The sequence below is a fragment of the Salmo trutta genome, chromosome 15 (assembly GCF_901001165.1).
Source record: "Salmo trutta chromosome 15, fSalTru1.1, whole genome shotgun sequence".
Lineage (NCBI taxonomy): Eukaryota > Metazoa > Chordata > Actinopteri > Salmoniformes > Salmonidae > Salmo > Salmo trutta.
The window spans coordinates 50,053,918-50,198,096 of NC_042971.1; the positions used below are offsets into that span (position 1 = coordinate 50,053,918).

Consider the following 144,179-nt stretch of genomic DNA (forward strand, 5'->3'; position numbering starts at 1 on the left):
ACTGGAGGCTCTGGACCGCCACTGGAGGCTCTGGACCAACGCTGGATGCTCTGGACCACCGCTGGAGGCTCTGGACCGCCACTGGAGGCTCTGGACCGCCGCTGGAGGCTTTGGACTGCCGCTGGATGCTCTGGACCGCCGCTGGATGCTCTGGACCGCCGCTGGATGCTCTGGACCGCCGCTGGATGCTCTGGACCGCCGCTGGATGCTCTGGACCGCCGCTGGAGGCGCTGGACCACCGCTGGTGGCTCTGGACCGCCGACTGTCGCTGGAGGCTCTGGACCGCCAACCGTTGCTGGAGGCTCTGGACCGCAGACTGTCACTGGAGGCTCTGGACCGCAGACCGTCGCTGGAGGCTCTGGACCGCAGACCGTTGCTGGAGGCTCCGGGCCATGGATCTTCAATGGAGGCGTCGGGCCACGGATCATCACTGGAGGTTTTGTGCCATGGATCCTCACTGGAGGCTTTGGGCCATGGATCATCACTGGAGGCTTCGGCCATGGATCATCACTGGAGGCTTCGGGCCATGGATCATCCCTGGAGGCTTCGTGTGTGGAGCCGGCACAGGATATACTGGGCCGTGAAGGCGCACTGGAGGTCTGGAGTGTAGAGCTGGCACAACCCGTCCTGGCTGGATGCTCACTTTAGTCCGGCAAGTGCGGGGCGCTGGCACAGGACGCAGTGGGCTGTGAAGGCGCACTGGCGACACAGTGCGTAGAGCCGGCGCAGGATATCCTGGGCCATGGAGGCGCACTGGATGTCTGGAGCATAGAGCTGGCACAACCCGTCCTGGCTGGATGCTCACTTTCACACGGCAAGTGAGAGGAGCTGGCACCGAGCACACCGGGCTGTGAATGCGCGCTGGAGACAGTGCGTATCACCGCATAACATGGTGCCTGAACGGTCACGCGCTCCTTAAAGCGAGTGTGGGGAGTTGGCTCTGGTCTGAAACCTGGCTCCACCAACCACCCCGTGTGCCCCCCCCCCCCCCCCCCCCCCCACACACAAAAAAATTGTGGCTGTGTCTCGGGCTTTCGTCGTGGTCGTGAACTTCGGAGTCGCCGTTGATCCTCCCTCGCTGCCTCCGTCTGCTCCCATGGAAGGCGATCCATTCCTCCCCGGATCTCTTCCCAACCCCAAACATTTACAAAAATGCCTCTTAGGTGAAAGATTCTAAAGTTAATTTACACTTAAATTGAGTTCTGTCCTAATGCCAACCCAAGGTTATCATGAATATTATTTAGAACTTTACACTATGCATTACATTTATAACAATTTGATCCTAGTCTCTGTTATATCACCTCATGTTCCTCTGTGCTGCACTCTCTTTAACACTTAAATTCTCAGGTGACATCATACCTTCATCTTTAAATCAAATCAATGTTTATTGGTCGCGTTCATAGTTTAGCAGATGTTATAGCAGGTGCATTATTTATTCAAGAGTATGTCATGACAGCGTGAGAATAGTCAGTGAATTCTGCTACAGCACTGAACACAGGGACGTCTAAGAGTATGTTGTGGAGAGACACCCAGCTGACATGTAAAATTGAAGATTTGACAGTGTGCTTTTGCTCTACTCGCTATGCAAAATCAACCACAAGTTAATGGGTGTCATGGCTATTTAAAGGATCGGACCAAGGCGCAGCGTGTTTGTAGTTCCACATCTTTATTAATCCGTGAAACGTAATGCAATACACCAAATACTTGAAATAACAAAACAAACTGTGACGCAGAGAGAAAACAGACTACTCAAAATAACAACCCACAAAACCAAATGGCAAAACCCCTTTCATATATATGATCTCCAATTAGAGACAACAAGAACCGGCTGCCTCTAATTGGAGATCATCCCAACAACCCTAACATAGAAATAGAAACCTAGAAAAACAACATAGAAACAGAAAACAAGAAAACCACCCAAAAACACCCCGTCACGCCCTGACCACTCTACTATAGAAAATAACATCTTACAAGGGTCAGGACGTGACAATGGGTCTAGATATGAGCCCTGGGAAGATGACATTTGGACACCACCATGTTTTGAAAATACTTTCAGTGAGAGAGTTGGAAGAAGAGAAAAAGCAATATAACTTTTTCATTTGAATAGAATGCTTTCTCTGCTGTTTTTATTCAGGTGAGTACAGAAAACTACATTAATAATTTACATGATATGAATTACCTAGAGGCAAATACAGTGTGTGAGGTTTGATTTACTATTTCACATCTTAACTATAATATTTCCATGGCAAAGTTGTACCCTAGAGGTAGTTAGCTTGATCTTTTCATATTATTTTTGTTCACTTTTCTCAATTTGTAATATTTTGTTAGCAATTAAGTAACATTTACACATTTTAGTCATTTAGCAGACACTCTTATCCAGAGCAACAGAAGTGAATGCATTGTACTGGCCCCCCGTGGGAATCAAACCCACAACCCTGGTGTTGCACACACCATGCTGGCTTTGCAAAAACCATGCTCTACCAACTGAGCCACAGGGAAGACTCATACATTTGGCAGTAGTGAAGAGAAAGTCTAAATGAATTTCAGGTGATACATCACAGGTTACAATAATTGCTTTTTTATTATTATTATTATTCACCACACACACACACACACACACACACACACACACACACACACACACACACACACACACACACACACACACACACACACACACACACACACACACACACACACACACACACACACACACACACACACACAGCAATCCTAGTAGAAGGGTTTGAAGGACATTGTGTAGGTGTCTCACTTGAAAGCATGCTTGTTATCATCTACCATCGCCTCCTTTTGAGAATGGTCTCTAGAAATTGTTCACATCCAGCAATATTATTTTCTGACACTGTCACCTGGCAACCTATGTCACATACTCTTGAGGCATTGCAACTTAAAATATGTCACCTTGCTTCAATTGTTCCAGCTTGCTTTGAAAACAGCAGCTTGCTTTGAAAACAGATATTCAGCTGAAATATCTTCAGCTGCCAATTTGTATTCTGCTTAGTAGTTTTTATACTGGACCAATTAAAATAATTGGTATTCTCAACAAAAAAAGGAAAAAAGAATACCCCATCTCCCTAGGACTCTTGATCGACAGCCTGGACAATTCATTCAGACTATTCTATTTTTTTTTTTACCTCAAGGCTAACGGATGGCCATGGTAATAGGGTCGGTCAGAGAAGGAGCTGTGTCCCATGGGTATTCAAATGTGTCTCTTATCTTCTTCTTCCAAACATTGGACTGTTATCCTTCCTGTTCTCTCCTTAGGAATAAATGCATATACTACCCCCCCACACTATTTTAATTTTTTTTATTTAACCTGGCAATCAGTTAAGAACAAATTCTTATTTACAATGACCACCTAGGAACAGTGGGTTAACTGCCTTGTTCAGGGGCAGCACAACAGCACAACCTTGTCAGCTCAGGGATTCAGTCTAGCAACCTTTCACTTACTGGCCCAATGCTCTAACCACTAGCCTACCTGCCTATTTGTGTATTGCTATCAGTTTCTTATGAGGTATAATGCCAGCTAGCCTCCCCGTGAGATTTTAGTTGTACTGTTATTGTCATCAGATAAAACAGTGAGAGAAAGATACTGTGAATGTTTTATACACTCTTAGTTTCTATGTGTCTGTCATCTTCAACTCAGAAGTTGGGAAGAGAGTTGATGACCACAAGTTTCTCATACACCCCACATAGTCCCTATACCTTGTTTGAACAGTTAACCTCACACTCTATACTGGTGGCAGGTAGCCTCGAGGTTAGATCGTTGGGCCAGTAACTGAAAGGTCGCTGGTTGAAATACTGGAGCTGACAATTTGAAAAATGTGTTGCTGTGCCCTTGAGCAAGGCACTTAACCCTAATTGCTCCAGAGGTGCTGTACAATGGAGTCCCTGGGAGTTGAAATATGCAAAGAAAATGTTTCCATTACACACTTGTGTGTAACAGGACAAATATAAGCACCACCCCAGTTATTATTATCTTTGTCAAATGGCAGTTTTCTTGGTCCCAGGTCAACTGACATGTTTTTGTGTCTAATAGCAACTAACATTTGTCCCCTTCAATCGTTCATAAGCAGTTGCAACAGTTATAGAAGTTGCAATTGACTTTCTTCATCTTTTATAAAGGTTGTCTGCAGTACACTTCCTCTAGTGATGTTTCTTCGCCAACCATTGTTCATACGCCCGGAGCATCTGTAGTTAAAGTAGAACAAAGTCATACTGAACTGTAGTTGCTTAGTCTTTTCCTCGTCAATGAAGTGTGTGTGTGTGTGTGTGTGTGTGTGTGTCTGTGTGTCTGTGTGTCCGTGTGTCCGTGTGTCCGTGACTACATAGGACAGAAATTATATTTCTAATTGCACAAAACAAAACAGTCCATATCTGTGTCTACAACTGGAAACATTTTCAAGGACAGTTGAGTTGACAATGTCTTAGATGTCAACTTTGAGTGCCCAAGGAACCGGATTGGATGGTGTGCTGTACATCTCTGACACAGGATAAAGAACAATCTGGCCATTAATTGTCTGTTTGCTTGTCTATGACAGAACTAATGGGAAAACAAAAATACAAGTGTCTTGAAGTTTAAAAAATCACCACAGAAAGTATAAAGATGAATATGTGTATAATCTGCAGGTATGAGGTAGGCCTAAAACAGAGACAAAGTTAATTAAAAAGGGATTAAGCAAGACACTTTTATCTGAGGCAGTGCAGCTGATAAGAGATTTGTATACTTCTCCCTACTCTTCTTCAAAGAATTCTGAAATATGATGAAAGGTGATTTACTGTTGCACAAGACCCTTGTCTCTGAACTGATAGAAAGGTAACAACTCAGCCCTAGGTCTAAGTTTGTTTGTCAGTGTCAAAAACTTTTAAAAGTGCCACATTTTACAGTGTAAGAGTTGTGTCTTTAAATGTTTGATATCTTGACACAGCGCTAACATTTCAACAATGACAATGGATTAAGCAAGACAATATATTTAACATGACACATTCGAGATTTAGAAAAACCTCTGAGACAAAATCAAATCTTCAAACTCATACTGCATTGCCTTGAAAATAGTACATTACTGTCTGTTTATAAAAATAAAAATAAACATTGTGAGTGAACGGTTTTGACAGGAAGTATCTCTGCTCTGCTGTGTCTGACTGAGAAGCAAGCACTGGGTTGAGTCCACTAGCTTCCATAGCCAAAAAGTCAGATTGCACAGCCAAAAAGTCAACATGTGCTTTTTGGTCTTAATATAAGTTTAGGGTTAGGCATAAGGTTAGCAGTGTGGTTAAGGTTAGAGTTAGGTTTAAAATAATATTTTAAGAACATAAATTGTGGAAAAGGGTGGGGTTTATTCCTTTGTGCACCGGGGAGAAAGCCCTTTTCTCAAAATGCTTTTAACACCTCTTAGATGTAAAGTCCCCTGTTTAGGCGACCTGCGTGATTCTGGTACCGGTTCAGACTGGCATTTTTGCTTTTTAACCAATAAACTGATAAGCTTATAAACTGTGGACACCTTAGATCGAAATGGCTTGCATTGAGCGAAAGCCCTGGTTCCCATTTTTTGCACATGTCTGATGTAGGATGTGAAATCTGAAACCACTTGATGCTGGGATGTCCCTCCTACCATTTCATTTTCTCTTCTGACTGTCCATCAACTCCTGACTGACCCAACTCAACCCTCCCCTAACTCTGACAACGCTGAGTCAATTGCGGGCTGTCAGGGAAATTCTAAGGAGTAAAACGTACATCATTTTCTTTAGGAATGTAGTGGAGTAAAACTAAAAGTTGTCAGAAAATATAATGGTAAAGTTAAATACAGATACCCCAAAAAACTACTTAAGTATTTTTGCTTAAGTACTTTACAGCACTGCGTAGATTACATTTTAGATTACCTGTAGTTACATTTATTAAAACAACAGTGTTAAACCTTAAGTAACAGCCTTAGACAAGTGTTGTTTCAGAAGATCCACCTTAAATCAAACTTTTATTAACTTATCATGTACACTATTTCAATTTGAGTCTGGTCTGAATGAGACAGTGCATTCGGAAAGTATTCAGACCCCTTGACTTTCCTCACATTTTGTTACGTTACAGCCTTATTCTAAAATGAATTAAATGGTTTTCTACACACAATACTCCATAATGACAAAGCAAAAACTGGGTTTTAGAATGTTTTACAAATGTATTAAAAATAAAAACTGAAATATCACATTTACATAAGTATTCAGACCTTTTACTTTGTTGAAGCACCTATGGCAGCAATTACAGCCTCGAGTCTTCTGGGGTATGAAGCTACAAAATTGGCACACCAGTATTTGGAGAGTTTCTCCCATTCTTCTTGCAGATCCTCTCAAGCTCTGTCAAGTTGGATGGGGAGCGTCACTGTACAGCTATTTTCAGGTATCTCCATTCAGAGACTTGTCCCGAAGCCACTCCTGCGTTGTCTTGGCTGTGTGCTTATGGTCGTTGTCGTGTTGGAAGGTGAACCTTCACCCCAGTCTGAGGTCCTGAGTGCTCTGGAGCAGGTTTTCAGCAAGCATCTCTCTGTACTTTGTTCCGCTCATCTTTCCCTCGATCTAGTCTCCCAGTTCCTGCCACTGAAAAAAATCCCCACAGCATGATGCTGCCACCACCATGCTTCACCGTAGGGATGGTGCCAGGTTTCCTCCAGATGTGACGCAGGGCATTCAGGCCAAAGAGTTCAATTTTGGTTTCATCAGTCCAGAGAATCGTGTTTCTCATGGTCTCAGAGTCTTTAGGTGCCTTTTGGCAAACTCCAAGCGGGCTGTCAGGTGCCTTTTATTGAGGAGTGGCTTCCATCTGGCCACTCTACCATAAAGGCCTGATTGGTGAAGTGCTACAGAGCTGGTTGTACTTCTGGAAGATTCTCCCATCTCCACAGAAGAACTCTGAAGCTCTGTCAGAGTGATCATTGGGTTCTTGGTCACCTCCTTGACCAAGGCCCTTCTCCACAGATTGCTCAGTTTGGCCGGGCGGCCACCTCTAGGAAGAGTTTAGGTGGTTCCAAACTTCTTCTATACTTCTATACTTCTAGACTTCTTCCAAACTTCAATACTATACTGTATTTACGAAAGCTTAGCTTCTCCCTTTGTTCCTCAGTCTTCACGCTCTTTCATTCAAGCCCAACCCCCTCTCTTTGTGTAACCAGCCGTCATACAGGTTCTGTCCCCCAGGGACGTTTTCTGTATGACATTTTTTGCATTCTATGTATATATATTTCTGTGTGATTAGTTAGGTATTTAGTAAATAAATAATTAAACACAATTTTGTATTGCTGATTCAACTTTTTAGCCAGGGTTCGTGAAGATAACCAAGAATTCACAACTTTCAGATGAGACTGAAATAAGGTGATGATTAATATTGACTGCTATTGATGTAAAATATTACTAGGTCTTTAAGAGTTTATTCGGAAGATAACAGCTCTATAAACACTCTTTCGTGGTGCCCCGACTTTCTAGTTAATTACATTTACATGATTAGCTTAATCAGGTAATATTAATTACAGAGAAAGGATTTTATAGAATAGCATGTCATATCACTTAATCCGGCATAGCCAAAGACACGACAGTCACATAGACATATTTAGCAGATGTTATTGCGGGTGTAGCGAAATGATTGTGTTCCTAGCTTCAACAGAGCAGTAGTATCTAACAATTCACAACAATACACACAAATCTAAAAGTAAAAGAATGGAATTAATTAATTTATAAATATGAGGATGAGCTATGTCGGAGTGGCATTGACAAAAAAACAGTAAAATACAGTAGAAAAATACAGTAGAATAAACATTATTGAAGTGGCTAGTGTTCCATTATTAAAGTGACCAGTGATTCCATGTCTATGTATGTAGGGCAGCAGCCTCTAAGGTGCAGGGTTGAGTAAACGGGTGGTAGCCTGCTAGTGATGGCTATATAACAGTCTGATGGCCTTGAGATAGAAGCTGTTTTTCAGTCTTTCGGTCCCAGCTTTGATGCACCTGTACTGACCTCGCATTCTGGCTGGTAGCGGGGTGAACAGGCTGTGGCTCGGAAGGTTGATGTCCTTGATGATATTTTTGGCCTTCCTGTGACATCGGGTGCTGTAGGTGTCCTGGAGGGCAGGCAGTGTGCCCCCGGTGATGCGTTGTGCAGACCGCACCACCCTCTGGAGAGCCCTGCAGTTGCGGGCGGTCTAGTTGCCGTACCAGGCGGTGATACTGTTAGGGGTAGGTTAATTGACTGATAGCCTGTATTAACACCATGGTAATACAGTATCTTATTTACAGAGTTCAGGCAAGGACACCATACATACACCATACTATAAAAATAATAGTTTTTTTGCTTTCATTTATATTGTGTGTGATTATAGTATTTAGAAATGGCCAGTTCAGAGGAAAGTATACTGCATAATGTGAACAAGAAAAACTATGTCTTGAATTGCAGTTTCTTTGAGGAGTCTAAGAAATCAGCCCTCCATGGAGCTCACTCTCTGACGAGCAGCAAAGACACACAGTGGGTGGACATAGAGGAGTACTATATGCCGGGCACCTACAGTGACAAAACATAGGCAGAAAACATCATGTTGATCAAGTTGAATTAATCACAGCAACTGCAGACACATTAGGGCCTCATTAGTAGAACATGTGGCGTCAATAGTTCTATTCAGGTTGATGTCTGGATGTATTTGTTTATTGAAGATGCCATGAGGACACTTGCATCATGTAGCGCCAGATACACCAATATCCATTTCAGACATAGGATGTGATATAGTATATTACCTTTAAAAGAAAAAGTCTGGATGTCATCATCACAAGATAATTACCTGATGCTAAACAGTAGGGGGGTATTTTTGTTCTTAAAGCTGAAGACATAAGTCAAGACAAACAGCAAGACAGTGAAAGTGAAAGAGTTTTCAAAGTCTGGCACAACAGAGTCAAGACAACAAAGCCCAGGTATGGTGTGTGGGGGAACTGATAGATCTAACTCTATTGATTACCACTTTGTTGCAACATACTGTGTGGGCATTTTTCCACGGTTAATTACCTTTTGAACCAGTCAGATGCCATGAGGTCTAGCTACTTTGCATGAAAGGTCAAATGTGCAACTACAATGGTGCCAACTTTTTCCTGACAGTTTTCTTTTTCTTTCTAGAGGATGCAGTTTCAATGAAAAATAGAGAGAGGCTTTTCAGTGGGCTTTTCAATGCATTCTCAAGCTGACTTGAAAATTAGGCAGGCTACATTAGGTAGGCTACATGGATGAGGTGAGGTAAACATTAAGCATTGGGCTGGGCAGTACATGCTAGTCGCTGCCTTCGTTCACACAGATTTTGGATGCCCATAGCACATATTGACATTATGCAAAGATCTGAAGATTCACAGGGCAAGAATGAACTGCAAAGACCACAGCACAGCAAAGACCACAGCAAGGACAAGCACAATAATAACTTTTAACTTTTGTTTGGTATGCAAAATATATTTCATTATGCAGTAAAACCGATCCTGTCACTTAATAATTTACAAAATCCATAAAACAAGAAAAGCAGCTAGTTTGAAGAATTTATTTTCTCCAACAATAACACTATTCTCGGTCTACCATTATTTCTAAAACGAATATAATGGTATTCTTGATTTTCCAAATATTACAACACCAACATCAGACTAAGGATGGATGAAAAGGACTAAAATATTAATGAGGAGAGACTCATGGGAGCAGAATTCTCGTTGCTGGAGGACTGCAGCAGGACTTTCAGTACCAATCTTATTCCCAAAAGACCTGTGGAAATTGGGGGAAAATATCAAGATAAACATACAAAATGTTGAAATATGACTGCTGTGATGTCATGAGATCCTTTTCTGTGGATGTGTCATGTCAAAGTAATGCTCCCCGAAAAGGCTTCAATCAATGTAAGAGCAAGAATCACATGAAAGAGCTGACAGTTTATTAAATCCAAGAGTAGAAGCCTAAAGGTGGGTTCAGGCACTATGACAGAAAAGGCTATACGGACACTCCTGACCTGCAAACCAACATTTTATTACCGAATTGGTTCAAATTAAATTAAAGTTAGGATTAGGGTTAGGTTTAGGGTTAAGGTTAGGTTTAGGGGTTTGGTTGAGGCTACGGTTAAGGTAAGGGTCAGTTTTAGATGTTGGTTAGTCGTTTTACAAGTCAAGAGTGTCTTTATAGTCTCCCCACTATGACCGAGCTAAGCAATCTCATCTCTAGGCCAAGAGAGGCCATAGAGTGGCCATCTAATAGCCAGATAGACAGGCATCGAGGCATTCAGTTGCTGTTTGATGGGACGTTAAAATGGGCAAAACGGGTGACCGAAGTGACTTTGAGTGTGATATGATCGTCAGTGCCAGGCGCGCCGGTTTCAGTATCTCAGAAATGGACGGCCTCCTAGGCTTTTCACACACAAGGGTGTCTAGGGTTTACCGAGAATAGTGCGACAAACAATAAACATCCAGTCAGAGGCTGTCCTGTTGATGAGAGAAGTCAAAGGAGAATGGCAAGTATCGTGTAGGCTAACAGGTGAGACACAAACAGCCAAATAACAGCGCAGTACAACAGTGGTGTGCAGACTGGCATCTCGGGACACACAACTCGTTGGTCTTTGTCATGGATGGGTTATTGCAGCAGACGACCACACTGGGTTCCAGTCCTATCAGCTTAAAACAAGAAGCGGCTCCAGTGGGCACGCGATCACCAACACTGGACAATTGAGGAGTGGAAAAACAATGCCTCATCCAACAAATCCCAGTTCCTGTTGCATCAGGATTTGGCATAAGCAGCATGAGTCCATGGCCCCATTCTGCCTGGTGTCAACGGTACAGGCTGGTGGCGGTGGTGTAATGATGTGGGGAATGTTTTCCTGGCACACGTTAGGTCCCTTGATGCCAATTGAGCAACATTTGAACGCCACAGCGTATCTGTAGCTGTTCTGGAGGCAAAGGGGGGTCTGACCCGGTAGTAGATGGGTGCTCCTAATAAACTGTCCACTGAGTGTATATATCTCTAGAGCAGAGCATCTTGCACTTTACAGCCCACACGCCCCTACACGATCTCAGCACCATAGTGAGGATGAATGAGTAGAGAGGAAATTACAGAGCATTACCACCATCTACTGGACAGATTTATAGAAAGCACTTCCCATAGTGTAACAGCACCAACAGTGTAATCCCTGCAGAGCGTGCAACATTGATGCAATCTCACTCTGGGTATTATGCAGTCCTGACAACAAAGCCCACATCGAAGGAGGGTTTTGGTGCAGTAATTGCCCATCTCTGTAAACAGTTAAACAGAATTGGAAAAAAAGGAGTAGACCGATACTATTCAATCCCTTTTTGCTCATGCCCTTCATCAATTGCTAAAGTCTTGCCATAAAACCCTCAGTGGATGATATTTCACTTCTATTACATCATGAATGAGACTGGAGCTATGATGCTCCTTTAATCTCCAGGGTAGAGTTAGCTCAATATCCAACATGCTGAGGCAAAGTTGAGGTCAGACTGGGAGAGGCTGTTCTTCAGTACTGGTCGTTGCGTTGAGACCTATAGGGTGTGCATGTTTTTGTTCCAGCCCAGTATTGTAGGCAGGCCCGGCCCGGCCATAGCCTTTTCGGGCCCTGAGCGGGATCTACCTTGCGGGCAAAACATTTTAGTGTCCCTCCTGTTGATGACAGAGACAAAAAAATGATTTAAAGAAAATGTCCTTCAATTTTACAATTTTACACCTTTTGCCATGGGACATAAAGAAAGTGTTGCAGTTTTAAAGCAAGCTTTCTGCAGTTCTACACAATTTGCCATGGGGCAGAAAGATCATTTTGCAATTTTATAACAAATTTCATACAATTCTACTCATTTTGCCATGGGGAAGAGAGAAAAAAATGTCAATTTTACAGCTAATTTCTTGCAATTCTACACATTTTGCCAGGACTTATGCCATATTGATGATATCTGAGTGAGAGTGACAAAAATCAATCGGAGCCAACTGGAAGTCCCCTGTGCACGTGCCTTCCGTGCCCAGTTGGTATTTGTCCATGATTGCTACAAGTTTAGATAGCTGGTTTGACTAATTTACCAATCTAAAATTGTTAGCTGACATACTGTAGCTTATTGAGTGACTGTCAGTGACTGACATAACAAGAGAAAAACTGATGATGAACAACCAAATTCCAACCTTGCACTATTCTAACTATCAACAGTAAGTTGAGAGCCAACTGACTTCCTAAATATGTATATATATATTATTAAATATATTTATTTTCAAATTGGTCTGGGGCCTCCTAGTGGCCAGGGGCTCGAATAAGCGACCGCTTAAGTCGCTTATGTCTGGGGGCCTTGACTGTAGGACAAAAATCGAACCAGGCTGGTGAAAGCCTTTATGGCAATGTGGATTAGAAGACAGATGTAGGCTACCACTGTCAGAGGCAGCTTTTGTTGTTTCATTAATCCAGCCAAATGTCTTTGTAACATGGCTTCATGCATGATTCAAATGCTGTACGTCTACCATGAAATAGCCTATATATCTGGTGAGGCTAGATTGCACTGATGTATGGTTTCTAAATGTTTGTATAGTATAGTAAACCATTCTGCTGAGCTGAGAGAGCAAGAGCCTGATGATATCACAGATGTTCACGTGGGATAGACAGAGCATTAAAGCAGACAGAAACCATCTCAGAAGTAAAACAATTAATGTTAACAGCGATAGAATAGATTTGCATTGAAGAAAATATGAAAAATAGACAGAAGGGCAGAACACGGTCTATTTGTAGCTTATGCAGTAGTGTTGCTATTTTTGCGCATACCTATGGGGTGCAGCCTTTAGGAGAAATTGAATTCGCAGAAGTGTAGTGTGCTTTTGCGTATATGCTATTGCTGTCTACCTATTAGAGAAGTGTGATCAGTCACGTTGGTGTTGTAAACAGTGTTTACCTGTTGTAATTGTTGTCAAATATTACAATAAACACAAGACTATAATTCAATTGCACATTTAGCCTACAAAATGTTTATTCATGATTGGGAATATGCAGAAATATTTGGTCACGGGGGAGGAATGACGTCACCATTTCAACTCGAGTAACACTCAGAGTGAGCTAGCTTCCGAGCAAAGCGATAGGCACTTGAATAGTCCAACTTTTAATGTATTCAGCCTGAACCTAGCCAGCATAGCCTATCTAGGCGGGCTATTTGTTCACACTAGCTATTCCTTTTCTGTTTGTTGATTCTATTTTAATATATTTCTACCGACTGACAATTTAGTCAACTCTGTAGGCTGTCGAACAGAATATTACTGTGAGTCCCAACTTTTAAAGGGTAAGTGTGCAGTGTGTTCATACATTATTTACAAAGTTGATGCTAGACTGAATTGTTAGCTTGCTAGCTGTTCCTATCTTTCGCTAACGAGCAAGCGTGGTTGAATGATACAAATGTATCGGAGTAAAAATAAAATATGTTGCCGTTGGACGTTGTGCACTAGTTGTAGCAATTATATACAGAAATCTATTGCTACAGGCTAACGTTACTGTAACCACCTCAAAATAACTTCAAACCTTGCCATGGGACTCGCGATGGATACTTTGTATCAGCCTATAAGTTCTGTCCCATAGTTTGTTTTTATTCATTAGTGCTTGGTAGGCTATTGCGCGGATGAGTGCAAGACACGTTTATATTGCAAATGGTTAATATTACACAGTTACACATGCATAATAATAAGGGCCAACTCTCAAATAAGTTACCATGAAATCAGAGAAAAGTGTTACATTTGCACATGTTACCTCTCCCTGTTGCACTTTAATTTTCATCAGTTAGACTTATTAAAAGTATAAGATGTGTAACTAATTTTTTTTGTTTCAGAGGCTCACCTGGACAAGTGGGAAACTGTATGGACCAGGCCTAAGATGAAGAGCTTTAAAGCAAAGTTTAGGAAGAGCGATGTAAGAACATGCATTACTTTTCAATGGGGTTTTGCGGTTGTGGTGGTATGTTCTTGCCTGACAGAATGTATTCATTCATTCATCGATCCATATGGCTCTGTGACTGTCATAGAAATGCAGCCCTCTGCCATGAAGTTATTTCAGTAACAGCCTCCATGGGTAGTTTCTCCATAGTTGTGACTGAATCATTTGGGAGTGACTTTTCCAGGCTGTGTTTCCTAAAGATCCTACAGGGAGTGACTAACTTCCACTGAGTGTGACTCATCAGTAGTCACAGTTAAATAGTTGCCTACTTAAATAAAGTTTAAATAAAAAATTAAAACAGTGACCATAATCAGACGGCATCAGTGCCAGAGAGGAAGTGTGGCTATGAAGGGGGCGATTTAAACACTTTAAATTGGGTACATCCGTCATCTTGGATGAGTACATACCTAATGTGGAATCTGGGGATAAACCAAAAGTCAGGCAACTAGAGTTTGTTTTCTTTGAACACATTACATTTCATAAATCAATGTACATTTCAGAACTGTTACAATGTTATTGACAGACAGATTTTTGAGGCAGAATACCTTCACTGAAATATGTTGGAGTTGAAGATTCCTTCTGAGTCACTGGAATACTTAGAGTTTTCAAGAGGCCCAAGGCAGTTTCGGGGTGTGATTGTCTATAGGAAAAGTACTCTGTGTTTAGTACTATTAATGTGCCCATATGACATATGGAAGATAAGACATACATAGATTATAATCCTAGAAACCTTTATTAGCTTGAAATTATACAAGTGAGAGACTATATGCAAATATTATTTCCACAAATAACAGGGTATTTTATCTGATGCTGTTGTTGTAAAACATAACCATTGCTTATGGCTGACTAATGTATTTTAACAGTGGGAGTTGCAACCCATGGGTGTTTTTCACATTTAGGTTGCTTAGGAACAGTCCGTCCGTATGTCTGTAACCATCTACTTTGATAGTTCACACCCACATAACCACTTCTCACACTTGCTTTGCTATTAAGAAAAAAACATATTCTGTCCACAAGATTGGCTACAGTTTACTGTTTCCACTGGTGGCCTTAGTGTTAGTAGATAGAAAATGACCTAAAATGTGATCCGATAGTCTACTCTCATTCTCCCCGGCGAAACATGTCATTGGCGGTTGTGGAAGAGTCTTGGACTGAATACATTAAAACACATTTTCCAAAGTGTTCACTCATGAAAAAAAAAACATCTGAACCAGTTGAAGACCTGCCTTTTTAATACGGATTTATTATGTTTTGGTTGAATTCTGGTTTTGCATAGAATTCACCCCATCATATGAATTTACTAGTTTTGAGAAGTGGCTCATGAGAGGTTTTCAAGTTGAGCTATTAGCCCATACATATTCTATGTGGCCTATAGATGGACAGCCTTAGTCAATACCATACCCATGTGTCATTATGTCTATTGACTGAGAAAACCCTCCTCATATACTGTAGTAGTGGGATTACTGTGGATCACCTAGCTCCACAGACCATGTTCATTTTGCTTTTAGCAATACCACATACTGTGCTTTTTATAAAGAGCTCATCAAGAGCAATAGAAAGAAAATATCTTGATTCTATTTTAGGGCTATGTGTCAGCCTGACCTTGCAGTGGAATTCATTCCAGAGCCAGACATTCATTCTTTTCACAAAACAAGGAGATCTGGAATGCCAGTATAAATAGTTTTATGAAGTCAGCCATTTGTGAAATAGCCCTTGTAATATAATAGTTATTTTATCCAAGGACTACCACAATGTTAGTGTCAAATCAATGCTAAATGTCTTTCAGGATCCCTTTAATCTACAACGATGTACCTGCAATAGGGATTCAAGTTAATGAGCAACTCAGCTGAGAATTTTAATTTAATATATATTTTAATTTATTTCACCTTTATTTAACCAGGTAGGCTAGTTGAGAACATGTTCTCATTTACAACTGTGACCTGGCCAAGATAAAGCAAAGCAGTGCGACACAAAACAACACAGAGTTACACATGGAATAAACAAACATACTTGATCAAGAATGATCAGGAATTAAGTGGAGTTGTGTCTACAGTAATTAAAAAGTCTTGCTCAGCGCTTCCAGCTGTGTCTTTATAGTTCATACAGTACATCCTAGTGCCAGCTACCCTTCCCTCTGCACCTCCTCCCCGCCCCCCTGTTTCTCACGGCCCAAGTGCATCTTTTTTATGTTTTGAAATAGGAGACAGACCAGACAGTAATCCCCTAAAGGCATGTCCTCACCTGACACATCCAGTCTGTTACAGGTTAGCCTATGTTGCTGCAACTTTATCTTACTGGTTAGGCTAGAATGTGTTGTAACTGTTTCATACAGGTTAGACAGTGTTGCATTGACCTGAGGCTGTTATGAAATGCAAGCGCCTTCAAAACCCAAATTGGAACTGGATCATTTATTGTAGACATGTATTGACAGGGCCAGGTGGTGTAAATGTACTCTCCCAGTTTAGTATTAAACACATGTAATGTTGCATGAAGGAAACTGTTATATCAGGAAGCAAGCCATGTCTAAAAAGAAGTTTCACTGGTAAAGAAAAAACAACAAAAAAAAGAAGCAGGTGTCTTACAGTTCCTAGCTATACAAGGTCATACTAAAGGAGAAAAGCTCCTGCATTTTTTGTGTGTCTGTGAATACATTGTTAGCATTTTAGTCTAAGCCTATTTGGCGATAGCAACAAAAGTGAGAGCCCTGTTTTTCTGTCTCAGTAAGTCCGTCTGTGGTTAATGGCCAAGCACATTCCCAGAAACCAGGTTATATCCAGTCTGCTCCATCCTAGGCACCAATCAGAAATCCACAGCTGCATCTTGACCACAGAGCCAATCAGGAGAGAACTTGAGACCTGGCCAAACTGCAGGTGACCAGTCATAGAATCTGTTAGTGGTTCAGCAAAAGGAATGAGACTGGCTGGGTGCATCAATGGGACAGGGAGGAGTTCAAGCCTTTTCAAGTACTATGATATTAGAGTCCTTGTAGAGCCCTATTCCCGAGGTCTCTGTGATTTACAGCAGCTAGCTCCCTTCTGGTCTGGCTAAGTTATCATGCACCACACACCTACACATTTCACAATATTCCTCATTTGAAATATTAGTGAAATATAAATCTTGGGAGTGTAGTCAAGGTCCGTCCATTAATTAATATGAGTATCGTGCTTTTCCATCTAGACTTACCCCCACACCAGGGTCGCCAGTGTTTAATGTTAATCTGAGCTCTAGTGTTATTGTGTTTCCTAAAGACTTATGGTGAGCAGTATCAACAACCTCTGCATCATTCAAGACTGTTGCTTTGTGAGGAGGTGTTAAAGTTCATAGTTAGCCATTGTTATGTAAATGGCAGCTGAAAAGTACCCAGGGCCTTGCCTTTGCTCCAAGTCAGAGCAGGTTGTCATCTTGGCCAGTGACACATGGGTGCTGGTCCACGTAGATGGAAACAGAAATGCCACTTAAAAACACTTTGGTAAATCCTCAGTGGAAATGTCCCATAGAGTGTTCTTACATTACCCTTCTCCTTCCCAGACAGACTCTTTAGCTTACTACCATACTCCTACAGTACAGTTTATACGTTACACTGCTCCCAGCTGCCCTGTATTGGCTGCTCAGAGGGATTAAGTAAGGCTTGTCCCAACACACCGCCCCCTCCAACCCTCTCCAGCCTCCAGACTGTGTCTAATTCATGTGTGTGGTGGATTATGCATCCTCGACTCACCAAACACAGCTGTCTGAATGGCTTAGAATGATCTCAGAGCAGACTGTCTCTTATCGCTGTCATCTCACTGAAAGGCCTCTTAATGGGGGACAATGACAGTAAACCAGTGTAGTAGGGCATTAATCTGGGCTGCCTGGAGGGGTGTGGGGGGATGGATCCTGGAGGCTTGTTTTAGGGGGGTCCCAGAGACAGCCCAAACACTGCCATTGAGTCTATTAAAAATAGGACCATGCGATTTCTTTATCTGTTGTTTACAGAAGCAGAGAGACAGTAGGGGAACTTCTGGTCAACAACAGATGGCTTGACTCAGTAATTGTAGGTTGAGTTGACTCTGACCTTAAGCATGGTATAGAATGACTCTGTGGATGTTGGAGATGTTTAGGGTGGCACTAATTATGTCTCTGAACACAATAATGAAAAAAATGTGGTAATAAATCAAATGTTCCTTGCCTCCCTGGGCTCAGGCTGGTGTCGGTGACTTTATCACCAGGAACGAGGTAACGGTACATGCCACTTATCACAGGTACTAGAGCAGAGGAAGAGAGACGTGTAAGCAGTGGGGAGCAGAGAAGTCAAGGAAGGCCTCACTTTAACGTTAACTTGGAGCATATTGTGTTACTGCATCCATGGCAAGTGAACTGAAAGAGTTCAGGTGAAAAGCTTGGCATGAGATCAATGACAAGGTCATACTGCTATCTGTAAAGATTTGGCAACCTTGTGTTCATTTGTTGTTCTCATAACATTCCTCAGTCATCTGATTTAGCTGGTATTTTCTCAGTTGCTCCTCCTACTGCATAGATTCAGGGTAAGAAGAAGATATTCACATGCCTTACAATAACCATGTTACATGTATGAATGTGTGTCTGTGAGGGAAAGGTGTTTTTTCCACAACCCCAATTTCTGAACAGGCATTCAGTCTTTTCATTTACATTTTAGTCATTTAGCAGACGCTCTTATCCAGAGCGACTTACAGTAGTGAATGCATACATTTCATACATTTAAAAATGTTTCTTCCCCCCCCCGTACTGGTCCGCCGTGGGAATCGAACCCACAACCCTGGCGTTGCAAACACCTTGCTCTACCAACTGAGCCACACGGGACCTTTTCAGAAATGTTTATTTATAGAACAGGCTATTTTTGTTAAAGGAAGTGTAGTACTCTGGCTATTTTTTATATATGCTTCAAAAGTGACAATTAGGCCTCTGCTCTGGGACGTAAATGGAAGGAAACTCCTGCACAATGAACCTCACTCCACCAACTGCAATGGTTCAGAAAACCAACATCTTCACCAAGATCACATATGAGGGAAAACATGATGTTGTTCTTACTCTTCAACCCATAGCATATACATAGATACATATGCCACGTTATGTCTGTGACATTGTGTTGTTTGGCTCTCTGCTCTCTCTCTGACTCAGTGCTCCGTCCAACAACAGTCCCTTGTCTGTACTCTGCCTTGGCCTACTCAGCACCTTCACAATAAGTGAAGGCCATCTAGCCAAGCTCAGAGTCAGCTCTGTGGTGATAAGAGGGAACAACTGGGGGACTTGAGGCAAAAGAAAATGTTGAAATTATAATATATAGCAGTTGTTTATATAGCAGCTGTTGATGCCATGGCAATACTGTATACAGTAGAGTGTGTTTGCATGATTTTAATACTCCACATGTTTATATGCTGCGATTGCTAGTCTAAATAGGCTCAAAACTTAATTTGACTAAATGTGTGGGTGTGCATTCAAACACATTTTAGCTGTTTAATACCATGAGGTGATACATGGGAAAATGTATCATTTTGTATGAAAAAAGAACACTGTTGTGCTGTAGTATCTGAGAGTGGAAGTCTGTCTGAAACTTACCATATGGTCTTTGTTTAGCCATGATTTCTCTGTGGTTTCCAGTCCCTTATGTTGGTTAGAGTTTCAGTCATGTAACCGGCTCAAGTCTATTTGAGACTGCTTAAGCAGTTTCAGCTGTTATTTAGTAGAACGGAGGCATTGTTTGGGGACATTGTGCATATGCTTTGTATTAGGAAGTGCTTGAAATGAACATTTTATTCTTTATCGTAAGGCTGTAGATACTATACTTGCCACACTTTCTACACAAACATGCATCGTTGTGGTGGTAGACAGACAATACCCATAGGGACACATTGGAATTGGTGTCAGAACTCGGGTCATCAGCTGTTCCTCTGATCATTGTTTTGTACAGTTTTCTTTGCTGAGACTGAGAGACATACAGCATTGCCTGTAGCAAGTTGTTGCTCCAGTATAAAACTTTACTCACATTTCAATTATGAAACGCGTACTAGTCTACATACAATAAGGCATACACTAGATCATGGCTCTGGGGTTTCGGTTGTCTTTGGGGGTCCAGAGCAGAGAAAGAGAGAGTGACTTTTACAGTTGCTCTCTGTCTGCACTTACTGGTATCAGTATAAATCTAGGCTGATGATTTCACCAGCAGGCCGTAGTTGAAGTCGTTCAGACCAGACCCCAGACCTGGATGCTACTGTAGTATAGTGAGGGTACCAGAAGCAGCAGGTATGTCTTACAGTATGTTGCTCTTATTGTGTGGAGAAGTTATCATTGAAGAATTGGCATGGTCCAGTATAGTGAGAATACCAGAAGCCGGCTCAGTTACACAACCGTGAGCATTGGATTGAGAACAAGTCTACATATTGGAAAAGTTGGGTGGAATGGCAATCCAGAACAGAACACCCCATATACTTTAGTATTGTGTAGAAAGTATATGCCTTGTTTCGCAGTATTTACAGGAATACTGATGTTGAAGGAACACACTTTCCATGGACTGCTTGATGTTGAGTTTGTCCCCCACACAAACTCCATGATCCCTCTCTCCCAGGTCACTGCCTTCTCCAACTGTTATGGATTTCATCAATATGTAGAGCAGAAGAAAATCTATTGGGCTGCAGATTATGGCTTTAATGTACATTTGCCCTCAGGAAATTGCATCCGGGATAGAGCTTTGCAAGATGTCCTCATCTTTGTTGAGTGGAAAACAACAACAGTGCAATTGAAGCAGTTTCCAGAAATGCTGCATCTGCATTTCTCATGGTTAATCTCTGCTATCCAGGGAAAGCTGTGCTGCTTAACTGGTGTGACCCAGTGAGCATCATTTACAGTGTGTTTATGATGTTGGCCCAGTTGTCTGCTGTACTGTAATGTAAGTGGTACGTTATGTTTATTACGTACTTGGTACAGCTAGCAGACCCAGGTGCTTGCATGACCTGTGCCTAAATAAGTTCTGCATTATAGTTTTTTTAGACAGACGGCACTCAGTCTTTTGATGCGTTATTGTTATTATGTAATTAGCAACATTGGTAAGTTTTTTGGTTTTAGGTTACTGCTTGAGAGGATGTGGAAGTCTTCTGATGTAGACATTTCCTTTTTGATCTCCCTCTTCCTAATTTATTAAGTGGGTAAAACTAAACAAATACGTTGAGTGTAGCTGAAGGAATTACAACTTTGCGGGCCGGGTTTGTTTTTTCTTTTGGAGACATGGGGGCCTCAGAGGACAGGAAATGGACTCTAGGACAGATTTGGAATAACATTTGATGTGAACATTTACATTCCCCTAATTAATGTCTATTTTCTTTTAATTCTCCAGGCTTCTTAGCAAAATACTTATGATGATTTGTGATGCATTTGTATATATGTGTTGCACTCAAAACTTATTTTGATATTTGCTATGAGGATAAGCATTTAAAGTGATACAATCTGTCACCTAAATGTCTCCCAGAGACTAAATTGATAACTTGTTGGGGTTTTGACAGACACGTCCAGTGAGGTTTACAGTTCTCACATAAAGTAGTCCCTCTGGACACCATACTGTAACCGGACTCACTAGGGATAATAGAGCTGTTCGTGGAAAACATGCTCGGATACATTACAATAATACAATTTCAAAAATACTGTCAGGCTAATTTATGGCAAATTTAGTAGGGATGCATGATATATCGGTGAACATATCGGAATCGGCCGATATTAACTAAAATGCCAACATCTGTATTGGCCAATGTCTAGTTTAACGCCGATGTGCTAAACCGATGTCAAAGCGGATGTGCATACCTATATAACTTAGGTACATGCCGTAATGACGCCACATAAAATTTTGCGCTATACGTGCAACACAGCATTCATAACCTAGCCCACAATGTCTGCTGTGTGGATCGAGCAGTCAACAAGTCGAGCAGTCATTTGAAAGAGTAAGAACATTTCAGCGAGACAACTCAAAAAGCGAAATCCATTAAAGCCAAGATAATGGAATTCATTGCCCTTGACAATCAACCGTTCTCTGTCATGGGTGATGTTGGCTTTCGCGGACTGGTCGAGCACCGGTACACAATACCAAGTGCCCTATTTTTCAGATGTTGCCCTACCGGAGTTACACTGTTATTAGCTTGAAGACATACATACTATGGAACGCCATTTGGGTCTTTGCGTGTCAAAAAAGATACAGTAGCACTGTCAAAGCTGTACAAAAAAGTCTGCAAACAAGCAAACACCAGCCACGAATGATGTGTTTACAATACCGCGTTGGTATTAAAGCATCATTTGTTCGACCGCAACTTCTGGGGTAGCTAGCTTTAGCTTGGTACCTAGCTAGCACCAATACAACCAGCCTGAAATCAATGACCAGTGGAAACTGCAGTAATTTTCATTATTCTTGGCAATGTTTTAGGAATCCTTGTGTGTAAGTATTAGCTAGGTTACCACTTGCTGTTCGCCTATTGAAATTGAACTTCAGTTCATGAAAATAAATAGCTAGCCAGCTAGCCTGTTGCCCAAAGCTAACATTATAAGAAGCCAGCTAGCTTCATCTGGCTAGTGAGGCTCGACTGGACTTGGCACAATAGTGGAATTTGTGGTTTGCCTTCCAAATAAAAGTATGTAATTGATAGTGATGCAAATGAATACAAATAGTAGAATTATGCCATACTTTTATTTTGAAGGCTAAATGCAAAGTCCACTATTGTGGATAATCCTTATTGTGGCTAGCTTCACATAGATGGGTCCGACCACCATTAATCAAATAAAAACTGTCTTATAAAATTTAGATGATGATATAGTTAGCTAGCTAACTAGTTAGCTACTGAAACAGATTGTCGTTTTGCTATGTTTTTAGGGAAGAACATTGTTTGCATCCATGAGCTAGCTAGCTTTTTTATGACCAGTACTGTAGGTGCGCGAGGCAACTTTACTAGCGTCATAGCATACGTATCGATGAATCGTTGTGACATGAAATACAAGTGATAGTGTAATCAATGTGTAATAACTCCGTAAAAAATGTATGAACGTGTTAAATTATTATGTGACGTGCAGTCATATTCAGGTCGTGATTGGTCAACAAGCTTTTTTGACATGTGAAATAGTGTTATCTACTGGTCATTGTTTTATTTTTTGACACGCAAAGACCCAAATGGTGTTCCATAGCAAAGACCCAAACGGTGTTCCATAGCAAAGACCCAAACGGTGTTCCATAGCAAAGACCCAAATGACCTTCCATAGCAAAAACCCAAACAGGGTTCCATTGCAAAGACCCAATCGGCGTTCCATAGAAATCCTGGTTGAGAATGAAACGACTGAACAAATGAACAACGAAACAGCGCAGCAAGTAAGTTTTATTTTTATTTAAAAAATAAAAACAAATTCACCTTTATTTAACCTGTTGGGGATAGGGGGCAGTATTTGCACGGCCGGATAAAAAACGTACCCGATTTAATCTGGTTATTACTACTGCCCAGAAACTAGAATATGCTCGTGATGGTGAGCTATCTACTCAGAATATTGCAAAATGTGCTTTTTCCGAAAAGCTATTTTAAAATCGGACACCGCGATTGCATAAAGGAGTTCTGTATCTATAATTCTTAAAATAATTGTTATGTTTTTTGTGAACGTTTATCGTGAGTAATTTAGTAAATTCACCGGAAGTTTGCGGTGGGTATGCTAGTTCTGAACGTCACATGCTAATATAAAAAGCAGTTTTTTGATATAAATATGAACTTGATTGAACAAAACATGCATGTATTGTATAACATAATGTCCTAGGAGTGTCATCTGATGAAGATCATCAAATGTTAGTGCTGCATTTAGCTGTGGTTTTGGTTTTTGTGACATTATATGCTAGCTTGAAAAATGGGTGTCTGATTATTTCTGGCTGGGTACTCTGCTGACATAATCTAATGTTTTGCTTTCGTTGTAAAGCCTTTTTGAAATCGGACAGTGTGGTTAGATTAACGAGTTGTCCACGTATTCTAAGTCAGAGCCGTCCAGAGTAGTGATGCTGGACGGGCGAACAGGTGTGGGCAGTGATCGATTGAATAGCATGCATTTAGTTTTACTTGCGTTTAAGAGCAGTTGGAGGCCACGGAAGGAGAGTTGTATGGCATTGAAGCTCGTCTGGAAGTTAGTTAACACAGTGTCCAAAGAGGGGCCAGAAGTATTCAGAATGGTGTCGTCTGCGTAGAGGTGGATCAGAGAATCACCAGCAGCAAGAGCAACATCATTGATGTATACAGTGAAGAGAGTGGCCCGAGAATTGAACCCTGTGGCACACCCATAGAGACTGCCAGAGGTCCGGACAACAGGCCCTCCGGTTTGACACACTGAACTCTATCAGAGAAGTAGTTGGTAAACCAGGCGAGGCAATCATTTGAGAAACCAAGGCTGTCGAGTTTGCCAATAAGAATGTGGTGATTGACAGAGTCGAAAGCCTTGGCCAGGTCGATGAATACGGCTCTTATCGATGGCGGTTATGATGTCGTTTAGGACCTTGAGCGTGGCTGAGGTGCACCCATGACCAGCTCTGAAACCAGATTGCATGGCGGAGAAGGTACGGTGGGATTCGAAATGGTCGGTAATCTGTTTGTTAACTTGGCTTTTGAAGACCTTAGAAAGACAGGGTAGGATAGATATAGGTCTGTAGCAGTTTGGGTCCAGAGTGTCACCCCCTTTGAAGAGGGGGATGACCGCGGCAGCCTTCCAATCTTTGGGAATCTCAGACGATACGAAAGAGAGGTTGAACAGGCTAGTAATAGGGGTTGCAACAGTTTAATAATTTTAGAAAGAGAGGGTCCAGATTGTCTAGCCCGGCTGATTTGTATGGGTCCAGATTTTGCAGCTCTTTCAGAACATCAGCTGTCGGGATTTGGGTGAAGGAGAAATGGTGGGGGCTTTGGCGGGTTGCTGTGGAGGGTGCCGGGCAGTTGACCGGGGTAGGGGTAGCCAGGTGGAAAGCATGGCCAGCCGTAGAGAAATGCTTATTGAAATTCTCAATTATAATGGATTTATCGGTGGTAACAGTGTTTCCTAGCCTCAGAGCAGTGGGCAGGTGGGAGGAGGTGCTCTTATTCTCCATGGACTTTTCAGTGTCCCAGAACTTTTTTGAGTTAGTACTACAGGATGCAAATTTCTGTTTGAAAAAGCTAGCCTTAGCTTTTCTAACTACCTGTGTATATTTGTTCCTAACTTCCCTGAAAAGTTGCATATCACGGGGGCTATTCGATGCTAATGCAGAACACCACAGGATGTTTTTGTGCTGGTCAAGGGCAGACAGGTCTGGAGTGAACCAAGGATTATATCTATTCCTAGTTCTACATTTTTTGTGTGGGGCATGCTTATTTAAGATGGTGAGGAAGGCACTTTTAAAGAATAGCCAGGCATCATCTACTGACGGGCTGAGGTCAATGTCATTCCAGGATACCCCGGCCAGGTCGATTAGAAAGGCCTGCTCGCAGAAGTGTTTTAGGGAGCGTTTGACAGTGATGAGGGGTGGTCGTTTGGTCGCAGACCCATTACGGATGCAGGCAATGAGGCAGTGATCGCTGAGATCTTGATTGAAAACAGCAGAGGTGTATTTGGAGGGCGAGTTAGTTAGGATGACATCTATGAGGGTGCCCGTGTTTACGGATTTGGGGTTGTACCTGGTAGGTTCATTGATAATTTGTGTAAGATTGAGGGCATCAAGCTTAGATTGTAGGATGTCCGGGGTGTTAAGCATGTCCCAGTTTAGGTCACCTAGTAGCACGAGCTCAGAAGATAGATGGGGGGCAATCAATTCACATATGGTATCGAGGGCACAGCTGGGGGCAGAGGGAGGTCTATAGCAAGCGGCAACAGTGAGAGACTTGTTTCTGGAAAGGTGCATTTTTAGAAGTAGAAGCTCGAATTGTTTGGGTACACACTTGGATAGTAATACAGAACTCTGCAGACTATCTTTGCAGTAGATTGCAACACCGCCCCCTTTGGCAGTTCTATCTTGGCGGAAAATGTTATAGTTAGCGATGGAGATTTCAAGGTTTTTGGTGGTTTTCCTAAGCCAGGATTCAGACACAGCTAAGACATCTGGGTTGGCAGAGTGTGCTAAAGCAGTGAGTAAAACAAACTTAGGGAGTTGTCTTCTAATGTTAACATACATGAAACCAAGGCTTTTACGGTTATAGAAGTCAACAAATGAGAGCACCTGGGGAGTGGGAGTGGAGCTAGGCACTGCAGGACCTGGATTAACCTCCACATCACCAGAGGAACAGAGGAGAAGTAGGATAAGGGTACGGCTAAAGGCTATATGAACTGGCCTTCTAGCACGTTTGGGACAGAGAGTAAAAGGAGCAGGTTTCTGGGCACGATAGCATAGATTCAAGGCATAGTGTACAGACAAAGGTAAGGTAGGATGTGAGTACATTGGAGGTAAACCTAGGCATTGAGTAATGATGAGAGAGATATAGTCTCTAGAGACGTTTATACCAGGTGTTGTCATCGCATATGTAGGAGGTGGAACAACATGGTTGGTTAAGGCATATTGAGCAGGGCTAGAGGCTCTACGGTGAAATAAGACCGTGATCACTAACCAGGACAGTAATGGACGAGGCATATTGATATTAGAGAGAGGCATGCGTAGCCAAGTGAACATATGGGTCCGGTGATTGGTTGGGCTGACGGGACACGGCGATTCACACAGTTAGCAGGCCGATGCTAACAAGCTAAAAGTTAGTAGGCCGGGGCTAAACAAGCTAGCAGTTAGCAGACCGGGGCTAGCAAGTTAGCCTTTGGGGGACGTCGCGATGGGGGTAAGTCTGTTTTTGCCTCTTCGTGCGGTGAGGTCGATAGACCAGTCATGGAATTAGTAGGGTTCCAAGTAGCTCTCGATAGCTAGCAGGCCAGTTAGCAGAATGGGCCTTCAGCGGACGTCGCGCCTGACGGGCCTGTTGGAATCCTCGGGCAGATTATGTCGATATTCCAGTCGTAGAGGATCGGCGGGGTTCCGTGCCCCGTACCGGCAGTAGAAGGGGTCCGGATATTGTAGCCCAGGAGTGAAAAAAATAGGTTTCGATTATGTTTTACTGGTAATGGGGACATACATAAATGCCAACAAAATTACTTTTTGGTCAGTGGTGTGTGTGTGTGTAACTTTTATTTAACTAGGCAAGTCAGTTAAGAACAATTTCTTATTTACAATGACGGCCTACCCCGGCCAAACCCAGATGACGCTGGGCCAATTGTGCGCCGCCCTACGGGACTCCTAATCACGGCCGGATGTGATACAGCCTGGATTCGAACCAGGGACTGTAGTGATGCCTCTTGCACTGAGATGCAGTGCCTTAGACCGCTGCGTTCGTGTGTGTTAACTATTTAACTGTACTAGAATGCTTAAAAGGCCACAACAAATTTTAATGTCATAGGAGTGAAGCCAAATACAAACTGGCTTCCCTTGAGTCTTTTTTTGGTGTACCAGGACCATTCACAGTTGAGCTCACTCAGTTTAGCTCAACGCTGATTGGGTATTATTTATACTTTTTTAACAAGGGAGGCCAAATGCTCGCTGGCTTCCCTTGCATTCAATGCTACGGGTGGCAACAATGTCATACCCTTTTTGACCAGACAGAATTGGATAGATGGCCTGCCTACACGCTCACTTGGATGCTTTCTCTGGTGAGATACAGTTGAAGTTGGAAGTTAACATACACTTAGATTGGAGTCATTAAAACTTGTTTTTCAACCACTCCACAAATTTCTTGCTAACAAACTATAGTTTTGGCAAGTCGGTTAGGACATCTACTTTGTGCATGACACAAGTAATGTTTACAACAATTGTTTACAGACAGATTATTTCACTCATAATTCACTGTATCACAATTCCAGTTAGTCAGAAGTTTACATACACTAATTTAACTGTGCCTTTAAACAGCTTGGAAAATTCCAGAAAATTATGTCATGGCTTTAGAAGCTTCTGATATGCTAATTGACATAATTTGAGTCAATTGGAGGTATACCTGTGAATGTATTTCAAGGCCTACCTTCAAACTTAGTGCCTCTTTCCTTGACATCATGGGAAAAACAAAAGAAATGTTCAAATCAAAAAACATTGTAGACCTCCACAAGTCTGGTTCATCCTTGGGAGCAATTTCCAAACGCCTGAAGGTACCACGTTTGTCTGTACAAACAATAGTACGCAAGTATAAACACCATGGGACCACGCAGCCATCATACCGCTCAGGAAGGAGACGCGTTCTGTCTCCTAGAGATGAACGTACTTTGGTGCGAAAAGTGCAAATCAATCCCAGAACAACAGCAAAGGACCTTGTGAAGATTCTGGAGGAAACAGCTACAAAAGTATCTATATCCACAGTAAAATGAGTCCTATATCGACATAACCTGAAAGGCCGCTCAGCAAGGAAGAAACCACTGCTCCAAAACCGCCATAAAAAAGCCAGACTATGGTTTGCAACTGCACATGGGGACAAAGATCATACTTTTTGGAGAAATGTCCTCTGGTCTGATGAAACAGAAATAGAACTGTTTGGCCATAATGACCATCGTTTTGTTTAGAAGAAAAAGGGGGAGGCTTGCAAGCCGAAGAACACCATCCCAACCATGAAGCACGGGGGTGGAAGCATCATGTTGTGGGGGTGCTTTGCTGCAGGAGGGACTGGTGCACTTCACCAAATAGATGGCATCATGAGGGATGAAAATTATGTGGATATATTGAAGCAACATCTCAAGACATCAGTCAGGAAGTTAAAGGTTGGTCACAAATGGGTTTTCCAAATGGACAATGACCCAAGCATATTTCCAAAGTTGTGGCAAAATGGCTTAAGGACAACAAAGTCAAGGTATTGGAGTGGCCATCACAAAGCCCTGACCTCAATCCTATACAAAATTTGTGGGCAGAACTGAAAAAGTGTGCGAGCAAGGAGGCCTACAAACCTGACTCAGTTACACCAGCTCTGTCAGGAGGAATGGGCCACAATTCACCCAACTTATTGTGGGAAACTTGTGGAAGGCTACCCAAAATGTTTGACCCAAGTTAAACAATCTAAAGGCAATGCTACCAAATACTAATTGACTATGTAAACTTCTGACCCACTGGGAATGTGATGAAAGGAAGAAAAGCTTAAATAAATAATTCTCTCTACTATTATTCTGACATTTCACATTCTTAAAATAAAGTGGTGATCTGAACTGACCTAAGACAGGGAATTTTTACTAGGATTAAATGTCAAGAATTGTGATAAACTGAGTTTAAATTTTTAAAAATGGCTAAGGTACACTTCCAACTTCAAACTTCCAATTCTTGCGAATTGAAGGAAAATGATGAAACACAGATGTCTGACTCGGATCAGGCTCTAAATTGTTTTACTTCTTTGCTAAACTGTATTGCAGACAAGCATGTACCATTCAAGAAACTAAGGTTAAAGGATAGAGCTAATTCTTGGTTCACACATTAACTATCAGAGAAACTTCAGGAGAGAAATTCAGCTTGGGCTGACTGATTCTACGTCTGACTGGCAGTCCTTCAGACGCTTGAGAAATAGATGTCTATCCCTGATTAGAAAAGCTGAATGTACATACTTCTTGAAATATCTGAGAATGGTGTGAATCCAGCTGCCTTCTGGAAGATAGTCAAATCATTGAAACAATACTCCACCCCCTCATTGCCCCAGCAGGTTTTGACGGCCTCTGGTCCCATAACAGATAAGATGGACATTTTGTGGTGCTTTTAATAACCACTTTGCCTAAGCATGCCACTTATTTAAAAAAATTGCTTCTGAAAACTCTGATTCCAGTAGAGGGAGTCCTTAGCTCACCCCAGGTTGCAGAGAACGATAGAGTTAGACTTTGGAGAGAGGGGAGCCGGCCAGGCAGAGACAGCAAGGGTGGTTCATCATGGATACGCAGACCATTCTATAAAAATTGAGCTCTATTGGAGAAAGCCCTGCCTCCAGCTGTTTGCTTAGAAATTCTAGGAACAATAACGAGGCCTGCATCCTGTGACTGTAGCATACGTGTAGGTATGTATGGCAGGACCAAATTGAAGAGATATGTAGGAGAAAGTCCATGTAATGCTTTGTAGGTTAGCAGTACAATCTTGAAATCAGCCCTAGTCATAACAGGGCTAGCTTTGGAGTAATATGGCATTTTTGGGGGGTTCTAGTCAAGATAGCAGCTGAACTTTAGCACTAGCTGAAGTTTATTTAGTTCCTTATCCAGGTAGCCGGAGAGTAGAGCATTTCAATAGTCTATAGTCTTGAAGTGACAAAAGCATGGATTAGCTTTTCTGTCAAGGCTGTGGGTAACTGGTGAAAGTAGTCAGGCGCAGGAGAGCTGAGATGCGTGGACAAGGTATTTAATACAAGATAACACCAGTATAAACACAATACTATGGTGCACAAAAAATACCGGTACCACGAAATAAACGGGCGTAAATAACAAAACCCGGCAACAAATAACCAGCCATCAGTAACAGCCTGAACAATAGAACAAACACGCACACAAACATGGGGGAAACCAGAGGGTTAAATAATGAACATCTAATGGGGGAATTGAAACCAGGTGTGTAGAAAACAAAGACAAAACAAATGGAAAATGAAAAGTGGATCGACGATGGCTAGAAGGCCGGTGACGCCGAACGCCGCTTGAACAAGGAGAGGGACCGACTCCGGTGGAAGTCGTGACAGTACCCCCCCTGACACGTAGTTCAGCAGTGCGCTGACACCGGCCTCGGGGACGACCCGGATGGCGAGGCGCAGGGCAATCCGGATGGAGACGGTGGAACTCCCGCATCGCAGGGTCTAATACGTTCTCCACCGGCACCCAGCATCTCTCCTCCAGACCGTACCCCTCCCACTCCACGAGGTATTGAAGGCCCCTCGCCTGATGTCTCGATTCCAGTATGGATCGGACTGCATACGCCGGGGCCCCCTCGATGTCCAGAGGGGGCAGAGGAACCTCCCGCACTTCAGACTCCTGGAGTGGACCAGCCACCACCGGCCTGAGGAGAGACACATGGAACGAGGAGTTAATACGGTCATCTGGGGGAAGCTGTAAACTGTAACAAACCTCGTTCACTCTCCTCATTACTTTGATTGGCCCCACAAACAGCGGGCCCAGCTTCCGGCAGGGCAGGCAGAGGGGCAGGTTTCAGGTTGAGAGCCGGTCCCCCGGTGCAAACACCGGGGCCTCACTGCGGTAGCGGTCTGCGCTGGCTTTCCGACGCCTCACGGCCCGCTGAAGGTGCACATGAGCGGCGTCCCATGTCTCCTCCGAGCGCCTAAACCAGTCGTCCACCACAGGAGCCTCGATCTGGCTCTGATGCCAGGGCGCCAGAACCAGTTGGTACCCCAGTACGCACTGGAAGGGGGAGAGGTTGGTAGAGGAGTGGCGGAGTGAGTTCTGGGCCGCCGAACGCCGCTCGAACAAGGAGAGGAACCGACTCCGGCAGAAGTCGTGACATTTTCTGCATAATATTTTGACAAAAAGTTTTGGATTGTTGCAATGTTACGAAGATGGAAAAAAAAGCAGCTATGGATTTAAAATATATATACACTACCTTTCAAAAGTTTGGGGTCACTTAGAAATGTCCTTGTTTTTGAATGAAAAGCAACTTTTTTGTCCATTAAAATAACATCAAATTGATCAGAAATACAGTGTAGACATTGTTAATGTTGTAAATGACTATTGTAGCTGGAAACGGCAGATTTTTTATAAAATATCTACATATGCACACAGAGGCCCATTATTAGCAACGGTCACTTCTGTTAATCATTTTAAAATGCTAACTGATCATTAGAAAACTGTTTTGCAATTATGTTAGCACAGCTGAAAACTGTTGTGCTCATTTAAGAAGCAATAAAACTGGCCTTTAGACTAGTTAAGTATCTGGAGCATCAGCATTTGATAACAGGCTAAAAATGGCCAGAAACAATGGACTTTCTTCTGAAATTCGTCAGTCTATTCTTGTTCTGAGAAATTAAGGCTATTCTATGCAAGGAATTGCCAAGAAACTGAAGATCTGGTACAACGCTGTGTATTACTCCCTTCACAGAACAGAGCAAACTGTCTCTAACCAGAATAGAAAAGGAGTGGGAGGCCCCGGTGCACAACTGAGCAAGAGGACAAGTACATTAGAGTGTCTAGTTTGAGAAACAGACGCCTCACAAGTCCTCAACTGGCAGCTTCATTAAATGGTACCCGTAAAACACCAGTCTCAATGCCAACAGTGAAGAGGCAACTTCGGGATGCTGGCCTTCTAGGCAGAGTTCCTCTGTCCAGTGTCTGTGTTCTTTTGCCCATCTTAATCTTTTCTTTTTATTGGCCAGTCTGAGATATGGCTTTTTCTTTGCAACTCTGCCTAGAAGGCCAGCATCCCGGAGTCACCACTTCACTGTTGACTTTGAGACTGGTGTATTCTTGATAGACAAGATCTAAACCAGGCAGGAACTTGTCCGCGTAGACCGATTAGGGTTTTCAATCTCTTCAAAATAATGTGGTGAACGATGGGGTCGAAAGTGGCACTAGGCACGAGGACAGACGCAGAGCCTTGGTCTGACGCCAGAGCCTTGGTCTGTGTCTTGATCTGGCTCACTCCCTCACTTAACTGACTGTTAGGACTGGCACAATAATCATATAATAGAAGATTATGTGCAATAATCGTGAACAAAAAATGTATACATAGATTGGGGGTAAGGACCTGCGTTAGACTAGCGTCCTGGCCAGTGGGTGTACTTGTACATCAAGTTGCCACACGCTAGAGAAACAGGAGATAGGGCAGGAACCTATGAGCCGTCCCAGCTCACACAAGCCAAGGCTCGTGCAAGGCTTACTTAATACATTTTAGGAGGGGTGGGATTCAACTTTATTTTCAAGTAGATATAGTTTAGAATAGCAGTTTTTTTATTCATGTAGAGGGTAAAATGAGTTATAATTTTATGAACAGAACAGCGTGGTCAGGAGAATCTTAATTTCCAAAAGTTCCAAGTTGTCAAAACCATTTTATTTTTGAGATGTCACCAAAGTATTCATTATGTATGTCGTAGATACTTTTCAAAGATGCATTATGATACATTACAAGCTCAAAGATGTTTTCAACAAAATGACAATTAGCTATGACAATAACCGTGGTAATTTGCATGACAATTAATCGTTACCCCAAAACAATAATCTTCACAGCCCTACTGAATGTCTGTCTGTCTGTCTTACTCTACCCTCTCTGTCTATCCTGTAACACTCACCGTATCAGAGATTTAATTACCAGGAAATTGCGTGTGATGAGCTGCTGGATTTTACAGCTTGACTTTCCCCTACCCTCAACTAGCTGGCTGTAGTTAGCCTAGCCGACTCGAATATCGCTGGCTATTTCCAAAGCTCCCAGCCCCTCTACAGTATCTATCAGAGCTGACCTCGCTGCTCTACTTTCCCCTGGCCCCTGCTGTGACCCTGCTGTGTACAAACTGCAGGTCACAAGGTCCTTCACCAGCACGGCTCAGATAGTGCTACAACAGCAAGGGATACATGAATTTATAAACCAAGCACTGTCAGCAGTAAGCAGTGAACACCACTGTTCAATCACACCACATGGACAAATCCATGCGGTATAAAAGCATTTTTGTGAGTACATACAGTGTCTTCAGAAAGTATTCACACCCCTTGACTTTTTCTAAGTTTTTTTTACAGCCTGCATTTAAAATGGAGCCTACACACAATACCCCATAATGTCAAAGTGTAATTTTGTTAGTTTGACATTTTTACAAATTAATAAAAAATGAATAGCGTAAATGTCTTGAGTCAATAAGTATTTAATAACCTCTTTGTTATGGCAAGATTCGTTTTGAATGACTACCTCGCCTCTGTACCGCACACATACAATTATCTCTAAGGTCCCTCAGTCGAGCAGTGAATTTCAAACACAGATTCAACCACAAAGACCAGGGATGGTTTCAAAAAATCAAATCAAACTTTATTTGTAACATGCGCCGAATACAACAAGTGTATACCTCACCGTGAAGTGCCTACGTACAAACCCTTAACCAACAGTGCAGTTCAAGAAGAGTTAAGAAAATATTTACCAAATAAACAAAAATAATAAAAAGTAACACAATAACATAACAATAACGAGGCTATATACAGGGGGTTTCAAAAAATCGGAACAAATCAAACTTTATTTGTCACATGCACCGAATACAACAAGTGTAGACCTTACCGTGAAATGCTTACTTACAAGCCCTTAAAACCTGTTAGGGCTAGGGGGCAGTATTTACACGGCCGGATAAAAAACGTACCCGATTTAATCTGGTTATTACTACTGCCCAGAAACTAGAATATGCATATAATTATTGGCTTTGGATAGAAAACACCCTAAAGTTTCTAAAACTGTTTGAATGGTGTCTGTGAGTATAACAGAACTCATATGGCAGGCAAAAACCTGAGAAGATTCTGTACAGGAAGTACCCTCTCTGACCATTCCTTGGGCTTCTTGGCTCTGTTTATTGAAAATGTAGGATCTTTGCTGTAACGTGACACTTCCTACGGCTCCAATAGGCTCTCAGAACCCGGGAAAAAGCTGAATGATGTAATTCCAGCTGCTGGCTGAAACACATTAGCGCCTTTGGTAAGTGGCCAATCAGAGGACCATCAGACTGAGGCTCGTGCATGAGGGGATCCCATGTTTTTATTTTCTCTCTCTTTGAACGAAAACACGCTTTCCCGGTCGGAATATTATCGCTTTTTACGAGAAAAATGGCATAAAAATTGATTTTAAACAGCGGTTGACATGCTTCGAAGTACGGTAATGGAATATTTAGACATTTTTTGTCACGGAACGCGTCGGGCGCGTAACCCTTATTTACCCTTTCGGATAGTGTCTTGAACGCATGAACAAAACACCGCTATTTGGATATAACTATGGATTATTTTGAACCAAACCAACATTTGTTATTGAAGTAGAAGTCCGGGGAGTGCATTCTGACGAAGAACAGCAAAGGTAATAACATTTTTCTTATAGTAAATCTGAGTTTGGTGAGGGCTAAACTTGGTGGGTGTCTAAATAGCTAGCCCTGTGATGCCGGGCTATCTACTTAGAATATTGCAAAATGTGCTTTCACCGAAAAGCTATTTTAAAATCGGACATAGCGAGTGCATATAGGAGTTCTGTATCTATAATTCTTAAAAAATTGTTATGTTTTTTGTGAACGTTTATCGTGAGTAATTTAGTAAATTCACCGGAAGTTTGCGGGGGGTATGCTAGTTCTGAACGTCACATGCTAATGTAAAAAGCTGGTTTTTGATATGCTAGTTCTGAACGTCACATGCTAATGTAAAAAGCTGGTTTTTGATATAAATATGAACTTGATTGAACAAAACATGCATGTATTGTATAACATAATGTCCTAAGATTGTCATCTGATGAAGATCATCAAAGGTTAGTGCTGCATTTAGCTGTGATTTGGGTTTATGTGACATTATATGCTAGCTTGAAAAATGGGTGTCTGATTATTTCTGGCTGGGTACTCTGCTGACATAATGTAATGTTTTGCTTTCGTTGTAAAGCCTTTTTGAAATCGGACAGTGTGGTTAGATTAACGAGAGTCTTGTCTTTAAAATGGTGTAAAATAGTCATATGTTTGAGAAATTGAAGTAATAGCATTTCTAAGGTATTTGAATAACGCGTCACGAGATTCCACTGGTTGTTACGTAGGTGGGACGAAATCGTCCCACTGGCCCTAGAGAAGTTAACCAACAGTGCCGTTCAAGAAGAGTTATGAAAATATTTACCAAATAAACTATAATAAAAAATAATAAAAAGTAACACAATAACATTACAATAACAAGGCTATATACTGGGGTACCAGTACCGAGTCAGTGTGCGGGGGTACAGGTTAGAGGTAATTTGTACATGTAGGTAGGGGTGAAGTGACTATGCATAGATAATAAACAGAGAGTATCTGCAGTGTATAAAACAAATGGAGGGGGGCGGGGCATGTCAATGTAATAGTCCGGTGGCCATTTGAGTAATTGTTCAGCAGTCTTATGGCTTGGGGGTAGAATCTGTTAAGGAGCCTTTTGTTCCTAGACTTGGCGCTCCGGTACCGCTTGCTGTGCGGTAGCAGAGAAAACAGTCCTCTGACACCGCCTATTATATTGGTCCTGGATTGCAGGAAGCTTGGTCCCAGTGATGTACTGGGCCATATGCACTACCCTCTGTAGCGCCTTCAGATGCCGAGCAGTTGTAATACGAGTCGGTGATGCAACCGGTCAGGATGCTCTCGATGGTGCAGCTGTAGAACCTTTTGAGGATCTGGGGACCCATGTGTTTTGTCGTGCCCTCTTCACGACTGTCTTGGTGTGTTTAGACCATGATAGATCATTGGTGATGTGGACACCAAGGACCAAGGAAACTCTCGACCCACTCCACTACAGCCCCATTGATGTTAATGGGGGCCTGTTCATCCTGCCTTTTCCTGTAGTCCATGATTGTCTTGCTCACATTGAGGGAGAGGTTGTTGTCCTGGCACCACACTGCCAGTTCTCTAACCTCCTCCCTATAGGCTGTCTCATCGTTGTCGGTAATCAGGCCTACCACTGTTGTGTCCTCAGCAAACTTAATGATGGTGTTGGAGTCGTGTTTGGCCACACAGTCGTGGGTGAACAGGGAGTACAGGAGGGGACTAATTACACGCCCCTGAGGGGCCCCAGTGTTGAGGATCAGCGTGGCAGATGTGTTGTTGCCTACCCTTACCACCTGGGGCGGCCCGGCAGGAAGTCCAGGATCCAGTTGCAGAGGGAGGTGTTTAGTCCTAGGGTCCTTAGCTTAGTGATGAGCTTCATGGGCACTATAGTGTTGAATGCTGAGCTGTAGTCAATGAACAGCATTCTCACATAGGTGTTCGTTTTGTCCGGGTGGGAAAGAGCAGTGTGGAGTGCGATTACAATTGCGTCATCTGTAGATCTGTTAGGGCGGTATGCAAATTGGAGTGGATCTAGGGTATCCGGGAGGATGCTGTTGATGTGAGCCATGACCAGCCTTTCAAGGCACTTCATGGCTACTGACGTGAGTGCTACGGGGTGGTAATCATTTAGGCAGGTTTTAGGCTGGCCCCGCGGGTTTGTGAATGTTGACCTGTTTAAAGGTCTTGCTCACATCGGCTACCGAGAGCGTTATCACACAGTCATCCAGAACAGCTTGTGCTCTCGTGCATGCTTCAGTGTTACATAAAAGGCATTTAGCTCGCGTCACTGAGCAGCTCGCGTCTGGGTTTCCCTTTGTAATCCGTAATAGTTTTCAAGCCTTGCCACATCCGAAGAGCGTCGGAGCCGGTGTAGTAGAATTAAATCTTAATCCTGTATTGATGCTGTGCTTGTTTGATGGACCATCTGAGGGTATAGCGGGATTCCTTTTAGGTGTCTGGATTAGTGTCCCGCTCCTTGAAAGCGGCAGCTCTAGCCTTTAGCTCGATGCAGATGTTGCCTGTAGTCCATGGCTTCTGGTTTGGATATGTACGTACGGTCACTGTGGGGACGGCGTCGTCGATGCACTTCTTGATCAAACCGATGACTGAGGTGGTATACTCCTCAATGCCATTGGATGAATCCCAGAACATATTCCAGTCTGTGCTAGCAAAACAGTCTTTTAGCGTAGCATCCGCGTCATCTGACCGCTTACGTATTGAGCGAGTCACTGGTACTTCCAGCTTTAGTTTTTGCTTGTAAGCGGGAATCAGGAGGATCAAAAAATTGTCAGATTTGCCAAATGGAGGATGAGGGAGAGCTTTGTATGCATATCTGTGTGTGGAGTAAAGGTGGCCCTCTGGTTGCACATGTGAAAACCTGGTAAACCTGAAAACCTGGTAAACCTGAAAACCTGGCCACTAGGAGTGCCGCTTCTGGGTGAGCATTTACTTGTTTGCTTATGGCCTTATAGAGTTGGTTGAGTGCGGTCTTAGTGCCAGCATTGGTCTGTGGTGGTAAAATAGACGGCTACGAATAATATAGATGAGAACTCCTTTATTAGATAGTGTGGTCTACAGCTTATCATAAGGTACTCTACCTCAGGCGAGCAATACCTCGAGACTTCTTTAATATTAGACGTCGCGCACCAGCTGTTATTGACAAAAAGACATCCCCACCAGACATAGCTTCTCTGTTCTGCTGGTGCATTGAAAATCCCTCCAGCTCTATATTGTCTTTGTCGTCGTTCAGCCACGACTCGGTGAAACATAAGATATTACAGTTCTTAATGTCCTGTTGGTAGTGGTAGGTTCTTATTTTTCAGAGTAAATACCCACGGACACTAGAGAAGCTTCTGTACAGCTGTAATCAGACAGCAAAACATTTCTCTCCATTGGTTATATACATCCTACTTAAGACACTCCCTCTCTCCAATCCTTAGTTTATGCCCAAGAGAAAGAAGGTAACCAGATACTAACCCTGATTACTCCCTTAAGGGGAACTGACCTCACCCCTCACCTCCTGACCTCAACCCCTCCTTCACCTAATCCACAGATATCCATCTGTCTTCCCTATATCAATACATCACTCTCCTCTCCTCTCCTCCATCAAACACATTCCAAAGCCTTCTGGCATTCTACAGAGAACCCTTAACTTCTGACATAAAACCCAGTCTCTTCCACTCTTTCTATTCAAGGCTTCTTCTCTATAATTCATTTAATATCTCAATGTTCAAAGTTTAGCCGATTCCAACAGTAGGATAATCGTAATCGTACGTCATCAATCTTATTTTTCAATGATTGCATGTTATCAAGTAGAATTGATGGAAGTGGGAGTTTACTCGCTCGCCTACGGATTCTCAAAAGGCAACCGATCTGCGTCCTCTTGGCCTCCGTCTTTTCTTCACGCAAATGACGGGGATCTGGGCCTGTTCCCGGGAGAACAGTATATTTTTCTCGTTGGACTCGTTAAAGGAAAAATCTTCTTCCAGTTCATTTTGAATAATCCCACTTCTGATGTTCAAAGTTATTTTCAGTCATAAGAGATATTATGTACAAAATAAGTAAAACAAATAAGTTACAAACCACACAAAAAAATAGCACAATTGGTTATGGGCATGTAAAACGCCAGCCATCGTCTTCGGCGCCATCTTAATAGATCCTGTGTGTTTTCCAATGCCTCGCAAAGGGCACCTATTGAATATTCCTTTGAGCATGGTGAAGTTAATTACACTTTGGATGGTGTATTAATATACCCATTCGCTATTTATTTTATTTATTTATTTGAACCTTTATTTAACTAGGCAAGCCAGTTAAGAACAAATTCTTATTGACAATGACGGCCTACCAAAAGGCAAAAGGCCTCTTGCAGGGACGGGGGCTCAGATTAAAAATAAAAATATAGGACAAAACACATATCACGACAAGAGAGACACCACAACACTACATAAAGAGAGACATATGGCAGCAACACATAACAACACAGCATGGTAGCAACACTAAACACAGGTGTCCTTCCTAACTCAGTTTCCAGAGTGGAAGGAAACTGCTCAGGGATTTCACCATGATGCCAATGGTGACTTTAAAACAGTTAGAGTGTAATGGCTGTGATAGGAGAAAACTGAGGATGGATCAATAACATTGTTGGTACTCCACAATACTAACCTAAATGACAGAGTGAAAAGAAGGAACCCTGTACAGAATTCACCTTACAGCAGATCAATTACTAAAACAAAAGGCCAAATACTGGAGTTGCTTACCAAGATGACATTGAATGTTCCTGAGTGGCCTGGTTACAGTTTTTACTTAAATCTGCTTAAAAATCTGTGGCAAGACTTGAAAATGGTAGTCAACTTGACAGAGCTCAAAGAATTTGAAAAATAATAATGTGCAAATATTGTACAATCCAGGTGTGCAAAGCTCTTAGAGTTTTCACTTTATCATTATGAGGTATTGTGTGTAGATGGGTGATAATATATATATATATATATATAATATATATGTGGAATAAGTCAATGGGTTTGAATCCTTCCTGAAGGCACTGTACATGCTAGAAATGTTGTATTGATCTTTGATTTAACAATTCACTTTTTATGTTCCTGCAGTGCACAATATGTCATATTGTACATCTATAGGCGCTTTAAAAGGGCCTTTCTCCAGACTATATACATATCAGGTTATCTACAGATCACAGCTTTCAGATGAGATGACTAGTCTGCTGTTACAGTACTTGAGCTTGATGTTTATAAGAGGATTCATCTCTACATATAACAGCAAAGTCAGATCATCCTGACAGTATATCTCCTTCACCACTTAAGCACTACTAAGAGCAGGAGTTCTACAGGGCAGAAACATGCGTTCACAAATTGGTACCTCTAGACTTGTCTCATCTAATGCTGTAACAGAGACTGGTCTGAGTTTATCAAAGAAAACCAGTTGTCTAAATCCAGATGCCCTTCTATTGCCATGTATGGGAAGTTGGAAACCAGTCAGCTGTAGAGAGGTTTCAGATTTCTTTACATATTTGTCCACTTAGGTATGTTCGTTTTTAGATACCCTGCTGTGTTTACCAGGTCAAATAGTGCCTTTTGCCGGTGTGGAGTTGGGTAAGGTTTGTTATTCCCAGACTGTCTGTGAGTTGGCTTCTGTTACAACATTCCCAAAATTGAATGTTGTAACATAATTTTATATTTTTATTAGTCGTATGTACAGGATACACAAGGTATACACCATCCAACGAAATGCTTACTTGCAGCTTCTTTCTTCGACAATGCAACAACAATAAGAATAATAAAAGATTAGAATACGAATATTAAGTAAATTGCTCAGTGGAATAGGATAATCATTTTTGCAGAAGTATAGTGCAGGAAGGCACAATTTATAGTAAAATATTTATACATGTATCAGGGAATGGGGTATTGGGGGGCAAGTGTTTAAAGGTAAAAGGGGTGATAGACTTCAAAGGGGTGTGAGATCGTGATCGTCTTGGAATTTGAGGTTATGTTAATTGGCCAGGCCAATGTACATGGTCACCAACAGAACCGTTGGGGGGGATTGGCACATATCAGACTCAAAAGAAACACTTGGTTTTTCTCTGCAACTTCGCTATTAACATTACACTTCGTTATTATCAGTAGCGTTTCATTATTATTATTATTATTATTCAAGTTATTACCTCTAAATATTAGTCTAGTATACAAATTAAGGAATGTCAGATAGGAGAGGAATTCCGAAAAAATACAGATCCCGATATTGACGCACTAAACCATTCACACCAAGTTCGATGCGTTTTTCCCTCTCCTTTTCCGAACAATTTGCATAAGGTCACCAACATTTCTACGGTCATTCTCTGTGGCAATTCGTTGTTCAAAGTGGCTAGAGAGGATGGATGCAGTAATGAGAGAAAAATCATATACTACTGGAAAAATAATATGCTGCTGAAAAGACTAGAATATGGGCTATGCATCCTATAGGATGAATCATGAAAGGAGCTTGGCTACGTTTCAGTCTGTTGCACCCCGTTTAATAAGAGAAGAAATGCAAAACTGGCTCCTGTCATCATTCCTAGCACATATGCTGACAAGACACAGCTTTTTTTCTATCTGATTAAAGAGAAGAAGTCCAGACAGTCTAGGCCTATTTCAGGGAAACTTTCTGAATGGATATAGAGAATTAGTGAACTCATACATGCTCACCCACCCACCTAAAATGACCCATCAATCAAAGCCACCTGCAGCACATGTCACTCAGACACGTAAGCAAATAAAATTTGTCCTTTCCGAAAAATGTATTAAAAACTTAGCTTCAAATCCTTTCTGTAGGATGGGAAAAAAATTGTCTACATTATAGAATGATGCTACATCAATGTAGCCTATCATATAAATTGCAGAGAAAAGTTTTTAGGGTGATATTCACCGAGTGTACAAAAGATTAGGAACACCTTCCTAATATTGAGTTGCACCCCCTTTTGCCCTCAGACCAGCCTCAATTCATCGGGGCATGGACTCTACAAGGTGCCAAAAGCGTTCCACAGGGATGCTGGCCCATGTCGACTCCAATGCTTCCCACAGTTGTGTCAAGTTGGCAGGATGTCCTTGGTGGACCATTCTTGACGCACCATCCCCCATTCAAAGGCACTTCACTATTTTGTCTTGCCCATTGGCTTGCCAATTCAGTCTCTGAATTGCACACAATCCACGTCTCAGTTGTCTCAGAGCTTAAAAATCCTTCTTTAACCTGTCTCTTCCCCATTATCTACACTGAGTGAAGTGGATTAAACAGTTGACGTCAATAAGGGATCATAGCTTTCACCTGAATTCACCTGGTCAGTCTATTCCATGGAAAGAGCAGGTGTTCCTAATGTTTTGTACACTCAGTGTATAGAGGCAACTGTGATAGGCATGAAGATGAAATTGACAACCATTCCAAAATAGAAACGCATGGATGCAACCTGATGATCAGCCTGTCCATAGCTTAATGATCAGCCTGTCCATAGCTTAATGATCAGCCTGTCCATAGCTTAATGATCAGTCTGTCCATAGCTTAATGATCAGTCTGTCCATAGCTTAATGATCAGCCTGTCCATAGCTTAATGATCAGTCTGTCCATAGCTTAATGATCAGCCTGTCCATAGCTTAATGATCAGTCTGTCCATAGCTTAATGATCAGCCTGTCCATAGCTTAATGATCAGCCTGTCCATAGCTTAATGATCAGCCTGTCCATAGCTTAATGATCAGCCTGTCCATAGCTTAATGATCAGCCTGTCCATAGCTTAATGATCAGTCTGTCCATAGCTTAATGATCAGCCTGTCCATAGCTTAATGATCAGCCTGTCCATAGCTTAATGATCAGTCTGTCCATAGCTTAATGATCAGCCTGTCCATAGCTTAATGATCAGCCTGTCCATAGCTTAATGATCAGCCTGTCCATAGCTTAATGATCAGTCTGTCCATAGCTTAATGATCAGTCTGTCCATAGCTTAATGATCAGCCTGTCCATAGCTTAATGATCAGCCTGTCCATAGCTTAATGATCAGTCTGTCCATAGCTTAATGATCAGCCTGTCCATAGCTTAATGATCAGCCTGTCCATAGCTTAATGATCAGCCTGTCCATAGCTTAATGATCAGCCTGTCCATAGCTTAATGATCAGTCTGTCCATAGCTTAATGATCAGTCTGTCCATAGCTTAATGATCAGTCTGTCCATAGCTTAATGATCAGTCTGTCCATAGCTTAATGATCAGCCTGTCCATAGCTTAATGATCAGTCTGTCCATAGCTTAATGATCAGCCTGTCCATAGCTTAATGATCAGCCTGTCCATAGCTTAATGATCAGTCTGTCCATAGCTTAATGATCAGCCTGTCCATAGCTTAATGATCAGCCTGTCCATAACTTAATGATCAGCCTGTCCATAGCTTAATGATCAGTCTGTCCATAGCTTAATGATCAGCCTGTCCATAGCTTAATGATCAGTCTGTCCATAGCCTAATGATCAGCCTGTCCATAGCCTAATGATCGGCCTGTCCATAGCCTAATGATCAACCTGTCCATAGCCTAATGATCAGCCTGTCTATAGCCTAATGATCAACCTGTCAATAACCTAATGATCAACCTGTCCATAGTCTAATGATCAACCTGTCCATAGTCTAATGATCAACCTGTCCATAGTCTAATGATCAACCTGTCCATAGTCTAATGATCAACCTGTCAATAGCCTAATGATCAGCCTGTCCATAGCCTAATGACCAACCTTTTCATAGCCTAATTATCTACCTGTCCATAGCCTAATGATCAACCTGTCCATTGAACAACTGGATCAGTTTTAATAAAGCAATGGCTGGTTATGTTGACACTACATTTTGAGTGAGTACTTTATCTAAATCTGTGCAACCACTTATTGATAAGAGTAAACTCCAGTTGATATTTATTTTCTTCTGTCTTTTAGAGTTGCCTATAGCACAGGTGGTCTAGGCCTAGATTCACTTTAGCAGGCCTATAATATATAGCCTATTATAAACTAGGTGGTTTGAGTCCTAAATGCTGATTGGCTGACAGCTGTGGTATATTTAAGCAATAAGGCCCAAGGAGGTGTGGTATATGGCCAATTTACCACGGGTAAAGGCTGTTCTTATACACGACGTAACGCAGAGTTCCTGGACACAGCCCTTAGCTGTGGTATATTGGCCATATACCACAAACCCCCGAGGTGGCTTATTGCTATTATTAACTGGTTACCAATGTAATTAGAGCAGTAAAAATCTGTTTTTTTCATACCCATGGTATACGTCTGATATACCATTTCTGTCAGCCAATCAGCATTGAGGGGTCGAACCACCCAGTTTATAACAGACCGTATACTAATGGATTAGCTGCTGGTGCATCAAACACATGTTGGAAAGAGGAGGAGATGTAGACAGATTAAGTTAGCAAATCAATTGCTTATAATCATTAGTAAACACTCCCGCTTTTAGGTCAAGTTTATCTACATGTTAATACATTTTATTTTTTTATGTAGGCCTATTTAAACGGTTTTGACTGTTATTTTATTTTCATGGCGGTCTTTATCCGTAACCGTCAGTTACACGGTTATTCAATACCCATCACAGCCCGACCCCTCTGCTCGTTTTGCAGCTCATCTATGCATACCTGAGTTTACAGGCCCCTTCAACAGGGCCCTTCCTCTGCTCACGTGGCAGTGTAGAGATGGTAGAACCCATAAGAACTAATGTAACCGATGTGAAATGGCTAGTTAGTTAGCGGTGGTGCGCGCTAATAGCATTTCAATTAGTGACATCACTCGCTCTGAGACTTGAAGTAGGGTTTCCCCTTGCGTTGCAAGGGCCGTGGCTCTTGTGGCGCGATGGGTAACGTTGCTTCGGTGGGTGTCAGTTGTTGATGTGTGCAAGGGTCCCTGGTTCGAGCCCGGGTTGGGGCGAAGAGAGGGACGGAACCTACACTGTTACACTAACAACATAGCTTAACTTTGAAATAGCTTAGGAAAGGACACCATGGAATAGCACCTCCTACCATTCATATACTTCAAAACCTTGTGAAATGTCTGTCTCTTATAGAAATCTTGACTTATGATGACCCTTCTATTGAAGGATCATGGCCCTAAAAAAACTGAATTGATGTGAGCTACCAGGCCAGACAGTTTATTTCAAAGCAGCACATACATGTGCGCTATATTAATTTGACCCTGCTTCTCACAGCAGGAAAAGAATCCTGCAGCAACAGGAAATGTAAATTATTATGTGGATTATTACATTTTTGTAGGGGTTGGGGCAAATGAAGTCATTAGGGCAAATTTTTAAGTGGAAATTACAAACTTTAGAATTTGCATTTCCTACTGTGCAGGAAAATTCTATGTGACAAAAGTAGAGGTCGACCGATTAATCAGAATGGCCGATTAATTAGGGCCGATTTCAAGTTTTCATAACAATCGGAAATCGGTATTTGTGGACGCCGATTTTTTTGTTGAATTTAAAAAATATATATATTAAAATGTACACCTTTATTTAACTAGGCAAGTCTGTTAAGAACACATTCTTATTTTCAATGACAGCCTAGGAACGGTGGGTTAACTGCCTTGTTCGGGGGCAGAACGACAGATTTTTACCTTATCAGCTCGGGGATTCAATCTTCAACCTTACGGTTAACTAGTCCAATGCTCTAACCACCTGCTTTACATTGCACTCCACGAGGAGCCTGCCTGTTACGCGAATGCAGTAAGAAGCCAAGGTAAGTTGCTAGCTAGCATTAAACTGATCTTATAAAAAACAATCAATCAATCATAATCACTAGTTAACTACACATGGTTGATGATATTACTAGTTTATCTAGCCTGTCCTGCGTTGCATATAATCGCTTAGGTACACGTTGCTCCAATGTGTACCTAACCATAAACATCAATGCCTTTCTTAAAATCAATACACAAGTATATATTTTTAAACCTGCATATTTAGTTAATATTGCCTGCTAACATTAATTTATTTTAACAAGGGAAAATGTGTCACTTCTCTTGCAACAGAGTCAGGGTATATGCAGCAGTTTGGGCCGCCTGGCTCATTGCGAACTGTGAAGACTATTTCTTCCTAAAAAAGACAGCCGACTTTGCCAAACGGGGGATGATTTAACAAAAGCGCATCGAACAAAGCACAATCGTTGCACGAATGTACCTAACCATAACATCAATGCCTTTCTTAAAATCAATACACAGAAGTACATATTTTTAATTCTTCATATTTAGCTAACAGAAATCCAGGTTAGCAGGCAATATTAATTTGTTAATTTGCCAGAATTTTACGTAATTATGACATAACATTGAAGGTTGTGCAATGTAACAGGAATATTTAGACTTATGGATGCCACCCGTTAGATAAAATACGGAACGGTTCCGTATTTCACTGAAAGAATAAACGTGATAGTTTCTGGATTCGACCATATTAATGACCTAAGGCTCGTATTTCTGTGTGTTATCATGTTATAATTAAGTCTATGATTTGATAGAGCAGTCTGACTGAGCGATGGTAGGCACCAGCAGGCTCGTAAGCATTCATTCAAACAGCACTTTTGTGCGTTTTGCCAGCAGCTCTTCGCAATGCTTCAAGCATTGTGCTGTTTATGACTTCAAGCCTATCAACTCCCGAGATTAGGCTGGTGTAACCCATGTGAAATGGCTAGCTAGTTAGCGGGGTGTGCGCTAACAGCGTTTCAAACGTCACTTGCTCTGCATGGGTATCGCTGCTTCGAGGGTGGCTGTTGTCGATGTGTTCCTGGTTCGAGCCCAGGTAGGAGCGAGGAGAGGGACGGAAGCTATACTGTTACACTGGCAATACTAAAGTGTCTATAAGAACATCCAATAGTCAAAGGTATATGAAATACAAATTGTATAGAGAGAAATAGTCCTATAATTCTTATAATAACTACAACCTAAAACTTCTTACCTGGGAATATTGAAGACTCATGTTAAAAGGAACCACCAGCTTTCATGTGTTCTCATGTTCTGAGCAAGGAACTTAAACGTTAGCTTTCTTACATGGCACATATTGCACTTTTACTTTCTTCTCCAACACTTTATTTTTGCATTATTTAAACCAAATTGAACATGTTTCATTATTTATTTGAGGCTAAATTGATTTTATTGATGTATTATATTAAGTTAAAATAAGTGTTCATTCAGTATTGTTGTAATTGTCATTATTACAAAGAAATAAAAAAAAATTGGCAGATTAATCGGCATCGGCTTTCACCACGGGCCTCCAATAATCGGTATCGGCGTTGAAAAATCATAATCGGTCGACCTCTAGACAAAAGAGTGATGAAATTAAGATGTCAGATCTGTAAAGCTCAGTACATGCACCTTACTTTCCCTCCTCCTTTCGCTCTCTCTGTGTTGTGTGTGTGTGTGTGTGTGTGTGTGTGTGTGTGTGTGTGCGCACGCGGAGAGAATAGATACTCTTTGCCCCCGGTTCATAACTCTTCTCTTTCAGACTGAGCCTCCCATCATCCTACGAATAGATGGAAGTGAATGGGTGCATGGCTGCTATAATCAAGCCTGTGTGTATGAGCATGCCAGGCAGGGTAGGACAGAGTCAGTGAGGCCAGCCAGTAACCTCCAGAAGGAACTCACAGCCCCCACTATGAGGTCAGGCTGGAGCCCTATATGTCTTGATTACAATGAGGGAAATTAGGGAAATTCGTTGTGAAAATGGACTGCAACTGAGTTTTGGACATTAGTCATTTTCGGTGCATTTCAACCATTCATGGGCTCTGGTGAAATTCATGCCCATGTAAATCTCTGCAGAGAAGCTTTCATTTGAGGAATTGATTTCATGGTTTAGGTGCAGGGGGATGCTGGCTTCCTTAGGCATTGTGTTATCACAGAAATATGATCCAATGGTTTCAGGTGAGAAAGCAAAGGATAGGCATAAGCGTTTCGAACTGAATGACTGTCATGTCATGACTGGCATTGGTCTTCAAGGTTGAAAATATGTTGAAAGTGAAACAATCTTCTGTTGATGGTGTTGAAACAGAGCCCTGGTGCAGCATGCCTAATACCTATATGCCATAATGAAACATGTGTTCCTCAGGTTATGTAATGGGAAGCTCCCTACTTAAGGATTAAGCCTAAATGGGATTATCACCCTCTAGACTAGAGGTTACCAGAGAGACATGGCTGGCCGCGTTCACAGGCTGAATTGCGTTAGGTTCACGGTGGAGTAAAACCAACAAACAGCTATGACATCTTTCATCTTTTATGCTAATTGTCTACAACGGGTAAGGGGCTGTGGTTTTCGCCACACAGGATTTGAACAGTAATCATTCAGTAATAGATATATTAAACTGTGAATGAGAAGCATTAACCTCTGTAATGTTTTATATCTCTCTCTCCTCAGGCCCATGAATGGAGCAAAAATGATGAGCGACTCATGGCAGCTGTGGAACATGGGGAGGTAGAGAAGGTGGCCTCCCTCCTCACCAAGAAAGGAGCCAACGCGTTCAAACTGGACAGTGAGGGCAAGTCAGCGTGAGTATCAAGGGTTGAGGGACAGGGTTTGGTCAGACACAGATTAGAAACAGGGAATTGGGACCACTTAGGATGTGTGTTGTGCAAACTGAATTAAGGGACAATGTGGAATATCAGTATAGTAATGTTTATTGTTAAAATCAATCACATTTCTGCTCATCTTCCCTGAAACATCTAAAATTCCAATATTGATACCATTTCAGTGCCGCAGTGAAGTTACAGTACTTAGATATTCCCTCAAAGTTCTATGGTGACACATCTACAATAGTTTATAGTGAGAATTGCCCCCAGGCAACTGTTCAGATCGATAAGCCATAGTCCATGTCACTATTGGAGATGCTACTGTACTGAACTGAACTGCCCTAGATACAGTACCTTGAAATGACTTCTGTTGAAGGAGGAATCAGTCATGTGGAGTTAGATTAGTTTGAGATTTTATCATGGTTAGAGAAAGTAAAAAAAATTAAAACAAAAAGTTAGGCAAATCACTGGTTCTTATTAACTGCACCTTGACCGACAATGAGTTGCTAAGTATAGCACAATAGAAATATAATAATATGCTATTTAACTACTTGAGTCACATCATCAGTCATCTCCTTTATTCCTTCTCCTTTTGTTCATCTTTAATCTGATGATGTGGGTTTTTGCTTTGCCCTTCCTCTTATTCCATAATGAATATGTGCTAAAAGCTAAACTGCATTATATTGTAACACCTTTGAATGTCAACAGGAATTCCTGTTCTATTTTAGTGTCTTACTCCATGTGCACAGACCTGTGATGGTCAATGGCCTTTCATTGATAGCCTATAAAAAATATATACAATTCCCATAATGTACATGGTCTCCTTTGTGTGTTTAAGAAGCTCCCAATTATCACACAGCGTGATTTTTAAAAGCACAATACATTTCATGATTATTATTACAAAACACACATGCACACACACAGACAATTAGACAAAAACACAGTAATCATGCATGTCACCAATGTAGTCTGAATCATTAGGAAAATGTGCCTAATTCCATTCATTGCATGATGTGTTATTGCAAGAACAAAGACATCATCTTAAATTAATACTGATTTATTGTCTTCTAGGAGTTAAATTGTGTCTTTCCACTAGTGCTTGTTATTATAAATTAATCATAGTTTCAAATCAAATTGTATTAGTCACATGCGCCGAATACAACAGGTGTAGACCTTACTGTGAAAAGCTTACTTACAAGCCCCTAACCAACAATGTGGTTTAAAAAAATATGAATAAGAAATAAAAGTAACAAGTAGTTAAAGAGCAGCAGTAAAATAACAATAGCGAGGCTAAATACAGGGCGTACCGGTACAGAGTTAATGTGCGCGGGCACCGGTTAGTCGAGGTAATTGAGGTAATATATACATGTAGGTAGAGTTATTAAAGTGACTATGCATAGATAATAACAAAGAGTAGCAGCGGCGTAGGGGGGGGGCGGCAATGCAAATATTCTGTGTAGTCATTTGATTAGATGTTCAGGAGTCTTATGGCTTGGGGCTAGAAGCTGTTTAGAAGCATCTTGGACCTAGACTTGGCACTCCGGTACTGCTTGCCGTGCGGTAGCAGAGAGAACAGGCCATGACTAGGGTGGCTGGAGTCTTTGACAATTTTTAGGGCCTTCCTCTGACACCACCTGGTATAGAGGTCCTGGATGGCAGGAAGCTTGGCCCCAGTGATGTACTGGGCCGTACGCACTACCCTCTATAGTGCCTTGCGGTCGGAGGCCGAGCAGTTGCCATACCAGGCAGTGATGCAACCAGTCAGGATGCTCTCGATGGTGCAGCTGTAGAACCTTTTGAGGATCTGAGGACCCATGCCAACCTTTTCAGTCTCCTGAGGGGGAATAGGTTTTGTCGTGCCCTCTTCACGACTGTCTTGGTGTGCTTGGACCATGTTAGTTTGTTGGTGATGTGTACACCAATGAACTTGAAGCTCTCAACCTACTCCACTGCCGCCCCGTCAATGAGAATGGGGGCGTGCTCGGTCCTCTTTTTCCTGTCGTCCACAATCATCTCCTTTGTCTTGATCACGTTGAGGGAGAGGTTGTTGTCCTGGCACCACACGGCAAGGGGTCTGCCCTCTTCCCTGTAGGCTGTCTCATCATTGTCGATGATCAGGCCTACCACTGTTGTGTCGTCAGAAAACTTAATGATGGTGTTGGTGTCGTGCCTGACTGTGCAGTCATGAGTGAACAGGGAGCTTTGAGGGCACTATGGTGTTGAATGCTGAGCTGTAGTCAATGAACAGCATTATCACATAGGTGTTCCTTTTGTCCAGGTGGGAAAGGGCAGTGTGGAGTGCAATAGAGATGGCATCATCTGTAGATATGTTAGGGCGGTATGCAAATTGGGCTGGGTCTAGGGTTTCCGGGATAATGGTGTTGATGTGAGCCATGACCATCCTTTCAAAGCAATTCATGGATACAGACGTAAGTGCTATGGGTCGGTAGTCATTTAGGCAGGTTACCTTAGTGTTCTTGGGCACAGGGACTATGGTGGTGTGCTTAAAACATTTTGGTATTACAAACTTGGACAGGGAGAGTTTGAAAATGAAGACAAAATGAAGACATTTGCCATTTAGTTGCGCATGCTCGCAGTACACGTTCTGGTCATCCGTCTTGTGAATGTTGACCTGTTTAAAGGTCTTACTCACATCGGCTGTGGAGGGCGTGATCACACAGTTGTCCAGAACAGCTGGTGCTCTCATGCATGTTTCAGTGCTATTTCCCTCGAAGCGAGCATAGAAGTAGTTTTGCTCATCTAGTAGACTCGTGTCACTGGGCAGCTCTCGAGTGTGCTTCCCTTTGTAGTCTGTAATGGTTTGCAACCCCTGCCACATCCGACGAGCTTCGAAGCCAGTGTAGTACGATTCGATCTTAGTCCTGTATTGACACTTTGCCTGTTTGATGGTTCGTCAGAGGGCATTGCAGGATTTCTTATAAGCTTCCAGGTTAAAGTCCCGCTCCTTGAAAGTGGCAGCTCTAGCCTTTAGCTCAGTGCGGATGTTGCCTGTAATACATTGCTTCTGGTTGGGGTATGTGCGTACGGTCACTGTGGGGAGGACGTCGACGATGCACTTATTGATGAAGCCACTGACTGATGTGGTGTGCTCCTCAATGCCATAGGAAGAATCCCAGAACATATTCCAGTCTGCTAGCAAAACAGTCCTGTAGCTTAGCATCTGCTTCATCTGACCACTTTTTTATTGACCAAGTCACTGGTGCTTCCTACTTACATTTTGCTTGTATGCAGGAATCAGGAGGATATAATTATGGTCAGATTTGCCAAATGGAGGGCGAGGGAGAGCTTTGTACGCATCTCTGTGCGTGGCGTAAAGGTGGTCTAGAGTTTTTTTCCCTCTGGTTGCACATTTAACATGCTGATAGAAATTTGGTAAAGCAGATTACAATTTCCCTGCATGGACCTTGCAATTGACGTACTTGAGGAAGTGTAATTGGTGTTGAAGTGTGGGCTATCTGAGGAATCTGTTGTAGAATACTGAATTACCCCTGAAAGTTATCGGTCTGTGCCAGGCATATCAAACATGTTCGTCAGGCAAGTGTGTTTTAAATTGCTTTCCATTCTGAGGGGAATACATTTCATGAGAAAGGTCAATTAAATAGCCTAAACACTTGCTTATCTCAGTATTCCTATATTAGATAATCCCTGTTCATTAAATAAGTGACAACAACTATTTGGAAGAAAGGGTTTTGTTTTCTCTTCCAAATCGCTTCAATGTCTGTTCAGTGTAGTGAAGACATCCTCTATAGCAGTGGTAATTGCTCTGTTTTCGTGTTCTTCAGTGGAGTGGTCCTATGGGTCACCCGGCTGCCTGTGTTAGCTCTGTGTGTGTGTTAGCTCTGTGTGTGTGTTAGCTCTGTGTGTGTGTTAGCTCTCTGTGTGTGTTAGCTCTGTGTGTGTGTTAGCTCTGTGTGTGTGTTAGCTCTGTGAGTCTACGTGATGGCCTAGAGAGCAATGCTCATTGATCCACAGCAGTGCACTAACCCTGTTCTAACAACACATACGAAAGGCAAAGCTCAGAACATAATCAATACATTGGCGGATGCTGAATAAACTCATTCTCTAGCACAGAATTCAATAGTCCCCACACTACTTAACCTTTTCTTGATGTTTCCACCTTAAAGAAGCAGATCTAGCCAGTGAAAATTATATTGACTGATGTCAATGACCGTTATTTACTTTTTGTAGAAGGAATTGTAGGGATTTATTTTTACAGAATTGATTACTGTACTTTCTGTTTATTCATCCAATGACCTGTTGAATCTCCCCTGTGTTAGACTGATCATGTTGTTGCTCTGTGCTGTCTCTCTCTCCCCATATAGTCTCCATGTGGCTGCCACCCGTGGTCAAACTGAATGTCTGGCAGTCATGCTGGCCCATGGAGCAGACACATCTGTCATAGACGCCTCAGGTTAGTGGACTACAAACCTTGTACTGTGCCTGCCCAACAATGAATCAAATGGCCACCCGGACTATTTGCATTTACACCCCCCCCATTTGATTTTAAACTGCTGCTATTCGCTGTTTATTATCTATGCATAGTCACTTTACCCCTAACTGCATGTACAAATTACCTCGACTAACCTGTACCCCCGCACATTTACTTTGTACAGGTAGCCCCTGTATATAGCCTCGTTATTGTTATTTTATTGTGTTACTTTTTACATTTTTTTACTTTAGTTTTTTTGTAAATATTTTCTTAGCTCTTTCTTGAACTGCATTGTTGGTTAAGGGCTTGTAAGTAAGCATTTCATGGTAAGGTCGACACCTGTTTTATTTGGCGCATGTAACAAATAAAGTTTGATTTGATTTGAGATCCAGATGAATATTTGAAGGCAGAGCTACTTACATAACGTGAATATATCCTGAGCATAATGTAGGTGAACATTCCCTGTAGAACTAATCTGCTCAAAAAATGTTCTCAAGTATGATTTTACTACTAGTTGTTACATATATTACTGCTAGTGGTTACAGATATGACTGCTAGTTGTTACATATATTACTGCTAGTGGTTACAGATATGACTGCTAGTTGTTACATATATTACTGCTAGTGGTTACAGATATGACTGCTAGTGGTTACAGATATGACTGCTAGTGGTTAGAGGCTAGTGGTTACAGATATGACTGCTAGTGGTTATAGATATGACTGCTAGTGGTTATAGATATGACTGCTAGTGGTTACAGATATGACTGCTAGTGGTTATAGATATGACTGCTAGTGGTTATAGATATGACTGCTAGTGGTTATAGATATGACTGATAGTGGTTACAGATATGACTGCTAGTGGTTACAGACATGACTGCTAGTGGTTATAGATATGACTGCTAGTGGTTATAGATATGACTGATAGTGGTTACAGACATGACTGCTAGTGGTTACAGATATGACTGCTAGTGGTTATAGATATGACTGCTAGTGGTTATAGATATGACTGCTAGTGGTTATAGATATGACTGCTAGTGGTTACAGATATGACTGCTAGTGGTTATAGATATGACTGCTAGTGGTTATAGATATGACTGATAGTGGTTACAGACATGACTGATAGTGGTTACAGATATGTAATCGCACTCCACACTGCCCTTTCTCACCTGGATATAACCTGCCTCAATGACTACCGACCCATAGCACTCACATCTGTAGCCATGAATTGCTTTGAAAGGATTGTCAGGGCTCACATCAACACCGTTATCCCAGAAACCCTAGACCCACCCCAATTTGCATACCGCCCTAACAGATCTACAGATAATGCAATCTCTATGGCGCTCCACACTGCCCTTTCTCACCTGGACAAAAGGAACACCCATGTGAGAATGCTGTTCATTGACTACAGCTCAGCGTTCAACACCATGGTGCCCACGAAGCTCATCACTAAGCTAAGGACTCTGGGGCTAAACACCTCCCTCTGCAACTGGATCCTGGACTTCCTGACGGGCCACCCCCAGGTGGTAAGAGTAGGCAACAACACGTCTGACACTCTGATTCTCAACACTGGTGCCCCTCAGGGGTGTGTACTTAGTCCCCTCCTGTATTCCCTGTTCACCCACGCCTGCGTGGCCGAACACAACTCCAACACCATAATTAAGTTTGCTGACGACACAACAATGGTAGGCCTGATCACCGACAACGATGAGACGGCCTATAGGGAGGAGGTCAGAGAACTGTCAGTGTGGTGCCAGGACAAAAACCTCTCCCTCAATGTGAGCAAGACAAAGGAGCTGATCGTGGACTACAGGAAAAGGCTAGCCGAACAGGCCCCCATTAACATTGGCGGGGCTGTAGTGGAGCGGGTCGAGAGTTTCCTTGGTCCTTGGTGTCCACATCACCAACGAACTATCATGGTCCAAACATACCAAGACAGTTGTGAAGAGGGCACGACAAAAGATTTTCCCCCTCAGGAGACTGAAAAGATTTTGCATGGGCCCCAGATCCTCAAAAGTTTCTACAGCTGCACCATCGAGAGCATCCTGACCAGTTGCATCACTGCCTGGTATTGCAACTGCTCGGCATCTGGCCGTAAGGCGCTACAGAAAATAGTGCGAACGGCCCAGTACATCACTGGGGCCAAGCTTCCTGCCATATAGGACCTATATAATAGGAAGTGGCATCTGGCCGTAAGGCGCTACAGAAAATAGTGCGAACGGCCCAGTACATCACTGGGGCCAAGCTTCCTGCCATCTAGGACCTATATAATAGGAAGTGTCAGAGGAAAGCCCATAAAATTGTCAGAGACTCCAGTCACCCAAGTTATAGACTGTTTTTTCTGCTACCGCATGGCTAGCAGAACTGGAGCACCAAGTCTAGGACCAAAAGGATCCGCAACAGCTTCTACCCCCAAGCCATTTACACAATTTACATTGACCCCCCTCCCCCCTTGTACACCCCACCTACATGTACAGATTACCTCAACTAGCCTGTACCCCTGCACACTGACTCGGTACCGGTGCCGGTGCCCCTCGTTATTGTTATTCTTATTGTGTTACTTTTTGTCATTGCTTTTTATTTTAGCCTACTTGGTACATTTTTTATTCCTCTTGAACTACACTGTTGGTTTAAGGGCTTGTAAGTAAGCATTTCACAGTAAAGTCTACACTTGTATTCGGCGCATGTGGCAAATAAAGTTTGATTTGATTTGTACTTGGGAGTTGAATTCAACGAAAATATGTCTTACCTGGATGTCTTTTTCTCCTCAGGTTTTAGTGCTTTACACCTAGCTACCAAAAACAACCATCAGGAGTGTGCCAAAAAGCTTATACAGGTAAGATGGAGCTACTGAATGAATGAAACTGCAAACATAAATGGTGACCGATAACTCACTCACTGACTGTATCGGATGAAGTCATTGATTTGTTCTTGGGTAGTTCATTATCACCCTTATTTATGGATCATTTCTATGCCGGAGAGCTAAAACAGTTGTGCTTGTTGTTGAATCACAATTTAAAAATGCACACTTACCATTGTGAAGATGGGTTCACTGACTGACTGTAACACAGTCTTGTGATGGGAGGCATGTGATATCTGTCTGCGTTCTGTCTGGTGATCCTCCTGTCTGTCCTGGTGTATCTGCTGATCTAACACATGACCTCCTCTCTATCCTCCACACAACCCTGATATGACCTCAGTTTAGCCATACATAAGATCACACTATAAAAGGCTTCTGCAGGAGCAATATTGATATCTTGTGGAAAACAGTACAGTACAGTACAGTACAGTACAGTACAGTACAGTACAGTACAGTACAGTACAGTGGACAGCTGGTTCAAGTCCTATTGTAGTTCAGGGATTTTTGTGTAGTTCAGATATTAAGAATACATTATCTGTGCGTGAACTGTTGTTAGTTAGTATTATTCAGCATGTCATAACTGTGTGGATAAAATAATTTATGAAGCTGTCAGACTCAAGGCTGCACCACACTCACTGTGCATACAAGATTATACTTAGCCATCAATCAGAATGGCTGACTCTTAATATGATCTGAGTGAATGGTTTCATCTGCTCAATGCTAATATCAGTCATCCTTATACCTTGTTTAGAGAATGGATCTAACTTTTTGAGCGGCTCTGTGGTACATGAAATTCAACTTTGGTGTAGCAATTATGTACTAAAGCTATTTTTATGATTGATATGTAGCCTATTTTCAGTGGGTTAATTTTATGTCTATCTATGCTGAGATTGAGACCATTTTCTGAACAGTTGGGAAGCTGAAGTCAGATGTAATACATATCCTTCCCTCTCTGGTAATACCTGTCAAATTAATGGCCAGCTAAGCCATTGCCCATACAGATTGACTTGACACACAGTCAGAAATCTGATGCAAGGGCACTCTCATTAACTCCAAATTAAAATGCATCTCAAAAACATCTGACATACTCTTAGCAAACACAGTTCATTAAGGCTCAATCACATTTTTCAGATCAACCATCACAGTGATAAAAAAAGAATATGGTCATATAGATGTTGACCTAAACCTGTGTTTTCCCACCAGAGTAAATGTGTGTTGGATGCTCTGGACTGCTCAGGAAAGACAGCCCTTCACTACGCAGGTAAGACTTGGTTAGAAATAACTTAATGAGTGTTATACCTATAATTAAGGGCTCTATAATGCCTACATAAAAGTATGAAAGTTATGGCTGGGAAATTGTAATGTAGCCATTAATTAAAGATTCAACCTGAAATTAGATTAATTTGTATTACTTAAGTTGATACCCATCAAACTAGGAGGATAACACGTCTCAATGATTCTTCTTCTTAGGCGCAAAGCAGCAGATAGCGTATCTACTAAGCACCTGATCCCCATTCCCCTCTTTCAGTCGCGGTTCTCCAGCTGCAACTATGACAGTACCTCAGCTAAAAGGCCTGCTGATGATTACAGAAGATTAGCTGCAGCTCTAACACCAGACTACCCATTATATGTCTCTGTACAGTAGATGACAGGAATGTTTCTAAGCCTGGAGTGAACCATACATGTACTGTACTCTTGAATGGCTCAAAGAAGAGCATCTTTCGCTGTACACTCAGTGTGACACTAGTCAATGAATAGGCCACTTAGTTAGACAGAGTTTAGATACAGGAGTGCTGTTCCAGTTGTTAGTGTTTGTGAAATTGGAGACGTACTGGAGAGTTTCCTACCATTTTAGAGAGCTTTCAGCCGGCAGGGGATGCTTTTATCTTTGGATGAAAGACCTGGATCAAAGAGAACTGTATAAAGGACCATATCAATTACACAGGAGACTCTCTACTGCCAGGTTCTGCCTAATTATCTCCAGCGTTCCAACTTCCAGCTATGAACGACTGTAGGATAATTCTACCATGTTGGACACAGTGGAGTTCTATTCAGGCAATGAACGGCTATAGAAGTAGTCATGCCTGGCTCCTGTGGGAGATCTTTGACATGTCGTTTTGTATTAGTGCCATATATAACTCCATGGTAGACAAGGCATTTTAGGTGTTCAAATGATTTTCTTATTTTCTCCCTCAGCTGCCAGTGGAAACATTGTGATTGTCCAAACCTTATGTGAGCGCAAGTGTCCGGTGAACGTCAGAGACATGGTATGTATGCCTTTCAATCAGATACAGTCCAGTTCCCTCATTCAGTTCAAGTTATTGTTTGTATAGGGCTTCTTTGAAGGTCTTCAACTCAAACTAAAGAAATAGGGAAAATACTTCGACATAAATGCAGCATGCAGCAGTCCTATTGTACTGGTTCTGCTGTGCCTTAAACGTGACAAACAAACTAGCATCCTCTGACTGACTGACTGTGTGGGGGTGTGCATGTGAGTGTGTGTTTCTTGGGTTGATGTCATGTTATTGTGGTGTTAACTGTGTGTGTGATGTGGGTTTGCTGTGTGTGAGAGGCATGCATTGAGTATTTGTGTTGTGGTAGCTGGGCTGCGTCCCCGACTAAAAAAAATCTTGGTTACATTTACATTTACGTCATTTAGCAGACGCTCTTATCCAGAGCGACTTACAAATTGGTGCATTCACCTTATGATATCCAGTGGAACAACCACTTTACAATAGTACATCTAGTCAATCACCACCTTCCGGAGACACCTGAAACCCTACCTCTTTAAGGAATACCTGGGATAGGATAAAGTAATCCTTCTAACCCCCCCCCCCCCCCCCCAAATATATAGATGTACTATTGTAAAGTGGTTGTTCCACTTTACAATACTTTATCCTATCCCAGGTATTCCTTAAAGAGGTGGGGTTTCAGGTGTCTCCGGAAGGTGGTGATTGACTCCGCTGTCCTGGCGTCGTGAGGGAGCTTGTTCCACCATTGGGGTGCCAGAGCAGCGAACAGTTTTGACTGGTTGATCAAGATCCTGTCTCTCGACCAATCGATTGGATGAAATGTTTAAACTTATTTGTCCATATATAGACAGACACACCCTATGTGTTTGAATAGAATTGCCTACATATGCTTGTATGATGCTTTAAGCACACTGTTTGATTAAATAATTAAGACAAGCAAATGACTCAAGAAAGAGCCCAATGGTCACACTGTGTTAAAAAAATGACAACGAATTGACTGTGTGACTGGCGCACGTTGTCTCTCTCTCCTCCCTACTGCAGCGAAAAGGCACCACAGCACAGCAAGTGTATTGCGCTGTCCATGCTGAAGCTGCAACATCATTTCAGCCATTTAGTTTCTTATTTGTTTCTGACTGAAAAGTTCTGTTTCCGAAATCCCTAATTTGTTTAGGAAAAACATTCCCTATTCCCTCAACCCTTGCTGTCTTTACGTGAAACATGTAAACCATCGCGTGCATGTGACCAATAGGGCCTGACATCAGTAAATGGATTATTACAAACCATCAAACACAGTAGCACGTGACAGCAAAATGGATGCGGAGCATGTGAAAAAGAAACTTGAAATGGGCAAATGTTTACTGTCACGTTCTGACCAGCAGATGGAGCTAGTGTTTTAGTTTTGGGGTCAGGACGTGGCATGTTTGTGTTGGGAATGTTTGTGTGGATGATTGGGACTTCCAATTGAAGGCAGGTGTGTATAGTTGCCTTTGATTGGAAGTCCTATATAGGTGTGTGTGTTTTTCTTTGGGGTTGTGGGTGGTTGTTCTTGCACTGCGTTTGCATAGCCTGTGAGACTGTCCATATTGTGAGTATCATTTATTGTTTTGTTTTTCGGTGGATGCTTTGCCTTTTACCAATTAAAAGAATGAGTGTCCACACTGCCGCTGCGCCTTGGTCCTTCTCTCTCATATACGACATATTCAACGACAAGTATGACTTATTCTGTGACAGAACCACCCACCTACACAGGACCAAGCAGCGGAAGAAGGCTGGCGAGGACTGGGAGACCGAGAGGCACCCCCAATAATTTTTTAGGGGGGGGCACAAGGGCTGTGTGACGGGGCAGGAGCTGCCCGCCAGTCAACAGTCGCCAGAGCTGCCCGCCAGTCAACAGTCGCTAGAGCTGCCCGCCAGTCAACAGTCGTCAGAGCTGCCCGCCAGTCAACAGTCGTCAGAGCTGCCCGCCAGTCAACCATCGTCAGAGCTGCCCGCCAGTCAACCATCACCAGAGCTGCCCGCCAGTCAACAGTCACCAGAGCTGCCCGCCAGTCAACAATCACCAGAGCTGCCCGCCAGTCAACAGTCGTCAGAGCTGCCCGCCAGTCAACAGTCGTCGGACCTGCCCGCCAGTCAACAGTCGTCGGACCTGCCCGCCAGTCAACAGTCGTCGGAGCTGCCCGCCAGTCAACAGTCGTCGGAGCTGCCCGCCAGTCAACAGTCACCAGAGCTGCCCGCCAGTCAACAGTCGCCGGAGTGGCCAGACTGCGCTGAACTGCCGGAGTGGCCAGACTGCCCTGAACTGCCGGAGTGGCCAGACTGCCCTGAACTGCCGGAGTGGCCAGACTGCCCTGAACTGCCGGAGTGGCAAGACTGCCCTGAACGTCCCGAGCTGCCAGACTGCCCAGACTGTCCCGAGCTGCCAGACTGCCCAGACTGTCCCGAGCTGCCAGACTGCCCAGACTGTCCCGAGCTGCCAGACTGCCCAGACTGTCCCGAGCTGCCAGACTGCCCAGACTGTCCCGAGCTGCCAGACTGCCCAGACTGTCCCGAGCTGCCAGACTGCCCAGACTGTCCCGAGCTGCCAGACTGCCAGACTGTCCCGAGCTGCCAGACTGCCCAGACTGTCCCGAGCTGCCAGACTGCCCAGACTGTCCCGAGCTGCCAGACTGCCCAGACTGTCCCGAGCTGCCAGACTGCCCAGACTGTCCCGAGCTGCCAGACTGCCCAGACTGTCCCGAGCTGCCAGACCGCCCAGACTGCCCCGAGCTGCCAGACCGCCCCGAGCTGCCAGACTGCCCCGACAGCCAGGAACGGCCTGCACCTGAGCCACCTCCAGGATAGGTGGGTTGGGGAGGGAGGGTGTAGCACAGTGCCGTCGGTGATGGCAGCCACCCTCCCTTCCCTCCCTTATTGTTTAGGGGTTATTGTTTATGGGTTTTTTGTTGGTGTTTTTCTGTTGGTAGGTGCATTCCGGGGACTGCACCTTGAGGCGGGGGTACTGTCACGTCCTGACCAGCAGATGGAGCTAGTGTTTTAGTTTTGGGGTCAGGATGTGGCATGTTTGTGTTGGGAATGTTTGTGTGGATGATTGGGACTTCCAATTGAAGGCAGGTGTGTATAGTTGCCTTTGATTGGAAGTCCTATATAGGTGTGTGTGTTTTTCTTTGGGGTTGTGGGTGGTTGTTCTTGCACTGCGTTTGCATAGCCTGTGAGACTGTCCATATTGTGAGTATCATTTATTGTTTTGTTTTTCGGTGGATGCTTTGCCTTTTACCAATTAAAAGAATGAGTGTCCACACTTCTGCTGCGCCTTGGTCCTTCTCGCTCATATACGACATATTTAACGACAAGTATGACTTATTCTGTGACATTTACTGGTTGCTCAGGAGGGAAAGTGGAAGTCAGATCTGTGGAATACATTTGACTTAGTTGTGGAAACTACTGGAAATCAAGAAAAAGGAGGCTATAGGAGCAAGCCTTGCGTGAGTATTATGTGTGCCAAACCCTGCTGGAGAGCCTTCTGCATGTACTCCTCCATGGCCTCTGTCTCAGCCACCGACAGAGGGTAGACGCGGCTGCGCAGTGTCGCAGAGCCTTTTAGAAAGTCAATGGCACATTCCCAGGGGCAATGAGGAGGGAGACAGGTGGCTTGAGTCTTGGAGAACACCTCCTGAAGATCCTGGTAAACCCCTGGGATGTCGGGCTGGAGGGCAACCACATGACTCTCAACCGACGTTGAACCGCAGGACAAGGGAAAGCAGGTCTTCTGGCATCCGGGTGACCAGTTGGTTATTTCCATCCTGAACCAGGAGATGGTGGGATCATGACGAAGGAGCCACGTGAGGCCGAACAGGACTTTGTGCATTGGTGCGGTGATGATGAGGAAGGCTCTCCAGGTGCATAGATCCAATGGTGAAGGTGAGTGGTGCTGTGACGTGGGTGATAATGCCGGATCCCACTGGTTGATTATCCAGAGCGAGGACCGGAAGAGGAGAGGAGAGCGGGTATGAGGAGAGTTTCATGAAGGAGACGAGGGCCTGGTCGATGAAGTTCCCTGCGGCACCGGAATCCACTAGAGCGGTAGAAACAACACATGTGGGACACCCAACAAGTGAAATGGGAACCAGGAGCGGTTTTGCGGAAAATGATGATGATGGAGTACTTACGCCTTTCCTTTCCTTCACACACTACGCCGTGAAGGACTGAAATCCTGCAGCGCCCGCAAGGTCCCCCTGCTCAAGAAAGCACATACACATGCCCATCTGAAGTTTGCCAATGAACATCTGAATGATTCAGAGGACAACTGGGTGAAAGTGTTGTGGTCAGATGAGACCAAAATGGAACTCTTTGGCATCAACTCAACTCGCCGTGTTTGGAGGAGGAGGAATGCTGCCTATGACCCCAAGAACAGCATCTTGGGGTCAAACATGGAGGTGGAAACATTATGCTTTTGGGGTGTTTTTCTGCTAAGGGGACAGGACAACTTCACCGCATCAAAGGGACGATGGACGGGGCCATGTACCGTCAAATCGTGGGTGAGAACCTCCTTCCCTCAGCCAGGGCATTGAAAATGGGTCGTGGATGGGTATTCCAGCATGACAGTGACCCAAAACACACGGCCAAGGCAACAAAGGAGTGGCTCAAGAAGAAGCACATTAAGGTCCTGGAGTGGCCTAGCCAGTCTCCAGACCTTAATCCCATAGAAAATCTGTGGAGGGAGCTGAAGGTTCGAGTTGCCAAACGTCAGCCTCGAAGCCTTAATGACTTGGAGAAGATCTGCAAAGAGGAGTGGGACAAAATCCCTCCTGAGATGTGTGCAAACCTGGTGGCCAACTACAAGAAACGTCTGACCTCTGTGATTGCCAACAAGGGTTTTGCCACCAAGTACTAAGCCATGTTTTGCAGAGGGGTCAAATACTTATTTCCCTCATTAAAATGCAAATCATTTTATAACATTTTTGACATGCGTTTTTCTGGATTTTTTTGTTGTTATTCTGTCTCTCACTGTTCAAATTAACCTACCATTAAAATGATAGACTGATCATTTCTTTGTCAGTGGGCAAACGTACAAAATCAGCAGGGGATCAAATACTTTTTTCCCTCACTGTACAGCACAGTTATATCCTCTGATTCAACTCTGCAATAGAGAATCATACTCTTCCTTTAGTGAGGGTTCGTGTTTCATAAAATCCTCCATACTTGATTGTTTTAAACGTTTCTCAAATCCTGCATTACCAAGTTTATAACGCCTGAGAGAAAATTATACACACAACAAGATAGGAATCAGAAAACTATTTTGTTAACAAATGAATCCATTTGGCGCAATCGAAGATGTTAGCTTTTGTTGCAGAAGTATAAGAATAAGCACTTGTGTGCTGTAGTGTAGATGAAAAAACCCTCTCCAATCAATCTGTGGGTCCTTATCGATCCTCCCTGGTCCTAAAATAGCAATGAACACTGTTATTCTCCAATGAACTAACTGGGCTCTGTGGAGGGTCCTTAAAGGGAGTCACACACCAGTCAGAGCATTTAAGTCCATTGTTTCCTCGCCCCACTCAAAGCCTGACACGTCTTCATTACTGTGAGCTTGTTATCATGTCTGAATCCTCTAGATGGTAAACACACAAACAGACTGTGTTGTGTCTCTGTCAGAGAGCTATTGCTGCAATCAAAATTGTCTCTCTCAGAAACAATCAAGTGTAATGGTGAAGTGCTCCACAGTGTGATCTATCCATCAGATATAAATGGGCTTTGATGCCATCTGAACAGAGGTACTTTATCTGTGTGGGCAGAGCCTGCTGTTCAGACAGAGAAACAGTCGGGTGGGAGATAGGGAGCAGTAGGTATCCTTGTTGAGAAGTTTTGTAACTTTACAGAGTATGACCACACTAGAAGGTGATGGAGACGGTCGTCAGCAAGGTCAGGTCAAAGAATGTAATTTGGCTGCATTTCACATTCAGTGGGATGAGCTGTAGCTTATGTACTGTGGACATGCACACACACACACACACACACACACACACATACATTTGTTTTACTATCCTTGTGGGGACTAAACAATTGATTCCCATTCAAAATGCTATTTTCCCTAAACCCTAACCTTAATAACGGGTTACTTCGGGATTTTGACAATTAAGCCCTTTATCTACTTCCCCATAGTCTGATGAACTATTGGATACCATTTTTAAGTCTCTGCGTCCAGTATGAAGGAAGTTAGAGGTAGTTTCGCGAGCCAAAGCAAACTAGCGTTAGTGCAATGACTGGCAGTTTATGGTATCTACTAGCATGCTAGAAGTTACCATAGACTTCCAGTCATTGTGCTAATGCTAGTTAGAAACTTCCTTCAAACTGCACGCAGAGACATACAAATGGTATCCACTGGGTAAGTAGATAAAGGGCTTAATTGAACTAATTATCTCTTTAACCTGAACATTAACCCCTAAACCTAACCATAACTCCTAACCATAGTTCTAACCTTAATTATAACCCAAACTCTAAACTCTGAGCCTAAAATAGCCTTTTTCCATGTGGGGACCAGCAAAAAGTCCCCACAAAATGTCCTTGTTACACACATAGAGTTTTTATACATTCACGGTCATGGAGGAGTGGATGTTTATAGTGTGGTTGTCTGTAAACCATGTTCATGTCAACGTACCGATACAACACACAGAGACAGAAGTATCTCAGTATTATACAGGATGGTGATGAGGTGTAGTCACTCATACCTTGCCTTTCACTTGCAAGAACGAACAGAGTAGAATAAAGGGGATCTATAGACAGTGGGACACATACAGTGCCTTCGGAAAGTATTCAGACCCCTTGACTTTTTCCACATTTTGTTACGTTACAGCCTTATTCTAAAATGGATTAAATAGTTTTTCCCCCCTCAATCTACACACAATACCCCATAACAAACACAGGTTTTTAGAAATGTTTGATCAGGTATTATAATAGAAAAACGGAAATATCACATTTACATAAGTATTCAGACCCTTTACTCAGTACTTTGTTGAGGCACCTTGAGCACCTTGAGCCTTGAGCACCTACAGCCTTGAGTCTTCTTCAGTATGACGCTACAAGCTTAGCACACCTGTATTTGGGGAGTTTCTCCCATTCTTCTCTGCAGATCCTCTCAAGCTCTGTCAGGTTGGATGGAGAGTGTTGCTGCACATCTATTTTCAGGTCTCTTCAGAGATGTTAAATCGGGTTCATGTCCGGGCTCTGGCTGGGCCACTCACAGACATTCAGAGACTTGTCCCGAAGCCACTCCTGTGTTGTCTTGGCTGTGTGCTAAGGGTCGTTGTCCTGTTGAAAAGTGAACCTTCTCCACAGTCTGAGGTCCTGAGTGCTCTGGAGCAGGTTTTCATCAAGGATCTCTCTGTACTGTGCTCCGTTCATCTTACACTCGATCCTGACTAGTCTCCCAGTCCCTGCCGCTGAAAAACATCCTCACAGCATGATGCTGCCACCAACATTCTTTACCGTAGGGATGGTGCCAGGTTTCCTCCAGATCTGGCGCTTGGCATTCAGGCCAAATAGTTCAATCTTTTTTTCATCAGACCAGAGAATCTTGTTTCTCATGGTCTGAGTGTCTTTAGGTGCCTTTTGGCAAACTCCAAGCGGGCTGTCACATGCCTTTTATTGAGGAGTTGCTTCCGTCTGACCACTCTACCATAAAGGCCTGATAGGTGTGCTGCAGAAATGGTTGTCCTTCTGGAAGGTTTTCCCATCTCCACAGAGGAACTCTGGAGCTTTGTCAGAGTGACCTTCGGGTTCTTGCACACCTCCCAGACCAAAGCCTTTCTCTCCCAACTGCTCAGTTTGGCGGCCAGCTCTAGGAAGAGTCTTGGTGGTTCCAGACTTCTTCCATTTAAGAATGATGAGGCCACTGTATTCTTGGGGACCTTCAATTCTGTGGGGGGGGGGGGGGGGGGGGGGGGGTATTGTGTGTAAATTGCTGAGCATTATATCTTTTTTTAATCCATTTTAGAATAAGGCTGTAACGTAACAAAATGTGGAAAAAGTAAATGGGTCTGAATACTTTCCAAAGGCACTGTAATTGATGTAACATTGTGGCTTTGCTAGGACCCTGTATCCACTCCTTCATTATTAACCCTCTCCATCTCTCTGTGTCAGGCCAGACAGCCTTAGCCACAGCTCTCTGAGTCAGGCCAGACAGCCTTAGCCACAGCTTTCTGTGTCAGGCCAGACAGCCTTAGCCACATCTCTCTGAGTCAGGCCAGACAGCCTTAGCCACAGCTTTCTGTGTCAGGCCAGACAGCCTTAGCCACAGCTTTCTGTGTCAGGCCAGACAGCCTTAGCCACATCTCTCTGTGTCAGGCCAGACAGCTTTAACCGCATCTCTCTGAGTCAGGCCAGACAGCCTTAGCCACAGCTCTCTGTGTCAGGCCAGACAGCCTTAGCCACATCTCTCTGAGTCAGGCCAGACAGCCTTAGCTACATCTCTCTGAGTCAGGCCAGACAGCCTAGCCACAGCTCTCTGTGTCAAGCCAGACAGCCTTAGCCACAGCTCTCTGTGTCAGGCCAGACAGCCTTAGCCACAGCTCTCTGTGTCAGGCCAGACAGCCTTAGCCACAGCTCTCTGTGCCAGGCCAGACAGCCTTTGCCACAGCTCTCTGTGGTGCACTGTGCTGAGTGCTGAGATTACACATGGCTTAAATGTCAGATTGTTACATAAGCTTCCTGGGCCCTGGCAGACAGCCTCTGCTCTGCTGGCCTCAATCACAGATGCCATCCTGTGGCTTTATTTAGGCATGAGGATCAGACCACATATTTTTCATCCCCCCAGGCTGCGAGAGTATGAAAACATTCACGCTCTGCGGCTGCCAGAGCTCTGTTTTTTTGTCGTATAAATCCTTAGAAACCTGCATAATAGCTGTGCCCTTTGTGGTATATGTTAGTAGTGTACCATTAAGCAAGTCTGACACATTTCCAGTGGACTCTGACATATCTCCTATCCCCATTTAGATTCCCCAAGAGTGTCAAATGTCATATTTGTCACAACTGCACACAATGGCTACTAATGTTTTCCTCTTTCTTACCAAGGTTGATTTTGTCCTCTCTCACCTATAGACATACAAACACTTATTAAAACTGTAGTGTGGTCTGAAAAGATTCCCATGTTATTTACCAAAGGTCATTCCAGTGAATAAGAATAAGGTATGAGGTGGAAACTGTGTGGTCTGAACATAGTAAGCAACTTCTCCTTTTGATGACGACTTATGTGGCGTCGATATGAGTCAGAAAATGTTATTCTAGTGTTGAAATTGACTACAAAGTGTACGTAAGATAATTTTGTTCATAAATTCAGTATCGATTTGCGAGATCATTCGTTTTTAAAAAATGTATGTCAGAATGAATGGTACCGTAACAGTTTTCCTTGGGTTGGTTTTATTTAAATCCTGCCCAAATTCCCACAGATTGCAACACCCAACTAATCATCAATTTGGAGCACAACTGCACGCAACCCGATCACAATGCCGATATCCCTATGGGGATAGTTAGGGACCATCAGTAAATTACACAATGTACATGGGACAACATTTTAAACTATCAATAGCTCCAAATTTCAATGACATAACAACTATAAATTGTAGGAATTCATATACAAATAAGACAACAAAAAGGTGTGCAATATGAAATAATTGTCCAATTTATATTGTATAATTTATTGACATTCTCTAACTGACCCTACAGACAGGCTATCCAAAGTCAAACCAACTTTTGCCACGGTCGCACACCGGCCGGCTGAACCTAATTGGCGAAAGAATTTGGCTAGCTTGCTAGCTAGTCTAGGCTACTTCCAGACAAGACCTGGTTAGACTGTTTCAAGTTATCTAGAAGGGTGAGTGACTGTAACTGTACTGTTTTGGCGGAGTGAAAGTACAAACGCTTCTCACTTTCAAACAAACACACGAGATACCCACATCAAAGCACGCCTCCAAAACCTAAATCTCGTTCTCAGCCGCATTTCCTAATGAGGAGAATTGAAACCGATGCTAAATCAGGAAGTTCAGCCCTCCTTTAAGCAGCTCTGAAGGTTCCATTTTATACACCAAGAATCATCGGAGGTCATTCTTGGTGTTTAAGAGCTGTCAGTGTTCTCACACCTGGCTGTCAGAAGCCTCACCAAGTGGACAGGGCTGGTAGTCAGCATCTTGACAAGTTGTTATCTATGTATTTGTGTGTCTGCATCTTTCTCACTCATCATTATTCATAGTTCATTCAGGACTTTCCCTAGTCATGGCAGCATCCACATTCATGTAGAAGTGTTTAGAAACATATTCTATTCTTATTTACAATAAAAGTGAATCCAAAATGACGCAATACATTATTTACCATTCATTTCTATTGGGTACAAAATAATCTGAAAAACAACCAAAACAAACAGCAAATGCATCCAACAAGTTTGTACAGTCACAAGCTTGATGTTATCATTGTGTGCTAGGAATATGGGACCAAATACTAAACTTTTGACTACTTCAATAGACATATAAGAGAACTTGTCCCAATACTTTTGGTCCCCTTAAAGCTATGTACAAAAGTGCTGTAATTTCTAAACGGTTCACCTGATATGGATGCAAATACCCTCAAATGAAAGCTGACAGTCTGCACTTTAACTTCATAGTTCTTTTATAATTTCAAATCCAAAGTGCTGGAGTATAGAGCCAAAACAAAACAAAATGTGTCACTGTCTCTACTTTTGGAGCTCACTGTATCACCAGAGAAATCACTCAACCTACGGGTTGTGATGTGTGATGTGTCTCTGGGGAAGTACGTTGGTGAAATTCTTTTTCAACTGGCTCCTGGTTTTAATCTATGCTAGAAGTTTGAAGTTATGAAGTTCATTTAAAGTTGAGTATGAAGTCAAGCGTCAGCCATTTGTATTTCAGGTTTTATGGTTGTCCTTGTAAGTGTTTTCAGGGATATTATGTGATTTTGAAACATTTTCCATCTACTAGTGAGACAGTAGATCCATATGATCCTGTTAAGTAACGAGTCAACGCCCAGTGCAGTGTGTAATGTTCCGTGAAGCAAAGACTGGGCCTGTAGATATTGCCTGACTCTGCTTTTGATGAGGTGTCAGTTTCCTGAACCTTGTTAATAAGGCAAGCCAAACCCTGGGAAAGAAAGGTAGAAATGAAAGGATAGACAGAAAGGAATATAAAAAAAAGAAACACATGGGTGGCTGGCTGGCTGGCTGTGTTGTGTGCATTAGTTGATAGTGAGGACTGTCTGTGCATCAGAGGAGAAGGGTGGATGTTTGTGGAGGGGTGTAAGGAGGGGTTTGTGTATGTGGGTGTGTGTGGCTGCCTGGTAGAGAGAGAGGGGTAGAGTAAAGTTTTTATTTCTCTCTTTCTCTCTTTTTCCCTCTCTCTGAGCTGTGGGGGAGAATGGCGAACTCAGTGTGCCAAAAGGATACAATAAAAGGACTTGGCTGCTTTGCTTTCATGTGTTTCAGTGGAGGTTGGAGCTATAAAGTCATGCTTCTACTTTAGCAGGATGCTGAAGGATGTAGCCCAGCCTGTTACCGCTCATAGTGTTGTCTTTGGAATGGCATTGTGGTCATGGACTACATGACCAAAACAGCTTGTTTCTAGTATGGTATGCTTTCATTGCAGCAGACCAAACAATGTACTATCTTCTAGTGTACACCAGCTGAATGTACTGTAAAGCTTACATTCCTACCACTTCTTCCTCTTCTTCCTTTCACTTCCCGAGAAACAAGGTCACGGAGTCTTTTACAGTACATTATCTGAACTTCAGTATGTCAGTACAGTATGCAAACTTCTGTTCCGTGTTACTATGATCAAGGCGTCTGAACACACTGTATGCAATATACTGTTAGTGAACTATGATGATGTGTGTGTGTGTCCTGCAGGATGGCCTCAGCCCCCTGCTGCTGTCCGCCAGACACGCCCACGCTGATGTTTGTAGCAGCCTCCTGGACTGGGGAGCTGACGTCAACGAGTGTGATAAGAACGGCAGGTAGGGAAGGAGTCATCTGTCAGATCACGCGTGCATTCTACTTCATAACTTCATTTAATCATTACAGGGTTGTCTTCAAGCACATGACATTATAATACCCTGATGGTGATGTTGTGGTTGATGGTAATGATGGTGATGATGATAGGGATAATGATGGTGGTGATGAGGATGATGATGAAGAAGAAGATGTTAATGATGAGTATTGTGGTGATGATGATGATTATACTATTTCTGACTGTTTGATACAGGACAGCAGTGATGCTGGCCAGTGAGAGCAGCAGTATGTCTGTAGTGGAGGTTCTGGTCCAGAGAGGAGCTGCTCTTCAGGCTGTGGACTCTTTGGGTCATGACGTTCTGCACTACGCCAAGCTGTCTGGCAGCAGTGAGATCAGGGCCGTCCTCACTGCCGAGTTGCACAGTGCACACTCAGACAGCGGTGAGATAGGAACTGTCTTTAGTACTGATCGAGCCTACTATGAGGCAATTAACCACACACTCTAGCAGACTCCTTCAGGCATAATTTCCCTTCAAATCCATTTGAGGTGACTGAAAGTTATGAAATTCAAGCTTTCGGATGCATGTAAATGGTTGTAACATGAAGCATTGTTCTATTGTTCACTGTAAAGTTATAAAAAGAGAGATGCTTTGACTAGAAGAACTTCAGGCTTTTCTTTCCATCCCTCCATAATCGACCCAGATACGTCATTGACCTCCTTGTGGTCAAGCTTTGAAATGCAACTTTTCAGTTGGCCTGTCATGCAGAATTTATCCAACACTGCCATCTTCAGGATGTGTCTTGAATGTTGTTCTTCCCCTCTCTCCTCCCTATACACAGACACCCCAAAGTCCCCTAAAACTCCTCAGGTAAGTTAGGTCAGCTTGTGCAATCTTTCTATCTTCTTCCAAGCTTCACAACTGCAACCAGTTTTTCCTAATCATTGAACCTACACACATTTAACTTGATATCAATGTGATAAATTACACCTATTAGTCTAATCAGAAGGGATAGTACACATTCGACAGTCAAACCAACCTCTTTCCACTGTAGTGTCGTCATTGACAACCTTATCTTGAATGTTTCTTTTAAACCTTATGTTTCTTTTACGTAATGACTCGTTTTGAAATGCACCTCAAGCAGCATGTATGAGCACAAATATAACACCTTAGCTAAACAGACACATCTTCAGGGCATTGTTACTCCTCGATAAATACCTTCTCTTTGATCACAAATTCTCCAAATGTTTGATGATTCTTCTCTTTCACTAACTAACCTAACTAAAAACTGCTGGATCGTTCTTTTGTTTTTGTTCTTCTCTTTATTCCCACTCCTTCACTCACACCTCAGCATGATCAAGTGGCTAGGTTAGGTGGCGATCGAAGCACAACTCCCAAAAAACGAAAAGCACCTCCACCTCCCATTAGCCCTGTGCAGGTAAAGGCATGTCTCTGTCTGTCTGTCTGTCTGTCTGTCTGTCTGTCTGTCTGTCTGTCTGTCTGTCTGTCTGTCTGTCTGTCTGTCTGTCTGTCTGTCTGTCTGTCTGTCATCATGTTGGTCGGTCAGTCTGTCTGTCTGTCTGTCTGTCTGTCTGTCTGTCTGTCTGTCTGTCTGTCTGTCTGTCTGTCTGTCTGTCTGTCTGTCTGTCTGTTGGTCGGTCAGTCTGTCTGTCTGTCTGTTGGTCTGCCTGTCTGTTTTTGGTCTGTCCGTCTCCCTTCTGTCTGTTGTCTTCCTTTTTGGGTCCCTTTTGAATGGTCCTCAGCCCTGCTTGTGTCAGGTACCATTTTACTCTTAATGAAGTTCTTAAACATTATAATATGTGTTTACCTTGTCAGGTTCTGTTTGAATTCCCGTGTTCTTTTTTTTTTGGAGCCTCACCCTACTGTCTGCTGCTTTTATTCAAGGACTCTTGAATTCAGTGCTGCATTAGTGTTGTTTTTCTGTCTGTGGGAGTGTATTTGTATGTATAGATAGTAATTACTGTGTCTATGGTGCAGAACGCAGGAGTAAACAATAAGACATTTTATTCATGTTTCCAAACTTTCTAGATGTCTAGTCCCAACTCTCCCGCGTACATGACCCCAAATGAAACTCCAGTCTCCAGTAAAAGTTGTGGATTTAAAATATTTAATTATAAGGTACATGCACTTACAATCAAGAACATTTCTTATCAGTCATTAGGCCTCTCATTTGGTTGTTTTCCATCATGTTTTATTTTCTGTGTCACCAACTTTTGTTTATGTTGGTTTTGCTTACTACTCTCTCTCTCTCTCTCTCTCCTTGCATAACTTTCTCGCTCTCTTTCGCTCTCCCTCCCTCCCTGCATAACTTTCTTTCTCGCTCTCTATCTCTCTCACTGCATAACTCTTCCTCTCTCGCTCGCGCTCTCTCTCTCCCTAGCATAACTTTCTCTCTCTCTCTCTCCCTCCCTGCATAACTCTCTCTCTCCCTTCCTCTTCCCCTCCTCTTTCCCTCTCCTATCTCTTTCTGTCAGGAAGAGGAGTTGCACGGCGTGTCTCAGAGGGAGGAGGTGGAGAAGCTACACGAGGAGAAGTGCATGCTGCTGGAGACCATTGAGAATCTGAAGCAGATTGTGGACCAGACTGTGACTATAAGCCAGACTGAGACGGAGCTGGGGCCGGAGCCCAAGGCGAGTTACATCTACAGCGCAGGCCTTTAATATCACTTGCCTACGCTGCTTTGATCCCAGTCCACTAGCTTTTTCGGTCCCATTTCTCTCTCTCTGGAATCCATTTACACAGCACAGCACATTTACACTGTAATCTAGTCAGTTACAGTACAAGTTAACCACCCGCTGCACTACTTTACTTAACACAGTCTGAACTGTTGACTAATATTACTACATGTACCTCAGATATTACTAATGGAAGTGTGATGTAAGTTTCATGAGATGTCCCAAACTCCTAACATAATATTCCCTGGTGGTCCAAACCATTGTATGTTAACTGTATAATTGTGTTGATACAGGCAGAGGACTGTGGGAAGGCAGACTCAGCTCTGGTAGTGGCCCTACACGCCAAGATTACAGCTCTGTCTCTGGAGAACCAGCAGTTAGCCCAAATACTCAAGGTAAGCCAGATACTCAATATAACTTGTCATTCCTGAGACGTAGATATCCCAATATGGTGAAATATGGTGATATCCCAGTGTGGTGTTTACTGTAATTAGGCCTTCTACCTAAGAAAGATCCACTTAATAAGATCCTAAATAATCAACTAAATCTTGTTTACTTATCTTTCCCCATCTCATCTTTCCTTCTATCTACATCTCTTTGTAGAAGCGTCCGTCTCCCCAGGGAGGTGAGGTCGGCCAAGAGGACTCGTCCTGCCCCAAAAGTATGAACTCTAATGCCTCCTACCACATCACCCACAAGTCCCCCAGCGAGCCCCTACTCCAGCCCCAGGGGACAGAGGAGGAGGACATGTCTGAGGGGTCTGCCCTGGAGCTCAGCAGCTCCTCCCTGAGACAAGAGGAGGAAGAGAGTGGGGAGCGGGGGAAGGAGGGAGGCGAGGAGGAGATTGGACTGCTGAGGGAGACCCTAGGGAGAGTCCACTCCAAACTGCAGGAGACGCGGAAGGAGAACCGCACGCTCCATGCCAGGCTCAAACCTGAGCAGGGGGACGTGACAGGGAGGGAAGGGGAGGTGCTGCTGGAGAGTCTAGCAGAGCTCCAGGCCAAGCTGACGGAGACACAGGAGAAACACCAGCAGGCCAGAGAGGAGGTGCTGGCCCTCATGGCACATATTGAAAGAGGAGGTGGTGGAGGAAGTGAAACAACAGAGCAGGAGCTCCAGAGACTTAGAAGCTCTCTGGAGCAGGAAGTGAAAGAGTTGAGGTCCCAGCTGGCCCAGTCAGAGCAGCAGAGGGAGAGAGATGTAGGCCGGATCAGGGAGCAGGAGGCCAGGCTGAAGGCAGCAGACGACAGCGGTGATCGGGAGAAGAGCCTGCTGGTGGACCGGTACAAGGAGGCGCAGGAGGAGATCAGGATGCTGCAGGAGGCTCTGAGGGGGACGGTCCCCGTGGAGGCTGCAGCTAAAGACTTTGAGGAGATGAAAGGCGAGCTGGGGAGCGTGATCGATGGGCTGCAGCGCCGCCTGCTGGAACTATCCAAGTCCTACAGTGAGGCCAAGAGTGAACTGAGCTCCACCAGGAACCAGCTGGAGGAGATCCGGGCTGTCAAGTCTAAGCCTGGCAGCCCTGTAGCCTCCCCAGACAAGGAGAAGGCCATGCTGAGAAGCAGAGTAGAGGAGCTGCAGGCATCGCTAGCCGACACACAGAGCAAGTACTCGGCCTCTCTGGGGGAGATTGCCCTCCTGAAGCAGGAGGCTGAGGCTCAGGAGACAGTGGCGTTATCTGACCACACCCAGATGGTGTCCTCTCTGGGCAGCGCCATCAAAGACTTGGAGGCCCAGGCAGATGCTCTAAGACAACAGCTGTCCCAGAGGACCCTGCAGGTGGACACCCTACAGAACAGAATGACTATGGAGAAGGACCACACACCGGACGACTCTATATCACGGCTGGAGCACGAGCAGATGAGAGAGGGCCTGGAGAAGGAGGAGGTTAACCTGACGCAGCTTCTCCAGGGGGCCCTGAGGAAGCAGGATGAGATGGCTCTGGAGGCGGCTGCAGCGTGGCAGGAACTGAGGGAGGGGAGGAGTGAGAGGGAGGCCCTGCAGGAGCTGGCCATCAGCAGGGAGAAGGAGAACCACACTCTGAGCACCAAGCTCAGAGAAGCCCAGGATGCAATCGTTCAGCTGAAGAAACTGGTGGAGGAACATGTCAGCTCAGAGAGAGAGAAGAATAAGAAGGTTTGTTATTTACTGCTTTCTGTTGGTAAAGTGCTTTATACAATGTTCAATGGTAATGAATAACTAGCAAATTCCCTGGTTTGGCAAAGGAAACACTTAAAGGCCCAGTGCAGTCAAACACATGAATTTCCTGTGTTGTATATATATTTCCACACTATGATTGGAATAATACTGTGAAATTGTGAAAATGATAATAATGCCCTTTTAGTGTAAGAGCTGTTTGAAAAGACCGCCTGAAATTTCAGTCTGTGTTGGTGAGATGGAGTTTTGGCCTGCCTGGTGACATCACCAGGTGTTAAATTAGTTAATAGACCAATAAGAGAGTTCCAAACCCCTATGCCAATGATAGACCGTTTTCAGTTTTCCCCTCCCCACTCAGACCATTCTTGCTTGAGAAATTGCTCTTTGCTAATAAATTAATTTGTGTTTCTTTTTAACCATTTTAATTGAAAGCAATCAGGTACTTTAACAGTAACACTTAATTGCTACCCAGAAATGATTTCATATTGAGATAAAAAAACCTCTGCATCGGACCTTTAAAGAGTTTAGAGAGGTATCCCTCTATTTTGCTTTCTTATGACATGCTGTTTTGTCTTTGGTCATGATAGAAAAGCAGTTTTGTCTAAGCACTTTTATTGATCCCCATGTTTGTGTCTCAGATTGATGACCTGTCGAGAGAGGTGGGGAAATTAAAGGATGCCTTAAACAGCCTATCTCAGCTGTCTTACAGTGCAGGCTCAGCCAAGAGACAGCAGACCCTGCAGCAGCAGCAGCTGGACAACCTACAGCAGCAAGTCAAGCAGCTGCAGTACCAGCTAGGGGTAAGCCATACACGTTCAAACTATATATAATATGGCTTATTCAACCAACAATCAGTGGACTGCATTCAACCTCACTCAGATAGCATCAGAGCCTGTAGACAGGATATACCATTTCACACAAATTCCTAAGACTAAATACTTTCCTAGAACATCTGTCAGACAGGTGGAAGCTAACAGTTGGGTGAGTTACTGTGAATCTCTGTACTGTCATGATTAGCCAATACCTTTAGTTTTTTAGAGCCAAGACATCTAATGTCCTGATACAGGGCAGCCTCCTCTTGTCCAAGACATAATGAGTCACAGGCGTGTGTGGACTGGGCGGCCAAACTGAATCATACTCCCACTGGGCAAAAACTGGTTGAATCAACGTTGTTTCCACGTCATTTCAACAAAAACATTATATGTCATGACATTGAATCAACGTGGAAAACTGATTGGATTTGCAAAAAGTCATCAACATAAGGGCATTTCATCTTTTAACCTAAATCAAAATACATGGTGACATGTTTTGTTGATTTCACATTGAATTTACATTAGTTGACAACTCAACCAAATGTACATTTAAAATAGACGTTGAACTGATGTCTGTGCCCAGCGGGCTGTATCTCCCCATCTGTGGCTGCTTCTCACAGGCTGCAGTACACACGGCTTCTTAGTTATTGACCACCCTGTTTCTTTGGAAGTACTCAGATAGCTATGACTAAAGACAATGTAGATGCTGATCTAGAAAGTCTACTGAAGGTTATGCGTTTTTTCTATGTCACTGATGGGGGTTTGCCTGAATATGCAGTCTTAGTTTTTTATGGTTATCTTTCATAATTCTGAGCAATTTCAGCATGGTTTTATAGCTGATGAAGGATATTTCACTAGCTAATTGGGCGGCAGGTAGCCTAGTGGTTAGGAGAGTTGGGCTAGTAATCGAAAGGTTGCTCGTTCGAATCCCCGAGTCGACTAGGTGAAAAATGTGCCAATGTGCCCTTGAGCAAGGCACCTAACCCTAATTGCTCCTGAAGGCACTCTGGAGCGTATGTGTAAAAATAACAAACTAGCCTGTTTCTGCATCTCTTTACTATAGGAGTCAAAGAGGCAGCACCATGAGATAGTGTCCGTCTACAGGATGCATCTCCTATACGCCGTCCAGGTATGTTCTTATGCATACTGTGTACTCTGTATATGATCTAATATTAGACGTTGCAGGTGTGGTTTTAATGTTATGTCACCATTACTTTATTCCTTACAGGGTCAGATGGATGAGGATGTTCAGAAAGCCTTGAAGCAGATTCTGATGATGTGCAAGATGCCAACAGAAGCCAAATTAAGCATCTGAAATGGAACAGCCTATCTGTTTACTGACCATGCTGGAGAGGAGACGCAAGGAAACTATATCCTTGGTCTCCTAACCTATCTGATCTATCACACTACAGTGCACGTGTGCCCATCAAAAGCAAAGATATTGATCAAAATTAAAATAAAATACATTCTTCATTTGTCTACAAATGATGTCAGAGGGGAGCTTTGAAGACTTGTTGTCAATAGATTCGACTGCCATCCTACCTTTGAACTAGCAGTGTTTGTTTTGTAATGTTTTTTAATGTTTTTTAGTTTTCTAGTCTGGCTAACACCTAACTCGAAGTCCTCCTGATTTCACAGTCTGAAAAGGCTATTTTGATGTTGTCGGCACGACCACTCACAGCCCCTGAGCGCCGTCCCTTCCAGTACAACTGTTGGATTTTCAAATCCAAACAACGTGAGGTCTCAACCCCCCAGGAAAGAAGCCATTTTTGAGAGAACCAATCAAAGCTCAACCCATTTCTGCGCAAATACTGCATTTACAACGGACTCCTCTCCGGACCATTGTGTCACAGCTCTCTTTCGGCTGTGTACCATGTGAGTCGGGTCAGCCAGGCTACCGGTTTTCATGATATAATAAAAATGATTTTTTTTAGACGTTTGCATGCAACTTCCAAAATCAACCAAAGAAGAACACTGCTAAACGCTTTAGCGACACTTCAAATTATAAAAGTAATATTTTCAAATATATGCAAGCTTTTTCAAGATACATTTATAAATTAAAACAAAGTTTGGCAGTTGTATTTTTTAACAACCCTATTTAGTGGTTTTTGGATGAATTCAATATTGTGTGTGATAACCTGGGCCCTTTTTAGTGTCTGCAATCTGTGAATGCCAAATTTACCCAATTGTGGGTTTTTGTCCTCATTTACACCATATTCCCTTGGAGTCTTTTTAACTCAATATGACTTTATGAACCGAATTTATTTTTAAAATAATGAAACCCACCTTTCGTTGCTTCAACAATTATACTTATTGAGCAATAATCCAGTACTTGAAGGGTGATGTGGTATCAGAGCTCTGGGTAGTCTCTCTGAGGACAGAACATACCCATGTGACAAATGCACTTTCCTCATGCTGTCCTCCCGTTCAAACTCTATAGTCTGCAAGAATATATGGCCTCTGCAGATTACCTGTTACACCTTTGTTTTGTGCCAGCTCTTTCTGCCTGACAGATTTGTCTTGATTCTTGAAGGGTTTAAAAGTTATATTGCAGTGTTCTTCTTCCGTCCTTTTGTAATATCATTATAGTGTAAGCTGTAGCAGGTAGTCATATTGTTTCTTGATTTTTGGGGGATGAAACATCCAACCATTTCAGTGTTGGTATGGCAGCATGTGAGGCTCTTGGGCTGTTGAGCAAGTTGCTCAGCCTCATTCAATCCACTACGCATAAGTAAGAAAACTCTAATCTCTCGATGACAGATGCTCGTAACATACAGTAAATGGTAGTAGCATCTATCCACAGACTGTGGGATCTGACGACTAATGAGAAACTTTGTACCGGTATGCAGATTTTTTATCACTGATCATTTGGACAAATCACGATTTCGCAGGTGCCCACATCTTTCAAATTTCGGAAGGGGAGGGAATATTTGACCCCTAGACTTGCTCAAAACTGGCTGAGAGTTTACGTATAGAGGGGCGAAGACTTCGCTAGCCTCATTAGTACCTTTTCTAACATCTCCCCCAAAATTTAAACAAGCATCTGACACAATCACTCAAGATTTTAGTTCAGTGTGTCCTAGATAAGTATGGCTCCAATGTGTCTGTGGTGCTGTTTGTTGTACTGTATTAAGTTTAAATCAAGTGCTGTGTGATCTCATTGTAGCCTGGTAAGTGTAACAACTGCACTATTTCAGCCCTTCACTTCCACTGTTGTCCTCTACAAATCATGTCTTTTCAACAGCCTAGGAAATCTGAACTCTTTTCAGTACAAGCAACTTTATGGTTGTACAACTGCAATGTTACAAGAAACAATGATGCATCCAATGATAAATAGCTGAGTATGTTAGTGGGTTGAACACACAGGATTGTCACAATTACATGGAATGTGACATATCTTACACATAGTGTACTCCCATAGAATGATCACTGTGATTGATGTACAATAACATCAGAGCCGTGATATGCAGGATAGCTCCAGATATGGATGACATACTGTACATAACCCAAACCCACCAAAGTGCTGCACTTGATGTTCGTATCATACATTTCTGCTCTTAAGGCTCCTCTGATGCTGCACTGTGAACAATTTTTTTTTTTAAACCCTGGCAGCCAGTTACCTGTAAGTTACTGTAAAAAAAGGTACAATATGTTACCGTAAATTCCAAATAAACTTTGGTTTAACAGTACATACTGTACTTTTTTTTTGTTTTACAATAACGTACAGGTAACTAGCTGCCAGTAAGTTACTGTAAAAACAACAGGATTTTTTTTTACAGCTTGTGTTTACTCATGCAGCCCAATTCTGCTATTTTCTCCAATGGAGAAAAAAAGAAAGACCAATTAGTGGCAAAATATCAGTATTGAGTTGCCTGTGTAAACGCAGCCTAAATGGTTTAGGATTATGCACTACATCTTCATACTACTCATTGGAATACATTTCGAAAAGATTACCTTTACAATATCTATGAGTACTTGATCTTTCAGACTAAGTACACGGTAAAGACAGGAGTGAAGTTGTCCTTTTATCGCAGGTCACTAAGGCTGTGTTTAGACAGGCAGCCCAATTCTGATATTTTTTCCACTAATTGGTCTTTGGACCAATGACATCAGATCTTTTCACATCAAATTATTTTCAGAGCTGATCTGATTGGTCCGTAGACCAATTAGTGAAAACAATATCAGAATTGGGATGCCTATGTAAACGCAGCCTAGGAGTTTCTCAAATAACTCTTGTTAATAAGGTAAAAAGAAGACTCCTCTCTCAATGACAGAGAGGTTAATAAGCGTTGGCTGAATGTTTTAAATTTAGAAAGGAAGGATACATGTCCTTTGTGTTTCCTGTTTTCCAACTTGTTTTTGTAATTCAAACAGATTTTTGTGTTTGTGTGCCAATTGCTTTTCACCCACTTAAATAAATTGTGAATGCCTCGCCTGTTCCCTTATCCATAAATATGGCATTTAATAGCTGTGATGATGATGACTTTTTATGTCAACCCCGCCAGAGAGCGCAAGGGCCCTTGATCAATAATCAATTAGGATGACAGAGGGGCTTCTGCCAAACAATAAAGAATGGCTAGGCTCTGATTTCAACACGCACACACACACCACTTTTGGTGATGTAAAGCAGGTGGAAATAATTTGTTCTCTGCAAAACTAGCTTGTTATTTATAGAAGTTATGGGGTATTAGATGGATGTTGATATAGCTGCTTAGGTTACCCCAGGCATGGATAGTTGTGTTAGATTATGGCTATGAGATAAGGATTTATCTCTACTAGCCTGACAGTAGACTGCATTTACAGCCCTGATGACATCCTCCTTTTGTATAAAAGTCTGGACCGTCACTATGCCCCATCTCAGGTCATTATTCACGTCTGTTCCTCTCAGGCCTAGATTCAGTCAGTACTGCGGAAGATCTGCACTATAGCACAATTTTAATTTATAGGCATTGTTCCCGCATTCGCTGAGACTGCATTCACAGTAAACTCTGCATATGTCGGCTCAATCAGAAATGACCTTACAATTGCGCTATAACACAGATCTTTCGTGTAACGGATTGAGTATAGCCCTCAGTGTCCAACACTCTTATTAGTATGTAAACCCACCATGGAGGTTCCGATCAAACCCTTCTGACAGTGGGAAAAGCTCAAAGTATTCTATCTAGTTGATACTTTTCTACATATTATGTTGCTTTAGCTATTTCTTTATTATTATTAAAAATCAAGCTTTATTTATACGGCACATTTCAGACATGGAATGCAAATAAAATCTGAAATATTTACTACACAACAAACATAAGAGGATAAAAAATTTAAGAATAACAATACAAACTGCACAACTAGCCTTCCCTGTAGCTCAGTTGGTAGAGCATGGTGTTTGCAACACCAGGGTTGTGGGTTTAATTCCCACGGGGGGCCAGCACAGAAAAAAAATGTATGAAATGTATGCATTCACTACTGTAAGTCGCTCTGGATAAGAGTGTCTGCTAAATGACTAAAATGTAAATGTAAAAAGCACCCTAAGGAAAAGAAAAGCTAAAAAGGTGTGTTTTAAGATATCTTTTAAATATAGCATGTCCACATTTTCAGCCCCTCTCAGGTCCTCTGGCAGGCTATTCCAGAGCCGTGGGGCATAGTAACTAAAGGCTGCCTCTCCATGCCTCTTGGTCCTAGGCTTTAGTTAAAAGGCCAGTGTCAGAGGACCTGAGGGACCTACTGGGTACATAACTTAAAAGCATGTCTGACATGTATTGGGGTGCACAATCATGGATTGATTTAAAAACCAATAGAATAATAAATTCTAAAACTCACAGGCAGCCAATGCAGAGACCTTAAAATCAAATCAAATTTTATTTGTCACATGCTCCGAATACAACCTTACCGTGAAATGCTTACTTACAAGCCCTTAACCAACAACGCAGTTCAAGAAATAGTTTTGAAAATATTTACTAAATAAACTAAAGATAAAAAATAAAATAAAAAGTAACACAATAAAATAACAATAACGAGGCTATAGACAGGGGGTACCGGTACCGAGTCAATATGCGGGGGTACAGGTTAGTCAAGGTAATTTGTACATGTAGGTAGAGGTAAATTGTCTATCAGTGTGTGAGAATTGGAGCTGTCCTCCACCCCCTTTTTAGATTGCTACAGAACCCCCCTCTTATCCCCTCTAGGAGAAGGAAGGAGCATTTGGAGGACTCATGACTGACTGACTGCTGCTGTAGCCTCACTGACTGCTGCTGTAGCCTCACTGTCTGCTGCTGTAGCCTCACTGACTGCTGCTGTAGCCTCACTGACTGTTGCTGTAGCCTCACTGACTGCTATTGTTGCCTCACTGACTGCTGCTGTAGCCTCACTGACTGCTGCTGTAGCCTCACTGTCTGCTGCTGTAGCCTCACTGACTGCTGCTGTAGCCTCACTGACTGCTGCTGTAGCCTCACTGACTGTTGCTGTAGCCTCACTGACTGCTATTGTTGCCTCACTGACTGCTGCTGTAGCCTCACTGACTGCTGCTGTAGTCTCACTGACTGCTGCTGTAGCCTCACTGACTGCTGCTGTAGTCTCACTGACTGCTGCTGTAGTCTCACTGACTGCTGCTGTAGTCTCACTGACTGCTGCTGTAGCCTCACTGACTGCTGCTGTAGCCTCACTGATTGCTGCTGTAGTCTCACTGACGGTAGTCCTTTAGTTTGTGGCACAGACAGGAAGCACAAATAAGATTTTTTTTTGTCTTTGCTTTGACTTCTTGGAAGTCATTCTCGATCGTTTCCTGTTATCAGTCACCCTCCAGCTAGCTGCTAGCGAGTCATCATGTGGCATAGGAAGATATTGAGGCTGAGATGAGAATCTGATTTATCCTGAAGACATTCTATTGATAATTGAAATTGATCATGTGCTTCAGAGAAGTGGAAATAAGGTTATTGTACCCTGCGGACATCTACTGTAACTTATGCACAGTCATGCTCCTGCTGACACACTCATTTTATGTCCATATTATTGTGCCTTCAGACTAGCACGACTGGTGTCTGCGGTTCTTTATGATTGTAATCTACCCTGAAAGTGGTTTTCTAATAGCATTCTAATTTCTCCTGAAACTCATATTAACATCACTGCTATACCTCGGTACAGGAAAGCTGTTCTGTTAAAAGATTCAGGGAAGTTAGGAGATGGGCTGACAAGGGTGGAGGGCACTCTACTTCCCCACAGGCCTGTGCTGACCTCAGGACATTGACAGCTCCTTTTGGTATACACCCGACACACTCACGTCAACAGATTTTCCTTGCTGTGCCGTGGTCTCAGATGTGCTGCCAGCTGAATTTTGGGTAATTTATCCGCTCCATTTTCTTCTTCCCAGTGGCACGACCCTTTAGAGTTTCCTCCCCTGGCCCACTATCATCCCCCTAGGGCTAGAACAGAGAGCCCCCACTATAAACCTCTGCCATATACTGACTGAATTCTCCTAGCTCCAACAGACTAGTACACATCTCATGACTCATAACAATAGATCTTTATAACCTCTCAATCATTTTTGTTTTTCTGGTGGGCTAATGGCTGAATTGTTGCTAGGAGAGACAATGATAAAACCCGTAGAACTTCAAGGATTTAAGTCAACCACACTCCCATGTAGGATTGCAAAATTCTGGTAACTTTTCCAAAATTCCTAGCTTCCAAAACAGGTTTTCTGGAAAACCTTGGAAATGTGGGAAAGTGATTTTGCAATCCTACTGCCATATTTCCTCAAATCGGGCAGTTTCATGCAGGCACTAGGCCAGGGATCATCAGCTAGACTCAGCCACGGGCCAATTTTTTTCTTGAGTGGATGGTCGGGGAGCCGGAACATAATTACAAATAATTTGAAGACTGCAAATTGACCGCAGGAAGCCCAAAGAGATGTTGTCATTGACCATATATCTTTACTTCACCAGTGAAGAAGTCTACTATTTACCATATACTGTATTAAACATCTCTGGAAATGTGGAAACATCTTCATAGCAATTCTCTCAGCCTCTGGTAGGTGGCACTATGGACTTACCAACATTATGGTCACAAAATTATAGACAGAAGTTCAACTTTGTGTGAGTTATTACTTTGTGAAGTCATCAAACTCAAATGCAGTAAAAGTAAGTCATACTAATCAATACCCTGTCTCTAGGTGTAGAAAAAGCCCATGGAGTTGGTGGAATAATCCTTTAATTCATTGCCACTTACTCAGCTGGGCCAGGGGTGCTTTAATTAGGTCAGGTGGAAATGTCCGACAGATCTCCACTCCATAAAAGGAGGAAATCACTATCGCCTGATCGCGCTGCTTTCTCTTCCTTCACTCTGTCAAATCCAGAAGTTCTGTGCGTCCATGAATCCACGTAAGTCCACCGACTCTGTTAACCTTTCATCTGAACTATCTGTTGCGATCGGGAGTGTGGGCCATCAGTTGTTGTTGGAGTTATTATCGCGGAGCGCGGCTTGGAGCGCACGCTTCAAACATTTTGTGTAATGTGAATGGTCAATGATAGGCCAATTATGTAATTGGTATGGTTAATATGTAATGAAATTCCGTGTACACATGAAGACACTTGAAAGGGTGAAATAAGAAAGTAATTGTTTGTTGAACTGATCGGCTCTGATATCCAACTAATGGTGTTTATAGATTGAATAACCGATCACTGTTTGTGTTATTCTTTCATGATTTATGATAAATAGTTACGAGCCTAAATTACTCACCGACGATTCCTATTGACTTATTAATGAACTGGATTGTTGAATTCCCTAAATGATGTTAACAATGAATGATTGTTATGATTAGATCTTTGTGATGGATTTGATTGGATACACGTTATTCTGTTTCCTTTGTTATGCAGCACAGACTACTCAGTAAATATACCACTTTATGGTTAAAGGAATTCCTGCCTCAGTCTCATCCATTTCTCTGTCACCTGACCCGTGACCACCTGTTCACCCTCACTGTCAGTCATCCTACCTGTCCAGCTACCCACACAGATTTCACAAATCTTTCACTAGGCTTTGCATCTGGACTTTATAGTGACATAGAGGAAGTTTTGGGAAAATAAAAAATATGAAAGATGTGTTGATGAAGTTGGCAACAAAGTCAGGTAGTCTAGTGGTCAGTGTTGGACTAGTAACCGAAAGGTTGCAGGATCGAATCACAAGGTAATAATCTGTCATTCTGCCCCTGAACAAGGCAGTTAATCCACTGTTCCTAGGCTGTCATTGAAAATAAGAATTTGTTATTAACTGACTTGCTTAGTTAGAGTTAAGGTGTACAAATAAACTATGCTTGTAGAAAGATCTCTTGTCTCTGAAAAGTTATAAAGCTATCCATGAGAGAAATTAGCTGGGTTAAAGGTAATTATTTCTACTGTACAAAACTCCTATTGTAGTGTTGTAATTCATTACCCAATAATGACGTTTTCAAATCAGTCAGTGTTGCTACTGATGTGCTGTCAATATTTGATTTCCAAAACAATAGTGTTGTCTTTAGCCAAACATGCATCTATGCAGCACAGGCCCATGATTTTCCCAAACCTCCAGGGATATCTGGGCAACCGCAATTGATTGTTGAGTAATGTACTAATGTCCGCAACATTTCATGCCTCTGTTCATTATGCCTGAACCGTGCCATCAAAAGTTGTGCCTAATAAACTGGCCCAGAATCAGAACTGATTAATGTATTCGCTGTACAAGACTCATGCTGCTAAATTGCTGCAAGATGGATAGCCAACTTCTTACCCATAGATCACACATAGTGTGGTGGTGCTCACTCATGAACCCAGGTCAGGTAGATTGAGTTCCACTGCCAATTTGCAATCAGAATTTGTGGGATCCTGGAGCCTGCTCTGGTACATTTACACACAGGTAGGTATGTGAGTTATAATGTGGGTTTGAAATTATCTATCCACAGCGAATGGCAAATCTAATCATTTACGGGCAAATGGCTTTCTCTCTTTATCTCTTATTTCTGTGTGTAATGACTGTATTCATGTGAGTGTTCACTCATATAACCTAACTTTATGTATTATTTAGGATATGCACAATACTCTGCGGACATGCCTTTTCCCTGGGACGCAGGCTTTGAGAGTACGCAGGGCAGAGACTCACTCATCACAGGTAGTGTCAGCACTCTGTGCTGCTGAACCAGGCAACCTACCATTGCCCTCTGGATCCTTAAATCCGCACACAGCATCCACATCAAGTTCTGATGAGCCTAAATCGAAACGTGCCACAACTGGATTTCAAAACAAGTTATATTTTATTATTAATGACAAAGATGGCTTCAAGCTGGGGGGGGACTTCTCAAAGACTGGGCTTAAATAGCTCAACACACGGTTTCTACTAAGGAAGTTTCTCTGAGCAGGGAGAACCAGAGAATGCCTCTGTCTTAGCAGTAACTACTCGACACAGAGCTTACCCCGATCCCAAGCTGACCCCACACACACTCTGTTAGACACATGCTGTTAACAGAGGTGCTCCCGCCTTGAACTAAAACCCTGGTCCCCTTTGACCTTAACCACCCTGGTCCCCTTTGACCTTAACCTGAGGTGCCACTCTAACCCTAACCACACCAGTCCAATGTGCCTTGTTTGAACCCAGGGTGGCACAAATGAAGCAATTGGCACACCCTGCTCCCTAAGAAATGGCTTCTTTAGCATCCAGTCACACCTGATTCACCAAAAAGGTGTGGAAGCTGTATTTGCACCGAGTCAAAAAACAAGCAAACAGACACCTTGGGGGAAGAGGTTTAAATGTTTGCAACCAAGTGACAAAGAATTTATGGCAACACTTAAGGTCTAAGAGTCTGACACCTTTGCCAAAGTGTCTATGAGTGGCTTACTAAAAAGGTGAGAAGAGTGTACTGTCTGGAGGGGGGGGATAATTGTGCTCTTAAAAAGGCCAGCGGTGTCGGTGCAGTGTTAGCAAACATGTGAAGGGAACCCAGGGAGCAAGGGTTCACTTTGGCGTGGAGGGAGACACCGCCTGGTTGGAGAGGGGAGGTGGCGGGAGACACACCGCCTGGTTGGAGAGGGGAGGTGGAGGGAGACACATTGCCTGGTTGGAGAGGGGTGGTGGAGGGAGACACACCGCCTGGTTGGAGAGAGAGGAGGTGGAGGGAGACACCACATGGTTGGAGAGGGAAGGTGAATGGAGACACTGCCTGGTTGGTGTGGGGAGGTGGAGGAAGATGCACCACTTGGTTGGAGGGGAGTTGGAGGGAGACACACCGCCTGGTTGTGGGGGGAGGTGGAGGGAGACACACCGCCTGGTTGGGGAGGTGGAGGGAGACACACTGCCTGGTTGGAGAGGGGAGGTGGATGGAGAGACACCACATGGTTGGAGAGGGAAGGTGAATGAAGACACTGCCTGGTTGGTGTGGGGAGGTGGAGGAAGATGCACCACTTGGTTGGAGGGAGACACACCGCCTGGTTGTGGGGGGAGGTGGAGGGAGACACACCGCCTGGTTGGGGAGGTGGAGGGAGACACACTGCCTGGTTGGAGAGGGGAGGTGGATGGAGACACACCGCCTGGTTGTGGGGGAGGTGGAGGGAGACACACCGCCTGGTTGGAGAGGGGAGGTGGAGGGAGACACAGCCTGGTTGGGGAGGTGGATGGAGACACACCGCCTGGTTGGAGAGGGAAGGTGGAGAGAGGCACAAACATCTGTCCAGGTAGCCATGGCCGTAACTACATATGAGGACAACGAGGTCCGGAACTCTGTAATTGTTTCTAATTTAAATATATATATATATATATATATATATATATATATATATACTGAGTGTACAAAACATTAAGAATGCCTGGTCTTTCCATGACATAGACTAACCAGGTGAATCCAGGTGAAAGCTATGATCCTTTATTGATGTCACCTGTTAAATCCACTTCAAATCAGTGTAGATGAAAGGGATGAGAGAGATTAAAGAATAACTCAATATTAGGAAGGTGTTCTTAATGTTTTGTGGACTATACATAATAAAGAAAATTAATTATGGGTCAACATTTCCCAGCATCTCCCAGCATTGATTAATCCCCTAGAGTCAATGCCCCCCCCCCCCCCCAGCGAAAATCTAATTCGCATAATAGAAACATCCCCATCAAAATCCAGCTATTTAAGCTGGAGATATGTATTGTTTTGCAATCCACTGCATCCACTGATGTTGACCCTCCGCATCTACAGTGAAATGTGGCAGAGCCAGATCGATGTTTGTCAGACCATGATACATTACGAAAATCAGTATGTAGCGTCTGAACGGTTAGGCCTAGGAACTATGGAAAGATGAGATTCTCATGAAAACTATGGTGTTCTCCGTTTTGCTCTACGATCCCCACAAGCATCATGTGACTTGTCTGAAGTCGGTACAGCCGATTTCCCAACTTCTGTCTGTAGCCTTCTAACAGTTTGGACTGCACAATAATATGACCCATATATGGAAAGGTGAGTTTCTACATTTACATTTAAGTCATTTAGCAGACGCTCTTATCCAGAGCGACTTACAAATTTCTCACAACAACGCCATCCCATCTGGTTTGCGCAGGGGGACTATCATTTGTTTTTCAACAGGACAGCGACCCAACACACCTCCAGGCTGTGTAAGGGCTATTTGACCAAGAAGTAGAGTGGTGGAGTGCTGCATCAGATGACCTGGCCTCCACAATCACCCGACCTCAACCGAATCGAGATGGTTTAGGATGAGTTGGACCACAGAGTGAAGGAAAAGCAGCCAACAAGTGCTCAGCATATGTGGGAACTCATTCAAGACTGTTGGAAAAGCATTCCAGGTGAAGGTGGTTGAGAGAATGCCAAGCGTGTGCAAAGCTGTCATCAAGGCAAAGGGTGGCTACTTTGAAGAATCGCAAATATAAAATAATATATAAAATATAACTCATTTTGGATTACTATGTGATTCCATATGTGTAATTTCATAGTTTTGATATCTTCACTATTATTCTACAATGTAGAAAATCGTTTTTTTTTTATTATCAAACTTTTGACTGGTAATATATATATATATATATATATATATATATATATATATATATGTATATATGTGTTTCCTTATCAAAATCAAATAGCTAAATGATCCTTGGTATGACCATCTTAAAACAATTCCATATGTAAGCTAGACTCTTAAGGATTAAAGCTCAGAACGTTTATATTCTTGATCTGACGGAATTCTAATCGCACCTACCTCTGCGAACGAGTGGAATCACGAAGTGGTTTGCTCGTTATGTTTGCCTGCGTCCCCCGGATTTACCTCCAGGATTTGCGTTTTTAGCAGCACATTCACCACTCTCTCAAACTGATAACTCCGCCCTCTCGCAGCACAGGTCGAGGGCCCGAGACGTGAAACAAACTACCCCAGCTCGGAGTCAGCTCAAGTAGGCAACTAGATATCCTGCTGACTGTGTGTTTGTGAGATGCTGGACAAACTGCCATTTTATAACTGTCCTGTGACTCCTGTGGTGTCTACAGACATCCCACAAACAAACAAAAACAGATTCTCAGGGAATAAGTGCACAACTGGTACAGATGTAGGATCTTAATTTGAACCATTTTACTACAGAAGGAAAATAATCCTGCAGCAACAGGAAATGTGAATTATTATGTGGATTTTAATCAATGAAAAAACATTGTAAGGGTTGATACATTTTTCATTAGGGCAAATCAAGTCTGACATTTTAAAGTGGAAATTGCAAACTTTAAACGCCTTTTTAAACCTTGAATACAATTCAAGTTTACATTTCCTTCTGTTCTGGAAAATTCTCAGCAACAAAAGAGTGATCAAATTAAAATCCTACAATTAGTCACTTATAGATACTGTACTGTATGTCAGTCAGTCAGGTGGCTAGCTGCCGGCAAAGACTTCTATTACAGTAACATTGAAGGGCTCTGGCTAGTATTACTTAGCCAGCTAGAAGAATGAAGTAGAAGCTAACATTAAACAGAGCCTACCTCAGCAGGACCAAAAAATAGGATACTATGTTCTCATAATAACTGCTTTACAAAGAGTAGGCGACTGAGACAGACTGATGTGGCGCTCACTGGTAAGGCTGAGGTAGGCTGTAATGCATGCAGGAGGAAGCAGAGGAGACCGAGAGAGCAAGAGGAAGCAAGCAGAGAGAGTGGTTAGTACAGTGGTTTCCAAACTTTAGGTCGGTCCCCATGTGGGGTTCCCTGAGAAAAAGGAACTACTAATCTCTTCAAAAAAGTTAGGAACATAAAAAATAAGATTTATTTCAATATGAACATCTCCACATGGCCCATCTTCCCTATAGGACGATATTAAAACGCAAACAATACAGTTCTAAAAATGTCATTTGTTTTTTGTTATATCGATAGTTGTTTGTCTTATCTCCATCGCCCACTGGAGTTTATAGTTTACCCACCACCCACTTCCCACCTTTTTTTTTACTACTACACCCCTGATATTAATACAGAATCGTAAGTAATATTCAAATAATTAAAGTGAATGTGATTACACGATCATCTGTGTGCTCCATTGATGTCTGCATGTGCAGATCTTGATTAGTAATGGCTTGGAATAGAACATTATTAGTACATATTACCTCAATTACCTCGACTAACCGGTGCCCGCGCACACTGACTCTGTACTGGTACCCCCTGTATATAGCCTCGCTATTGTTATTTTACTGCTGCTCTTCAATTATTTGTTACTTTTATTTCTTATTTCTTTTGTAGGCATTTTTTAAAACTGTGTTGTTGGTTAGGGCTTGTAAGGAAGCATTTCACTGTAAGGTCTACACCTGTTGTATTCGGCACGTGTGACAAATACATTTTTATTTTATTTGATCATGAATATGAATGCTATGTAATTTGAGAAAAAAAATATATGTACAGAGTTGATGTTTTTATGCAATTCAACCATTGCAACTGACTGAACTGTTTGTAGATCAACTGAGATGAATGAATGTACAGCACCCAAGATAGATATTGGCTGGGTCATTTTAGCTTGTTTTTGCTGTTCTCCAAATAGCATTTGAATCCTATACAGTGGGGGAAAAAAGTATTTGATCCCCTGCCAATTTTGCACGTTTGCCCACTGATAAAGAAAGGATCAGTCTATAATTGTAATGGTAGGTTATTTGAACAGTGAGAGACAGAATAACAAAAACACATGTCAAAAATGTTATAAATTGATTTGCATTTTAATGAGGGAAATAAGTATTTGACCCCCTCTCAATCAGAAAGATTTCTGGCTCCCAGGTGTCTTTTATACAGGTAACGAGCTGAGATTAGGAGCACACTCTTAAAGGGAGTGCTCCTAACCGCAGCTTGTTACCTGTAAAAAAAGACACCTGTCCACAGAAGCAATCAATCAATCAGATTCCAAACTCTCCACCATGGCCAAGACCAAAGAGCTCTCGAAGGATGTCAGGGACAATATTGTAGACCTGCACAAGGCTAGAATGGGCTACAAGACCATCGCCAAGCAGCTTGGTGAGAAGGTGACAACATTTGGTGCGATTATTCGCAAATGGAAGAAACACAAAAGAACTGTCAATATCCCTCGGCCTGGGGCTCCATGCAAGATCTCACCTTGTGGGGTTGCAATGATCATGAGAACGGTGAGGAATCAGCCCAGAACTACACGGGGGGATCTTGTCAATTATCTCAAGGCAGCTGGGACCATAGTCACCAAGAAAACAATTGGTAACACACTACGCCGTGAAGGACTTAAATCCTGCGGTGCCCGCAAGGTCCCCCTGCTCAAGAATACATATACATGCCCGTCTAAAGTTTGCCAATGAACATCTGAATGATTCAGAGGACAACTGGTGAAAGTGTTGTGGTCAGATGAGACAAATGGAGCTCATTGGCATCAACTCAACTCGCCGTGTTTGGAGGAGGAGGAATGCTGCCTATGACCCCAAGAACACCATCTCCACTGTCAAATATGGAGGTCTAAACATTATGCTTTGGGGGTGTTTTTCTGCTAAGGGGACAGGACAACTTCACCGCATCAAAGGGACGATGGCCATGTACCGTCTAATCTTGGGTGTGAACATCCTTCCCTCAGCCAGGGCATTGAAAATGGGTCGTGGATGGGTATTCCAGCATGACAATGACCCAAAACACACGGCCAAGGCAACAAAGGAGTGGCTCAAGAAGAAGCACATTAAGGTCCTGGAGTGGCCTAGCCAGTCTCCAGACCTTAATCCCATAGAAAATCTGTGGAGGGAGCTGAAGGTTCGAGTTGCCAAACGTCAGCCTCAACTTTAATGACTTGGAGAAGATCTGCAAAGAGGAGTGGGACAAAATCCCTCCTGAGATGTGTGCGAACCTGGTGGCCAACTACAAGAAACGTCTGACCTCTGTGATTGCCAACAAGGGTTTTGCCACCAAGTACTAAGCCATGTTTTGCAGAGGGGTCAAATACTTATTTCCCCCATTAAAATGCAAATCATTTTATAACATTTTTGACATGCGTTTTTCTGGATTTTTTTTGTTGTTATTCTGTCTCTCACTGTTCAAATAAACCTACCATTACAATTATAGACTGATCATTTCTTTGTAAGTGGGCAAACGTACAAAATCAGCAGGGGATCAAATACTTTTTTACCCCACTGTAGAAATGTATGAAATTAGCTTGAACTTTTTAAAACAATTGCTGGGATAAACCCCCAGACCTCACTAAAACTCAAACCCTGGTTAAAGCCCTGCTGGAATCCTCTAACAGGGGCAATGGAGACAGGAACAAGCCTGACTGGAATAGAGTCTAACGGGACTGGAACAGGTTAGACAGGGAAGGTTAAGGTTCAACAGGGTAAATTAGGTTAAGGCAACTAAGACCGGGGTGACCTTGTACGTGTAGAGCTTTCACTGAGGGTGAGGTCTGGCAAGGACAATTATTGATCTTATAGCAGGTATTCTGTGTCCGACTGACATATCTGATCAATTTCTGTCCTTCAATGGGCTTTGAAAGTCTTTATTCCATACGGTCGTACCCTGTCATCTGCCAGCTTTTGGAGGTGATGAAATGGCTGTATTTTCTGGTGAGGTTGAGTTTATCCTCTGTGGCATAGGGCCTGCTCTGCTCTGCTTCCAGACTGGCACATCACCAGGGTTCTTCCTCTGCAATATTGAAACTTCGTTCCAGTGGGGATTAGTTGTTCTCTGTGAATTTATTCAGGGCTTTAGGAAGAGGGTTAGAATCAGAATCCGCATGGCTTTGAGTCTGACTCTGGAATACATTACAATTAGCTCCACAGATCTACTATCATTTCAGACTGAAACCTGATTAGACTGAGGTGTAGGAAGTAATGCCAAGGAAGAGAGCTTTTACTGCACTAACAAAGCAGTTAAGTCATGATAATTCCTTGTATTACAATCATTGGGGAGAATTTTCCCCATCTGCCCAATTTTAGATCTCAACATAATTGTTGCTCAGCACCCCCAAATCGAAAGCCTGGTCTAAGGTTGAATGTTGTCCAGGGGCTGAGGGTACTGCATCCTGTTCAATACTGGTCATGTGACCAGGATAATTGTCCCTGTCCGGCTCGAAGGACCATGAATAAGACTGGTGAGGAGGCGGTTTGAGACATGCTGAATTACCCCGTGTCCCTGTGGGAGAGATGTTAATTGCCTAACATTGGCCAACCACTCTTTTAGACAGTAGCACTGGAAGTGCAATAGGTGTGAACCAGAGATGAGTAAGCAAAAAATGCATATTAGTGAGTGAGAGATTTCTTGAAATGGTTGCTGTTTAACTTAAAGACGATGCTAAATCCTTTGATTCTCAAAGTATTTCCCTTACTCCTTTGGTTAGATGTTAATGTTGTATAGATGGTTAGACATTAACATTTTCCAATTTTAAGCAGGCGGCTGTGAAGCAGATGGTTGACCCGACTCAGACTAAACACACACTCTCAGAGGAGTCCGGGCAACCAGAGCCTTATTGTGAGCTCACATTAACATCCCCATCAACAGCTCTGGAAGTATTCCATTCATCAGACAGGCCCTTTTTATGCACGCAACTGTAAGGGACCACACATCTTCACTCATAGTCCATTTATAGAAGGTAGTAGCCTTGGGCAAGCTGGAACAGCTCATAGGAGCAGGAGCCGTTCTCCTGCTTCTGTAGCATGACGTATCTTGATGTACAAGTACACCCCCTGGAGAGGACGCTAGTCTGTTGCAGGGCCTTACCCGCAATCTATCTCCTTAATGCAGAGTGACAAGCAGAGACACATCATGTCCCATTTCTACAGTCTTTGTTATGACTTGGCCAGGGGTGGAACTCCCAACCTTCCAAACTCAGGGTGGACACTCTAACCACAAGGCCACTGAGTCAGTCCATTTATAGAGGTCAATATTTCATAGCACCACAACCAAGGGTACACCAACAATATGCATTATAATTTGCTTTATTCCACAGTATATTGAAGAATTGTTTGTGAATGTATAATCTGTATCTGTAATTAAGTTTTAGTTAGTGCGTATTAAAGTACAAGACATTATGTCAGTTAATTTTTACTTATACCTCTCCAGACTGAGTTGGTCAGATCCTGTGTCTCATATAGGCTTTGGCCTGGTCACAAGCCTAGGGGAAAGCCAGACCACAGAACAGATATGGGATCTTAATTTGATCACACTGTTGTTGCAGGAAGCCTGTTTTTCTGTGTACTCTGTCTCTCCTCTCTCTTCCCTCTCAGCAGCAGCACTGTAAGCCTGTTTCTCTGTGTACTCTCTTCCCTCTGTGTGTACTTCTCAGCAGCAGAGCTGGGCTGGGCTATTCCATGAACCTCAACTAGGATTACACACAGAAATGAGTGGTAACAGAAACTTTAGGAGGACTACCATGTTAGATTTACTGTTTGTTTTGTTGAATTAGAAGAATAAGAAAATAAGTAATGTAACAAAGTAACTCCATTATATGTTATATACAGTACCAGTCAGAAGTTTGGATACACCTACTCGTGCCAGGGTTTTTCATTATTTTTACTATTTTCTACATTGTAGAATAATAGTGAAGACATCACCACTATGGAATAACATTTATGGAATCATGTAGTAACCAAAAAAGTGTTAACCTGTTTAGGATAGGGGGCAGTATTTTCACGGCCGGATAAAAAACGTACCCGATTTAATCTGGTTATTACTCCTGCCCAGAAACTACAATATGCATATAATTGTTTGATTTGGATAGCAAACACCCTAAAGTTTCTAAAACTGTTTGAATGGTGTCTGTGAGTATAACAGAACTCATATGGCAGGCCAAAACCTGAGAAGATTCTATACAGGAAGTGCCCTCTGACCATTTCTTGGCCTTCTATAGCCTCTTCATCAAAAACAGAGGATCTCTGCTGTAACGTGACATTTTCTAAGGCTCCTATAGGCTCTCAGAAGGCGCCAGAATGGGGAATGATGACTCTGCAGTCCCTTGGCGAAAAACAGTAGCGCATTTGGAAAGTGGTCGATCTGAGAACAATGACATGGGCGCGCGTGCACGTGAAGACACCATTTTCTTATTTCAGTCTTTGAACGAAAACAACGTCTCCCGGTCGGAATATTATCGTTATTTTAAAAGAAAAATCGCATAAAAATTGATTTTAAACAGCATTTGACATGCTTCGAAGTTCGGTAATGGAATATTTTGACATTTTTTGTCACGATACGCGCCGGCGCGTCACCCTTCGGATAGTGTCTTGATCGCAAGAACAAAACGCCGCTATTTGGATATGACTATGGATTATTTGGAACCAAAACAACATTGGGTATTGAAGTAGAAGTCCTGGGAGTGCATTCTGACGAAGAACAGCAAAGGTAATCCAATTTTTCTTATAGTAAATCTGAGTTTGGTGGCTGTCAAAACAGCTAGCCATGATGGCCGGGCTATCTACTCAGAATATTGCAAAATGTGCTTTCACCGAAAAGCTATTTTAAAATCGGACACCGCGATTGCATAAAGGAGTTCTGTATCTATAATTCTTAAAATAATTATGTTTTTTGTGAACGTTTAACGTGAGTAATTTAGTAAATTCACCGGAAGTTTCGGTGGGTATGCTAATTCTGAACGTCACATGCTAATGTAAAAAGCTGTTTTTTGATATAAATATGAACTTGATTGAACAATGCATGCATGTATTGTATAACATAATGTCCTAGGAGTGTCATCTGATGAAGATCATCAAAGGTTAGTGCTGCATTTAGCTGTGGTTTTGGTTTTTGTGACATATGCTAGCTTCAAAAATGGGTGTCTGATTATTTCTGGCTGGGTAGTCTCCTGACATAATCTAATGTTTTGCTTTCGTTGTAAAGCCTTTTTGAAATCGGACAGTGTGGTTAGATAAAGGAGAGTCTTGTATGTATGTATGTATGTATGTATGTATGTATGTATGTATGTATGTATGTATGTATGTATGTATGTATGTATGTATGTATGTATGTATGTATGTATGTATGTATGTATGTATGTATGTATGTATGTATGTATGTATGTGGAATAAGTCAATGGGTTTGAATCCTTCCTGAAGGCACTGTACATGCTAGAAATGTTGTATTGATCTTTGATTTAACCTCTTACATCTAGACGTTCCGCTAGCGGAACACCGCTTCAATATCCAATGATAGGGCGTGGCGCGACATACAAACTCCTCTAAAATCCGAAAACTTCCATTTTTCAAACATATGACTATTTTACAGCATTTTAAAGACAAGACTCGTTAATCTAACCACACTGTCCGTTTTCAAAAAGGCTTTACAGCGAATGCAAAACATTAGATTATGTCAGCAGAGTACCCAGCCAGAAATAATCAGACACCCATTTTTCAAGCTAGCCTCTACGGGCCACGGGGGCAGTATTGAGAATTTTGAAAAAAATATGTGCCCATTTTTAACTGCCTCCTACACCAACTCAGAAGCTAGGATATGCATATTATTAACACATTCGGATAGAAAACACTCTGAATTTTCTAAAACAGTTTGAATGGTGTCTGTAAGTATAACAAAACTCATATTGCAGGCAAAAACCTGAGAAAAATAGATTAAAAAAAATGAGAATTTTGTGGCTGTACTATTTAGTGTCATTGTTTATTAGATACCATAGTGAGAAAGGATTCAGTTCGCAACTCCTACGGCTTCCACTAGATGTCAGCCATCTTTATAAAGTTGTTTGAAGCTTCTATGATTAACAGGGAGCAAATTAGAATGCATTGAAGTTGACGTCCCTGGGATGTCGTCACTTCCATTATGGCCTGCACCTGCGCAATCATGAGACACGAGACATTTTTAAAAAACGTTTTTCTAGACACAGGTGAGGTCGGGTTGAAACATTACTGATGTTTCACGTTAAAAATGGCTCTAAAGATTGATGCTAAACAACGTTTGACATGTTTGAACAAACGTAAATAGATTATTTTTGTAACTTTTTAAACTTTTCGCCGTGACTTCACACACCCCCCCCCGCGCTACTTTTTAGTAGCCACCGAAGCGCTAACAACATGGAACAACTTGGAGTTATTTGGACATCAATTATGAACTTTGTCAAAAGAAACCACATCTGTTGTGGACCTGGAATTCCTGGAAGTGCCAATGGATGAAGATAATCAAAGGTAATGGATTATTGACAATAGTATTATTGATATTACATGGTTACAAGATGATGCTAAGCTAATTAGGCTAGCTTATTGTTCTTAGCACAGCACCCGGTTTATTGCAACTTGTGATTTCCCAGTAAAGTTATTTTGAAATCTGGCAAGACAGTATCATTTACGAAATGTTAAACTATAATTATTTGAATGACAATATTATAATTTACCAATGTTTTCGAATAGTAATTTTGAAAATTGTAACGTTGTTCACCGGAAGCATTTCAGAGAAGAAAAAAATCAGAATTTCACCGCTACTGTAAAATGCGGTTTTTGGGTATAAATAAGAACTTGATGGAACAAAAAATGCATGTATTGTATAACATAATGTCCTAGGAGTGTCATCTGATGGAGATTGTCAAAGGTTGGTGCATAATTTTAGCTGGTTTCTGCTTTTGGTGACGCCTGACCTTGAATTGAAAATGGATGTTTGTACTTTTGTGGCTATGTACTGTCCTAACATAATCTAACTTTATGCTTTTGCCGTAAAGCCTCTTTGAAAATCGAACAATGTGGTTAGATTAAGGAGATGTTTATCTTTTAAATGGTGTAAAATAGTTGATTGTTTGAGAAATTGAAATTATTAGATTTTTGATGTTTTGAATTTCCAGCCTTGCTAGCAATCCCGTCTCAGGGTTCATTGCTAACCCGTGGCCTCAACAGGCTAGCATATAATGTCACAAAAAACAAAACCACAGCTTTTATGCTAATTTTCTCGTAAAAAAGCGATAATATTCCGACCGGGAGTCGTTGAATCCGTTCAGAGACGATAGAATAAAAACATGGTGTCGTCTCGTGCACGAGCATGAGTCCCTTTGTCCGCTGATAGACCACTTAGCAAAAGCACTCGTGTGTTTCAGCCAGGGCTTGGAATTACGTCATTCAGCTTTTTGCCGCCTTCTGAGAGCCCATGGGAGCCGTAGGAAGTGTCACGTAACAGCAGAGATCCTCTGTAATGGATAGAGATAATCAAGAATGGCAAGAAATGGTCAGACAGGGTACTTCCTGAACAGAATCTTCTCATGTTTTGGCCTGCCAAATGAGTTCTGTTATACTCAGACACCATTCAAACAGTTTTAGAAACTTTAGGGTGTTTTCTATCCAAATCAAACAATTATATGCCTATTCTAGTTTCTGAGCAGGAGTAATAATCAGATTAAATCGGGTACGTTGTTTATCCGGCCGTGAAAATACTGCCGCCTATCCATAACAGGTTAAACAAATAAAAATATATTTTATATTTGACATTCTTTAAAGCAGCCACCCTTTGCCTTGAAGACAGCTTTACACAATCTTGGCATTCTCTCAACCAGCTTCATGAGGTAGTCACCTGGAATGCAGGTGTGCCTTGTTAAAAGTTAATTTGTGGAGTTTCTTTCCTTCTTAATGCATTTGAACCAATCAGTTGTGTTGTGACAAGGTAGGGGTGGTATACAGAAGGTAGCCCCATTTGATAAATGACCAAGTCCATATTATGACAAGAACAGCTCAAATAAGCAAAGAGAAACAACAGTCCATCATTACTTTAAGACATGAAGGTAAGTCAATCCGGAAAAATGAAAGAACTTCGCAGTCGCAAAAACTATCATGCGCTATGATGAAACTGGCTCTCATGAGGACTGCCACAAGAAAGGAAGACCCAGAGTTACCTCTGCTGCAGAGGATAAGATCATTAGAGTTACCAGCCTCAGAAATCGTCACCTTAGATTGCACCCCAAATAAAAGTTTCACTTAGTTAGTTCTAATCACGTGTCTTTGTGAGATGCAGAGTAGGTGAACGGATGATCTCTCAATGTGTGGTTCCCACAGTGAAGCACAGAGGAGGAGGTGTGATGGTGTGGGGGTGCTTTGCTAGTGACACTGTCTGTGATTTATTTAGAATTCAAGGCACACTTAACCAGCATGGCTACCACAGCATTCTGCAGTGATACGCCATCACATCTGGTTTATGCAGGGGGACTATCATTTGTTTTGAAAAGGACAATGACCCACCCAACACACCTCCAGGCTGTGTAAGGGCTATTTGACCAAGAAGTAGAGTGGTGGAGTGCTGCATCAGATGACCTAGCCTCCACAAACACTTGACCTCAACCCAATTGAGATGGTTTGGGATGAGTTGAACCGCAGAGTGAAGGAAAAGCAGCCAACAAGTGCTTAGCATATCTTGGAACTCCTTCAAGACTGTTGGGAAAGCATTCCAGGTGAAGCGGGTTGAGAGAATGCCAAGTGTGTTCCAAGCTGTCATCAAGGCAAAAGGTGGCTTCTAAGAATCTCAAATATAACATACATTTTACTACATACTACATGATTCCATATGTGTTATTTCATAGTTTCATGTCTTCACTATTCTACAATTTAGAAAAAAGTTAAACATTTTTTAAATGATGACCCTTGAATGAGTAGGTGTGTCCAAACTTTTGACTGCATTTACATTTACGTCATTTAGCAGACACTCTTATCCAGAGCGACTTACAAATTGGTGCATTCACCTTATGATATCCAGTGGAACAACCACTTTACAATAGTACATCTATATCTTTTTGGGGGGGAGGGTAGGGGGGAGGGTTAGAAGGATTACTTAATCCTATCCCAGGTATTCCTTAAAGAGGTGGGGTTTCAGGTGTCTCCGGAAGGTGGTGATTGACTCCGCTGTCCTGGCGTCGTGAGGGAGCTTGTTCCACCATTGGGGTGCCAGAGCAGTGAACAGTTTTGGCTGGGCTGAGCGGGAACTGTGCTTCCGCAGAGGTAGGGAGGCAAGCAGGCCAGAGGTGGATGAACACAGTGCCCTTCTTTGGGTGTAGGGCCTGATCAGAGCCTGAAGGTACGGAGGTGCCGTTCCCCTCACAGCTCCGTAGGCAAGCACCATGGTCTTGTAGCAGATGCGAGCTTCAACTGGAAGCCAGTGGAGTGTGCGGAGGAGCGGGGTGACGTGAGAGACCTTGGGAAGGTTGAACAACAGACGGGATGCGGCGTTCTGGATGAGTTGTAAGGGTTTAATGGCACAGGCAGGGAGCCCCGCCAACAGAGAGTTGCAGTAATCCAGACGGGAGATGACAAGTGCCTGGATTAGGACCTGCGAACACTTCCTGTGTGAGGCAGGGTTGTACTCTGCGAATGTTGTAGAGCATGAACCTACAGGATCGGGTCACCGCCTTGATGTTAGCGGAGAACGACAGGGTGTTGTCCAGGGTCACGCCAAGGCTCTTAGCACTCTGGGAGGAGGACACAATGGAGTTGTCAACCGTGATGGCGAGATCATGGAACGGGCAGTCCTTCCCCGGGAGGAAGAGCAGCTCCGTCTTGCCGAGGTTCAGCTTGAGGTGGTGATCCGTCATCCACACTGATATGTCTGCCAGACATGCAGAGATACGATTCGCCACCTGGTTATCAGAAGGGGAAAGGAAAAGATTAATTGTGTGTCGTCTGCGTAGCAATGATGGGACCATGTGAGGATATGACAGAGCCAAGTGACTTGGCGTATAGCGAGAATAGGAGAGGGCCTAGAACTGAGCCCTGGGGGACACTTTAGTGGTGAGAGCACGTGGTGCGGAGACGGATTCTCGCCACGCCACCTGGTAGGAGAGACCGGTCAGGTAGGACGCAATCCAAGAGTGAGCCGCGCCGGAGATGCCCAACTCGGAGAGGGTGGAGAGGAGGATCTTATGGTTCACAGTATCAAAGGCAGCTGATAGGTCTAGAAGGATGAGAGCAGAGGAGTTAGCTTAAGCAGTGCGGAGAGCCTCCGTGACACAGAGAAGAGCAGTCTCAGTTGAATGACCAGTCTTGAAACCTGACTGATTTGGATCAAGAAGGTAATTCTGAGAGAGATAGCAAGAGAGCTGGCCAAGGACGGCACGCTCAAGAGTTTTGGAGAGAAAAGAAAGAAGGGATACTGGTCTGTAGTTGTTGACATCGGAGGGATCGAGTGTAGGTTTTTTGAGAAGGGGTGCAACTCTCGCTCTCTTGAAGACGGAAGGGACGTAGCCAGCGGTCAAGGATGAGTTGATGAGCGAGGTGAGGTAAGGGAGAAGGTCTCCGGAAATGGTCTGGAGAAGAGTGGAGGGGATAGGGTCAAGCGGGCAGGTTGTTGGGCGGCCGGCCGTCACAAGTCGCAAGGTTTCATCTGGAGAGAGAGGGGAGAAAGAGGTCAAAGCATAGGGTAGTGCAATGTGAGCAGGACCAGCGGTGTTGTTTGACTTAACAAACGAGGATCGGATGTCGTCAACCTTCTTTTCAAAATGGTTGACAAAGTCATCCGCAGAGAGGGAGGAGGGGGCGGGGGGAGGAGGATTCAGGAGGGAGGAGAAGGTGGCAAAGAGCTTCCTAGGGTTAGAGGCAGATGCTTGGAATTTAGAGTGGTAGAAAGTGGCTTTAGCAGCAGAAACAGAGGAAGAAAATGTGGAGAGGAGGGAGTGAAAAGATGCCAGGTCCGCAGGGAGGCTAGTTTTCCTCCATTTCCGCTCGGCTGTCCGGAGCCCTGTTCTGTGAGCTCGCACTTAGTCTTCAAGCCACGGAGCAGGAGGGGAGGACCGAGCCGGCCGGGAGAATAGGGGACATAGATAGTCAAAGAATGCAGAAAGGGAGGAGAGGAGGGTTGAGGAGGCAGAATCAGGAGATTGGTTGGAGAAGGATTGAGCAGAGGGAAGAGAGAGGATGGAAAAGGAGAGAGTAGCAGGAGGGAGAGAGAGCGAAGGTTGCGAAGGCGCAGTACCATCTGAGTAGGGGCAGAGTGAGTAGTGTTGGAGGAGAGCGAGAGGGAAAAGGATACAAGGTAGTGGTCGGAGACTTGGAGGGGAGTTGTAGTGAGATTAGTAGAAGAACAGCATCTAGTAAAGATGAGGTCAAGCGTATTGCCTGCCTTGTGAGTAGGGGGGGACGGTGAGAGGGTGAGGTCAAAAGAGGAGAGGAGTGGAAAGAAGGAGGCAGAGAGAAATGAGTCAAAGGTAGATGTAGGGACGTTAAAAAGTCACTCAGAATTGTGAGGGGTGAGCCATCCTCAGGAAAGGAACTTATCAAGGCGTCAAGCTCATTGATGAACTCTCCAAGGGAACCTGGAGGGCGATAAATGATAAGGATGTTAAGCTTGAATGGGCTAGTGACTGTGACAGCATGGAATTCAAAGGAGGAGCTAGACAGATGGGTCAGGGGAGAAAGAGAGAATGTCCACTTGGGAGAGATGAGGATTCCAGTGCCACCACCCCGCTGACCAGATACTTTCAGGGTATGCGAGGGAGTGTTTTCTGTGGTAATCCATGTTTCCGTCAGCGCCAAGAAGTCGAGGGACTGGAGGGTAGCATAGGCTGAGATGAACTCTGCCTTGTTGGCCGCAGACTGGCAGTTCCAAAGGCTGCTGGAGACCTGGAATTCCACGTGGGTCGTGCGCGCTGGGACCTCCAGGTTAGAGTGGCAGCGGCCATGCGGTGTGAAGCGTTTGTGTGGCCTGTGCAGAGAGAAGAGAACAGGGATAGACAGACACATAGTTGACAGGCTACAGGAGAGGCTACGCTAATGCAAAGGAGATTGGAATGAAAATTAACTAAACAACTGGGGAAGCGAGAGAGCAGGGCCTCCCTCACTAACCATTCACTGAAACACTCAAATATAACTTTTCCAACTTCCACTTTAGAAATTATAATTGATGTAAACTACAGTGGTTCAATGTTTCAAGGAATAGGCTCAAACTTAGTTTATTCAGCTAGGTAACTTGGTACAGTATTCTTCCGTGAAACCCACCCAGTGTACCGTGTCCCATGATGCCGTAGCTAACTAGCATGCTAGCGTCCAATAACACACGCTTAGCACCAATACTTGGTTACAACAAACTACCAATGGATCATTTGTGTCCGTGTCTAGTTCCTTTCATAACGCAGAAGTAATTAAACGTTGGCTAGCTAACACAAAGTCAGTCCTGCTAGCTACACAAGTGGACTGCACAACTCAAAAGTTAAGAAAGTTAAGCTTACGTTGCAAATATCTTATTGACTAAAAATGATACAATACTGCTAGCTGGTAGAGTTGGCTAGCTAGCAGTGGCTGCGTTAACCTTTATCTTTTATCTTTGATACAGAGACAACTATGTAGCTATGTAGCTAGCTAACATTACAGTAATCAAAACGTTCCGTTGTAATGTATTTAGTTTCTACAGTACTGCTAGTTGGTAAAGTTGGCTAGCTAGCAGTGGCTGTGGTGTTGTGGTGTTGACGCCGTTTGGAAAACGGCAGGAACGAACGAACGAATACAGCTGGCTAGCTAACCTTGTTAGTTTCTCAAAGCTACTCCTACACCTTTAGCTACACCTTTATCCTTGATGCAAAGACAACTATGTAGCTAGCTTGCTAACATTACACTAATCAAATCGTTCCGTTGTAATGTAATGTAATGAAATGTAATATTACCCACGGAGCAAAGTACAGCACGACTACTCACTCCAGCATCCGGAAGATAGACTGGTACTGTACAGTTGAAGTCAGAAGTTTACATACACCTTAGCCAAATACATTTAAACTCAGTTTTTCACAATTCCTGACATTTAATCCGAGTAAACATTCCCTGTTTTAGGTCAGTTAGGATCACCACTTTATTTTAAGAATGTGAAATGTCAGAATGATAGTAGAGAGAATGGTTTATTTAAGCTTTTATTTATTTCATCACATTCCCAGTGGGTAAGAAGTTTACATACACTCAATTAGTATTTGGTAGAATTGCCTTTAAATTGTTTAACTTGGGTCAAACGTTTCGGGTAGCCTTCCACAAGCTGGATTCACACCATTCCCAGATATTTCAAGAAGTATGTACATTTAGCTTTTCAAACCAGGCTATAGACATCTATTTCCAAAGCGTCTGAAGGACTGCCAGTCAGACGTAGAATCAGTCGGCCCAAGCTAAATTTCTCTCCTGAAGTTTCTCTGATAGTTAATGTGTGAACCAGGAATTAGCTCTATCCTTTAACCTTAGTTTCTTGAACGGTGCATGCTTTAGCAAAGAAGTAAAACAATTTAGAGCCTGATCCCAGTCAGATATCTGTGTTTCATAATTTTCCTTCAATTCTTAAGAGGCTGAATGTACAGTTGAAGTCGGAAGTTTACATACACCTAAGCCAACTACATTTAAACTCAGTTTTTCACAATTCCTGATATTTAATCCGAGTAAACATTCCCTGTCTTAGGTCAGTTAGGATCACCACTTAATTTTAAGAATGTGAAATGTCAGAATAATAGTAGAGATGTCACGATCGCTATCTTCGAACTCCCCCGTCATAGATCAGCCAAGGCGCAGCGTGCCGGTAATTCCACATACTTTATTAGTGAAACCGAACAAAACAAGAAACAGGTGAAAACAGAAAGAAACGTGACGTTCTGGGGCTGCTCATAGGCAGCTACACAAAAACAAGATCCCACAATTCAAGGCTACCTAAGTATGGTTCCCAATCAGAGACAACAATGGACAGCTGCCTCTGATTGGAAACCACACTCAGCCAAAACAAAGAAATAGAAAAACTAGATTGCCCACCCCACATCACACCCTGACCTAACCAAACTAGAGGAAAATAAACGTCTCTACGGTCAGGGCGTGACAAGAGAATGATTTATTTCAGCTTTTATTTCTTTCATCACATTCCCAGTGGGTCAGAAGTTTACATACACTCAATTAGTATTTGGTAGCATTGCCTTTAAATTGTTTAAATTGGGTCAAACATTTCGGGTAGCCTTCCACAAGCTTCCCACAATAAGTTGGGTAAATTTTGGCCCATTCCTCCTGACAGAGCTGGTGTAACTGAGTCAGGTTCGTGTGCCTCCTTGCTCGCACACGGTTTTTCAATTCTGCCCACAGATTTTCTATAGGATTGAGGTCAGGGCTTTGTGATGGCCACTCCAATACCTTGACTTTGTTGTCCTTAAGCCATTTTGCCACAACTTTGGAAGTATGCTTGGGGTCATTGTCCATTTGGAAGACCCATTTGCGACCAAGCTTTAACTTCCTGACTGATGTCTTGAGATGTTGCTTCAATATATCCACATAATTTTCAGCAGCAAAGCACCCCCACAACATGATGCTGCCACCCCTGTGCTTCACGGTTGGGATGGTGTTCTTCAGCTTGCAAGCTTCCCCCTTTTTCTTCCAAACATAACGATGGTCTTCATGGCCAATTAGTTCTATTTTTGTTTCATCAGACCATAGGACATTTCTCCAAAAGTACCATCTTTGTCCCCATGTGCAGTTGCAAACCGTAGTCTGTCTTTTTTATGCCGGCTTTGAAGCAGTGGCTTCTTCCTTGCTAAGCGGCCTTTCAGGTTATGTCGATATAGAACTCGTTTTATGGTGGATATAGATACTTTGTACCTGTTTCCTCCAGCATCTTCACAAGCTCCTTTGCTGTTGTTCTGGGATTGATTTGCACTTTTCGCACCAAAGTACGTTCATCTCTTGGAGACAGAACACTTCTCCTTCCTGAGAGGTATGATGGCTGCGTGGTCCCATGGTGTTTATACTTGCGTACTATTGTTTGTACAGGTGAACGTGGTACCTTCAGGCGTTTGGAAATTGCTCCCAAGGATGAACCAGACTTGTGGAGGTCTACAATTTTTTCTTTGAGGTCTTGGCTGATTTCTTTTGATTTTCCCATGATGTCAAGCAAAGATGCACTGAGTTTGAAGGTAGGCCTTGAAATAGATCCACAGGTACACCTCCAATTGACTCAAATTATGTCAATTAGCCTATCAGAAGCTTCTAAAGCCATGACATCATTTGCTGGAATTTTCCAAGCTGTTTAAAGGCACAGTCAACTTAGTGTATGTAAACTTCTGACCCACTGGAATTGTGTAAACAATTGTTGGAAAAATGACTTGTGTCATGCACAAAGTAGATGTCCTAACCGACTTGCCAAAACTATAGTTTGTTAGCAAGACATTTGTGGAGTGGTTGAAAAACGTGTTTTAGTGACTCCAACCTAAGTGTATGTAAACTTCCGACTTCAACTCTATATGTGCAATATATCTTATTTCTCTAAAGATTTAATATCATTAATAAGAAGTGAAAATGTATAGAATTGTAAAAAATGTGGGTGTCTATCTCATCTTAGTAAATAACTCTTACATTCTGTTTACAAACAAAGATACAAAATTGTCCCATAGGCTCTGTGGTGTGAGTGGAGGCCAAGGAGTGAAATACTGTCCCTAATAATCTCTGAAATGAAACCATGAGATACTTTTGAACTGTCCACACACCCCTGGCTAATGCCTGTGGATCCATTCCAATAGAAATGCTCAATTATCGCTTTGTCACATCTGAACCCTATTACTCTGCTGGCTGTTTCCCTGCGACTCACTCACAGCCGTTATATTTATGTTTTATTATCAGTCTAATTCCTCAGCTGAGGGGCTTTCGCCTTTAATGTTATTCATGTTGGGCTTTGAGCCTTTGAAATGGCTTCCTCAAGAAAATCTGCAAATAATTAAAGAGTGATTAATTATGTTTTATGGGACATTACGTTTTCTCTCTCTCTGTCTGCCTCTGGAGAACTTGGCTTTAAGTAATATGCCTTAATTACAAACAAAAACAAACATATTAAGTACATGTGTTATGTTTGTACAGTACTGCAATGGTGGCAAGAAATCAACATGGGAAATATTTTAGCATGACAAAGAAAAATGCTGATACAAATAGAGACATATTTCTACTCTCTTGCTATAATGATGTCATGTACTGTCCAAGCTACAGATGTAGATCTTAATTCGAGCCAGTTTGCTACAGCAGGAAAAGAGTCCTGCAGCAACAGGAAATGTGAATTATTATGTGGATTGTAATTAATGGACATTTTTGTAGTGGTTGATAAATTTTTCATAAGGGAAAATCAAGTCTGAAATTTCTAAGTGGAAATTACAAACTTCAGAAGCCTTTTTAAACCTCAAATACACTACAAGTTAAAACATTTCTGCATTGCAGGGAAGTTCTCCGGCAACAGGTTGATCAACTTAAGATCCTACATCTGTACTAGTAATCATCATTTGATGTAGGTAAAGTAATACACGTTACCTGCTTTGATTAATTTTAGCTGCGGAGGCAATGCATCAGCATGTAGTTACTTAGAAGGACGGTTCTAGGCTTTTACGGGCAACAGTGCAACTCCCTCCTAATGAATCATGCCATCTGCACCATATGTTTTTAATGATTTGGAAGAGTTATAGTCTATCTGCCAGGTCACAGTTGTAAATGAGAACTTGTTCTCAACTAGCCTACCTGGTTAAATAAAGGTGAAATAAATACAAATAAAAATATCTGGCCAACATACATGTCTCTCACAAAAACAAACCTTCAACTTGCTATTCCGCAACTTCATGTGCAGTGCTGTGTTACTGTCTCCCAGTACTGAATCACTTTATCGCAGAACACCAGAGTGAATGTGTTTGATTACAAAACAAACATGTTGGATAGAGAAAGGTAAATCTAATAAAGATTATAACATCATAGGACCACAGTACATATTTTAGTTGGTGTTTTCAGCACAGAGTTCTGTATCATTACTGTTTTAGTAAAGCAAAGGTAAGAGAATACATGCTGTGAATCCAGGTTGAGGAATGGGTAACACATGGTTTGAAATACTCACTCTCTGTTCTGGACAACTGTTTCTCTGCCTATTGGACACTTTTAAACACAAATCCAACCTTCCCTTAGTGGGACGTGACCCGGTTGAAAGTAGTTACACAGAAAAACAATGAGAGCAGTATAAAGATGAATGTCACCTCAGACTGGGTTTTTCCATTATATGGGAATTTCCCCCTGGGGGACCCCTGGGTTTGTTTTGATCATGTCTGAGGGATTTCTAGAGTCAGTGAGATGTGTTTCACACATAATTGGCCATGAAGAGGGCGAGACTGGGCTTCGCGCGCTGAACGATACACCCAATGACGACTTGTGGTGTGCAAGATCAGATTTTTTTTTTGTCCTGCTTTGTGGTATTTCACAAAGCCTCTAGATTATAACAATCGCAATGTATTTTTTTTGTTGGTAGATAAGGTTGTCCTTGTTTGATAGATCCACAGCACAACTTTTATCAGTGGATTAATAACTAAATATACAAGGTAACAGGTTTTTTTCTAGTCTCTGAAACACTACAACTTGTGTGGGCGGTGCTCCGTGCTCTGGCCCTGTCCCTCCACCAAGGCGGGCTTTTTTGAAAGGGAGGTGGCCACTAAATCACATCAAATCAAAAGTCATTGGTCATACACATATTTAGCAGATGTTATTGCAGGTGTAGCGAAATGATTGTGTTCCTAGCTCCAAAAGCGCAGTAGTATCGAACAATTCACAACAGTACACCGAAATCTAAAAGTAAAATAATTGGAATTAAGAAATATATAAATATTAGGACGACCAACGTCGGAGTGCCATTGACTAAAATACAGTGGAATAGAATACAGTATATACAGTTGAAGTCAGAAGTTTACATACACTTAGGTTGGAGTCATTAAATCTCGCTTTTCAACCACTCCACAAATTTCTTGTTAACAAACTACAGTTTTGACAAGTCGGTTAGGACATCTACTTTGTGCATGACACAAGTCATTTTTCCAACAATTGTTTACAGACAGATTATTTCACTTATAATTCACTGTATCACAATTCCAGCGGGTCAAATGTTTACATACACTAACTTGACTGTGCCTTTAAACAGCTTGGAAAATTCCAGCAAATGATGTCATGGCTTTAGAAGCTTCTGATAGGCTAATTGACATAATTTGAGTCAATTGGAGGTGTACCTGTGGATCTATTTCAAGGCCTACCTTCAAACTCAGTGCATCTTTGCTTGACATCATGGGAAAATCAAAAGAAATCAGCCAAGACCTCAAAGAAAAAATTGTAGACCTCCACAAGTCTGGTTCATCCTTGGGAGCAATTTCCAAACGCCTGAAGGTACCACGTTCACCTGTACAAACAATAGTACGCAAGTATAAACACCATGGGACCACGCAGCCATCATACCTCTCAGGAAGGAGAAGTGTTCTGTCTCCAAGAGATGAACGTACTTTGGTGCGAAAAGTGCAAATCAATCCCAGAACAACAGCAAAGGAGCTTGTGAAGATGCTGGAGGAAACAGGTACAAAGTATCTATATCCACCATAAAACGAGTCCTATGTCGACATAACCTGAAAGGCCGCTCAGCAAGGAAGAAGCCACTGCTTCAAAGCCTCCATAAAAAAGACAGATTACGGTTTGCAACTGCACATGGGGACAAAGATGGTGCTTTTGGAGAAATGTCCTCTGGTCTGATGAAACAAAAATAGAACTGTTTGGCCATAATGACCATCGTTATGTTTGGAGGAAAAGGGGGAAGCTTGCAAGCTGAAGAACACCATCCCAACCGTGAAGCATGGGGGTGGCAGCATCATGTTGTGGGGGTGCTTTGCTGCAGGAGGGACTGTTGCCCTTCACAAAATAGATGGCATCATGATGGATGAAAATTATGTGGATATATTGAAGCAACATCTCAAGACATCAGTCAGGAAGTTAAAGCTTGGTCGCAAATGGGTCTTCCAAATGGACAATGACCCCAAGCATACTTTCAAAGTTGTGGCAAAATGGCTTAAGGACAACAAAGTCAAGGTATTGGAGTGGCCATCACAAAGCCCTGACCTCAATCCTATAGAAAATCTGTGGGCAGAATTGAAAAACCGTGTGCGAGCAAGGAGGCATACAAACCTGACTCAGTTACACCAGCTCTGTCAGGAGGAATGGGCCAAAATCTACCCAACTTATTGTGGGAAGCTTGTGGAAGGCTACCCAAAACGTTTGACCCAATTTAAACAATTTAAAGGCAATGCTACCAAATACTAATTGAGTGTATGTAAACTTCTGACCCACTGGGAATGTGATGAAAGAAATTAAAGCTGAAATAAATCATTCTCTCCACTACTATTCTGACATTTCACATTCTTAAAATAAAGTGCTGATCTTAACTGACCTAAGACAGGGACTTTTTACCTGGATTAAATGTCAGGATTTGTGAAAAACTGAGTTTAAATGTAGTTGGCTAAGGCGTATGTAAACTTCCGACTTCAACTGTACATATGAAACAACACAAAATCCTTTCTGAAAATTGAAAAAACTGACCAACCTGTCATCTCTCATCAACACGAATTCATTTTTTTATGTTCTATTAGCTATATGGTGACATTCAACCATACATGTTTTAACCGTAATATAGCGAAGACGATTCGGAACAAAGATTTGGATTTTAGCTAGAAGCTCATCTACAGTCGATTCCAGCACCAAGAGGGCAGATGACAAATACGGTGGGTGAAATTCCCTTTCGTAGGAAGGCAGGGGGGAAATTTCATGAATATTATTAACGCGTCTCGACATCAAAATCAAATCAAATCAAATTGAATTGGTCACATACACATGGTTTGCAGACGTTAATGTGAGTGTAGTGAAATGCTTGTGATTATAGTTCCGACAGTGCAGTAATATCTAACAAGAAATCTAACAATTCTACAACAACTACCTAATACACACAACTATAAAGGGATGGAATAAGAATATGTACATATAAATATATGGATGAGCGGCATAGCCAAGATGCAATAGATGGTATAAAATACTGTGTGTATGTATATATATATATATATATGTATATATGTATATGTATATGTGTGTGTATATGTGTGTGTATATATATATATATATATATATATATATATATATATATACATGTATATGTATATGTATATGTATATGTGTGTGTATATGTGTGTGTGTGTGTGTGTGTATATATATATATATATATATATATATACATGTATATATATGTATATATATGTATGTATATATGTATATATATGTATATGTATATGTGTGTATGTATATATATGTATGTATATATGTATATATATGTATATATATGTATATGTGTGTATGTATATATATGTATATATATGTATATGTGTGTATGTATATATATATGTATATATGTATGTATATATGTATATATATGTATGTATATATGTATATATATGTATATGTGTGTATGTGTATACATATGTATGTATATATATATATATGCATGAGATGAGTAATGTAAGATATGTAAACATTATTAAAGTGACTAGAGATTTGTTTATTAATGAATGATTTCGAGTCTGTATGTAGGCAGCAGCCTCTCTGTGTTCGTGATGGCTGTTTAACAGTCTGATGGCCTTGAGATAGAAGCTGTTTTTCAGTCTCTCAGTCCCAGCTTTGATGCACCTGTACTGACCTCGCCTTCTGGATGGTAGCGGGGTGAACAGGCAGTGGCTCGGGTTCTGGAATGGTTAAGCCTTCTTGAGTGCATGACGTCACACTGAGTTTTTACTAAAACACAAAACATGGAGGACAATTTCTCCTCGGATCTGAAACCAGTAGTAACCATCAACTTCAATGACAGTTAACATAAAATAAAAATATGAATCTGACATTCCCGCGGCCCAAAAAACATTGTCGCAGAGGAGGGCGTATTAGCTAGCTACAGTGTTTGATTCATATCAGCTGTTTTCATATAAAACAGTGCAGCTAGCTAGTGAAAGGCTAATTTGTGATGCTAGCTATCCAACATTAGCAAGACTCGGGAGCTAATGGGGACATAGGCTTCAGGAGCCAGCAGGTTAGATTTGATTCCATATTAGGCAACAACAACTGACTACTAGTTTGTTTTTAGCCAAATATGTTAAACTCATAGCTAGTTTATCCACTGACCACCTCATTTAGGAGGATAGCTAATTACTGAAATTTAGCTAGCTAGATCACTGGCCAGGCCACTAACTAATCATGGACACATTACCTATTCTTTATTACATTTGTATTAACTTGCTTATAACAAGCAACACATAACAGACCATTTGTGGAAAGGTACAAATGAAAAATAGTGGGCTATTTTTTTTAAATGACTGGACAGTGAAATGTTTAATTTTTGTACCTTTTTATTTGTATTTATTAGGGATCTCCATTACCTGCTGCCAAGGCAGCAACTACTCTTCCTGGGGTCCAAACACACCAAAGCACCCACATTACATATAAAACAACAGATAAAACAGTGAACTATGTTTGTACAGAATGAGCTAAAGATAAAACAGTACATCATATAACATCCCTAGACCACCACATATCCACAACACAAAATGTTCAATACCACCATACAACAATATCACAATGTGTGAGTATGCATGTGGCTGTACATTTGTGTGTGTCTCTTCACAGTCCCCATTATTCCATAAGGTGTATTTTTTACCTGCTTTTTAAATCTGATTCTACTGCTTGCAACAGTTACCTGATGTGGAATAGAGTTCCATGTAGTCATGGCTCTATGTAGTACTGTGCGCCTCCCATAGTCTGTTCTGGACTGGGGGACTGTGAAGAGACCTCTGGTGGCATGTCTTGTGTGGTATGCATGGGTGTCCGAGCTGTGTGCTAGTATTTTAAAGACAGCTCTGTATATTCAGCTTGTCAACACCTCTTACAAAAACAAGCAATGATGAAGTCAATCTCTCTTCCACTTTGAGCCATGAGAGATTGACATGCATGTCATTAATATTAGCTATCCGTGTACTTCTATGGGCCAGCCGTGCTGTCCTGTTCGGAGCCAACTGAAATTTTCCCAAGTCCCTCTTTGTGGCACCTGACCACACTACTGAACAGTAGTCTAAGTGCGACAAAACAAGGGCCTGTAGGACCTGCCTTGTTGATAGTGTTGTTAATAAGAAGGCAGACCAGCGCTTCATTATGGAGACTTCTCCCCATCTTAGCTACTGTTGTATCAATATGTTTGACAATGACAGATTACAATCCAGGGTTACTCCAAGCAGTTTAGTCACCTCAACTTGCTCAATTTCTACATTATTCATTACGAGATGTAGTTGAAGTCTATGGTTTAGTGAATGATTTGTCTCAAATACAATGCTTTTAGTTTTGGAACTATTTAGGACCAATTTAATCCTTGCTACCCATTCCGAAACTAACTGCAGCTCTTTGTTAAGTGTTGCAGTCATTTCAGTTGCTGAAATACATAGACACACTGGACTTACTCAAAGCAAGTGGCATGTCATTAGTAAAAATTGAAAAAAGCAAGGGGCCTAAACGGCTACCCTGGGGAATTCCTGATTCTACCTGTATTATGTTTGAGAGGCTTCCATTAAAGAACACCCTCTGTGTTCTGTTAGACAAGTAACTCTTTATCCACATTATAGCAGGGTGTGTAAAGCCATAACACATATGTTTTTCCAGCAGCAGACTATGATCGACAATGTCAAAAGCTACACTGTCTAACAAGACAGCCCCCACAATCATTTTATCATCAATTTCTCTCAGCCAATTATCAGTCATTTGTTTAAGTGCTGTGCTTGTTGAGTGTCCTTCCCTATATGCCTGCTGAAAGTCTGTCGTCAATTTGTTTACTGTGAAATAGCATTGTATCTGGTGAAACACAATTTTTTCCCATGGTTGGTAATAGGCTGATTGGTCGGCTATTTGAGCCAGTAAAGGGGGCTTTACTATTCTTGGGTAGCGGAATCATTTTTACTTCCCTCCAGGCCTGAGGGCACACACTTTCTAGTAGGCTTAAATTGAAGATGTGGCAAATAGGAGTGGCACTATCGTCCACTATTATCCTCAGTAATTTTCCATCCAGATTGTCAGACTGTGGTGGCTGGTCATTGTTGATAGACAATATTTTCACCTCTTCCACACTGAGTTTACGTAATTCAAAAGTACAATTCTTGTCTTTCATAATTTGGTCAGAGATACTTGGATGTGTGGTGTCAGCGTTTGTTGTTGGCATGTCATGCCTTGGTTTGCTTATCTGGACAATGAAAAAGTTTTTTGTTGTTGTGATAATCAGGGAGTCACCATTGAGACCAGTGTCTATTTAATGAGGGAGCCCTGCATATACTGTACAATTTAATAAAATACATAAAAAATAGAATACAATATAAAACGAATAAAATACAGCACAAAACGTAATGCACAGACAACCATAAAACACAGCTAACTAAAACAAACACATTCTTCATTACAAAAAACCTCTGTCTTCTGCCTGAACTGCCCTAGAGACACTAACGCATCTAATCAAAATGTATTGTGGAGATCATTCCAAACATGTAGAGCAAGAAAACTAAAGGCTGACTTGCCTAACTCTGTACACACCAAAGGAGTCTACAGAGTTAATCAACCCTGTGAAGAAGTTTGATAACTTGTCATTTTAAATCTAAACAGTGAAGTTAGGTAAGACAGAAGCTTGTGGAGCATGACTTTGTAAACAAAAAGAGCATAATGATGTGACCTATGTGACTTCAAAGGAGCCTAGCCAACCTTTTGGTAAAGAATACAGTGATGAGTAATAAAACTGTGTCCTGTGATAAAATGAAGTGCGCTATGAAAAACGGCTTCCAGGGTTTTAAGAGTAGAGGCAGCTGCACTTTGATAAATAGTATCACCATAATCAAGAACAGGTAGAAAGGTTGACTGTGCAATCTGCTTCCTGCTGACTAGAGAGAGACGAGCTGTTTGTGTAAAAAAAAAGTCCACTTTAAATCTTTAATTTCTTAATAAGCTCATTCATATGTTTTTTAAATGATAAATCATTGTCAATCCAAATAGCAAGGTATTTGTATGCAGGGACTCATTCGATTATAGAACAATCTGATGAGTGAAGATATAATCCATCTGAGCCAATTATTATCTGGTGTAACAATCTGTAACTACAGTTCTCTGCACTTTACTATACCTGAAACACACTGTACTACACAATCCATACAGTATTATTTTGTATGTTACTTTTGTCATATACTATTCATGTCGAATACCCAGTTCTCTTTTCGAGTTAGCATTAAAATAGTGTACACTCCCCTGTATTTTAACAAATAATACTGGGCGGATATATCTGAATGTCTAACATCTATGTGATGCTACAGAGGCCTTTACAGATTATATACTGTCAATATCTTCTGTGAATCCATAAAAGCAGACATTTATTTGATGGTGGTTTTATACTGAGTGGACAAAACATTAACACCTTCCTAATAGAGTTGCCCCCTCCATGCTGGCCCATGTTGACTCCAATATTTCCCACAGTTCTGTCCTTTGGCAGGATGTCCTTTAGGTGGTGGACCATTCTTAATACACACGGCAAACTGTTGAGAGTGAAAAACCCAGCAGCATTGCAGTTCTTCTTGACACAAACCGGCGCTGTCATGTCCTGACCATAGAAAGCTTTTATTTTTCTATGGTAGAGTAGGTCAGGGCATGACAGGAGGTTTTGTCTAGTTTATTTATGACTATGTTGGTTCTAGTTTCTTTTTTTTATGTTTGGGGTTTTGTCTAGTTTATGTATTTCTATGTGGGGTTCTAGATTCTGTATTTCTATGTAGTTTTTTGGGGGATGATCTCCAATTAGAGGCAGCTGGTCATCGTTGTCTCTAATTGGGGATCATATTTAAGTTGTTGTTTTTCCCACTAGCTTTTGTGGGAGATTATTTTGAGTTAGTGTATGTTGCACCTCTTCGTCATGGTTTGTTGTTTTGTTTATTCGTTTATTTGTATGTCTTGCACAGTTAAAATAAAATGTGGAACGATATACACACGCTGCGCCTTGGTCTCCTTCATCATACGACAAGCATGACAGAATCTCCCACCACCAAAGGACCAAGCAGCGTGGTCAGGACAAATGGACATGGGAGGAAATCCTGGACGGGAAAGGACCCTGGAGGCAGGCCGGGGAGTATCGCCGTCCGAAGGAGGAGATTAAAGCAGCGAGAGCAGAGCAACGACGGAAGCACAAGAGGCAGCCCCAATAATGTTTTTTGGGGGGGGGCACACGGGTTGGTTGGCTTGTTTGTCAAGTCAACCAGCGTTTTTGTGTCTCAGCTCCTTCTTTTCCCAGTCTCTCTTTTCTCGCCCTCCTGGTTTTGACCCTTGCCTGTCCTGACTCTGAGCCCGCCTGCCTGACCACTCTGCCTGCCCCTGACCTCGAGCCTGCCTATTGTCTTGTACCGTTTGGACTCTGACCTGGTTACTGAACCCCTGCCTATCCTGACCTCGAGCCTGCCTATCGCCTTGTACTGTTTGGACTCTGACCTGGTTTATGAACTCTCGCCTGTACCCAACCTGCCTTTTGCCTACCCCTTTTGTTATAATAAATATCGGAGCTCAACCATCTGCCTCCTGTGTCTGCATTTGGGTCTCGCCTTGTGTCCTTATGAATACACACAACCTAAAAGTAAAAGAATAGAATTAAGGAATATACAAATATTAGGATGAGCAATGTCGGAGTTGCATAGACTAAAATACAGTAGAATAGAATACAGTATATACATATGAGAAAGCAAAAATACGTAAACATTATTAAAGTGGCCAGTGATTTCAAGTCTATGTATATGGGGCAGCAGCCTCTAAGGTGCAGGGTTACGTAACCGGGTGGAAGCCGCCTAGTGCTGGCTATTTAACAGTTGAAGAGGCGTTGTTACGTGTGTGGACCATTTCAGATTATCTGTGATGTGTATGTCGAGGAACTTGAAGCTTTCCACACCTGCTCCATTACGGTCCTGTCAATGTGGATAGAGGCTCCCTCTGCTGTTTCCTGAAGTCCACGATTAGCTCTTTTGTTTTGTCGACATTGAGTGAGGGGTTATTTTCCTGGCACCACACTCCCAGGGCCCTCACCTGCTCTCTGTAGGCTGTCTCATCATTGTTGGTAATCAGGCCTACTACTGTTGTGTCGTCTGCCAACTTGATGATTGAGTTGGAGGCGTGCATGGCCATGCAGTCATAGGTGAACAGGGAGTACAGGAGAGGGCTGTGCACACACCCTTGTGGGGCCCCTGTGTTGAGGATCAGCGAAATGGAGGTGTTGTTTCCTACCTTCACCACCTGGGGACGGCCCGTCAGGAAGTCCAGTACCCAGTTGCACAGGGCGGGATTCAGACCCAAGGTCCCGAGCTTAATGATGAGCTTGGAGGGTACTCTGTTATTGAATGCTGAGCTATAGTCAATGACCAGCATTTTTACATAGGTATTCCTCTTATCCAGATGGGATAGGTCAGTGTGCAGTGCAATGAGGATTGCATTGTTTGTGGATCTATTGGGGGCAGTAAGCAAATTGAAGTGGGTCTAGGATGTCAAGTAAGGTAGAGGTGATATGGTCATTAACTAGCCTCTCAAAGCACTTCATGATGACAGAAGTGAGCGCCACATGGCGATAGTCATTTAGTTCTGTTACCTTTGCATTCTTGGGTACAGGAACAATGGGGACAGCAGACTGGGATAGGAAGAGATTGAATATGTCCGTAAACACTCCAGCCAGCTGGTCTGCGCACTCTCTTAGGACGTGGCTAGGGATGCTGTCTGGGCCGGCAGCCTTGCGAAGGTAAGCACGCTTAAATGTCTTATTCACGTCGGCCATGGAGAAGGAGAGCCCATAATCCTTGGTAGCGGGTCGCGTCGGTGGCACTGTGTTATCTTCAAAGCGGGCGAAAAAGGTGTTTAGCTTGTCCGGAAGCAAGATGTCGGTGTCCGCGACATGGCTGGTTTTTCCTTTGCAGTCCGTGATTGTCTGTAGACCCTGCCATATACGTCTCATGTCTGAGCCGTTGAATTGCGACTCCACTTTCTTTTTCCTGACGTTTTGCCTGTTTGATTGCCTTCCGGAGGGAATAACTATACTGTTTGTATTCGGCCATATTCCCAGTCACCTTGCCATGGTTAAATGCAGTGGTTCGCGCTTTGAGTTTTGCGCGAATGCTGTCATCTATCCAAAGTTTCTGGTTAGGGTAGGTTTTAATAGTCACAGTGGGTATAAGCATTTCACTACACTCGCAATAACATCTGCTAACCACATGTATGTGACCCATAACATTTTCTTTGATTTGATTTATACACTTCCTGATTAACTCAGTCACTATCTGTGTTTTTGTCGATGTTATTCTCAGAGGCTACCCGGAACATATCCCAGTCCGCGTGATCAAAATAATCTTGAAGCGTGGATTCCGATTGGTCAGACCAGCATTGAATAGTCCTTAGCACGGGTACTTCCTGTTTGAGTTTCTGCCTATAGGAAGGGAGGAGCAAAATGGAGTCGTGATCAGATTTGCCGAAGGGAGGACGGGGGAGGGCCTTGTAGGCGTTCTGGAAGTTGGAGTAGCAGTGGTTGAGTGTTTTAGCAATGTGAGTACTACAGTCAATATGTTGATATAACTTCGGTAGCGTCTTCCTCAAATTTGCTTTGTTGAAATCCCCATCTACAATAAATGCGGCCTGAGGATATGTGGTTTCCTTTTCGCATGAAGTTCAGTGAAGTTCTTTGAGGGCCGTCATGGTATCAGCTTGAGGGGAAATATACACAGCTGTGACTATAAGAGAATTCTCTTGGGCGGTAATATGGTGTTCTTGGTCAGGTGAACAAAAGGACTTTAGTTTCTGTATGTTATCATAATCACACCATGAGTGGTTAACCATTTAACATACACCCCTGCCTTTCTTCTTCCCGGAGAGTTCTTTATTCCTGTCTGCGCGATATACTGAGAACCCAGATGGCTATATGGACAAAGACAGTATATCCCAAGAGAGCCATGTTTCCGTGAAACAGAGTATGTTACAATCCCTGATGTCTCGCTGGAAGGAGATTCTCGCCCTGAGCTCGTCTACTTCATTATCCAGAGATTGAACATTAGTGAGTAATATACTCGGAAGCGGTGGATGGTGTTCGCGCCTCCTGAGTCGGACTAGAAGTCCACGCTGAATACCTCATCTCTGCCGGCAGTGTTTTGGATCAGCCTCTGGAATCAGTTTAATTTCCCTGGGGGTAGGATCAAAGGATCCAATTCTGGAAAGTCGTATTCCGGTCGTAATCTTGGTGAGTTACCGCCACTCTGATATGCAAAAGTTCTTTCCGACTGTATGTAATAACACCAAAAAATCCCTGGGCTAAAAATGTAAGAAAAAAAACAAAATACTGCAAAGTTGCTTAGGAGCACAGTAGCAGCCAATGTGTGGTGTTCAATGTGGGCCTACATTCCATAAGACTTTTGAAAAAAGCATACAGGGCTTGACATTAACCTGTTTATCCACTTGTCCTTCTGATAAGGACGTGACTGAAAATGTTGTTGTGGTGTTTGATGCAAGAAACCACTTTACAAAATAAAATGCATCATTATTCTCATACCATTATCAGACAAATTATGCTACCCTCAGTCTATTGGCTACTTAGCTTAGTCAAGCCTGCCTTAAAATACAACACTGCCCTTTAAGAAAAAAAAGAAGCTCTTTACCTGACTGGTTTTTCAAAGATGTTAATAAATGCACATGTTTTGTGCTCTTGTAGGAAGCAATCACTCCCCCATTGCTGACTACAAATGTTCTATAACTGGGCTAATAACTCACTAACTAGCAAAGGATATGAACACATGTACACACGTCGCTACATGTAGCTCTGGCTTTGATCTCAAAACAAGCGCATCAACTCACGACCGCTCATTCTGTAAAAAAAACGTCCAGTTCAAAGTAAATGGCACAGATCCATATATGGCAATGGTCTATTTGCATATAGGCCTACAGTACTGCAGGTCTGATTGGTTATGGCACACTGGTCTGTGTAGAGTATAGGCCTGATCACTGCCTGTCAATGCATTAAAATCCTACTCTGATGAGTTCTCCATACAACAATCTTTTGCATATTTAGTTTTGCAAACTAAGTCTTGCATTTTTCGTTTTGTTTCGGTATGTTGCATTGAAAGTGGCTAATATTGCGTTGATTCGATCACAATTCCCACAGTAAAGGGAAACTTTGATAGTGTTAACTAACGGGGAAAACTCTAGAAAGTTGAGTGACGTTCAATCTCATGCTTCTATGAGCACACTGATATTTCCTCTGCGGCGCAGTCCCGGGTAGCGCCCGCACGCAGCTTAGTGGGAACATTGCTTGCAACCCTCCCAAACCATACTAATTAACCCTTCTGCAATAATAAAGTAATAACTCTCTTCAGAACAGTATTTATGTAACTGGTGCCCTCTGAGGAGATGGAATGGAGGCGTGCTCCAGACACTATGAGTAATATGCTACACAGCCTTTGGATGTTTCTCATACAGAGACAATTTGATTAAGCAAAGTCAGACTTAGTTAGTCAATGATTAATCAACTTAGTTATTTGGCTAATGCCGTCCGCAGTGATTTCCTGGAAACTCTGTGCTCCATTTACACAGCTGGATTTTTATCCTGTCTATCCTGGGATAACACTGCATTGCTTCATACAACTATGATCCATCTCAAAACCCATTAAATCATATTTAGTTCTCACACTCCTGAGACCTGCTATTCCTATGTATTACAAATCATTCCTATATATTACTATAGCATAATGGCATCTGTTATGCTCTTATTCCTATTGCGCTAATTTATTGTAGTCATAGATTACAAGCACTAATACAATTTAAATGGGACTCATTGTTTGCAAATTCAAAAGTAAACAGTTTTTCTCATTGGCAAGAAACAAAAGTGTTGAAAAAAAGAGTGCCCTTTATGTATTTACTCAATTGACTCTTCTCCATTATTAGTAAGTGTTTTCCTGGCTGGACACACAGGCTGCACTGCACTCCCTTCCTCTCCTCTGTCCTCCATCACACATAAAAATGATCCTGATTAACATGTTAAACACCCTCTGCCTCCTTCACAAATCACCATTAACATGTCTAACTCCCTCTGCATACTTCAAAGATCATCATAAACATGTATATCTCCCTCTGCATACTTCACAGATCACCAGGAACATGTATAACTCCCTCTGCATACTTCACAGATCACCATTAACATGTCTAATACCCTCTGCATACTTCATACCCTCTCCCACCATTAAACATCCCAAAGACCCAAAGACTGATTTCATGGTTGTGACTGAACGCATGGACATATATAAATACTGAAACAAGCCAACATGTTGTGTCCCTGTTGTTAGCAGTTGATGTTATTCGTCAATAACACAGACCCTAAAGCAAATCAGGGAGAGGAAAATAGGTTTATTCAAAGAGAACAAATCATGCGGGGAGGTAGATGGTAGATGTTCATGCTCCCCTGTCCTCAGTGATTCTCTCCACAGAACAAAGGGACAGGATGCCATTTTATAACCCAACCCTAGCCTGTGGTTGACCAATTAGAATTCCTTGATATAAAACTGGACCAATGGCCAAATAAAAGTATCCTATTTCAGGTTCAATGTATAAACAATTTGGACCAATGAGAACTTGCCATGTAGCAATGCGTCCCGGACTGAAATTCCTCCAATGTCTCTGACCCATTGATATTACAGAAAAACACTATTTCCATTGATAATTGACCTCTTGTCCTCTGCGTTGTGTATTTATCTTCAAAATAGTCTTACACTGTCCATAAAGTGAATGCAGTGCACACTAAGGTCCCAGGTTAAATAAGCATGTTTCTTTAGCCATGTGCATTGGGCTAATCTGTCAGGAGACTGACCTGAGAGCGTCAAAGGTGAGTTTAGACCAAAGTCTCCGTATGGACGTAGCCTAAATATGCTATGACTCACAGGAAGTCGGTGGCACCTTAATTAATTGGGAGGACAGGCTCCTGGTAATGGCTAGTGTGGAATCAGTGGAATGACATCAAACACATGGTTTGATGCCATTCCATTCGCTCCGTTGCAGCCATTATTATGAGCCGTCCTCCCCTCAGCAGCCTCCACTGCTGTGACTAAATCAAATGAAATGTTATTGGTCACATACACATGGTAGGCAAATGTTAATGTGAGTGTAGCAAAATGCTTGTGCTTTTAGTTCCGACAGTGCAGTAATATCTAACAAGTAATCTAACAATTCCACAACAGCTACATAATACACACAAATATAAAGGGATGGAATAAGAATATGTACAGTACATATAAATAAATGGATGAGCGATGACCGAGCGACATTGGCAAGATGCAATAGATGGTATAAAATACAATATATACATATGAGATGAGTATGTAAGAAATGTAAACATTAGGTCTGGGACAGGTACTGTTTTCAACTCTCTAGAGACAGCAGGAGCGGTAGAGATACTCTCAATGATCGGCTATGAAAAGACAACTGACATTTACTCTTGAGGTGCTGACTTGTTACGCCCTCGACAACTGTGAATATTATTATTTGACCATGCTGGTCATTTATGAACATTTGAACATCTTGGCCATGTTCTGTTATAATCTCCACCAGGCACAGCCAGAAGAGGACTGGCCACCCCTCATAGCCTGGTTCCTCTCTAGGTTTCTTCCTAGGTTTTGGTCTTTCTAGGGAGTTTTTTCCTAGCCACCGTGCTTCTACACCTGCATTGCTTGCTGTTTGGGGTTTTAGGCTGGGTTTCTGTACAGCACTTTGAGATATCAGCTGATGTAAGAAGGGCTATATAAATACATTTGATTTGATTTAAAGTGGCATTTTTAAAGTGATTTGAGATCCATTTATTAAAGTGGACAATGATTTTGAGTCTGTATGTAGGCAGCAGCCTCTCTGTGTTAGTGTTGGCTGTTTAACAGTGATGGCCTTGAGATAGAAGCTGTTTTCAGTCTCTCGGTCCCAGCTTTGATGCACCTGTACTGACCTCGCCTTCTGGATGGTAACGGGGTGAACAGGCAGTGGCTCGGGTAGTTGTTGTCCTTGATGATCTTTTTGGCCTTCCTGTGACATTGGGTGCTGTAGGTGTCCTGGAGGGCAGGTAGCTTGCCCCGAGTGATGCGTTTGTGCAGACTGCACCACCCTCTGGAGAGCCTTGCGGTTGTGGGCGGTGCAGTTGCCGAACCAGGCGGTGATACAGCCCGACAGGATGCTCTCAATTGTGCATCTGTAAAAGTTTGTGAGGGTTTTAGGTGACAAGCCACATTTCTTCAGCCTCCTTAAGTTGAAGAAGCGCTGTTTCGCCATCTTCACCACACTGTCTGTGTGGGTAGACCATTTCAGTTTGTCCGTGATGTGTACACCGAGGATCTTTAAAACTTTCCACCTTTTCCACTGCTGTCCCTTCAATATGGATAGGGGGGTGCTCCCTCTGTTGTTTCCTGAAGTTCACAATCAATATCCTTTGAGATGATTGTGGACTTCAGGAAACATGGACAGCAGTGGAGAAGGTGGAAAGTTTTACGTTCCTTGGCGTATATGTTGCTAATAATGCCTTGATTAGATAAAGATGAAAAGACACAGAGATACTATCTCACCAGCGTCCACTAAATGGCTTCTTCAGCGGTCTGTACACAGTGTGATTGTCATGTGCATCGTAAGGGACAGACCAAGGCGCAGCGGGTATAGTGCTCATCTTCCTTCTTTATTTTGAGAGAACACTCAAACAAAATAAACAAACGATGAAACAGTTCCTTAAGGCTCACGGCTATACAGAAAACAACCACCCACAAACCCAAAGGAAAAAAGGGCTGCCTAAGTATGGCTTCCAATCAGAGACAACGAAAGACACCTGCCCCTGATTGGAAACCATACTCGGCCACACAAATCCCCTCTAAATACACCAACCCCAAAACACACAAAACAACAACCCCCTGCCACGCCATGACCATACTACAATGACAAATGACCCCTTTACTGGTCAGGACGTGACAGTGATAGCAAAATATTTGCAGTCTCACAGAAAGAAGGGTTGACAAACAACGCAACAGAGGTAGAAAGGAAGGAATTGTAGCACAAATAACCTAACATTTCACAAAGATTAGACAATAAAAACAATATTAACCTCTAGGGGGTAGTATTTTCACGGCCGGATGAAAAACGTACCCAATTTAAACAGGTTACTACTCTGGCCCAGAAACTAGAATATGCATATAATTATTAGATTTGAATAGAAAACACTCTGAAGTTTCTAAAACTGTTTGAATGGTGTCTGTGAGTATAACAGAACTTATATGGCAGGCAAAAAACCTGAAAAATTTAATCAGGAAGTGGGAGAATTTAGAAATGTAGTTTTTGTTTAGAATCCCTTGGAAAACTACAGTGACATAGGATTTACGTTACACCTCCTAACTCTTCCATTGGCTGTCAACAATCTTTATGAACAGGTTTCAATCGTCATCTGTTACCGGGCAGATCATTTTGGCTCAGTCAATCACAGGCCAGTCTGAGGAGAGGTGTCTTATGATGCGCGTACACGTGACGTCGTCGTCTTTTTATTTTTCCTCTGGGATGAATAGCTATTGCCCGGTTGTAAAATTATCGCAATTTTACGTAAAAAAATACCCTAAAGGATTGATTGTAAATATCGTTTGACGTGTTTCTACAAACGGTAATGGAAATGTCGTGTCTTTGGCTATGCCAGATTAAGTGATATTTCATGCTATTCTATAAAATCCTTTCTCTGTAATTAATATTACCTGATTAAGCTAATCATGTAAATGTAATTAACTAGAAAGTCGGGGCACCACGGAAGAACGTTTATAGAGCCGTTATCTTCCGAATAAACTCTTAAAATACTTAGTAATCTTTTACATCGATAGCCGTCATCTTAATCATTTTATTTTCAGTCTCATAATGAAAGTTGTAAATTCTTGGTTATCTTCACGAACCCTGGCTAACAAGTTGAATCAGCAATACAAAATTGGGTTTAATTATTTATTTACTAAATACCTAAACTAATCACACAGAATTACAAATACACCGAATACAAATGATGTCATACATGATGGCTGGTTACACAAAGGAAAGGGGGTTGGGCTTGAATGAAAGAGCGGGAAGATTTAGGAACAAAGAAACAGCAGCTATGCTATCGTAAATCCATTATCTTATGCATTCTAAATTACCGCCCATTTGGAAAAGGAAAATGCAATAAATATTTACTCTGAGCTGCGCTTCGGTAGATTGGTCGTAGATGCTGGCCGGGTTGGCCAACAGATCTTCCTGTCCTCGAAAGAATGTCTCTGGTGGTAAATTGCATACGTGGTGGTATCTTCGTCTGTTTGTTAGACTGGATCCGTCGTCCGTCCTTTCCTAGCCCACGTCTACAGCGGCCGCTGCTAACTCAACGGCTAGGAAGTATCACTTCTGTAGTGAATAAGCTCAAAGTTCATACCATTCGCCACCAAAGCTCACGCCAAGGTTGGCTTAGTTCTGTACTTGACATGTGTGTCCTTCTAACGTAGAGGCTGCAGACCTCACGTACTGGAACAACGTGGTTATCTTTTCATCAAAGGCTTATATAGTGGAGAGGGGGGAAGGATGTGTTTCATCGTTTATAACCCCTCCTCTTCACAGGGGTGGGCCACTGATCAAGCAGGGCACTTTCCTTATGAAAACCCAAATCTCTCATTTGGAAGCTAAAATTACATTTAATCTCCTAACAAACAATTTCAATATCAAACATTTCAATTGCATAACAATTCCATGTGACTCTGATAACTAGAGGGTGGATACTTTCCCAGGTACAGTTTATGTCGTCCTGTCATCAGTCATAATGTCTCAGATGACAACTGAACTGACATCCATACTCATTACGTTCCAAAGCATATTTCCAACTGGTTTTATTACCAAAATATGGTTCCTTTCCCCATTTGTTTGATGTTCCCAGGCTCTCTATATTTAATTAACAGGACAGCAGTCCTTCAGGACAGCAGTCCTTCAGTAGGGTCAGAGAGGGGAAGGGAGAAAGGTATTTATGGGGGGGGTCATAAACCTTACCCACAGGCCAACGTCATGACAGAACTTTGAACATTTTGTCTATGGATTTGCGTCCACGCCACATGGCATTGTAAGGTGTTCTGGATGGGTCAACAAAATGGACGTATTTGGACATAAATGATGGACTTTGCAGAACAAATGAACATTTCTTGTGGAAGTGGGTGCCCATCCGAGTGCATTCCACCGAAGATCAGCAAAGGTAAGTAAATATTTCGAACATATTGTTAGAGATTTGTCGATGCCGTGGTTGTAGGTTAACTGTATAGCTTAGCATTGAAGGCTAAGTTCTGTACTCAGAATATTGAACAATGTGCTTTTTCCTTAACGTTATTTTGAAATCTGACAAAGTGGTTGCATAAAGGAGTAGATTATCTCTAATTCTTTAAATAATTGTTATAAAAATGTTCAACGTTTATGAGTTCTTCCATAAATTAAATGTGCCTATTCACCGGAAGTTATGGGGAGAAACCATTTTCTGAACGCCACGCGCCAATGTAAAAATTGGGTTTTTGGATATAAATATAAACTTGATCGAACAAAAAATGCATGTATTGTCTAACATGATGTCCTAGGAGTGTCATCTGATGAAGATTGTCAAAGGTTAGTGCTTAATTTTAGCTGTATATCTGGTTTTGTGATGGCTATCGTGCTTGGAAATTGCTTTTTTTTCTTTGCTGAGGTGCTATGCTAAAATAATCTGTTTTTCTTTCACCGTAAAGCCTTTTTGAAATAAGACAATGTGATTGGATTAACGAGTTGAGTATCTTTAAAATGCCTTATAATACTTGAATTTTAATTTTGAGATTATTTTGTTTTGAATATCGCGCCGCGCTATCTCACTGGTTGTTTTCCAACCAATCCCATTAGCGGGATTGTATCCTCAAGAGGTTTAATTCCAAAATGCTATATACAGGGCATTCGGAAATCAAAATACACAAAATTTCACATAATGCCAAAGCCAAAACAGGTTTTAAAAAAGTTTGCAAATTGATAAATAAAAAAAACTGAAATATCACATTTATATAAGTAATCAGACCCTTTACTCAATACTCTTTACTCGATGTACAATGCGCCGGAGGGGAGGGCTGCCGTCTTATCGGCTCTAAACCAACCGTGCTATTTTGATTGTTTTTTCACGTTGTTTGTAACTTGTTTTGTACATAATGTTGCTGCTACAGTCTCTTATGACCAAAAAGAGCTTCTGGACATCAGAACTGCGATTGCTCACCTCAAATTGGATGAAGAGTTCTTCTATGAGTCAGAAGGGAGGGATATACTACTACAGACACCCGACCAGGCCCAGAACCCCGTGATTCGCTGGAAAAGGAAACTGAGATTTAGTGGAAAAATATCAGGGTGCCTTGCGAGGATCAGGTGATGAGTGGCTAATCTGCCCTTGCCTTCCATCGTGCTAGCTAAAGTTCAATCGCTGGAAAATAAATGGGATGAGCTGAAATCACGTATATCCTACCAACGGGACATTAAACACTGTAATATCTTTATGTTTCGCCGAGTCGTGGCTGAACGATGACATTATGAACATACAGCTGGCGGGTTATACACTCCATCGGTAGGACAGAACAGCAGCCTCTGGTAAGACACGGGGCGGGGGCCTATCCATATATGTGAACAACAGCTGGTGCACAATATCTAAGAAAGTCTTGAGGTTTGTATTCCACACTATCTACCTAGAGAGTTTTCATCTGTATTTTTTGTAGCTGTCTACATACCACCACATACCGATGCTGGCACTAAAACTGTGCTCAATGAGGTGTATAACGCCATAAGCAAACAGGAAAATGCTCATCCAGAGGTGGCACTCCTAATGGCCGGGGGACTTTAATGCAGGGAAACTTAAATCAGTTTTACCAAATTTCTATCAGCATGTTAAATGTGCAACCAGAGGAAAATAAATTCTAGACCACCTTTACTTCACACACAGAGACGCGTACAAAGCTCTCCCTCGCCCTCCATTTGGCAAATCTGACCATAATTCTATCCTCCTGATTCTTGCTTGCAAGCAAAAATTAAAGCAGAAAGCACCAGTGACTCGGTCTATAAAAAACTGGTCAGATGAAGCAGATGCTAAACAACAGGACTGCTTTGCTAACACAGACTGGAATATGTTCCAAGATTCTTTCGATGACATTGAAGAGTACACCACCACATCAGTCACTGGCTTTATCAATAAGTGCATTGAGGACATCGTCCCCACAGTGACTGTACGTACATACCCCAACCAGAAGCCATGGATTACAGGCAACATTCGCACTGAGCTAAAGGGTAGAGCTGCCAATTTCAAAGAGCGGGACTCTAACCCGGAAGCTTATAAGAAATCCTGCTATGCCCACATCAAACAGGCAAAGCATCAATACAGGACTAAGATCGAATCGTCCAACCCCGGCTACGATGCTTGTTGAATGTGGCAGGGCTTGCAAACTATTACAGACTACAAAGGGAAACACACCTGAGAGCCACCCAGTGACATGAGCCTACCAGACAAGCTAAATAACTTCTATGCTCGCTTCGAGGCAAGTAACACTGAAACATGTATGAGAGCATCAGCTGTTCCGGAAGACTGTGTGATCACGCTCTCCGCAACCGATGTGAGTAAGACCTTCAAACAGGTCAATATTCACAAGGCCGCAGAGCCAAACGCATAACCAGGACGTGTGCTCAAAGTATGCGCTTACCAACTGGCAAGTGTTTTCACTGACATTTTCAACCTCTCCCTGTCTGAGTCTGTAATACCAAAATGTTTCTAGCAGACCACCATAGTCCCTGTGCCCAAGAACACTAAGGTTACCTGCCTAAATGACTACTGACCTGAAGCACTCACATCTGTAGCCATGAAGTGCTTTGAAAGGCTGTTCATGGCTCACATCAACACCATTATCCCAGAAACCCTAGACCCACTCCAAATTACATACCGCACCAACAGATCCACAGATGATGCAATCTCTATTGCATTCCACACTGCCCTTTCCCACCTGGACAAAAGAAACACCGATGTGGGAATGCTATTCATTGACTACAACTCAGCGTTCAACACCATAGTTCCCTCAAAGCTCATTTCTAAGCTAAGGACCCTGGGACTCCCTCTGCAATTGGATCCTGGACTTCCTGATGGGCCGCCCCCAGGAGGTAAGGGTAGGTAGCAACACATCCCCCAAACTGATCCTCAACACAGGGGCCCCTCACGGGTGCGTGCTCAGCCCCCTCCTGTACTCCTTGTTCACTCATGACTGCATGGCCAGGCAAGACTCCAACACCATCATTAAGTTTGCTGATGACACAACAGTGGTAGGCCTGATCACTGACAATGATGAGACAGCCTATAGGGAGGAGGTCAGAGACCTGACCGTGTGGTACAAAGACAACAACCTCTCCCTCAACGTAATCAAGACAAAGGAGATGATTGTGGACTACAGGAAAAGGAGGACCGAGCATGCCCCCATTCTCATCGACGGGGCTGTAGTGGAGCAAGTTGAAAGCTTCAAGTTCAATTTTTTTGTGAAAAAGCTTGACAGTAGATTGCTTAACATGTGAAATATAAACTCCAGACCAGTCATTGCATTGACAGCTGCTATTGCGTTAGCTAGCTGGCTTCTGACATTTATCCTAGCTTTACTATCAACTGTCAACTATCAACTGGCAAGCTTCATCAGGCAGCTTTTGATGCGAGGGGAAAACTAATATATTTGCTAGTTAACAATTTGATTGATAGTTGGTTATGCCAATAGCTAGCTAGATATCTAGCTACATTTAAACTACTAAGGGAAAGCTAGCCAGCTAACTCAGAGTCCCACCATCATCACTGCAGTGTTGGCTAGTTTCTAGAAAATGGTAAAATATATTTGCTAGCTATATTTTAAAGACTTGTTACTGACCTTTGAACACTGAAAAAGTTGGCAAGGAAAATGCCCCTCTCGATTTCACTGCAAATAGATTAGCTAGCTAAAAGTAAACTTGATCAAGCTAATGAATATGTACAACTGTTTATGAAATAATGGCACATTAAAGGTAGTTTTGATTCTCAGCAACATGAAACAGCACTGAAATTTGAGCAGTGAGGTTCATTTCGCCCTCCTCTCTGCTCTTTTCCTCAAGTTGAAGCATATCCTGATTAGAACGTTGGACTTGTAATCGGTTGGTTGCAAGGTTGCAAGATCGAATCCCCGAGCTGACAAGGTAAAAATCTGTAATTCTGCCCCTGAACAAGGCAGTTAACCCACTGTTCCTAGGCTGTCATTGAAAACTTGCCTAGTTAAATAAAGGTAAAATAATAATAAATAAAAAAATCCCTAACTCCCAGACAGATCTAAAGGAAAAGGGAACCTCCCAGACACCAGGAAAATTGTCTTTACCTTGGAGTTTATTGACAAGGTTATATAGAAATAGAACCACACGTTATTCTCTATCATGCAGAATTGTAGCTATGTTTATAACTTGGGATGGTCATTCAATAATACAGATGTGGGTGATTTCTGAACTGTGTGCAAGTTTTTGTTCATTTTAAACCACAATTAGTTGAATGAGGTGTCAGTGAAGTGCTGGAACAAAAACCTGTACACTCCTGTGTAAAGAACCTATGGCTGTCATGACGTCAATTGACTAAATACAGTTACAATTTGCTTTTGTTAATCTACACAGGTTTGTTATATGATTTCCAGGAGCCTGGTGGTGATGAATACAACCATACTCCAAGGTAGGACATTTCCCTGCATCCAGGTTCAGGCCTGCTACCATCAGGAACATGGAGAACTCCGTGTCAGTAAGTCATGCATATTTGTTTTTTAAATATATACAGTTGAAGTCGGAAGTTTACATAGACTTTTTTTTCAACCACTCCACAAATTTCTTGTTAACAAACTATAGTTTTGGCAAGTCGGTTAGGACATCTACTTTATGCATGACACAAGTCATTTCTCCAGCAATTGTTTACAGAGAGATTATTTCACTTATAATTCACTGTATCACAATTCCAGTGGGTCAGAAGTGTACATACACTAAGTTGACTGTGCCTTTAAACAGCTTGGAAAATTCAGGAAAATGATGCCATGGCTTTAGAAGCTTCTGATAGGCTAATTGACATAATTTGAGTCAATTGGAGGTGTACTTGTGGATGTATTTCAAGGCTTACCTTCAAACTCAGTGCCTCTTTGCTTGACATCATGGGAAAATCAAAAGAAATCAGCCAAGACCTCAGCCAAGACCTTGTAGACCTCCACAAGTCTGGTTCATTCTTGGGAGCAATTTCCAAACGCTTGAAGGTGCTACGTTCATCTGTACAAACAATAGTATGCAAGTATAAACACCATGGGACCACGCAGCTGTCATACCGCTCAGGAAGGAGACGCGTTCTGTCTCCAAGAGATGAACGTACATTTGTGCGAAAAGTGCAAATCAATCCAAGAACAAAAGCAAAGGACCTTGTGAAGATGCTGGAGGAAACAGGTACAAAAGTATCTATATCCACAGTAAAACAAGTTCTATATTGACATAACCTGAAAGGCCGCTCAGCAAGGAAGAAGTCGCTGCTCCAAAACCGCCATAAAAAAGCCAGACTACAGTTTGCAACTGCACAAGGGGACAAAGATCGTACATTTTGGAGAAATGTCCTCTGGTCTGATGAAACAAAAATAGAACTGTTTGGCCATAATGACCATCGTTATGTTTGGAGGAAAAGGGGTAGGCTTGTAAGCCGAAGAACACCATCCCAACTGTAAAGCATAGGGTTGGCAGCATCATGTTGTGGGGGTGGCTTTCTGCAAGAGGGACTGGTGCACTTCACAAAATAGATGGTGTCATGTGGAAGGAAAATTATGTGGATATATTGAAGCAACATCTCAAGACATCAGTCAGGAAGTTAAAGCTTGGTCGCAAATGGGTCTTCCAAATGGACAATGACCCCAAGCATACTTCCAAAGTTGTTGCAAAATGGCTTAACTGTATATACTGTATCTAATACTCCACTCTTATGCAGAGTGGAGAAACCTATGCACCATAAACCTGTCTATTCCTGGATAACTCCCTGTCAGAGAGACTGATTAGAGGGTTTTGCCGGAGGCCCTGGGCCAATGGGAGGGCAGGGGTGAGGGCTTAAGGGTCAGAGGGAGTGAGAGCAAAGTTACAGACGGGAAGATACAACTTGAACCAAAGAGTAAGGCTACCTTCAAAACAAAATGTATGAAATGCATGTCCAACACAGCTGTTTGGTGGGGAAAAACAATGTTTCACATTTTTCATTTGTTGATGCATAGACATTGAAAACCATTGAGTTGCTGCATCTTTTACACATCCATTTGCCTGAATGGAAAGCACCCTTATAGTCCTCAATAATCAACAATGTAAATGTTAACTCTCTTGCTCTCTCAAGAGCATTCAGTACCTCTATCCATCTCTCTACAGGTGCTAGAGACAGACTGGTCCAAGGACCCCCAGAGCCTTCTGACCAACTACCTGCGATCTCTCCAGAGCACAGAGAAGTAAGCTCCACTCTTACTAGTATACCTGATGCACTATGTAAACCTCCTTCACTATGGCAGTCTGCTTGTATGATGCTAGCATATTGTCAAGGGCCACTGGTTGGATTTGATTTACTGTACTCACTCCAGAACTCATGCGCTCTTCTCACACTTAAAGTCTCCCAGACTTTTGTAAAAACTATTGTGTCCGTCCCTCTATTCCCAGGTGATTCTGCTGGGCCATGGAACTCTAGAGCAGCACATCAAAAAACCTGCCACCCTGTTGTCAGCTATCAGACAGTTGTATCCTTCCTCAAGGAACTGTCAAGGCTTTAAATGGTCAAATTTGGAGGATCACCACCAAATGCAATAAAGTTTTGTATAAACTACTCGTTCATTTTTGAATAGGCTACAAAACAATAACTGTTTTTTAGCCTGTTCTTCTCATTTTTACTAACTACTATGGTCATTTAAACATCTGACAAAATGCAGACTTCATCTATAAAGACAAAAATAGAGCTTATAATTCAAAAAGGTCTAAAATCAATGCAAGTCTCACATGAATGTCTATTAATGTATAAAGGACATCACACAGGTGTGCCAATTAAAATATTTATCCCAGACAAGACTGAAGAATAGGACAAATAGGCTGTGTTTAGATAGGCAGTCTTGGGCCTCCCGAGTGTCGCAGCGGTCTAAGGCACTGCATCGCAGTGCTAGAGGCATCACTACAGATCTGGGTTCGATTCCGGGCTGTGTAGCAGCCGGTAGACCCATTAGGCAGCGCACAATTGGCCCAGCATCGCCCGGGTTAGGGGATGGTTTGGCCGACTGTGTTGTCCTTGTCCCATCGCACTCTAGCGAAGCCTTGTGGTGACCGGGTGCATGCATACTGACTTCAGTCGCCAGCTGTACTGTACAGTGTTTCCTCCGACACATTGGTGAGGCTGACTTCCAGGTTAAGTGAGCAGTGGGAAGAAGCAGTGCGGCTTGGCGGGGTCTTGTTCCGGAGGATGCATGGCTCTCGACCTTCGCCTCTCCTGAGTCTGTACGGGAGTTGTAGTGATGGGACAAAACTAACTACCAATTGGATATCACGAAGTTGGGGAGAAAATGTGGTAAAAAAAACCCAACAACAAATAAATAGGTAGGCAGCCCAAGTCTAATCTTTTTTTCACTAATTGGTCTGTTGACTAATCAGATCAGCTCTGATAAAGAGCTGATGTGAAAAGATTGCTGTGATTTGTCAAAAGACCAATTGGTGGAAAAATCATCAGAATTCCATTGCCTGTCTAAACGCAGCCAGGGACAAGTGAATATAAGCCAGTTCTTGTGTTTGTAGCAGTTTAAGTGAATTTGAGTGGTTACATACAGTACATGACAAATGGCTGCGAGACAGATAAGGAGACAGATAAGGGAAGGTACCACTGAAGGCCCTAGTATTCAGGCAGGCAGCTTGAAGTAGATGTGTGTCACCATCCAGGCCCTTGTCACAGCATGCAATGGTCTGATAGGGAGATGACAATAACTACATTATGTACATTTCAATGGGCATTTCACATACAACATCCAGTTCATAAGCATTGACTGTAACACCTCTAGGGTGTGTGGTGGTCTGGCAGCATGCTGCTTTGTAGTGATCTTACTCCCTCTCCACGGGAATTTTCAATAGCAAAAACATGAATAACAATATGCCTAGTCAGTCAGTAACTTGGCTAACTAGGCTAATTAAACACTCATGTAAATGTTCACATCAGCCAAACGATACGCAACCAATTGAGTCTAGTAGTCAATTTGCAGTTAAGTTGGGAGTGGCATTTTTCATGGGCATTTTTTTTGCCAACTTTTTCAGGAAAAGATTAGTCAATTAACAGGCAGTGGAATGCAGTAGTTTGACAAGTGTACAAAAGTCAGTAACAAGTCTTTAAAATATAGCTAGCAAATATATATATATATATATACACACTACTGTTCAAATGTTCGGGATGCTGGCCTTCTAGGCAGAGTTGCAAAGAAAAAGCAATATGTCAGACTGGCCAATAAAAATAAAAGATTAAGATGGGCAAAATAACACAGAAACTGCCTAGAAGGCCAGCATCCCAGAGTCGCCTCTTCACTGTTGACGTTGAGACTGGTGTTTTGCGGGTACAATTTAATGAAGCTGCCAGTTTAGGACTTGTGAGGCATCTGTTTATCAAACTAGACACTCTAATGTACTTGTTCTCTTGCTCAGTTGTGTAACGGGGCCTCCCACTCCTCTTTCTAGTCTGGTTAGAGACAGTTTGCGCTGTTCTGTGAAGGGAGTAGCACACAGCATTGTACCAGATCTTCAGTTTCTTGACAATTTCTCGCATGGAATAGCCTTCATTTCTCAGAACAAGAATAGACTGAAAATTCTTTGTTTCTGGCCATTTTTAGCCTGTAATCGAACCCACAAGTGCTGATGCTCCAGATACTCAACTAGTCTAAAGAAGGACAGTTTTATTGTTTCTTTAATCAGCACAAAAGTTTTCAGCTGTGCTAACATAATTGCACAAAAAAATGTGCTATTCTTTCAAAAATAAGGACATTTCTAAGTGACCCCAAACTTTTGAACAGTAGTGTATATTATTTTCTAGAAATCTAGCTAACATTACACTGCAGTGATGATGGTGGGATTTACCTAGCTAACTTTCCCCCAACAGTTTAAATGTAGCTAGGTAACTAGCTAGCTAATGGAATTTATAATCAATCAGATGGTTAACTAGCAAAGATATTAGTTTTCCTCTCACATCTAAATCTGCCTGATAAAGCTAGCCAGTTGATAGTAAAGCTATGATGAATGTCTGAAGCCCGCTAGCTAACGCAATAAAGGCTGTCAATGCAATGGCTGGTCTAGAGGTCGTCTGAAATGTACCATTATATTTCACATGATAATCAAACTACTATAATGCATTTTCAGAAAAAAATATAGATGAACACAGATAAAAGAAACAATTATTTTCAAGGAGATAGTTTTGGTTTTACTTACCTCATCCTCTCTTGCTTATGTGGGTAGCTACTTCCTGAGATTTGATTGATGGAATAATCCAGCCAATGGATAGGCGGCTGTGGTTTTGGCATGGGGAACTGATTGGTCAAGAGTAAAAGGTCCTTCCCCAGAGCGCAAATCACGTTTTTACTTGCAAATTTCTTTCTGCCAACGTACAACACTTTTTTGCGAGTTTACGAATCTTTTGGTAACATGACAAGAGTGACAGAACTCCAAATGTATGCAGTGTCATGTCCTGACCATAGTAATATGTTATTTTCTATGGTAGAGTAGGTCAGGGCGTGACAGCGGGTGTTTTGTGTTTTTCTATGTTTTGTATTTCTATGTTTAGGTTCTAGTTTTCTATTTCTATGTTGTTGTTTTTTGGGATGATCTCCAATTAGAGGCAGCTGGTCCTCGTTGTCTCTAATTGGAGATCATACTTAAGTCGTTTTTTTCCCCCACCTGTGTTTGTGGGTAGTTGTCTTCTGTTTAGTTTTCTGTACCTGACAGAACTGTGCGCTTTCGTTTTCTCTTTGCTATTTTTTCTTTAGTGTTCTGAGTTAAATAAATATTCATCATGAGCAATCAACACGCTGCGCTTTGGTCCCCTCTCTACGACAGCCGTTACATGCAGATTCAAAATCTGCAAGGGTATTTTTGATTCACAGTACAAAATTCATACTCGTAAATGGACTCGTAAATTATACATGCACATTTTATTGAATGTATTTAAATGTCAAGTTACAAGTTTGCAACCGTTAAATCTTTCACACCTCATGATACAAGCTCGCAAAGTTAAATGACATTTGCGAATAGTACTTGCAACCACAAATCTCAATGTGCGACCACGAAATTCAAAATACAACTCACGCAGTTCTGTCATCATTATAATCCCATATATATACATTTTTCAGAATATTGAAAAACTTTTTTTGTTTTAAATAGACTGTGTATTTTTACTTTCTAGTCATGGCATGGGGTTGTTCAGTTACAGACACGTATTTGTTTAAAATCTATCACTTGATGGTTTCATTTCAGGGAGACAAATAATCACATTTTGTTGCTGAACAAGATATATCCACCTCTGCAAGGTTATACACAGTCAAATTTGACAAATAATAGATTGTTTAATAAAGAACTGTACAAATCATCATGTCATTTAAAACGTTTATATATTTACAAATTAATCAATACAGTAATCTGAGCTCTGGTCAAAAGTAGTGCAGTATATAGGGTCTAACTCTAACCAAACACTATAGTAATATTTTAAACACACATGAAGGTACCCATAAGTAATCATTTCAAATCAAATCAAATGTATTTATATAGCCCTTCGTACATCAGCTGATATCTCAAAGTGCTGTACAGAATCCCAGCCTAAAACCCCAAACAGCAAGCAATGCATGTGAAAGAAGCACGGTGGCTAGGAAAAACTCCCTAGGAAAAACTCCCTAGAAAGGCCAAAAACCTAGGAAGAAACCTAGAGAGGAACCAGGCTATGAGGGGTGGCCAGTCCGCTTCTGGCTGTGCCGGGTGGATATTATAACAGAACATGGTCAAGATGTTAAAATGTTCATAAATGACCAGCATGGTCAAATAATAATAATCATAGTAGTTGTCGAGGGTGCAACAAGCACGTCCGGTGAACAGGTCAGGGTTCCATAGCCGCAGGCAGAACAGTTGAAACTGGAGCAGCAGCACGGCCAGGTGGACTGGGGACAGAAAGGAGTCATCATGCCAGGTAGTCCTGAGGCTCCTAGGGCTCAGGTCCTCCGAGAGAAAGAAAGAAAGAGAGAAAGAGAGAATTAGAGAGAGCATATTTAAATTCACACAGGACACCGGATAAGACAAGAGAAATACTCCAGATGTAACAGACTGACCCTAGCCCCCCGACACATAAACTACTGCAGCATAAATACTGGAGGCTGAGACAGGAGGGATCAGAAGACGAGATGAGAAAACAGAAATTTGAGAAGTTGATGGATATCGCATTTTGGAAATAAACTCGCCGTATGCATTCATGTTTCGGCCCAACTACATAATTAACATGAGAAATTGCATTGCAGTGTTATAAATAATTGAATTTTGGCCATAGCTGAGCAGCTATTAATAAAGTACTAATCAGAAAAATCTGTTGCTAATCAGCTACTGTACATGAGGTAAAAGTGAAGTTAAACAGATGCAGCTATTTATGGCTCCCTTGCTGACCTTTTTGTTAATCCATTGCATTTCTCTGAAATTAATCTGTTCCTAATTGCAGTTCACTGATTACTGTGCAAATTCACAAATATCTGAAATTTGCAGGCTCGTGACCAGCTCATTGGTTCTGCCATTTGGAGTTAACATTGTTTTCCTCACTGACCATGCTTTCAGACTGAGTGAAACACAAACTGCGTGGCTGTGAAATATCAACACTCCAGCTGATGTCTTTCCACACTGAGAGTTTGCCATGGCCTGTTAATGTTGTTTCATTTCCCTCAAGCCCGGAGATGGTCAGTCGGAGAAGATATGATGGAGTGGATGAATGATTTGATAAAAACAACATGAAATCATGTTAGCTGGAGAAAAATAATACCGATTCCAAAAACATTCCTTAAGGGCATATAAAATAATAATAATATCATGGCCATAGTAATATCAGTAAAACAATCTCCCTATGTATTTGTGTTTTTGCTATGTTCTTTTTAATTTGTTTGTTTTGTGCTTAAGATGAAAAAATGTAAATGAATACAAAAGAAAAGTTATGAGTGAATGACTGTCATCTTATGCCTGTCTCTGGGCTTGTACACAGTGTGATCACCATCCCCGAGCTTCCAACAATAGTTATTTATCCCATTATACTGTCTTCAGCTAGGGATTAAAATCCTAATGAGACATGATTTGATCAGGTTTTTAATTGATAGCCCACTGAAATATGACCATAATCCAGCTCTGTTGGGGGATCATCAGAACCTCATTGTTTATTTTACTCACAGCCGGTCTTAGCTGATAGGGCTACAATCCAGCATGCAAACACTCATTTTATTAAATCAGTTGCTATATCAAATATGTTTTTGTAAATTATGTACTGGAGAAATACTGATGGAAAAATATTAGTCCTCGCAATCTCTCAATAATAATGGAGAGGACATTTCAATGTATTTACAAGTATTGTCACAAACCACAGATAAACAGAAATTGTACAGTGAACCCTCATAGTATATTTGTCTTGTTATACCCAATAGCTGTGCATGGATAAAATCACGGAGGAAGCCAAGCCAGTAAAAAAGCCATATTACAACCTATGTTGTGATAATTGCATTGTTTGCTCTATAACCCATTAGTTCATACGCCACTGTGATATACAATAAGGCCATGACAACAAAAAGTCAACAGTCAAGTGGCGTAATAAATTAAACTACACATCATTTTTGTTTCATCACAAAACTGGAGAGCAACATCTGTCCAGTGAAATCCACAAAGCAAATATTGCATGTAGAGTGCATTTGGAAAGTATTCAGACCCCTTGACCTTTTCCACATTTTGTTATGTTACAGCCTTATTCTAAAATGGAAAAATAATGTTCCTCATCAATCTACACACAATACACCTTAATGACATAGTGAAAACCGTTTTTTAGACATTTTTGCAGATTTATGACAAATAAAAAACAGAAATGCATTATTTACATAAGTATTCAGCCCCTATGAGACTCGAAAATTGAGCTCAGGTGCATGCTGTTTCCATTGATCATCCATTAGATGTTTCTACAATTTGAATGGAGTCCACCTGTGTTAAATTCAATTGATTGGACATGATTTGGAAAGGCACACACCTGTCTATATACAGTTGAAGTCGGAAGTTCACATACACCTTAGCCAAATACATTTAAACTCCGTTTTTCACAATTCCTGACATTTAATCCTAGTTTGGAAATTGCTCCCAAGGATGAACCAGACTTGGAGGTCTACAATTGTTTTTCGAAAGCCTTGGCTGTTTTCTTTTGATTTTCCCATGATGTCAAGCAAATAGGCACTGAGTTTGAAGGTAGGCCTTGAAATACGTCCACAGGTACACCTCCAATTGACTCAAATTATGTCAATTTCCCTATCAGAAACTTCTAAAGACATGACATAATTTTCTGGAATTTTCCAAGCTGTTTAAAGGCAGAGTCAACTTAGTGTATGTAAACTTCTGACCCACTGGAATTGTGATACAGTGAATTATAAGTGAAATAATCTGTCTATAAACAATTGTTAGAAAATGACTTGTGTCATGCACAAAGTAGATGTCCTAACCGACTTGCCAAAACTATAGTTTGTTAACAAGAAATTTGTGGAGTGGTTGAAAAACGAATTTTAACCTAACCTAAGTGTATGTAAACTTCTGACTTCAACTGTATTTAAATGTAATATTTCAGTATTTTTTTTATAGATTTTTCTTTTGTCATAATGAGGTATTGTGTGTAGATTGATGAGGAATAAAAACCATTGAATCAATTTTAGAAAAAGGTTGTAACGTAACAACATGTGGAAAATGTCAAAGGGTCTGAATACTTTCCTAATGTACTGTAAAAAACAGATACATCACCTGCAGCATGGTCAAGCAAGTTAATGTTTTCGACAGTTTACTAAAGAACAACTGATTTAGAATCGTGGAGTTACCGCAAATCAGCACAAAGACAACAGGAGCACTGCTTCCGCTATTCCATCACCATTTACACTTAAACATTTAAACATCATCAAATCAACAAAGAATATAGGCTTAGTTTAATACACTGAAAACAAATTTAAAGATACCAAAAACTATTTCGTCCGATCAATGTTGCTAAATATAATGTGGCTGTCCGTGGGACTGATTTCTGTGCGTGCGCACACAAGTATAATAGTTAGAGTTAGCCTACTAGGCCACATCTAGTCTACATATTAAACTTCAATCGTCTCAGGCCAGTGGCACAACATATGAATTTATGGTTAGATCAGAATCACTGTCATAATCATTGGCCTGTACAGAGAATTAATTCTAAACCACAAGTCCAAATCCCCATCTCCATCCATGGCTTGGGAAAGGTCAGATTTATCAAACTAGCTACTGCATGACATCAACTCAAGCAGACCAGAAACAGACACGTTTTTCTGAAAACGTGGTTTTGCTTAGGAAGTGATTTGATTGGTGTGAAGTCAAATCCAAACTGGCCTCCCTTGGGGGGCGTTTTGCTGCACCAGGACAACCCACAAATGGGAGAGGGGCAGGGATGGGGGCTGCTGAGGGGAGGTTGGGAGAGGGGCAGGGCTGGAGGCTGCTGAGGGGGGGGGTTGGGAGAGGGGCGAGGCTGGGCTGGGGGCTGATGGGGGGGTTGGGAGAGGGGCGGGCTGGGCTGGGGGCTGCTGAGAGGGGGTTGGGAGAGGGGTGGGGCTGGTGGCTGCTGAGGTGGGTGTTGGGAGAGGGGCAGGGGTATGGATGTGAGGGAGTTGGCAAGGAAGTAGGCTCAGGGCCTCCCTGATGGTACCAGGCAGAGGGTGTCAGCACGGGGCAGCCGTGTAGCTGAAGGATCGTTCCTGGAGTAATGAGCTCTGTGGTAGAGGAGGAGGCTAGCGCCTGTCAGAATTGGCAACAGTCCAGTCTTCATGAGACTAGCCAGCGCTCCCACTATCACCAGACAGGATTCTCTTTCCCTCAACAACCCAGATCACATGCAGCAACTAGAGCCGATGGATTGTTCAGACAACAAAAAGGGGTCCCACAGGGGACTAGGAGGACTGGGTTAGAGTGACATCATGGGAAGGGGGAGCTATGCTGACGGCTTGACTTGAGCTCATCATTCTGCATAAAGGGTTATTTCTCTTTGCTTGGCTACCCAAACTCCTTGCTCCGGCCAAACACTAAGCCACTCCTACGGACGTTAGTTTCTTCTCCACAATGAGTCTGGATATGAGCACCTCCCGGACGATTTCAAGAATGGAAAAACATTCTAACCGTTCTGATTGTTCCTAGAAACCGACGAGTTAAGCCAGAGCCAGAACACGTGGGTAAAGCAGTGGTTTGAAAATGTGTCATTGGCTTTTATACTCTGATAGGTTAGAAATGATCCAATCACTGTTTACTTTGTTTAGTACAACACCCCTCATTTTGACGTCACAACAAATAACTTCAATGATGGCAGTTTCAGACGATAGAGCAGCGGAAAAATTCAGTTTGAGTCATCAGGCAATATTTCTCTTGGGAGAAGACCTACTTGTCTCAATACAAACCGGCTGCTAAATCCTACTGTTACAGTGTTAGTCAGTAATCCGTGACCGATCATGTCAAGGTGGTATTCCAACAAACAGATATCAGATGGATATATTTCCTTTGACATATGGCGGGGGCCCATTCTTTCTGGAGTGATAGGTATCTGCATATGGCTCATAGAGAATGTGTGAGCCATTTTACAAGCCTTTCAGTGGTGTCCAGATACCCCCAGTAGATTATGTTGGAGGATCCAGACTTGTTTATAATGGTAGGATGTGTAGCCCACCCGGAAGTCTCTTGTTGGGTTAATTACAACCCTCACTGACAGGACACCTTCCACTGGTATTGACCCTAACGGATTCTTTAAGTGGTGTCTATAATCAAAAAGCTTTGTTTCTTCATAGCAAATGGAATAAAATGTTTACAATAATAAATAATGTTTTTCTGATTTATAAACCATTTGCAAATTAATAATAAACAGTCTGTAACCTACATATGAACCCTTTACAAATCCTTTAGAAAGGCTACTTTAAAGTGGTAACAGGTTTGCTAATGCAATACTATGACTCAGCATCTGAGTTCTGCTCATTGCTTAGTCACCCTCTGATGCCTTTGCAGATGTAGGATCTAAATTTGATCACCCTGTTGCAGGAGAACAGGACATTTTAGATGTGTAGTGTATTCGACGTTTAAAAAGGCTTCTGAAGTTTGTAATTTCCACTTTGAAATTTTCCTTTAACGGAAAATGTATCAACCACCGCAAAAATGTCAATTAATTTTAATCCACATAATAATCCACATTTCCTGTTGCTGCAGGATTATTTTTCTGATCCTACATCCGTAGCTTGGACAGCAACCAGGCATTGACTTGTGACTCATAATAATTGTTTTTATGTTTTGTAGTGCACAGTCATTTTCAATAAAAAATGATATTAGGAACATGATACGAATAATTAACCAAGGAGTTGTGCAATCATTGGATGAGGCAGCACTGCTGTGAAATCCACTCTTCAGAACATCATCCCTGAGTCATTACTGAGGGAACTGCCATTTGTACTGCAGCACCAGTCACGTTGGGGGAAGCAGAGAACATCGATACACACAGAACAGAAAATAAGACCAGGAGAAGCGTCAACGTCTCTGTTGTGAAGAATCTTGGATTGATCACCAAAGGAAACGTGCTGCCTCAATGTCTTTCCCTTTGCTCTGTCATTGCTAATCATTGGGGTATGAATGTTTGATGGCTGTGCTCTGCTTATTTCAAGGTGTCCGATTCTCTTGATGAGGCTATTGGTCCTTGTCTTGTTCCATTGGGTTTGATATGCGTTTGTGACTTTCCTCAAGTCACAGAAGCTTACATTACTGCAAGGTGCTGAAGCAAGGATCAATGTCAGAGTGAGAGAGAATTAACTTACAGGTCATGCAGCACAGGTTTTGTATACTCGCACAACCCAAGTGTCTTTCATTTGGTTAGCGAGAAAACCTTTCCACTGGCTACTACTGTTTACCTCATTTCACCAAAGTCTCTTGTTCTCTAGCTAGTGGCTTCTGTGCAGCCTGCACCAATGCCCACATCACAGACAAACAAACAAACAATAAACCACTTTTGCGTGTACAAACATGCATGTAACATGTGTTTGTATGTTATAAGTCATGCCTGTGTTATTCGGTTCCATGTTTCTTTATTACAATTATTTGCTATCCATAATGTCTGTCATGTGGTTTGCATATGAACATCAAAGCGCAATGTGTTTCCCTCCATATGGGGAATTTGGCCACCGTCAATACATTCCTGCAAAAGGACATCACAGTTGCAGTGAAAATGTCCCCGATATGACCCGTCTTTGAAATTCACACAAATATGTGAGTGGTGGTTTTTACCCCTTTATTAATACCATTGTATCAACAGGACCCTTTCAAGGAATTACCAAAAGTCTGTTGTCTGTCTGTCTAAATCAAATCAAATCAAATGTTATTGGTCCCATACACATGTTTAGCAGATGTTATTGCGGGTGTAGTGAAATGCTTGTGTTCCTAGCTCCAACAGTGCAGTAATATCTACAATACACAACAATACACACCAATCTAAAATTAAAAGAATGGAATTAAGAAATATAGAAATATTAGGACGAGCAATGTCTGAGTCCGGAGTATATATATACAGTACCAGTCAAAAGTTTGGACACATCTACTCATTCAAGGGTTTAGCTTTTTTTTAAACTTTATTCTACAATAATAGTGAAGACATCAAAACTATGAAATAACACACATGGAACCATGTAGTAATCAGAAAAGTGTTAAACAAATGAAAATATATTTTATATTTGAGATTCTTCAAAGTAGCCACCCTGTTCCTTGATGACAGCTTTGCACACATTTGGTATTCTCAACCAGCTTCATGAGGCAGTCAACTGGAATGCATTTCAATTAACAGGTGTGCCTTGTTAACAGTTCATTTGTGGAATTTCTTTCCTTCCTAAAGCATTTGA

At 42.3% G+C, this 144,179-nt stretch overlaps 1 protein-coding gene across 1 annotated transcript; it reads left to right on the plus strand.

Annotated features, from left to right (window-relative positions):
• The first annotated feature begins 13,080 nt into the window (after positions 1-13,080).
• LOC115149254 (ankycorbin) lies at positions 13,081-80,131 on the plus strand. The gene is made up of 18 exons (XM_029691933.1): positions 13,081-13,325; positions 13,866-13,945; positions 48,322-48,452; positions 52,817-52,905; positions 55,691-55,755; positions 56,983-57,040; positions 57,976-58,046; positions 69,934-70,040; positions 70,289-70,476; positions 70,876-70,904; positions 71,386-71,472; positions 72,084-72,173; positions 72,530-72,685; positions 73,024-73,125; positions 73,334-74,866; positions 75,526-75,687; positions 76,763-76,828; positions 76,928-80,131. The coding sequence occupies exons 2-18, from the start codon at positions 13,910-13,912 to the stop codon at positions 77,012-77,014; spliced, it is 3,057 nt and encodes a 1,018-aa protein (XP_029547793.1). The 5' UTR covers positions 13,081-13,325; positions 13,866-13,909; the 3' UTR covers positions 77,015-80,131.
• The last annotated feature ends 64,048 nt before the right edge of the window (positions 80,132-144,179 follow it).

Bases quoted from the DNA above. Each gene is read 5' to 3' on its own strand.
- LOC115149254 (XM_029691933.1), top strand. From the start codon at position 13,910: ATGAAGAGCTTTAAAGCAAAGTTTAGGAAGAGCGAT. The intron at 58,047-69,933 runs GTATGTATGCCT...TGTGTCCTGCAG, and splicing joins CGGTGAACGTCAGAGACATG to GATGGCCTCAGCCCCCTGCT. The intron at 75,688-76,762 runs GTAAGCCATACA...TCTTTACTATAG, and splicing joins AGCTGCAGTACCAGCTAGGG to GAGTCAAAGAGGCAGCACCA.